This window comes from Haliotis asinina, chromosome 6, assembly GCF_037392515.1.
Source record: "Haliotis asinina isolate JCU_RB_2024 chromosome 6, JCU_Hal_asi_v2, whole genome shotgun sequence".
In the NCBI taxonomy this organism is placed as follows: Eukaryota; Metazoa; Mollusca; class Gastropoda; order Lepetellida; family Haliotidae; genus Haliotis; species Haliotis asinina.
Window position 1 is genome coordinate 56105454 of NC_090285.1, and position 121183 is coordinate 56226636.

A 121183-nucleotide genomic window follows, 5' to 3' on the forward strand; every position below is an offset into this window, starting at 1 on the left:
CACAACAAAAGCACGCCTCAATGACCCAACCCTAGAAAGTCACCGACCATGACACAATGGAGACGGACTGGTTGTGTGTGAGAGTTTGACCGCCAATCTGGCCACAAACCATTCATACAGAGCCAGTGAAGAAGAGCTGTGTGTGGCGTGTACTTTCTCTCCACCTCAGGAATAGTCGGAGTAATTAGCTGCTTCAAAAAAGCTTCACTTTGCAGCTTCACTTTGCAGCTTCACGTTGCAGCTTCACATACAGTATCCCCTAACAGCTTCACGTTCCAGCTTCACATACAGTTTCCCCTAACAGCTTCACGCCAAGGATTTACGTTATACATACGGGATGTTGTCTGTGTCTCTGCTGATGATCTCCCTGCCTGCTGTAGTTGTCGGCTTCAACCTCACCATCCTCCATACCAACGACGTCCACGCACGATTTGAGCAGACCAACAAGTACAGTGGTCGGTGTCCGGTCGACGACGTGGCAGAGGGGAAATGTTTCGGTGGGACAGCGCGACTGGTGACCAAAGTCCGAGAACAGCGTTCCCTCCATCCCAACACCATCCTCCTGTCTGCAGGGGACGAGTATTCGGGGACGTTATGGTTCTATAAGTACCGCGGTGCCATTGTGGCCAAATTCATGAACCTGTTGCAGTATGACGTGATGGTGAGTATAAGATACTGTTATATTTTGACGTTTTGGTGATGTATGGACATGTAATATTGTTACGTCATGATGAATATAGTGTATTGTGACATTCATTTGCTACTGAACATGGCTAAACCCTTTTGATTTAATTATTATGGAATTCAGTGTGATAACACGTTGAAATGTGGAGGCTTTCTTCGTGTTCATCATGCAGCTTAATGCTTGTGTCACATTTCAACACCAATGTCTTCAAAGACGTTGTCATTTCAGCGGGCACGTCCTAACGGGCATCCTTGGACACGGGACAATGTCCTTCACTCTTGACTAGGTGCAACATTGCACTTGAAGCCAGTAGACGTGGTATGTCGACGTGACCTATCCACGCAGTACGCACTCAGGCGTGGGCTATTTAGTAGATACGTATTAAATGACAAAGTCACAGGGAAGAAGAATTCGACCATGTCTCAGCTCTAATTCGCAAATAAACGCCACAAACGTCGCTCTGGTGAGACGGTTGGGTGGAAATGTAGACTTTTAAAACAGAACAATTCTCACCAGAGCAAACTGAGGCAGCCTTTGGAGCTTATTTATGTGTAATAATGATAAATAGTACTGACAATAACCATGTACATCCGTAGAAAATCTGCAGCAACTATGTGTACGTGTAGATTCAATGTACTTATTGTCTGGTGCTTGACAGCATTAAGTTGCTTTTCCTTCTTACTGTTGCTCGTTCTATGCTGTTTTTTTTTTTTTTTTTTTTCCGTATTAGTTATTGTTTGTTTAGTCCTTATATTTTGTTATCAGTGTTTTGTTTTCGGGGGGTTTTTTGGTGTTTTTGTTGTTGTTGTTGTTGTTGTTGTTGTTGTTGTTGGTGGTGGTGGTGGTGGTAGTGGTGGTGGTGGTGGTGTTTTTTGAGTCTGGACCACATAATCCAGTGATCAACGGCTTGAGCATCAATCTACGCAATTGGGATACGACAACGTGTCAACCAAGTCAGAGAGCCTGACCCCTTCTTAAGACAAGCATGTTCTACTGAAGACCTCTTTAAACTCTCATTTTCACGAGTTCGGCAATTACAATAAAATCGCGATCTCTAAAGAAGTTGCAAAGTTGACGAAGAGATCACTACAGGAAGTGTTGTGCTACTATCACTGTTCTTCCTCTGCCCTTCCAGACGGTGGGTAATCACGAGTTCGATCTCGGTATCGACGGGTTGATGCCCTTACTCAACGACGTTAACTTCACCGTGGTCAGCGCCAACATCGACGCTACAACCGAGCCAAGGGTTAATAGCAAGATAGTGAAACACACGGTGCTGACTGTCAGTGGTGAACGTATAGGGGTCATCGGGTACACTTCCAAGGAGACACCTGTAATATCTGTCCCAGGTAAACGTCCTATACTGGATCACACAACAGCAACGAAGGGTAATCGGGGGGGGGGGGGGATTTGCTGCACACCTTCACAGAGTACACATATGAATTAGGAAAAATAGCATAACTAGACAGGTAAATGTACTGTAAAATAAATTATTGAACGCAGGTTAGTAATACGCGAGTGCAACAGTTATGACATACAGACACAGATAAGGTTTGTGTGTGAATATATATCATTTATTGTTAAAATGTCGATGCTGGACGGGTTACCGTGAATCGTCCTGTCATCGGGTACATTTTACATACAAAATATTTGTGTTAACTTCCTCAGGAACAAATTAAGCATGAAAATCTGTATGAGCTCTATGGGTCACCACAGTGCCCTCTATCGTCACCCACTGAACATACTTATGACAATATTCTGAAGATAATATTCATTCCAGGTCAAAACCTCAAATTTGAAGATGAGGTGGCAGCAGTCCAGAGAGAGGTTAACATCCTGACGTCACAGGGTATTAACAAGATCATTGCCCTTGGTCACTCGGGCTTCGATATTGACCAGAGAATAGCAGCAGAGGTTACTAACTTGGACGTGGTGGTTGGAGGTCACACAAATACATTCCTTTACACAGGTGAGACAACCAAATACTAACCCACAAGACGAGTAAAGGCACTTCCCCGCTCAGCTGGGATACATTTGACAAAACATTTGGTCATCTATGTATGTCATGCTCGTACATTATGTCCGACTTACTCACCCATATAAACAGTTAGGTATGCTATTCAGTAGGTTTGGAGTGAGTAAGTGACTGAGTGAGTTTAGTTTTACGCCGCACTCATCAATAATTCCAGCTATATGGCGGCGGTCTGTAAATAATCGAGTCTGGACCAGACAACCCAGTGATCAACAGCATGAACATCGATCGGCGTATTGGGGAACAGATGACATGTGTCAACCAAGTCAATGAGCCCGACCACCCAATCCCATTAGTCGCTTCTTACGACAAGCTGAGTTGCCTTTTACAGCAAGCATAGGTTGCTGACTACCTTTTCTACCCCGGGCCCTCACGGGTCAGTATGGATGGGAATTGGTTAAAATCTCATGATTGGTGATTGGTGTATATCGACTTCAGATCAGTCTTCGAAATAATTGGTTAGCGCCATTTATCAAATTGTTCTGAGTATGTTTGTTAAACTATATTTTTGTACAAAACATAAATAAAATTAATAGCTCTTTCGAAAGTGCACACAAAGTCAACTGGATGACTAGAATGTTTGGAACATGAATTTCCTTGTGATTTTAAGACAAATCAAATCTTAGGACTTGGGACGAGCTAGCAGTGCGTCTAGGATGTAACAATGAAAACTATTTTGGAAAATATTGTAAAAGCAAACAAATCTTCAAAATTGTTTATGTTTATGAACAAACATGATCGACTGCGTGATCGTTAAGTCAAATCTTCGATTATTTCAACAAATCGGACGACCACTATTAGCTAATGTTTTGATGAACTGTTTTCTGTCCTACATTCATTTTGCCCAAAACATTTATATATTATCCTTTTCGCAGGGGACCATCCTTCAAACGAGGAACCGGTAGGAGAGTATCCCCACGTGGTCACCCAGTCAGGAGGGGCCAAGGTTCTTGTGGTGCAAGACTATGCGTACGGAAAGTATTTAGGAGCCTTAGAAGTGACTTTTGACCCGGAAGGAGTCATCACGTCATGGGGAGGTAATCCAATCTTACTGGACAACAAAACAGCACAAGGTAGGTGACATTCAACGCAGGGCTGATATTTTAACTTGCTTGACAATACTGAACAGAGCTTTGAGTGTAGAATCTGTCACGTAAATTTGTATGATCCCCACTCGATCAGACAGGAATATTTCGACTAATTAATTCATTGTCATCGTAAAGAGTTGAAACATCTTTACGTTCGCGAAAATGTCCGAGGTGACGGCTGTATTGTCTAGCGGCCGCCAGTTTTTGGAGTTAAGAAGACTCTTAGGTGGACTTAGAAGTCGTCTGCGAGGACTCCTCACTCTCAGAGCACTATTAAAAGTAAAGAGGCTTTATATTATAACTATGTCTAACGAAAATTCTACGTTTAAGTGTGTTATCTCTTTCCTCGTGAGAGGAGAGGAGTGGGGCTGAAAATGAACATAAGACTTGTCAGGTCGTGGGGAAACTAGAATAATCGAAAGTTTAAACAGCATGGTGAGAACTAAGACTTTAGTCTCCTAAACAGCATTGTATAGAATCTGGCGTTAATCAGTCTCACATATTATTATTATGGCTCAGTATTTTATTCACAATTCAGTGTATGAAGGGTTTTGCACTTTTTGATGTACAAGACGCTTCACTTGTGATGTCTTATTCAGTGGGAGGAGCATTATGGGTAGGTATATTTCAAGTGTATTATCTATCTTGTTATTGCCATCATGAGCATCGATTGGGAAACGATGACATGTGTCAGTCAAGGTCTGACCATCTGATCCCGCAATAGACGTCTGGCGACTAAGTTCAGTTGCCTGTTTTGTGATTTTAGGAATTGATTGAAACATTCTTAATCATTTTCGAATGTGAGACTTTTGAAAATGTATATCTCCTCATGGTACATTTAGATCGGAAAATGGTACAGACGGTTGACTTCCCTTAGGGTAATCCTCCGATGCACTGGTACTAGCTCTTTAGCCTCCTCCCCTGCCGAGTTCCTGTTTGTAGAGTGGCGCGATGGGGTAGCCTAGTAGTTAAAGCGTTGGCTCGTCACGCCAAAGGACCGAGTTCGATTCCCCACATGGGTGCAATGTGTGAAGCCCATTTCTGGTGTCCCCCGCCGTGAATTTGCTGGAATATTACTAAAAGAGTGTAAAAAACAAACCCACTCACTCACTTCTGTTTGTAAAACTGAGAACCTTATGTCGTAAACCATCTCTAGTGTATGGGCTACTTACATCTGAAACGTGCAAGTCATGACTCTGGAAGAACAATGTACGACTGTCATAAAGCTTCAGACAAAAAGTAATAAACCTTATACTGCTAGTTATACTGCCCTCTAATGACTGGGATAAAGCGTGCGACATAAGGTAATAAAGTTTATACTAGTATGTCCCAAGACTTAAGTTAGACTCAACAAACCGACTGTGTAGGCTGTCAGTCAGTTCAGATATACATATTATTGATCTACTATATACACGGTAGATCAGTTATTGCACGTACTTGACAGTTATGACATCCTATGCCTCTGAACTTGTGGTTTATCAATATATTCTATGTGTTGCCGATGTGTTTTTTTTAAATGCGCAAAGACACAAAGAAAAGTAAAGCTTGATCTCATACGCTGCGGGAATATTCCTAGAAGAAGAATTTACTGCAAGTTTCAGGCAAAATGTCCATTGAACATACATAATACACAAAAATGCAATGAATTGTGTATAACACAATGAAATATAATCAGTTATACGTGTATTTGAGTAGCTCTCGTAGCTAAATATCATGAAGAGGATATTTCGACAGTTTGTTAATAAATCAAATATGTTTTCATTTAGAAGACATTAGATTACAAACCTTTCCTTTAATGGACAGATAATTAAATATGTATTAATAAAATTAAGGCGAATCACATATACGAAGAAAAAGATATTCGCTTTCAATAAAATTAATGGAATGGAATGTTCCTAAAAGCGTTGTAAAACCATACAAACAAACACATTAAGACCAATGTGTCTGCCCAAGGAGGTCATGTGACATCAACATGAAACTGATTCTTCCGTTCCTAGATGAATCGACCTTGGAGATGATGCGTCCCTACAGGGAAGGCGTGGCGGACGAGATGGGTCGGGTGGTGGCGAGAAGTCAAGTGTTGCTGGACGGAGAGCGGTCATCTTGCAGAGTGCGAGAATGTAACTTAGGTGAGGAGTGTGTGATGCCACGGTGAGACTGGGGTGGGGTGCAGCATCACAGTAAATGGGGCTTGTACGTAATTAGTATCAGAAAAGAGAAAAACTCTTCTCGTCTTCTTGCGTTTTCCCCTTCTTTTGCCTATTCTATAATGCTTAATGTTTCTGGATCTGTATGCCACTGAACACTACCGTTACAACGTGTAGATGAGGAAAGATCCAGCGGGCTTGGTTTTTCACGAGTGTGCAAGGGTAACATTATTTTAAGCATATTACCATAGAGACAAGAACATTTTTCTCGGTTTGATTTTATGTCGTAATGAAGCTTCAGGGAGGGCGGGGGATGGGAACAGAAATAAACAGGCTAGTCTAAACATCGGTTTTCTCCCCAGGTAACCTGATTGCCGATGCAATGATACACCAGAACCTGAAGCACAGCGACTCCCTGGAATGGAACCACGTGGCCATCGCCTTCATCAATGGTGGTGGAATCCGTGCATCTTTACAAAAAGGTAATTCATTCAGCGCTTCTACATATATCCTTACCTTATATCACATAGGTATGTGTAAAACCGTATTGGTCTGCCATTCATAAGTAGCGTAGCACTGAGCAATTGGATTATGCTTCGTTAATTCCAGACAGTCATTGTACATGATCAAAGTGCATCAAAGGGTTTAAAATGTAGATTTATTGTAACCACTTGCAAGGATTTTGTTCTTCAGGAAACGTTTACATGCATTTGGCCGCTGTGTTTACCAGGTCAGGTATAGCTATTTGTGTGGTATTCAAAACAAGATTCTTTGTGGTACCTTTAAAGGGAGTCCTTTTCCACGGGTTAAAGACTCCTGTACTTGCCCGATGTATAGGACCACTAGGGTAAGGTGTTCACGTGTATTTAGGTGACGTCACCTTCGGCGACATCACCACCGTTCTGCCGTTCCGGAACACCGTGGACATTGTGGAGCTTCTGGGGAAACATGTCCGGGAGACGCTGGAGTTCGCGGCGTCCAAGTGGGAGGAGTCGGGAAACTTGTTCGGGGGCTTTCTACAGATGTCGGGTACGTCAACCAATTGGAAACATATCCAACTTAAAGACCCAATGTCACGCTTTTTGGACAATATTGTGGTGTGTAATACATAAAATTATATAAATGTATAGCGACAATACCTAACTATCCATACCACCATAGCCTACTAATTAAGGCGTTCCTTCATCACGCCGAAGGTTGATTCCCCACATGGGTACAATATGTGAAGCCCATTTCTTGTGTTCCCTGCTGTGATATTGCTGGAATCCTGCTAAAAGAGGCATAGAACCATACTCCAGACTGAATACTTAGCTTCCTCTAATCCTAAGCTGGACATTATAATGGCATTGTAAGAAGTTTTGCCACTAACCAGGTATGAAAGTCGTATACGACATGACGATGCCAGAAGGTCAAAGGGTAGTAGATGTCAAAGTCAGATGCACCAACTGCACCGTGCCTCATTACGTGAATCTCGACGACACGGAGGTATACAAGATCGCGATGTCCTCTTTCACTGCCAATGGCGGCGACGGATATGACGTCATCAACAAAAACAAGATCAAACATCATCTGCTTGGTAAGTTTGTTAAAGACCAACGGTTATGTTATATATCTTATATATTATATATGTTTGTTTGTTTTTAAAGCCGCACTCATCAATATTCCAGCTATGCGGCGGTAGTTTGTAAATAATCGAGTCTGGATGAGAAAATCAGGTGGTTAATATTATGAGCATCAATCTACGGGTATCAATAAGGAGGGATACGATGACACGTGTCAAGCAAGTCCGCGAGGCTGACCGCCTGATCCCGTTAGGCACCTCTTACGACAAACATGGGTCCTAACACGGATCCTCACGGATACTCACGGATATACTTTAGGAATTTGATGGTTTAATTAAAAACAATAAAAAACTTCGCATTTTCTCTACTATTTTTTTCTACTGATCACAGTTTCACAATAGTGAAGTTTTTGTGTTGCTCTGTGGTACTTTTGTAGAACGGGGACAGATGTCAGCTTACACAAAGCGATGTTAGCTGCACGATACTTGCAGTGTAGCTAATGAAGAGCGTCTAAAAGGGAATAACCTTTCTGATTCAGGGCGGTTAATTTACATGATCAGCAGCTAAGTGTCATATGAGCCTAGGTGTTTCTTGTTTACATATTGTTCGTGTGTGGGGAGCATCTGTTGCCTCATCTACAGATTCATTAGGTTACGCTCTTCTTGTTACAGGCGATGTGGACACATACGTTCTCCTCGAATACATAAAAAGTGTTTCCCCTCTTACCCACGGGTTGGAAGGGCGCATAAGCTTCCGAGAGAAGCCTGAGTGTAACTGTCCCGTCAGTGGCGTTACTCGCGCCGCTCCACGTTCAGCAACTACGACTGCGGTGATGCTGTTCCTAGTCGTATGTTCCAGTATGGGTGGTAGTGGTTGAAACTGACTGTCCTTTGAGTAATTCCGTTGATTCATTTTAGCGATTTATCAGACATGTGAAGTAGATTTACTGGTGTGAGTCTTTACTATACTCCACGCAAAAATATTTTAATAAAATATTCTTATATTTTCTATCATGACTTTACCTGATTATTTGGAACTACAAGAACTACACATCATATATGATGAGATGCTTCATAGTACATATTTTGAGCTTTTATATCCATCTTTTAAAACTATCATCCGAGCTCTTGTACATTCTGAAAAATAGATCGCAGGTAAACCGTGGCAACAGTGACACAAATTAACAGTCCTATGTGCGAGGGAAGAGAACAAAGGTTGGCATCCAACAAACTTTACATTCGAAAAATTATTTTTCATATCATAATAAAATATCGAAACCATCAAAGGTAGACAACTGTTTCCACACAGGGTTGTGCTGTCATATTTCCAGCCTCATGTGTAATAATTACTCACGTAAAATATATTTTATTTGACTTTTTAAGCGCCGCCCGTGACATATCAAATCGTTCTTGGCCACCCTTCCAACAATGTCCAACAATACCCGGTTGTAGCACAGGTCCACCAAAACCCTGTCATAGCACAGATCCAAGAATACGTGGTTATAGCACAGAACCAACGGTATCCTGTTATAACATGTCTGACAACACCATGTTATTGCACTGTCCATCAAGGCCCTATCTGACTATACCCTGTTATAGTACTGGTTGAACAATAACCGATTATTGCACTAGTCCAACAATATCCCATTATAAAGGAGGTCCAACGGTTGTATCACTCGTTATTCTATTCTAATAGTGTGGCAATGTGACGCCACAGACAAACGGTACAGATACCCATACAAACGAAATTCCCCGAACACGCCCCATAATAAGGTCACTAAACACAAGTTGTGGACAACAATATGAACATTAGGATAGTTTGTAACGGGAGACAAGTACTGTTTTGCCAGTGAATTAACATGAGGAACACGAGAACGTTGTACATACATACCTGTGTACATACACCTTACACTTCCATAAATGACAACATACTGGTTTATAGGTCACATACGTACGGACATTTACAAACTAGCATGCCAAAGAGCTATACAAATCATAACACAAACTAGTGAATGATACTCAACACCAGTTGAAAAGTTATGATTAAAACATATGCAAGCTCATACTTGAGCGACACAATATAGTCCCGGCTGTCAATTCAAGTAGTGTTATCGCAGGCGGCAAAGGATGCCTGGACACCCATAAACAGGGGTATCCGTCTGTCTGCAGCTGTCAGCCTTTCTTAGTGGGTCTGGACGAGTTTGAAAGGCTCCACCATGACCCTCTCTTTACGTCCTCTCTCCCTCTTCGTCATCTGCCTCCCAGCGCTTGTTGTCGGCTTCAACCTCGCCATCCTCCATACCAACGACATCCACGCACGATTCGAGCAGACCAACAAGTACAGTGGTCGGTGTCCGGCCGACGATGTGGCAGAGGGGAAATGTTTCGGTGGGACAGCGCGACTGGTGACCAAAGTCCGAGAACAGCGTTCCCTCCATCCCAACACCATCCTCCTGTCTGCAGGGGACGAGTTCTCTGGGACGTTGTGGTTCTACAAGTACGGCGGTGCCATTGTGGCCAAATTCATGAACTTGTTGCAGTATGACGTGATGGTGAGTATACGAACATGTTATATTGTGACGTCATGATGAGTATATGAACATATGGCATTGTGACGATGGTGAGTTCATTTATTTTTGCATTTTTGCATTATGGCGTCATAGTAAATACATGGGCCTGTTTCAGTGTGACGTCAGCCTCCCTCTACACAGTCTTCAGCACACTGTGATATTCTTGTATTACCTACATGGTCAACGTATGGGAAGTTTTATTCTAATCTCGTACGTCACACGAGTGTCATATCGCGTTTACCTGTGTGTAACGACATGACCTGACATTAAAACGATTTGAGTTGGATAACTCTCAATTAGGTCACGTTGTGACGGAACGACTTTTTTTATTCATAACAAACACGTGAATTCATTCATTTTACAGCTTATATGCATTGTCGGAATGTAAACATTGCGAACGTTGCCATGCCGCTGTTTAATTGTGAGTCGAATTAAGACATTATATTCGTCGAGAGACATACACGCAATGTTTCCTAGTGAAGCAACCGCAAAGTATGAAACGGGGTGCTACGGAGTAGTATGCTGTATGACCTTGTCCCACGCAATGACAACTGGCATCGTGACATCGGTTACCAATGGGGCAGACGAAACTGGCTTAGTGACGTCATTGCAGTGTGACGTCATACGAATGTGTAAGGCAGTACAAAATTCTTCTGCAACCTTTTTATGAAACCGGTTTCTCTGTGAAAACATACAACTAACAAAAATACGCCATTTTGTCAATACACTGCATGTAAGACTAGGGTAGTAAATAGAATACACGAAATATCGATACATGTGAATTTTACGAAACTCCTTGCCCATCCCAGCTGACCTCGCTCATGAAGGACTCTTTCTGTATAATTCATATGTAATGGGCCCTCGCATAGCATTCCCTGTATATCTCACAGACTCTAGGAAATCACGAGTTTGACCTTGGCATTGAGGGACTGACACCATTCCTCAACGACGTCAACTTCACCGTTGTCAGCGCCAACATTGACGCTACACGAGAGCCGTCGGTGAATGACAAGTTGATGAAAAGCACTGTGTTGACGGTCGGGGGAGAACGTATCGGAGTCATCGGGTACACGTCCAGAGAAACACCACTGATCTCGTCCACAGGTAAGACCAGGGAGACTATATAGAGATTATCCCTGGTAAGACTGAAGTCTGCAAACGAACATATGCTGAACAGCAAAAGGAACGCGACTCTGTGGCTTTTGTAAATACATGAACGCTCACTTTTTTAGCTTTCATTTTTTCGAAGCTTGCATTTCTTTGGCTGTTCAGCATAGCTGCGTTTTTATGGCTGCGTTTATAAAGAACCAATAAAACGAAAGGAATCTGTTTTCCCTTGATCGCCCGATTATGAATCTAGGTTCTCACATTTACTGATTAAAGTGACTAACTGGGTAGTCACTCGCTATTTCAGTTCGGACAGTGAGTAAGTTTTTAACACTACCAATATCACAGTGGAGGGATTATTTACCGAACATACCCCTCTTTGATTCGAAGAACGTTGCTTCGAACACTTTAATCACTGAGCCTGTACCTATACTCCGACTGGTCTAGGTTAACTGCCCTCTGGACAACTGCCCCCAAGACAACTGCCCCAATACAACTCCCCTCTGACTATATATCTGTTCATTGTGCTCCCCGGACAACTGCCCCCAAGACAACTGCCCCAATACAACTCCCCTCTGACTATATATCTGTTCATTGTGCTCCCCGGACAACTGCCCCCAAGACAACTGCCCCAATACAACTCCCCTCTGACTATATATCTGTTCATTGTGCTCCCCGGACAACTGCCCCCAAGACAACTGCCCCAATACAACTCCCCTCTGACTATATATCTGTTCATTGTGCTCCCCGGACAACTGCTCCCGGGGTAAAAGCCCCCTTCCCCCTACCCCAGCCTCACCAGGGGGCAGTTAGCCTGATACCACTCCGACCTAGGCAAAAAAGAAACGCAACCTGTCTTCACGCATAAGAGACTCTTTAGGTTAAAGGTATTGTTTGCGAGAGCAATTTGTGTGATAGGTCATCTTTATTGACTCATTTCTGCACAGACAAATTATGGAAATAACGGTTAAAGCTGAGGTATATAAGTCCATGTGATTTCGTATCTCATTCTCTCATTCGGCGTCGAAAATCAAGGTCGAATCAAATCACGGTTGAGTGTATATTAACTTCGACTCAAGATCGCCCACGAAGTGGTTCGCCAGCTCAAGATCGGTTTATCTGGTTCCATCAACGAAGTAATCGGCAAGCCATACCGACATTGCAACACAAGTGCCAGCTTTGAGAGGGCGGGCTACGAACAAAAAGACCACTTCTGGACCTGTACTACACTTCCTACATCGGCACCGACAACTCAGATGGTGTATCAACGTCAGCATATGGACCCCGAGAAACCAGAGTCGTGTCTAGTGCAGTGACGAATCAGATTTTCTGTTGCAACATGTTCTGTTCCTTCCAAGGTGCCGTGCAGTGATAACGGCTCATGATGCCCACACGAGATGCTAAGAGAGACGCCCCCTTGTGACAAACCAGTATCATTCAATGAACTGTTAACTGTATCTTAAACTGGAATATCATAGCTATCATTGTGTCAAATGTCACTGTTCTGTCTTCTAAATTGTGTTGTATCATCTTAAATTTCACGAATACTATCTCCAAAATACAGGGTTTGCGTTTCTTTTTTGACAGAGTATACACATACTTTTTTTTAAATTGGTTTCATATCACAGATAGCATATAGAAGGCGCTTTAGATTAACTGTCTCTCTGTATCAATAAGGGATTGTACATGTTGATGGCAGTTTTACTAAAGGGGGGTTAGAGACTGTGGTAATTATGTAAAGCAAATGTTATTGCAAAAGGGTATTCTCTGTATAATATATGAAACATATTAACAGTGACACAAGAACACCACAGCACTTTTCTACACTGTATAAACTGACCTGCCAAACAGATTAACTACGTCTTAGGTAGAAACCTCCGATTCGAGGACGAGGTTGTAGCAGTCCAAAGAGAGGCTGACATCCTGACGTCACGGGGCATTAACAAGATCATTGCTCTCGGTCACTCGGGGTTCAGCATTGATAAAAGGATAGCGGCGGAGGTCAGACATCTTGATGTGGTGGTCGGGGGGCACACCAACACTTTCCTCTACACAGGTAAGCCAAACCTATATATATTGACAACCACAAACACAACATCATGCACAACTGCAACATCATGTGCATGCATACTAGCACCTACAAATACTGCTTACACCAAGCGTAAATAATTCCTTTGCATAGAGCAGATATGAAACTAATTTGTGTAAATGGGTGAGTGAATGACTTTTGTTTTACACCGCTTTTTAGCACCATTCAAGCATTATCACGGCAGGGGACACTAGGAACGGTCTGCCCACTTTGTACCCATGTGGGGAATAAAACCCGAATCTTCGGCCTCACGGGCGAACGCTTTATGCACTAGGCTACCCTGCCGTTCCACATTTAAATGAATATGCATTCGACATCGTTATGACATCGTTAAAACTAATCCACAGTGGATCAGGGATTCTGTGACACACTGAATTTCTTGTCATCGCAGCCAGATGTGAGAGCAGCACATAAGGACGAAAAAATGTCTATCACTCAATGCACACACGAAAGGAGTCGAACCCGACCCTATGCGTAGCAAGCAAACGCATTTACCACATACCACAAACCGACGGATTTGTATGAAGCATGTGAAAAACGTAACGTTCGTAAAGGAAATCTCGTCACCTGAAACAGTGCTTCTTTTATGTGTTGACCCGTGAAGGTCCCGGGGTAGAATAGGCCTTCAGCGACCCATGCTTGCCATAAAAAGCGACTATGCTTGTCGTAAGAGGCGACTAACGGGATCGGGTGGTCAGGCTCGCTGACTTGGTTGACACATGTCATCGGTTCCCAATTGCGCAGGTCGATGCTCATGTTGTCGATCACTTTATTGTCTGGTCCAGACTCGATTACTTACAGACCGCCGCCGTATAGCTGGAATATTGCTGAGTGCGGCGTAAAACTAAACTCACTCACTCTATCCAGTTAACTTACAAACGCTATCTATATTGCTTTAGGGCAGCAACCCTCTATTGAGGAACCGGAAGGAGAGTATCCCCACGTGGTGTCCCAGTCGGGAGGGGCCAAGGTGCTGGTGGTTCAGGACTATAGATACGGGAAATATCTTGGAGCTCTGGAAGTGACCTTTGACGCGGAAGGTGTCATCACGTCATGGGGAGGTAACCCAATCCTTCTGGACAACAACACAGAACAAGGTGGGTTTCTTCGTGGGATGAAAGTTGATATATGTATTGAACCAGTTAAGGCTACCTTGGACTAGAGACTTACGTCTGGAGGACTCTATGAACAAGAAGGCAACGCATTGCGTTGGACACATTCTGTCAGAAGAATACTGTCATGTAAACGGTTCAGTTGTTACATTTCAAAGTGCATATGGCTTACGTGTGTCGGCATAGACGGTCGAATGAGACTGATTTCGGCTTTTTAGACGAGTTGACCCTCCAACTGATGCAGCCATACAAAGAGGGCGTGGCCAACGAGTCAGGTGCGGTGGTAGCCAAGAGTCTAGTGCAGCTGGACGGGGGAAAGTCTTCGTGTAGGGTCAAAGAATGCAATCTTGGTAAGACATTTGGAAGCGTATAATAAATACTAAATACCTGTTAGCTGTGCAGTATTTCCTACCATTCCTTGTCTCTCCTCTATCGACCTCTCATTAACAAGCTATCCGTCATCATTAAAAGGAGTCCACATGAACCTTCAATCCAGATGTTATCACCTATCTTCAGTTCACTCCTTAACCATATTGTAATCCTATTACATTTATCCAGTAACAGAACTGTAACACTCTACACATACACGTAAACACATGCTCACACCTACACTCGCTTACTCTACGACTGGAGTCAATATTAAAAACCGTCCCCTTCACTACTCTTGCCTGTTCAACACCAATTTCTAATCCATCCTAAACCACACCTGACAGACATTTTATTTCGGTACATCTGGCCGCCGAATGCATTGTTCAAGGGAAATAAATACAGTGCAACTCTTTGTAACATCACGGTTCTTCCCCCTCGCCTCATCGCTACTACCCTTTTCACTTTAAATGCCTGTTTCCTCGTTTGCCAGGTAACCTGATTACGGACGCAATGGTGCAACAAAACCTGAAGCACAGCGACTCCCTGGAATGGAACCACGTGGCTATCGCCTTCATGCACGGAGGCGGCATCCGGGCGTCCATCCCCCCAGGTAATGCTACGGCCAGGTGAACACTGCTCTCTGCACCCATCCAAAGTAACTAAATGTACATCACTGAGTCTAAACAGTTTTATAATTGCAAAACCATAAACCATATGCACAGACGTGGTTTAGCCACACCACGTTCAATGCTATGCTTTCCAGTAGAGCGAATTTCTGATGTTATGCCTTCAAGTGTTTTTCAACGTGCAGGTGACGTCACAATGGGAGACATGCAGACCGTGCTTCCATACCGGAACACCGTGGACATCGTGGAGCTTCTGGGGAAGCATGTCCGGGAGACGCTGGAGTTCATGGCATCCAAGTGGGTAAACACCGGGAGATTGTTCTGGGGATTCCTCCAGGTGTCAGGTAATTGTACACTAGGTCTGTGAAGACAAAAGTAATATGGCATGCCCAGCTCAGATGTTTCTCTGAAGTCAGATACGTGATCGGAATGAGTGAGTGAGTGAGTGAGTGAGTTAATGCTACGCAATATCTTCGCTAAGTGACGGTGGTCTCTCAGTAATCGAGTCTGGACCAGACAATCCAGTTATCAACAGCATGAACATCGAAGCGAGGTTTATGGCCACATTGAACAGTTGTCCAGACAGGGTGTTTCAGGGTGATGTGAGATCAATAGCAGAGACGTTTACCACATCTTTGTGAAACCCAACAACAAGGATATGGCACTGATCAAGCTAAACAAATCCTCGCGGTGGGATTATGACCAACCGTCAAAGGTGGCTAGTTTGCCCAAGGGAGGCAATTCTGCACACACATACTGCAGTGACGCATGCCAGAAACATCAGATGTTCATGGGTTCTGATGTCACTGTAGGGAGAAACATATTGAAATGCAGACGCATCATATATTCTCTACTTGTGAAAGTAACTTCTGTCTTAATTGAGATGTATGCGACGTAACGTAAATCTGCTCTTCATTTCTTCTCGTCAGGTATGCAAATCGTGTACGACATGCAGAAGCCGATAGGTCAAAGGGTTGTAAAGGTGAAGGTCAGATGTACGAACTGTTCCGTGCCCCATTACGTGCATCTCAAGGATGCCGATGTATACAAGATCGTGATGCCATCTTTTTTATCAAACGGCGGAAGCGGATATGACGTCATAAATGACAATAAGATTCGCCTTCACCAAATAGGTAAGATGCGTCACTTAATAAAATAATACATTGTATTGGTGACCTAAATGTCTTCATTGTCGACCATTTTTGTAGCAAGGATGTTTGTGTTGTGTTTCTGTCGTTAACGTTGTTGATTTGTTATTTGTTGATGTTGTCGATAATGCTGCCATGTTACAGGAGATCTTGACGCCGACGTCTTTATTGAGTACGCAAGCCGTGTCTCACCTTTGACAAACGGGATAGAGGGTCGAATCACATTCCAGGAGACTCTAGCGAGCCTCTGTGACGTCACTAGTGGCGTCACACGTGCAACAGCACAACTCCTGACATCGACGATGGCAGTCCTACATGTGGTGTTATATTCCCAGTCTGTGTTGGCATGAACGAATTTAGGTTTTTGCAGCTCGAAATGTGTCTAGCATCATAAACACTATAAACTGTTGCGCTGTTATCACGCCATTAAAGAAATGTTTCAGTTTTGTCTTGTATTCTACTGTATATTAAGCAGTGTGAGCGAGTGAGCGATGTGTTGTGGGAACGATGGGCGAGCATGCGAGCACGTATGGCGGTAAGTGAGTGAATGAGTGAGTGTAAAAATAAGCCCTGGTACCCTTATCCAAACTAGTGTCCTCTTACAACCAGCAGCAGGGTGAAAGGGGCGTATTCTAACACGGGGTAACCTACGCGACACACCCGTGAAGATGCGGGGTAGAACTGATCGTCAGTAACCCATGTCTGTCGTAAGGGGCGACTAACGGGATCGGGTGGTCAGACTCGCTGACTTGGATACACATGTAATCATGTCCCATTTGCGTAGATCTATGCTCATACTGTTGCTCACTGGATTGTTTACAGACAACCACCACATAGCCGGAATATTGCTGAGACAAGACACTGACTCTGTATATTGTGACAGTCATGTCAGTGGGGCCATGATTTCATCGGCGTGATACTCTACTTTTTATTTTATCAAATTACAATATATGAATTCTCCGGTTCATGTAGAATGATGTGTTTCGCAATCACAACGAACGTATCTCAACTGCCATGCCTTTTCTTTCAAAGACTGCAATCTACAGTGTACGTCTGAAAAGTGGTCCGGTGTTAATGATGGATCAGTGTTTTGATTTGGTAGCAAAATAATAAATTTAAATCCAACAATTTCTTCCACTTGTGCTTATTACGTGAAGAGAGATTACGGCTACATCATTGCGCCGTGAACGAACCATAGAGTGGATGCAAACAGTAAACAGTCCACTTGCTGAGACGACAATAAAGGGGGGACAACTCGGCGAAACCGTCGGGTATTGGCTACTTGATCCTTCTCCCGGCCCAACTTCCCCTTAAATCATACAACCACAAACACAACCACGTATCGGATAAACGTCGTCCCCACTTAATGCTGCAGCTGCAGCAACTCCTCACGACTCATCTCGGGAACTATCAGTGACAAGATAAATAACACAATGACATTAGACACAAATAAGGGTTGATGATAAGACCCGATAATCAACAGTTTATGGTAACAACAATATGTTGAATTTCAAACGTCAGCGCCTGACATTGGCCTGTCCGCTTATTCGCCGATTCAGAGAGTACAACGAGTGGTATATAACACAATAAGAGTTAACACATCTGATCTTCAAAACAATTGGTTGGAAACAGAAGGGACAGTATGACAATATATCACAACGCTAAGGGTATAACTGGTTTTCCAACGCGCATTTGTGTACTAAACAAGAACACATCAAAAAACAAAAAACAATTAGTCCTGATATGGGATGTTCCAACTGTGGTCGGTGTTTGAGGTACAGACACACTGTCTGGTCTTATCTCCATCAAACACTCGAGACAGTAGGAATTCACACTTTCCCCTCACATCTCTGGTGAGTAACGAACTTTCCCCTTCGCCACATCACGTGATCGTGAACACTTTCCCCTACACTGTCTAGTCACATCACATGATGATATAACCCGTTAGTCAATAAGGTAACATAACAATATCATTAACTTCAAACGTCAACGCCAGATATTAACCTGTCCTATTCATCCACGAAAACAGATTCCATTCCTACTTAAGGCAAAACAGTAGGGAGTATACGAAAGGATCACTGAAAATCAGTGATCGGTGATACTAAGAAAGTGAAATCCCAAATATGACATATGTTGCGGTGATCGGGTTGGCACACAAAGCTTGCTAAAATGGTATAAGCAATGTGCTGCTATACCGGTATGGTATATCGAGCCATGACACTTTTATACAAGACTACCATGTCACACAAAGCTATCTAGTCACATATGCTGTTGGCCACACAGCTCCAGTGCACACCATTCAGTCACATCCAGTGATGGTCACGCGCATACCATAACACAATCCAATCATGATCCGCGACGGTCAAACGCATTCAAAATAGGACGAAAACATTTCAGTCGATCTGGAAACAATTTTCATCACCATGGAAAGTCTACGATACGAGTAGAAGCAAGCCGCAGCTATGACACAGACTGTCGATGTTAGGAGCTGTGGCGAGAATGAGCCGAGATGACATGGACACATGAGCACCTTCCGATGTGTGATGCGACCCTCTAGACCTGCTGAGATGGGCGAGAAGGCTTTAGCGTACTCAAGGAAGATGTCGCTGTCCACATCCCCTACAACAAACACCAGAAACGTGTTCATTAAATGCATCCCAAAACAAGCAAATTTGTGGATAAAAACTGGCGTGCTACAAACCTTGCAGACAGTGAGTTCAGCGGGCGTTCACCCCAGTTATGCTTTGACCTTTCCAATTAATGCTGGCGAGAGTCAGTGATTATTCTTTTACGCTGCTTTTGGCAATATTCCATGGCAGGGGACACCAAAAATGGGCTTCACACATTGTACCCATGTGGGGACGTGAACCCGGGTCTTGAGCGTGACGAGCGAACGCCTTAACCACTAGGCTACCCCACCATCCCGTTAACGATGGAGGAAAACAAGTGATACCTTTCGAAGGTTCGATGCCGACAAACATAAAGAACAAAAAGTGGCAATTAGAAACATGAATTCGAAAAGAGAATCAAAACTGAACTTGTATTGCAAATATATGCCTACATTTGGTAGGTAATACACTACCACAGCTCACCTATGTTATACAATCGTGTACAAAGAAATAGCTCAGTGTAAACAGTGAACAGCTACCAACAGAGCTGACTCTTACCGATCAGGTGATGTTGGATTTTGTTGTTGTTAATGACGTCATATCCGTGGCCACCACTGGCAATGAATGAGGGCATGATGATCTTATATATCTCGGAGTCATTCAGATCCACGTACTGGGGCACGGAACAGTTGGTGCATCTGACCTTCACCTCTATTACCCTTTGACCCACAGGCATCGTCATGTCGTACACAATTGTCATACCTGACGAGACGAACTGAAGAACTGATCAAACATGTCTAAAATATTTTGTACAAGAGATTGTGTCCCTGACCATTCTTTAAAAAAACAATCATCTGAGGCTTTCTGATAACGTCTAAACAGAAAAACAGGTTTTATATATGTTATGTAAATACGAGGAGGGTATGCTTTGCGTTACGTAAACAAGTTGCTACTGTCTCGATACTATGGGAAAATTACCATACAGTAAGTGAGTGAGTTTACTTTTACTCCGCCTTTTTGACATGGCCTTTTAGCAATGTTACAGCAATACCACAGCCTGGGACACCAGAAATGAGCTTCGCACAGTGTACCTGTGTCGGGAATCGAACCAGGTCTTCCACGTAACAAAAGAATTCTTTAACCACTAGGATTGCCCACAGCTTAAAAATTACTTTAACCACGAAGAAACACACCTGACACCTGGAAGAACCCCCCAAACAGGTTGCCTGTCTCCACCCACTTGGACGCCCCGAACTCCAGCGTCTCCCGGACATGTCTCCCCAGAAGCTCCACGATGTCCACGGTGTTCCGGAAAGGCAGAACGGTCAAAATGTCATCCATTGTGACGTCACCTGAGCATATCATCAATAGAACCATATGAACGCTCCACTGCATGTAGTTCCAAAAACATTACCATGTGTTGATGGTTATCTGAATAGTTGTTTAATGTTGGTTTTCCGCTCTAGATTTTCATCGGTGCTACTGCCTCTAAACTAAAGATCATTAACATAGCAGACTCCATTTCGTACATTTCTACAATGGAAGCTGTCGAAACCGGCATCTGTACAGTCCGGCAAGGTGTCAGCACCAGCATAAAATCTCAGTCCCATCTGTGGCTTGAACATTTATCATCAGCTCTACAATCCGGCACGTTGTCTAAACTCGATTATTTCTTCAGTCCCGATGAGTGCCGCTTTAGACAGCTTCCATTGTACTAATTTAGCACCAAAAATTATTAATCGTATGAAAGGTACCATGACACTTGTCTAATAAGGTTCGCTAATAAGGTTAGTGAGAACTGTGTCAGTCAGTAGACCATGACCTTACCTCTCTGAATCGACGTCCTGATGCCGCCGGCGTTCATGAAAGCGATGGTCACGTGGTTCCATTCCAAGGAGTCGCTTAGCTTCAGGTTTCGGTGCACCATACTATCCGCTATAAGGTTACCTAGGGAGCGAGGAGAAATGAACAAGTAAGTTTTTTATTCATTTTCGGCGTCTCCCATCCCCGAATAGTTGGCGCAGCAACGTATGAATTCGAATACTCAAAGGGCGGGACTTTTAGGGTTATAGGACAGTGTTGTGGGTAAGGGCAGTGGTGCCATATTGACTTGGAGGATGAAGAAACATGCTATTGAACCCTTTACATGGAGCAGGTGGTGTTGTGTGTTAGTTTGGATTCCTGTCCTGGAACTATTCGAGGACAGCAGATCTGTGCTCTACAGCTTTGATGACAGCTGTCGAGTAATTAGTTCTTCTGGCAGTCAATGACAACAAAATGGCAACCACAAGTGACAAATTGCATAATGAGTGAGTGAGTTTAGTCTTACGCCGCACTCAGCAATATGCCAGCTATATGGTGGCGGTCTGTAAGTAAGACAATCCAGTGATCAACAGCATGAGCATCAATCTACGCAACTGGGAATCGATATGTGCCAACCAGGTCAGCGAGTCTGACCACCCGATCCCGTTAGTCGCCTCTTACGACAAGCCGAGTTGCCTTTCATGGCAAGCATGGGTTGCCAAAGGCCTGTTCTACCAGACCTTCACGGGTAAACACATTGCATAAACGTATCTAGCTTTTAACCTACCAATATTACACTCTTTGACCCTGCAAGATCTCTTGTCCCCGTCCAGCAGCACATGACTTCTGGATACCACCTTGCCCGACTCGTTAGCTACGCCCTCTTTGTATGACTGCATCAGCTCTAGGGTAATCTGGTCTGAAACGATAATAACGTGCTTCTAGATAATCTCCGTTCGTTTATGAAAGGCATTCTGCACTGACCCTTCTTTAAATATCGTACAGTATCATCCTTTTGCTCAATTCAATGGTAGTGTTTCATATTGCGCTTTATGTCAACGTCAAACTCAAAACTCGCCACGATGAACTCGGTGATGTTCTTACTGAAAGAAGATGCCGTTGGTTTGGTCGAGCCATCTCCTCACACTATCCATCAGATCCCATAACATCTGATGATTATGATATATAAAAACCTCTCGGCAGTACCACATTTATTAAATGAAATATCTCGATTCCCTGTTTCCCCGACCTTTCATTCATACTATACTGTGATTTGACTTCATATGATACCAACCTTGTGCTGTGTTGTTGTCCAGAAGGATTGGGTTACCTCCCCATGATGTGATGACACCTTCCGGGTCAAAGGTGACTTGTAGATCGCCAAGATACTTCCCATAGGCATAGTCCTGCACCACGAGAACCTTGGCACCACCTGACTGGGTGACCACATGGGGATACTCTCCTTCCGGTTCCTCAATGGACGGGTGGTCACCTGCAAAATGACAATCCATTTTCAGGTTTGACTTGATGTGCATTGAGTGAGTGGGTAAGTATGGTTTCACGCCGATTGTAGCAAAATATTCCTGGGAACACCAGAAATGGACTTCACACAAATATATAAATTACAATTGTATCTATATGTTGAATCCAACTCGGGCCTTCGGCGTGACCACCGGAAGCTTTAACCTCTAGGCAACCCCACCGCCCTTGACGTGCATCGTTTTTGGCAGGAAGCATTTTCAACTTTTCGAAAAAAAGCATGGACGTACTTACTTGTTTACAAATATGTTTATGTGAGTGAATGTGCGTTCACTGCATTTAGTAATGTTTGGGGTGGCATGGATGTGGTATGGCGTGGGCGTCACGTGGATGTGGCATGGATATGGGCGTGGGCGTGGGCGTGCTCACCTGTGTAAAGGAAAGTGTTGGTGTGACCACCGACCACCACATCTACGTCAGTGACCTCTGCTGCTATTCTCTGGTCAACATTAAAGCCCGAGTGACCAAGGGCAATGATCTTGTTGATGCCCTGTGACGTCAATACATCAACTTCCTTCTGGACTGCTGCAACTTCATCTTCGAATTTGAGGTTTGGACCTGGAAGTAAAACATATTCATAAATACCAAAATCGATAAACTTTCTACTTTATGTGTTGACTGAACCGGTCAAATTGTAACTCTTTGTCCGGCTTGTATTAATTCTGGATATACAGTTAGGGCTCTGACCTGGTCGAGAGGTTTCTGGTGTCTCTCTAGATGTGTACCCAATAACCCCGATACGTTCACCCCCGACACCCAACACCGTGTGTTTCATCAGCTTTTCATACATCCTTGGTTCTGCAGTGACGTTGATGTTGGCGCTGACCACGGTGAAGTTGAGGTCGTTCATGAAAGGTATCAACCCGTCGATACCAAGGTCGAACTCGTGATTACCCAGCGTCTAGAAAGGAGAAAGAGAAAAAACAAAGACGATAGGAGCATAACAACTTCTCAGAATATCCTGAACCTACACGTGCAGCTTTATCCGAGATGGCCGTTTTCTTTGAAAAATCATGATTAAGAAAACGTGCTCTATGTATTTGTCAAAATCTCAACCGTTTCGGCTACAGATTCTGTGATAAGGTGTTGCGTACCACGGAATTAATACTTAGCCAAGTAACCAGGGCTCTGGACAACAAAGTTATATTTATGTCAGGTATAGTGAGTGATTGAGTTTAGTTTTACGCCACAGTCAGCAAAATTCCAACTATATGGCCGCGGTCTGTAAATAATCGAGTCTGGACCAGATAAAGCAGTGATCAACACCATGAACATCGATCTGCGCAATTGGAAACCGATGCCATGTGCCAACCAAGTCAGCGAGTCTGACCACCCGATCCCGTTAGACGCCTCTTACGACAAGCATAGTCGTCTTTTATGGCAAGCATGGGTTGCTGAAGGTCTATTCAACCCCGGGACTTTTTAGGTGTCAGTCAGGTATACAATTGGTCTTGAGATGTGGAGTACATGGTAACTCATTGTCAGTCTATTCACATTGATGATAAATAAACGTAAAAAACTCCTTGTGCTTTTCAGGTTTTATGCATCGTAAAAAATGCTAAGGAACCCAAATGGTGTTATCGATACGGCGTGTTACTACTAAACCGGATTAAAACGGGACATAAAACTAGCAAGCAGATTACTGCAGATTAGTTATATTAATCCAGCAACAGACAAATGTATAATATTTACACATACAGAAGCTGCGCATAATTCATTATATTACCTCAAATATGAATGTCGCTTTCTGATTGGCTAAGCAATCTCTATTACTTTCTATGTACACCGTTGCCAATAGCAACTCACTAACTTTAACTGATTATTTCTCTTGTACATTTGGCACACGTCAGGGATGTACGATTAGTCCTTGGATCTTCACTCTCTTCATTAACGAGTTGACAGGTATGCTCAAGGCCAGGGAATATTTGTAAACGAACTGTTTGACACCATAACCTCTCTGATGTTTGCAGATGACATTTCTAACGTGAGAGACTGTTGGGAAATTGCAGACAAGCATCGACTGTGTAGTAGAATTTGATGACAGATATGGAATGAAAATCAATTTAAACAAAACTAAAATTGTTGTATTCAGAAGAAGGGCTAATGTGGAAAGCAATGAATTGTACATCAGGTCTCGAGAATACTTTCTTATGGTTTTGGTATCTTGTGGGAAAATCACGGCGATGGACATAAATCATTATTTTTAACCATCTTCAAGCAGAGAATCATTGACTGCTGGAGACAAAAGTGGTCTGCAAATACGACAGAAAGCACTAAGGTAACTTTTTATTGCCAATACATAACTTTATTTGAAATGGAATTCATTTTAGTGTAGTGCAAACAGACAGATACAGAGCAGCTCTAACCAGATTCTGATGTACAAATCATGATGCCGCTATTGAATCAGGGAGATGGTCAGGAATTACTAGAGAGGAGAGAGTATGCAACTATTGTTTGACCATGTCCAACAACAATGTACTTGAGGGCGAAAATTAATTCATTTTCCTATTACCTGCTCTCAGTATCATGATCTTCCACCCCAGGACTCTTCAGTTTATTCAGGGATCGTATGAACATAATATGGAATGTAAGTAACCAGAATGATTCTGACTATCTGTGTATTGTTATATGTTTTTTCATCGTTTTCATTGTAAGTAAGAGAAGCCAGATATGCTTATAACGACCGTTGTCGTTCAGCGTTATTTTTGCTGTCGTGGCGTCACGCTGCACGGAAATGTCTTATGAATCATTAAATCATTGCATGGTATTTCTTTTTAGCAGGGCTCAAGGGACAAAAACAAACATCGAGGGTACATCAACCAAACATCGAGGGTACATCAACCAAACATCGAGGCTACATCAACCAAGCATCGAGGGTACATCGTGACCAGTTAGCAACTTATAAAATCTGCCCTCAGACAAGCTGTAGAGTACACCTCATTTACTCTAATGATATTGGGTATCGCACAATATTAACTGACCAAAAATATATCGCTAAAACTATATGTATCCATACTGCAACGGTTCATGTATTCATTATGACGTCACAATACACAAGTTTTATTTACTCACCATGACGTCATACTGCAGCAGATTCATGAATCTGGCCACAACGGCACCACGGTACTTGTAAAACCACAACGTCCCAGAGAACTCGTCCCCTGCAGACAGAAGGATGGTGTTGGGGTGGAGGGAACGCAGTTCTCGGACTTTGGTCACCAGTCGCGCTGTCCCACCGAAACATTTCCCCTCTGCCACATCGTCGGCCGAACACTGATCGCTGCCTGTGTTGGTCTGCTCGAATCGTGCGTGGATGTCGTTGGTGTGCAGGATTTTTAGGCTGAAGCCGGCTATCACAGCGGGGAGGGAGACCATCAGAAGAGTTAGCATGTCGTATATCCTCCGTCGAGAGAGTCAATGTATGTAGTCAATGACGCGAAGCCACGTCGTTATTCTGCGTTAACACTCAACTGAATCCATGGACCGGAGACAGGACACAGCTGATGACGGTCTCGACTTCATCAGTGATGCGTGTGGACTAGGGTGGTGTTGAAGTGTAATCAAGCATATCCACAACTTTGCTGAAGGGTCACAGCTTAGAGTGAGTGAGTTTACTATCACGTCGCTTTTAACAATATTCCAGTAATATGACAAGAGGGGACACCAGAAATGGGCTTAACAAATTCTACCCATCTGGGGAATCGAACCCAGGTCTTGTCACTGCTTAGAGCTGAGAGCAGGTGACTGAACAATGTTCAATTTGTATTGTAGAAAATCCGAGTACTAGTATCTCCCCTTTAGAACACACGTTGCAGTTTGGCAAGTTTTCTCCTGTTCCTGTTCCTGTTCCATCTGTTCGCAAACTTTCGTAAGGACATCTGAGCTCCTGGAAATTGTGAAAGGATATCTTTCAGTGTCACCCGTTTGGAATGTTGCCTACAACGAGAAATCGACTTACTGATATCGTATATATTTTAAACGTGTAAGACGAGTGTTTGTATTGTGACGTAGGTTTGTTTTGGTTTTGTTGTTGCAGCTATTGTTTTCGTTGGTCGAACACCACACAAGAGGGAGACTTGTCGGTATTTGGGGCCGCGAGTACAAATACAAATTAATTCATACATATTAAAAAATAATGGATATACATGTACATTTGATGTAGGAGATCAACTACAAACATACATGTTTCTTTTCAGGTAAATGGCTAAACCTTTGATTGCTTTTACATTTGTGCAAGACATGAGTTGAAGAAACTTTCGTTGTGTTGGATCATGACGAAGAACATTTAGCATGAGTTTTGTCCGACTTTCCTTAAGGAAAGGACAGACAAGAACATAAGTGAAACTCATCTTCAGTAACTCTTGAACTACAGCGCTCACACATTAAACCAGAATGAGCAGTGTATTTATTAAAATGTACCTTTTGAATTTTCAAACTATGCGACAGGCTTTAGTCAAATCCCTATCAATATCAGCACTTAAATACTTTTCTTTTTCAAGAACGAAGAATGCGTTTTAGGAATGAAGATAACTCAGTTGTTGTTTTTTCAATACCAAGACTGAATATCTAAATTAAGACATGTCAGTTTAAACAAAGTCATATATTGCGATGCATTTCCACATTCTTGATAAATCCAAGCATATGAACAGACAGTTTGAAACAGCAACATTCTGACATGTGAAGCCCTGATTACATTGCCAGCTTCATCCTGCGCTTTAAGCATGTCATAACAAGCATGAGACGTTTGTGTCGAGTCCACTGGAATCAGTCTCCACCAATGGTACCACTCGAGCTCACAGAGAACCGCCGTTGATGATGATCTTCCGCTTTTACCGAAATATTGTTTAAAGGAGTTATTCTGGACTTCTTCTGTACTTCACGAAACGTAAAACCCCATATGTCACTGCCGCAACATGCAACTGGTGCACTTCTAGCATCAAATATGGTCAAAATAACCTTCAACGGAAGATCTGTGGGACGTTCCATAAGCTTGTAAATAACCTTTTATGCTTGGTCTGTTGACCGACACAGTCGTGATGAAAAGATCACACCTAAATACTTATAAGTACTTGATTGTTGTCATTAATATACCACTTCTCAGTCGATTGAAGTTTTCCGCCATTACGAACAGCAGTGATGTTAGACCTTTCCTTACTGGGAGTTAATGCCTATGTATTTCAAAGTAACTCAGGAGCATTCAACTTTCTCTGCAGACCAGGAACTAACTGTGCAACTGATACAAAGTCGTCAGGAAAAAAGAAGTAATTTGATAATTTCAACACCATCATCCACAAACATGCCCCAAGAATCGTTATTTTGTAGATCAACAGCTAGCTAGTTTATAAGGAAGATGAACAAGAGAGGACATGGTATTCAACCTTGTCTAACTCCAGTTGATGTGTCAAACATACCGATCGATACTCTTAACGCCCAAAAAAATATTCTTGTAGATGTTTTCTAAAATGTTATCTTTTCTAAAAAGCTTTCCATGAATATACTACTTTGGAGTAGTTGTTAAAGCTATTTCTTTCTATCAACCGAATCGAATGACTTGCTGAAGTCAACAAATTTAACGTGAAAACGATGTGTACATTTCCTGTGATATTTTTGTGCTAATGACAGTAGTACAAACATATTATCCGTGGTAGAATCGCCTTGCCGAAAACCGGACCGAGTCCTTGAGATAACATTATTTACGTCTATTCACGCCCTCATTCTACGTCCTGTGTCACACATAAACGCTTTACAAAGGACATTCAATAACGATATACCCATATAATCGTTTGGATCTGTTAAACCCCCTTTTTTAATAATGGAAATACCATTCCTACATTCAGAGAATCAGGAAATACTCCACTTTTTAACGTGAAATTAAAAAGTACTGAATATAAGGCGTAACATAAGGAGACTTTATGTAGAATTCAGATAGAATTCCACCTATGCTTGCAGCTTCATATTGCTTTAAGGAATCAACAGCATTAATAATCTCCCTCACAGTAATGTCTGCAGACAACATAGTTGAATTGTTACAACTTCCACAATTCATATGACCATGTCGTTTAATAAATTGCTCTGCAGACTGGTCAAATTCACAGATTCCTGTTTCAGGATACAGAAGACAATTAACATACTGCTACCAAACCTCTGGTGTGATGCTACTTGCTTTGTGTTTAATTTTCAATAAGGATTTTACCTAGTGCTATCGTACACATCGTTGATGTGCAGAAATGAGCAATACGGATTTTTTTAAAGTCAAAAGCGACTTATTTGGAACTTACAGACCATGACTTTATGCAAACAATATTGTCTTACAAAGGACACCTTTTAAATATCCATTTTGAAATTAGACTAAGCTTTATTATAAACGATGGGTGTCGTAAAAAGATCAACTTTTGTTTTGAAACTATTAAGGATCTAGCTATCATGGAGCCTCAAGGCGAGGAGTGCAGAGAAAGGTACACCCAGGTGTTCGAAAAAGGATGGAGACAGCACAGAACAGGTAAATGATTCAATAACATTCACGGTACTGGTGCACGTGTTTCTCGAACACCTGGATGTCCCTTTCTCTGTACTCCTCCCTCGTAACAATGAGTGAACTGCATCAATGTTTTAATGATAGTTTGTTAAACATCTTTTTTTTACTACAAACATTTTGCAAAAATGTCACAGTTGGTATGATGTTTTGATTATGATCATTGACTATTTTATGTTTATTAGTTTTCAAGTAGGGGATAGAGAAATCAGCTAAGATATGATAATCCTTCAGGGGAATTAAACTGGGTAAGTACACAGCGTGTCATAACAATTTACAAATAATGTCGATCTCGAGTGGTCATGTCACCTATATATTATGAGACATTGAATACGATGCTTGTCTCTGGGTATCAGGTATCATAGGCCTTTACATATATTAACATAAACTTCATGACAGAAAGACTTATAAGATATCAGTAGATGAGGCATATTCAGCACGCATGAAAAAGCATAAAACATCTTTGAGGTGACCCCTAGTGCATGCATTTCATGCCAGGTGAGTCGACGTTCCGTCGTCATACCTGGCGGGGCGACCAAATATCCATTTATAGTCTGATCTATTCTTTTCAGCACCTATTTCGTAAGTTTTACCTGATTTTACGAGTAAACATGCTTTTCTGGATATCCTCTTACGCATCCCACTGAATGCCCTGTTAGGCCGAAGTGGGTTATTTCGACATATCCTATTTGTAGTACAATTATAGAGACACAGAGCAACAGCCTATAAATATTTTATTTTTTATTTCCGACAGCAGTTTAGAAGGTCTTACAATTGCTTAAACCAAAATATACACGATCAGTTTCCTCCCTTTCAAGGACACTTTTCTTCTCCGCACAAATTTTCCTAAACATTCTTTGACTCTGAAGAAACTTATCAAGGTTTTGTTTACAGTTATATATTCTGAGGAATTCAAAAACATTCACATTACTTTTGGTGTGAAAAAAGGAAATATCCGATGATTTTCGAGTTCTACGAAATTTTCCGAATGCATGTCAAAATACCGGTTTTCGATCAGCGCATCGCCATAAGAATAGATTTCATATCTGAACTGGTAGATGCCGGCAAACCGTTTATATTGCCCCGCCCTTGATCGAGCCATTTTATAATTTCAACTAGGTTGTTGGCAGTTTCATTCACATCCACTAGGCTCTAGGAATTTATCAGTCATTTCTGAGGAGTTATTATTGTTGTTAACATAAACAGGTTTACCGTCGTCGGTCCAGATGCATTCCGTTATCGGGTAGATACTTGATACATTTGCTTGACAAGTCCCATCTAGGAATAAATTAAATGAGAACTGGCAAAAAAGCTATGAACAGATAGATTTATCACTGCATGGAAACAGCGAGCTGACACTAAATAGTAGTAAACTAAACGTGTTCCATTTGGTTCAGTATAAGTAAATTAACCACACGTGTCTCCAGATGGTATGCCATTCACAATATGTAAACCACACCTTTAATGATAGAAGTCCATACTTGTTTATATTTTTCATCTTTTCAACACTGCACAAGACAATAGGCAACCCCCTGGCGGCGGACTGTAAATAATCAGTTTTGGAATTGAAAACGCACTGACAGATATTGCGTGCAATAATGGATGGACACTCCGTCAAGGATGAGTGAGTATGGTTTTACGCCGTATTTAGTAAATATCACAGCGTTATCACGGCGGGGGACATCACAAACTAAACTCACTCCCTGACTCGAAACCATAAATACACCAAGTTGTTCTTTTTAAGTCTCCAGACTAACGTACATGACGTATTTTCAACAGGCAAATGTCGGATTCCGTGTGTGAGATAGCCAGGAAGTCTTCCCAGTCGATGGCCAGACTGGTTAGTGAATTTTCACAAGGGTACTTCACGTCTTTGTTATCTTTTGCTCAGTTTCTACACCTAAATTCCGGACAGGTGAATTAGTTTGTTGGCTTCTAACTTTCAGGCAAAGGTTTGAAACCACTTCGCACACTGGTCCCATTTCTGTGTGGAGCCACTTGTGTTCATTGAACTGAATCGAATTGCCCACTGGAATATGTCCTTGTTCAGTGAATATACTTAATAGATTTTTTCTAGATATTTTAAGCTTAATTGTACAGGTAATCATTTCACGTCGCCTTTTCATGTCGTGGCGGTAGATGTAAATTAGCTGAAGGTAAATGCAAATGCCAAATATCTAGTGTTTGTTATTCGATGTTCAGTATTCCTTCTTTATGGTTAGTTTGTTGTTTAACACAACACTCAGGTATATCCCTGCTATAAGGCAGCAATCTGTAAATAGTCTGGACCAGTATATCCAGTGATCAACAGCATGAGCACCGATCTACGAAATTGGAATCCGATGACGAGTCAACGAGCCTGGTCAACCGATCCCGTTAGTCGCCTTTCACGATTAGCAGTGGTTGGTGAAGGCCAGTTCTGAGTTCTAACCTGGATCTTCGCAAGTATACTGCTATATCACGGTGGTCTGTAAATGAAGAATATGAACCAGACAACCCAGTGGTCGAGAGTGTGGGGAAGAATCCTTGGCGTTGATACGAGAAAATGCTATGAACCACGTCACCGACTGATCACCAGATCCATTCTGGAGCCTCTTACGACGACATGCAACTAGCAGAGTATGACGACACAGTGGTCGATGTCATGAGCAACAACACAATGCTAGCATGACATTCTCTCAACCAAGCCTGACCCTCGATTCATTCTATCGCCTCATAAAACCAAATCTGTTAACCAGTCGGGACTCACCATGATAGAAGACCTTACGATGACAACGGAAAGTGACAATTCAAACTTTTTATACCGCAAAACCATCCGAGAATAATTTGTATAAATTCAATACACTGTTTGTCTTTTCTTGTCCACTGGACCATGCATGAGCATTAAGAAATGAACCCTACTTGCATTCGAATGTAGGCTTTCTGGTCCATGACAGATAGCCTATTTTGCAGTGACCTGTCACAAGATCGCCTTCATGCATAATTACGGGTAAATGAATGAATGAGTGTGTCAGATTGGCTTTACGCTGCTCTCAGCAATATTCCAGCTATGTAGCTGCGATCTGTAAATGTCTGGACCAGATAATCCAGTGATCAACAGCATGAGCATCAATCTATACAACTGGGATGCTATAGCATGGATCAGCCTAGTCAGTGAGCCTAACCATCCGATCCGTTCATCGCATTTACGAGAAACATAGGTTACTGAAGATCAATTCTAACCCGGATCTTCACAGGTTGATATCAATAACAGCATATGTACAAAATGTGAAGAAAACAACGTTGAAAACAGCTTAAAATACAGCTATTGATCATTTGCAACTACCGTTTTGAGTATAGTTAGTTTTAGCTATAGTCTGAAATGTGTAGATCTCTGATGTGTGTGGCGGTGTCATAGCCCAGTGATTAAGGCGTTCCTTCATCACACAGAAAACCGGTTTCCTTTTATTTATTTTTTATATACTGGCAGTATATATAATCTTTGTAGATTTGACAATCTTTTCAGAAGCAGACTTTTCATGCCCAATCTTTTCCCATTTACAAACTTCTTTTAGAAGCTTAAATGTTTAGCAAAATGATAACTATCATTCGTGATCTAGTCTAGAAAGGCATGCTCTATACATTTCGGGTCTCGTGTTCCCTGTCAAACAACTGAGGCGGGCGTCGGTGGTGTTTGATTGCATTTTGACGATGTGCTTCATGTTGTCCTATAGACGGTATTAATCTGCTCTACATAAGAATCGAAATTTGAGATAAACTTGTTGAATAAAGATGGAAATTGACGGTGTAATTTGTTTCAAACTCACCCGACGTGTTTGGTCCCACCGAGATACACTCTTGAAGCGAGATGCGCGTGCAGCACAAGCGCCTGTTGATCCTGCCTGTTCATTTGTAGGTCGAGTTTCTGTTCTGGACACATCCCATGTCCCCTAACAGAACACGTATATACTGGACAAAATAACTTAGGGATATTGGTATTTTTATGACTGATATTTTATCGGTGTGTCAGTGAATAAAAAAATACATCATTTATTCATAATTTCAAAATTTCGTGGACTGGTTTCGTCCAGTATAGTAATATATTGAAAGAAGCATTTCTTTTACCACACCATTTCTTATACATATCCCCTGGTATTACTGTAATCCGCCGTAATGTTTTAGCTTTGAGTTCAATGTTACAAAGGATATCTTTCTGAAACAAACGGGAAACACACAAAGGGTACTTTGGGGTTGTTTTCCGATATGTGCAAAATGTTTAAATACCATGACTACTTAGTCACAGTTAAACCACCTTTTTTAAATACTGACGTTGTTAGTTGAGAAACTAATCCGAAAATAGCAGGTGGGTACTTTCTTTTGTACTTCAGTTTATATCTACCACTATGCGTGGATTTAATAGTAGATGTGTACACTGTAAATGACTCCTCCTAACATTTACATACAAAGTAAGTACTCCCTAGATGTCATGTACAAAATCACACACACACACACACAGAGAGAGAGAGAGAGAGAGAGAGAGAGGGAGAGAGAGAGGGAGAGAGAGAGGCACTCCAATAATTTTAATTTTAAATTGGTAAGATTGAATTGATAACTGATTAATTTCAGTAAAATGTTTTTTTAATGTGAGTTCTTTGAAAAAATCTAAATGGGATAGTATTACAGAAGAATATATTCCTTATCTTTAACTATTATACCATATATGATATGTACATACTTCTACCCTAGATCCCTATATATATATCACGTGCTAATGGAACGGCAACCAGAGTATGTGCTGGTGAAGATCAGAATTGATAGAATAGGCCTTCAGCAACCCATCCTTGTCATAAAATGCGACTACGCTTGTCGTAAGAGGCGACTAACGGGACCGGGTGGTAAGACTCGCTGACTTGGTTGACACATGTCATCGGTTCCCAATTGCGCAGATCTATGCTCATGCTGTTGATCACTGGATTGTCCTGTTCAGACTCGATTATTTACAGACAGACGCCAAATAACGGGAATATTGCCGAGTGGGGCGTAAAACTAAACCCACTCACTCGCTCAGAAACAGTGCAGAACATGAACAAGTGTGTACCATTAATCGTACAATCACAATAAAAGGACAAAGCACAAATGTACTGCTCTATTCAATACATAAGACACATTTTTTCGATTACGTCTCTATGGTAACAATACATGAAATTACCAAAGCGCAGAAAATGCTATATTTTCAAATGAACTCTTGCGACAGGGCGTTCCACTATTTCATCGGTTTGTGAATCGTTGAATAAAGGTTAGTTTGACCTGTCATATAGTTTTCATGACTTTATTAGAGCACACACAAGCCATATACACTGACCCAAAAAAGAAACGCATAGCTGAAATCTCATTTTTAAAGTAGATTTTTTCGGAAAATATGGAATGGAATGACAATTAATGTAAATATTAAGTGTTTTTATAGTCAATACAACCAAAACAGACAAACAAACACAACCTCTGGTGATTATTCGCCACACCACAGCACCTTGAAAACGCTTTGTATAATCTGCACGTGGGAAAATCTGAAAGCATTATGCACGTGCAAATGCAGGATCTCAATCTTGATTATGATGGCTATAAAAGGGGACAGGTCCTGTTGCGATTCATTCTTCGAATTTCTTTCTATGCGACGCGAAAAATGCCAAGGTTAAATGAAGAAAACAGAAATAGAGCCATTGGACGTCTGGAAGCTGGGGAAAGTCAGTCATCAGTTGCCAGACGTCTGAATGTGAGGCAGAGCACGATTTCCCGTCTCTGGCAACGATACACGCAACACAACTCGACCAGAGACCGTCCAAGGAGTGGGAGACCAAGGGTGACAACTCCAGCACAAGACCGCTACATCCGGGTGCTTCATCTGCGTAATCGGGCCGTCACTGCTACGTATACCGCTGATCACGTTCCTGGGCTGCGTAGAGTCTCTCCACAAACCATCAGGAATCGCCTAAGAGAGCATGGAATTCGACCTATGCGACCTCATGCAGGACCTGTTCTGCATCCCCATCACCGTCGTGCACGTCTTCAGTGGTGCAGGAACGTTCGGGCATGGAACCTCTTGAATTGGAGGAGGATCTGGTTCAGCGATGAGTCACGTTTTCTGCTGTACAGACATGATGGAAGGATGCGTGTTTACAGACGTCGAAATGAGAGATATGCTCGACAGTGCGTTCGTGAGGTCAACAGACACGGTGGTGGAGGTGTAATGATGTGGGGAGGCATATCTATGAACGGCAGGACACAGTTGGTGCATGTGCAAGGGAATCTCAATGCTGTACGCTACCGGGATGAAAAATCTGAACCGTCATGTTGTTCCTACAATTGACGCTAGAAGGGAAATTTTCCAGCACGACAATGCAAGACCGCACACAGCATGCATTACCACGGATTTCCTTGCCAACAACAACATTACAGTTCTTCCATGGCCCTCAAAATCGCCGGATTTGAACCCAATTAAACATTTATGGGACCAATTGGGTAAACGGTTACGTCGACAGTCGCAGCCACAGACACGTCTACAGTTGGTGAATGCGTTGCGAGATGAGTAGAGAAGAATCCCACAAAGGCGGATACGACGTCTTATACAGTCAATGCCCAGGCGATGCAGAGCAGTGATTGATGCCCGTGGTGGTCACACCAGATACTGACTTTCTCACTATGCCATGGAAAATAGAGACGCTTAATACCACTGTGAATGATTGTGTATGTCTTGACACACATTTGTTAATACCCGTGTGAATTATCATTGCTCAAGTTCCATTACTCTTTGTGCAATTTAAGTTAATAAATCATCTCTCATAACATTGGATTTTCACCTATGCGTTTCTTTTTTGGGCCAGTGTACTAACGCCATTAGAGCATGACAGTCCTGGCGATACACAAAAGGATCCGATAGAAGTCATGATAATGATTATTTGAAATAAGTAATTAATTCAGCTAGTTAACAGTGGCTGGGTTTCATCTGCGCACTTTACTTTATTATACATTGCAGCAGTGCATGCATACATTTTTCCTCACACAATCAGTCATTTTGCTTTGACTTCTGTGATCATGTACTGGTTTTATTTCAATGTTGGGACCCAAAACAAATGATTTAATGTTTGTTTTTGAAGTTGAAAAACATAATGACATATATGGTAATACCTTTGTGCTCCCATCTCATAATACTATCGGTGTAAATTGCAACCAACTTCTCATATCATCTTGACGTTGTTACTCCCTGTCTACACCAATTCCTCTTGCATACCCATCCTATAAAAAAAAACATAGAGCAGATTGGTATATTGTATAAGGTCCAGGGTAGAATTGGTCTTCAGCAACCCATGCTTGTTATAAAAGGCGACTATGTTTGTCGTAAGGGGCGACTAACGGGATCGGTCGGTCACGCTCGCTGACTTGGTTGACACGTGTCATCGGTTCCCAGTTGCTCAGATCGATGATCATGTTGTTGGTCACTGGATTGTCTGGTCCAGACTCGATTATTTACAGCCCGCCGCCATATAGATGGAATATTGCTGAGTGCGGCGTAAAACTAAACTCACTCACTCACTCTACCAACAAATCACATAACAAAAACGGATAAGTGTATATGTAACACACCTCACTTTTTATTAGACTGACAGGTTATTTCAAGCATAACACAGATCATAGTCAGCGAAATGTGTCTGCAGATTGACATCAGTGTAGACGAGGAAGTTGTATGATTAAGTGGTCATTACGTTCCATGTATTATGATAACCATTCCGTGACAATAGCTAGCCGCCGGCTTGAAATACTCGAAATAAACTAGCGTCCAAAAGAAACGCCACCAAATAATTTTCTGGTCTAAAACAAACCCGGGTTTAATGGATAACAAGAGGGAAAACGACGCAGCTCGCGATCTGTTATCACACGAATGACACCGGGGTGCATTATACGGTATTCGATCACCAATGCAGACTGGGAGCTTTTACAACTTTCTGGGCAGGACATATTGATCAAAATCGGGTGTGGCCACCCCTAGCAGTGATGCAGGCCCGAACCCGACGTCGAACTTAGTAGCTGAGTTTTGGTGAGGGATCCATTCCTTTTGCATTGCAGCTGCCAAAGCGTTCCTCATCAGTGATTTTGGCGTTTCCGACTACGACGTCCCCGTTATTCCCCAAGATGTTCAACTGATTCATCTCTATCTGGCACGTTGGTGTTGGCACGTCAACGTCATGTCCTTGAAAGGTCGATAGGCACGGAGACCACAAATGCGGAGTCGTCAGGCCAGAGTCTGTCTGTTGACTGGATGCCCAATGCTGTTGGCGCTTGATGACGTCACAGTGACGTATCGGTTCCTCGGGTGAGACACCCGTGAATACCGGTCTTCTTGTTATGTAGTGACCTTCGGTTTACCACTCTTTCGCCTGTCTGCAATACTGACAGACAGTCGTAGACGTGTGATAAGTCCTCCGATGGTTGTCAGTCGATTAAAACGATGTAAAATAAGAAACCTGGTTAGCTTTTATACCCTAATTTGATACAGGTAACTTTGTGCACGGTTTCCGTGATATTCGTGTATTTTCGGTTTTTTTCACAAAACATGAAAAGCAAGTGCAGATGTTCACTGGGAATAGGCATGTTGTGTTCGAGATGTATGCTTTAGCTATTTGTAAATAGACTGACAATTATTTTGACAGTTTACATCCGTTTTCATATTGGTGGCTATCGATATCGGTCACATTGCGACCTGTGTCTGGAAACTGCTTAAATAATGTTTTTTTTGTCATCATTAAAAGTAGCAGTGGGTCTTAGTTGTGAGCTATAAACGACCATGATTTTCGTTACATTTTCCTGTCGTACTTTTAAGCTTGTTTCTCACAACGAGCATACCTTAAACAATATAGCAATCGTGACCCGTTTCACATCGCTCACTCTCTCTACAAAATTCGGAGAGACACGAAATTTAATTTATTGAACGTTTCACTTTCCACATCAGCAACAGGATTTCTGCACAAAGGTAACATTTCGTTTTTAGATTTTACGATTTAGATTTACATATTTCAGTACATTTACTGAGATGCAGTCAACACTTACATACTGCCTTTTTCTTGCTGCTCGAAGTAAAGCTCTTTGAATCTCATCATGAGTTAACGAACAGTTGAAGGTTCCCGTGAACAGTGTTGTCGCACGGGTTCTTACTTACAGTGTCTAAACCGGCTAAATCCAGTTTACACAATGTGCCGGATTATGGAGTTGATGATACATGTACACGCCACGCATGGGACTGAGGATACATGCCAGCGTTAACAACTTGCCGGATTGGACAGATGCAGGTTCTGACAGCTTCAACTGTAATTGAACAACGTGTTCCACTGCAAACGCATCGCTAGTCCGTGAATGCATGGGCGTATATAAAGCTGGGACGGCTTTAATATGTCATTGTCTTTAACGACTTTTCGACAGGGATAACTGTATATGGATGACAACTTCTTTAATACTGGAACACGACGTTTCGATACAGGTTCTTGTATCGTTTTCAAAGTGTAAAAAAAAGTGTTATTTTACACTTTGAAAAAACGATACACGAACCTGTATCGAAACGTCGTGTATCAGTATTAAAGAAGTCGCCATCTATATACAGTTATCCTATTTACTTCCAACTTCTAAAATATGCCTCTCAAGCAAGACTTTTCGACACCTTATTCATATCGTGTGGTCTTGGAAGAAATGTTCAGGGTAGCTAATAAGATTGCATGCCTAATTCAGTTATCACAGCGAAATGTGAAGAGTAAACGTGTACATTTCATAATGGACTCTTCAGAAATATCTGATCATTAGCTGTCACAACACATAGACGTGCTGCTCCGTTTGATACGTATCTGATATTGGAGATCAGACATTCTCAGTAAAGTACAGATTTGGGAACTTTCGTTGGGTTGAGTTCCATTAGAAATTCGAACCCACGCCCGCAGATGTGTGCACCTAATCGACACCTAACCCGCTCAGCCACTGCGGCTGCGACACACATACTATAGAAAAATATAAAATTGAAGGCGGAAGCAGCGTGGCAGAGCGGCTTAAACTAGTGATTTTGTGTTCTGGCGATTAGGTGCCGGACTCTGAGGGTGTGGGTTCGAACCCCAAATGGGGTTCAACCCAACAGTTCTGGAATAAGCACTTTTAAGGCGTATTCCTTATCATAACATATGTCACACCTGACCTCTCCCATACCTCCCAGCCTGCCTATCAGTCTTGCATAGCGCCATCATGTATTTTGACGGGTTGTGATTAACATGGAAATATAGGTATACATAGTACGCGTTTGAGTGAGTGAGTGAGTGAGTTTAGTTTTACGCCGCACTCAGCAATATTCCAGCTATATGGCGGCGGTCTGTAAATAATCGAGTCTGGACCAGACAATCCAGTGATCAACAACATGAGCATCGATCTGCGCAATTGGGAACCGATGACATGCGTCAACCAGGTCAGCGAGCCTGACCACCCGATCCCGTTAGTCGCCTCTTACGAGAAGCTGAGTCGCCTTTTATGGCAAGCATGGGTTGCTGAAGGCCTATTCTACCCAGGGACCTTCACGGGTCACGCGTTTGAGAGCAATAACACATTATGTATCCTAAATAATTCATTAAGAATTCAGCGTGATTATGGTATGATAATCTCCCGCGGGACACAGCTGTCTTCGAAATGCTTTGGCAGGAGCTGTATGTTTCCGTTCCTGGTTCTATTTTATCAAACACACAACATCGTGGGCACGGTAAATGAAGTGATCGGAGACACTTATGTTATACTGTAAACACATTATTTATAAAGGGGTTGAAGCGTTCGCTGGTCACGCCGAAGACACGGGTTCGATTCCCCACATGGATACAATGTGTGAAGCCCATTTCTGGTGTACCCTGCCATGATATTGCCGGAATAGTGCTAAAACCTGTGTAAAACTAAACTCGTTCGTCCCTTTTACGGTAGCTTCTTTGGAACTGAATGAATACATTGATACAGTCGTTCACTGGTATCTACAGTGTGTATGTTTGAGTGAGGAAAGCAATGAAGGACTGACAGTCTCACGACTTTGTGGACACCCACACCTTTAGGGCTGACAAACACGCACACAGTAATCGAGGGTAACAAAACACAACTAAACTGACGAGAAAAGGAAAGTATACACCCCCCATGTTTGGTAGCTAAATGTGAAAGACAGACATGGTTATTTGATTTTGAAGTACAGCTATCATAGATGTCATTAGCACCATGCGGTGTTTTGCTGACTGTGTCAACTAGGCAGCGTTGTGAACAGTACCCCTTCAGGGAGTGTCCTCAGTACTTAATGGTGAAGCATTATAACAGAAAATACTCACAGTGATTGTCGCCAGTACCAGCTCGGCAATGCATAAACTATACGTTACATTGAGAATTGGCTAAAAAGCAATACAGCTTTCCCCGCGTCTATAAGAAATGAATGCTAAAACAACAGTCGATTGTACGATTCCGACCTTATAATTTTCATCCGTTTATGAATCAGGTACCAGGTGTTTGCGAAAAATAAATGACTTACAGTCATATCAGCTATTTAATACATCGTGATAAATGCATTTAAGATAAGCCCGGAGCACAACGCCACGTCAAATGCTGCAAGGGCATGATACAGCGAGACTCTGCTCTGATTCACCGATTAGAGACGTAAGAAATCGTCATGATGGATAGCAACCTGCCGAGTCTATTTCTGCAAGGGTGCGGTGGGGGTAGCCTAGTGGTTAAAGTGTTGGACCGTCACACTGAAGACTCGGGGTCGATTCCCTCACATTTCTGGTGTCTCCCACCGCGATATTGCTGGAATATTGCTAAAAGGGGCGTAAAGACATACTCACTCATTCAGTCTCTATTTCCGCCAGGTCAACAGAAGTGGTAACATACTCACTTACACCCTTCCGCCATATAACTGGAATATTGCTGAGTGTGTGCTGGAATATTGCTAAAAGGGGCGTAAAGTCATACTCACTCACTCAGCCACTATTTCCGCCAGGTCAACAGAAGTGGTAACATACTCACTTACACCCCTCCGCCATATAACTGGAATATTGCTGAGTGTGTGCTGGAATATTGCTAAAAGGGGCGTAAAGTCATACTCACTCACTCAGCCACTATTTCCGCCAGGTCAACAGAAGTGGTAACATACTCACTTACACCCCTCCGCCATATAACTGGAATATTGCTGAGTGTGTGCTGGAATATTGCTAAAAGGGGCGTAAAGTCATACTCACTCACTCAGCCATTATTTCCGCCAGGTCAACAGAAGTGGTAACAACGGAGTTGGCTATGCTAGTACTTGAACGAATAATCCTGGATGTCTCGGAATAAAATGTCTGTCCTGTCAACGAAATCTGTTTAAGTGGCAAGTTATATTTTCAGTCGTATTGGTTGGCACGGCAGTGATAACAGTTTTAATCAACACTGCTTTGTACTGCAGCAGCTTGACTTGATCAAATGAATATTAATGCATTGTGTGACCGTGTTACCACAGGTTGGGTCTGTTATTGTGAAGGGGTGCACCTCTGTCACTTGATTGTCAGTATTATGTAACAGCCGAGACAAGGTCACTGTTTAACATTCCCTGGTCCCCTGTTTAATGAACTGAGCTCGACCTGCCGGTTGTGCCAACTGATGTACCGGGAGACGAATTGGTAGAGTAGCACAGGTCAAGCTGGACAAGCTGTAGTCTTATAGTCTCTGGACCACTATTTTCCCTTGTCTCCAGTTCACTCTGTGAAGCGACCGTGAAGGTCCGGTGTAGAATAGGCCTTCAGCAACCCATGATTGCTTAACTGATTAATTTCAGTAAAATGTATGCTACTGTGAGTTCTTTGATAACCTGTAGAGGCGTTAGGACTCTTGAACACCTGAACTAACCAGTGCAGTTTCAGATAACCATTGCTAATGCCAACTTTCATATCAACAGTATGCTGGAACAATTTGTTGGAGCAAGCCTACATTATACTAATGTGACCCAGATAGTTTTGAACACTGACATTTCATGTGAAATGCCTTTGTAATCACGGAATGCGTGAACAGACACTGTGCTGTACATATCAGTAGCTCAAACGCGTGAATCCATCTATGGTTTATACCATCTAACTATACGTAACCATATACTAGTAGATATCCCATTAGAGGTGACCGAACCCCAGCGTCCGTTCCACATCAATGATATGCCTGGCTGTACACCACTTTAGTCCGGCTGTACAGCATGGCAATATCCATACACAAATGTACACCCAAAAGGCAAGGTGTGCAGTGGGTATGTTCACCCACTTTCTCCTACAGTGAAGGTAATTGTCAAGACGTATGACAATACAGTAACGAAGTGTATATAAACGTTGACGTGCGAGCCATGCAGTGACACCGAGGACGCTTGAAGTCAAGTTGAATCAGTGTCAGGTGCTACGGTATTTCACCCATGTAATCGCCTCCTTTTTGAAAGGAGAAGAATTCCAGTTTGGTTTACTCTTCGGTGAACTCATGTCTCATGCCCTGTGATGACACCTCCATTACTTGTGTTGACAAAGAATTGCGTATCGTGAACTTTCACTCTTTATAATATGGAGTATTTAAAAGTAATGATGCCATTCACATGAGTCATCAGAGCGGGTTAACGTGAAACTTTATGCTTCAGTATTTCCATATGAAGTCGTAGAAGTATGTACGTGCGAGTGGGTGCTTATTTATGGGTGAGATCGAACTTTCAATATTCTTTGTTCCTTCAGTGTTACAGTTACCATGACCTGAAACCTGAATGTGACAAATACCGACTACCGTGTTGCCTATGTTGCCTAATTTGGCTATTTATATATAGTACACTAGTGTCCTGGGGTTGTAGCAGTAGTAAACTAGTGTCCTGGAGTTGTAGCAGTAGTAAACTAGTGTCCTGGAGTTGTAGCAGTAGTAAACTGCCAGGGTGGCACTGTTCTGGTTCATCCCAATCTGGCACGTTGGTGTTAGCACGTCATGTCCTTAAGAGGTCGATCGGCACAGAGATCATGAATGCTAAATGGTCTGGTCACACACTGGATGTCCAATACTGTTTACGCTTGATGACATCACAGTGACGTATCTGTTCCTCAAGCGCAACACCCGTAAATACCGGCCTTCATGTGGAGTAGAGACCTGCAGTCTATGGCTCTTTGGCATGTCTGCAGTACTGACAGTCTGTCATATACGTGTGACAAGTCTTCCGATCCCATGGCCCAAGCCACATGCTCTGTTCCATCTGTAACATACTGATTGCTCTCTCCTTCTGATGTTAAACGACACATGTTTCTGGTTGTCAGTTGATTAAAATGATGTAAGAGAATAAAAAGGCTAGCTTTTATACCCTAACTTGAAATGGGTAACTTTGTGTACGGTCGTTAAAAGCCTCAATACACATGGAATCATCACAGGTAGGTCCTCTCCAACGTGAGCACGTATCCAAGTGGATACAACAATGACTCATATAAACTGACGTACAAAAGAAAGTATAAATTTGGTGTTTTGGGGTTATGTTAACACAAAGTAAATTCTGTGCAATTCTATAATTCTGAAAACTGTTTGAAAAGTTTCCAAACACCTGAAATAGCAGGTGTCCATGTCAAAACATTCACTAGAGAACAATCTCGTTTCCTGTTTACTTGGTTCCGTCCTATTGCGCAACTTAGTCCAGAATTTTTAAACTATGTCAGTTAAAGGTCACATGCAACCAAAAAATCAAACATAATTAAAACACATTTATTACGTATTCATGACATATAATATACATTGCTGCTGTTAAAAACAACAAATAACACAATTATAAGCGTACAATCGCGATTCAAAAGTGCGATATTTTGCACTTGGGCTCACTTTCCCCGAAACGAAGCCCTCGGGAGACCGAACCCAGTCATAGCGGGTGGATCTGCACTCAAGTGTAACGACGGCTTCCGATTGGCTGTTTCATTTGCTGATATATATGCTGAGGGTTCGTTGTGTGTACAGAAAGATGATCTGTTGGATGGGCATTTTAGAAGTATAGCCAGTCACAAGAAAGTAAGATTCTTTATGGATAACAACTTCTTTTTGTGTACTTGATGCGTCGTTTCAGTATGGATTCATATACTGTTGTCAAACAAAATCATATACACGAAAAGAAGTCGTTATCCATGAAAAATGTATATAGAGATGTTGGGTTTGGAAAATACATGTTCTCTGAATTTGCGCTCGATCAAATAAAAAATCATGTCAGTAGAGATGGTAAACTACTGCATGGCTGGAATCTGTCATTCGTCCAAGTACAAAGCAGGACTTGAAACTGACAAGAGTTTGCACCAGTTTCCGTCAGATCCAGTCATCCGAAAAAAAATGAATGTAGTTTGTTTTCAACCCACAGACATAAAAACATGCCATGTGTATCACACGTGCCTAATTACATAATGTGGCAGACACGGGACTCGGGTGCAAGAGTCGTAAAATCAACTTATTTTCTTTATGTCGTATAGTCTGATAGGTGTTAAGTTCAAATTGCACGTGGTCAATGATTGAAGCTGTGTATTGCATGTTGTCTTTAGCAGACAGGTGTGAATAAACCAGACACTGAGCTTTCTCTGTGACAGAGACTGTTTACTACAATCAACAAGTTGTTTTGCGTAACGAGTACATTATTTACTTGTTTGTGTACACAACCAAGATTAGACTACTGCTCACGACCTCAGACGCTGGGCATGCATATTGTTTCAAGCTCCTCGAACCTATTCACTGCGCATGCGTTATGGAGGCAGCGCAGCACAGCTGTTGAAACCAGTTTTCCCCCCAGCGCTGGGGGGAATTTAGTGAAACGTTTGAACTCCGATTTCGCGGGCTTTTCTTTCATCGCGTTTTTTTCAACTTTATAGGTTGAATTGGCATTTTTTATGATTTGTTTCGGTAAGTGCATAGCGAAAGGTACCAGAATCTGCAAAGTTGTGTTTTACGTTGCATAAATATTAATCAGTATGATTTGATAAGTCTATGCACGTGAATATTGCAACACTAGGCTTCTTCTAATCCTAGCAAACACGTCGTACGGCGTGCTCTGTCGTAAAACGAGCTCTAACAAACGGAAACCTAGAAATCGAGGAAACCTCAAAACGAGGCTCTGCCGCTAGAACGTTTGGCGGTCTCTGACGGAACTGATATTACATCAACCTCGTTGTGAGTCACAGGACTACGGTGAATAAGCGGGAAAAAATACATAACAGGTTTAACCAGTGAGCCAGATGCATTGTGACTTATTTTACGACCTCATCAAACAGGGGCAGTCTGCAACTCCATAGTTAAGATATGCTGCCTGAACCTCGCCATAAAGTATAGAAAGACGGTGCTGTTAAAGTTTATAATTACAATTCATTTATAAATATCATTTTCTTATGAAACAAGGAATTGAAATTCAGTTTAACTAGAATTGTTTGAAGTGTCGATTTACACTTTCACACGAGAAAATTCGGATCGGCTGAAAAGTAGATCAATGTCTGAATAGGTTAATGAGACTTATGTTTTGGTATGTATCAGGGAAATAATGATTTTGCTGGATCACATGTGCCGGATGTCTTATATACTGTCGAATTTGATTGTTAGACACATACCATGATGTCAAGATTATCAGCCGCGGTGGGAGAAGTAAAGTATCTTCAGTCTAATAAGACGTGTCAGCCAGACCCTCTCAGAACTAAAAGACCGTGAGTGACACCACGCATGATGATCATCACCCCAGCATCACCCTTTACGCAACGGGATGCTCACTTACACTTCATCAACAGCGATATTGAAATAGTCCTGCAACGATTCACCGAGACCCATTCGTAACTACTCGTGCCATTCCGCTAAGTCGGATGGCACGTCACGGAAAGAGGCGAGTAGTTACGAACGACCTAAACCTCCATTCGATTCGATTTCATTTTCGATGTTGGACACTATATTCGGTCATTTTCGATTCGATTATTCATACAAGTAAAACATCAGTTTTCATTAAACTCTCAGAGTCGGCTTTTTTAAAAATCCGCCTTCAACTTGGTTTTCATTGGATAATTAATTAGCCCGGCGTCAACCAATCACATTTCGCCTTATTTCAGCGCCTGAAACTGCTCGAGTTGAGTCAGACTTAAATGTGTGTGCAAATAATTTAAATAACTAAAATATCGACTTGAAATAGTGATCATGGTTATCGGAAACCGAAACTAGTGTGTCAGATTCAGTTTTTGATGAATCTAACCGAATCGTTCAGTTACAGTTCTGTTGCACTTACTGTAACAATACAGATTTACTGTGAAATGATTTGTCATACATCAGACATATCAGCTCAAACATATGCTGTATTAACTGATTTATATCACCTAGGGTACGGTCCAATAAAACTCTAAAAATCATTCAAATTCTTTAGTCTCTGATCTTCTTATCAGTACAGGTAAAAACCCCAATTAAAATCACTGAATCATAACTATGGCCGATAAAGCCCCATTGTATTGTACCTATACAATTTGAAACGTTGCTTTCTTGGCCTTAAACAGTTCGATCAAAGTGATGAGACCACTATTATACGTGTTGGGACATGCTGTTCACCATTTCGGGGCATGTCATGAACCCGTCAACATCGATTGAATCGTCCACGATGATGAAGGAACGTCATGCCCTTGCAGCGTTGCAAATGGACACGACATTTGCAGTGTTTCTGACAACATGTACACTCTGTTTGAATGTTTGTGACTTGTAAATCACAATCCAAACAATTTTCATACAGATTACGTTGTGGTTTGGGAAATGACCCTAAATTGAGAAGTTGAAATCCATAGTTTTGCAGCTTTTAACCTTAACTTTAATTTCATGTGTTTTATGAAAAACATTAGGTGGCATATGTTCAGTCATGGAGTCAGTAGTAGAGTTTACATGTGAATATATAAACTTGAGCTGCAGTGGGCTCGCCTTTACACATGTCCCCGTAGCCTTTCATAGTATTGTGATTATGAATGTCCCATTTTGTGTAGCGTTCACCTCGTAAAGCGTTCATGTTTTATGTCTGCTTTGAACCCCACAAACACCCTATAGGGTGATTCAGTGAATGGCTTGATTGAATGGGCACACCTGCTTTCCCCCATGTATTCCAACTGCTGAACACATTCAGTAGCTTAGTGCTTGTGACCCTCGGAAGTGACAGTTGTCTGTCGCTCCTCATCTCAAAATGATCACCCTTCCTCTGATCGTCTTTGTCCTGCCTCTTGTGGCCGTCAGCTTCAACCTCACCATCCTCCACACCAACGACGTCCACGCTCGTATCGAGCAGGCCAACAAGTACAGTGGGCAGTGCACCCCCGTGAATGCAGCTGAGGGAAAATGCTACGGGGGCTTCGCTCGTCTGAAGACTAAGATCCAGGAAATAAGAAATGCCCAAGCAAACACTCTTCTGCTCGATGGCGGGGACCAGTTTAGTGGCACCCTATGGTTCTACAAGTTCCAGGGAGCCGGAACAGCTACTTTCATGAACCATCTAGGATATGATGCCATGGTGAGTCCTTGTTTAACATCAATATTTTCCTTTAGGTGGTGAGTGAACATGATTTTACGCCTTTTGTAGAATTATTTCAGCAATATCTGGGTGAGGGACACCAGAACTAGGCCTCACACATTGTACCCATGTGGAAATCGAGCCCGGGTCAGTGGCTTGATGAGTGAACGCTTTAACCACCAGACTAGCCATAGTCCCTGTTTACTGGGAATTTCACCTCATTTCAGATGAACTTTACTTCGCATCTCTTCAGGTCTGTGTTACATTCACCGTGAACTGTTGCCCATATAACGACCTTTAAGAGTGTAATACATCCACGTTGCAAATAGTATAAGATGTAACAGATTTTAATCTTCAAAGGCATTTAGAATTTGATGTAGTAATACAAGACAAATCTTATGGATAACAACGTCTTGATCTGTTTGTCATGACGTCTCTGTTCTTGTCCCCTCATCAGGTGACATTTGCATTGTATCTTAACAGTTCTGTGTTAGATAATAACTCATAAAGGTTCAAATGGTAAAGTATAAATAATTAAATTGAATACCTACAGTGTTTCGATGACGGATACATTACGACACCGAGGTGAATGACCCATCAAGCCCATGACAATAAGTATGGCTGGGTCATGAATCCAAGCACTTGCTACGAACGGTCTGTATATACACGGTGTATGCAGACTGTACACAGACGATGCGACCACCGCGCCCTCTGTACACACTACCTAGCACACTAGCTAGAAGATCGTTTTATTTATTTATTTATTTATTTATTTATTTATTTATTTATTTATTTATTTATTTATTTATTTATTTATTTATTTATTTATTTATTTATTTATTTGACTGCTTGTATAACCGCATATGACGTGATATGGACTATAGTTCAGATACAGACTTTCAGAATTTCAAGTCGCATGTCTCGCGATTTGTACCGTTGACATGTCGAGTGATTTGCAAACGTTTCAACATGAAACATGACTTCAAGACCTGACTATTCAAACAGTCAGTATGCTTAGACAGCCTACAACACTGGCACTACTCACCTCGCTAAAGACCAGTACACCCGACCCCTACTACGTTCTTGCCCATAACACTCTTGCTGTCTGTCTCGTTAAAACCACCATATACCAGACCCCTACAAGACCAAATGCGTTTGCAGCACAGCTGGGTAGGGCTTTAATGCCGTTAATGTACAGTTTATCCCTCAAGGTTTAAGATTCCTCTAGACGTAAAAACAAAATAGGTGTCAAACGTATGTGAATGGGTATTGGTAGATAGAACAATGTGATCGGACAAATGTCAACTTTATAGTTCTTGTTTTATCGATATACCCTATATTTCTCATGCTTTGGAAACACTGGGCTTCATTGCACACAAACCCCTACCACTGCCGCTAGCATCGACCCCACCCCACCCCTACCTTTCACATACCTATTGTAAACACCTGATGTACCCATCCATCCACCCACACCTTTAAAATACTGTTCCTTTGTATACACATACCCATCACCCCAAAAGTGCCCGGTACCATCAACCAAACCTCCTCCCTCGCCCCTCACATACTTATTGTAAACACCTAATGTACCCATCCTAACTCTGATACTACAGGTTCCTGGTTTTCAGTACCCACTACTTTAACACAGGTACTACATCATCCTCACCTTCACCTGTCCTCCCCCAGTTCTCCCATCACACAACTCTAAGATTACTGTTTCCTACCATACAGACATTTAGTATCCACGTGTCAACGTTGGTGCCACATACTATGTCTCTTGCTTCCCAGTACACGTTATGTAGCTCCTTTAATCACCGCATTCTACCAATTTCATCACCACCACTTCTACTTCGCACTGTAAACCACTAAAATGAATGCCTCTGACTTAAACTCTACAAAGCCTTGGCCTTTCAAACACAACGGACTTGTCTTGGTAGTAAACAAAGCTGTACAACTTTCCACTGTAAGAAACCCCGATTTTATCCAGTGCTGCGTCTGCTTGGTTCGTTAAACTTAACTTGTACCTTGAACTCTTGGTCACCACAGGTACATTATACCTTTATTAGCGCTTCCAACTTACCCTATAACATTTAACGCCACCTCTACCTTGTCCCTTTGTCATCACATATGCTTTGCCCCGTAAACACCACACAAACATTTAAAGGTACGTGGTCATAAAACGCCCTTACACCTTTCCCTTTAGTCACTGGGACTGGGCAAGGAATGCCGGTTCGTACTACCTCTGTTACTATTTACAGACAACGACAGACGCACCTGTCAGTGTAAAATATGAAACACGTTTATTTCAACCTAACGATAAATGGGTAAAAGAGTCCTGGTGTATTCACTATCCCACGGCATGCTTCAGCATTCAGACCCGTGAAGATCTTGGTTAGAATTGACCTTCAGCAACCCATGCTTGTCGTAACAGGCGACTAACGGAATCGAGTGGTCAGGCTCGCTGACATGGTGGACATATGTCATTGTAACCCAACTGCGTAGATCGATGTTCATGCTGTTGATCTCTGGATTGTGTGGTTCAGATTCTACTATTTACAGACCGCCGGCATATATCTGGAATATAGCTGAGTGCAGCGTAAAACTAAACTCATTTACTCACTTTACATTCAACATCGTGGGAACGGGTTCGAATCTGGCAGCAAGAAGCTAATTGATAGGAAGATTGCCTTATTGTATCTTGTATATTGTGCGGCGTTTAACAGAAACAAACAAAATCATATTAAATCAGCAGTGCAGTCAATTGCTGGCTAAGTATGAAATCCCCTAATAGTGTCTCTGGTATCCTGATCTCATGTTGCTTAATTGTTGTCTTTCGCAGGCCTTGGGAAACCACGAGTTTGACAAGGGGCAGTCTGGTCTCATCCCCTTTCTCGACACCGCTAACTTCCCCGTGTTGAGTACAAACATTCGACTTCTCAATCAAGACTCCCCACTTCGAACAAAGTTAAAAAAGAGCCACGTATTTACAATCGGGGGAGAGAGGATAGGGGTGATTGGATACACAACACAGGAGACACCATCAATATCTTCGCCAGGTATCCATTTAACCCACGTACCTCTTTGTATCTTCACCCTTATATAGCGTAGCTACCTTTTGTTACCCCCACCTGGTACAATTTAATGTATTCTGTATACGTTCTATATTTTCATCACGTACGTGTATGCCCTAAATACTCTCTATATCTTCACCACATACTCTTATGTCCTAAATACTCTCTATACCTTCAGCACATACCCGTATGTCCTACTCTCCATACCTTCAGCACATACCTGTATGCCCTAAATACTCTTTACACTTTCACCACGTATCCGTCACTCTCTTCTCACAGAGGTTACTTGTCATATCTTCCTACGAACCTCTGTTCTAATACGGCCATATTTCGCGGTTCACATAAAATCCTCTAGCGGCAAAAAATGGCAGCAGATTTATCTCCCTTTTTTCTGTCCAATCAGAACACGTGTTACATCGACTTAGATTCAGCTTGACAAATCCAAGCAATGTGGAGAAACAAAAATGACAAGAATGAGTTCTGTCTAGACGAAACATTCGAGTATCGCGCTAGGGAAGAGGTTCTAGTTTTCACGAAGCATCCGGAAATTACCGAGATCTTTCGAACGATCACTTTTGAAACAAGGTCGCTGATTGCACTACTAAATCTGAATGCATCCAATCACGAATACTCGCAGTCTTGAATACTCGCACCATGAAAGGGTCGTATTAGAACAGAGGTTACGTAGGGAGATGTGACAAGTAACCACTGTGGGAAGAGAATGCGTATCCATATGCCCTAATACTCTATACCTTCACCACATACCCGTATGCCCTAAATACCATCTATACCTTCACCACGTACCAATATGTCCTAAATACTCTCTGTACCTTCACCACGTACCCGTGTGCCCTAAATACTCCCTGCACGTTCACCACTGCCCAAATAGACCATTTAGATGCACCTCATGACAGCCTTTTCTATCTTCATACCCTAACATAAATGAGCGCAAATTAAATCAGCAGGCGTTTTATATACGGATTAAGTAAACACGATTATCCTCACTGCACAACCCTGTGTACCTACGAACTAGTGTTATGACGAACTAAAATAAATGATCCCTCTGGGATGGACACAGGCAAACTGCAGTGCAAATGGGGCTGCGCACCATAGAGAATATGACAAGTCCTCTTATCTGCGAGCGAAGCGAGCAAAGGTTGGCAACGTACTTCCGTCGCTTCGGATCGAAATATATTTTTCGTGTCAAAATAAAATATTGCTATCCTCAAAGGTACACTCAATTTCCTCAATTGGTTGTGCTCTCAGATTTTCTACCGCACGTGAAATGTATTCACGTGAAATATGTTTTATTCAACATTTTAAGCGTCACGCGTGGTATTCGTTCTTCGCCTCCGTTACCCCTGCCGGCTTCTGGTTGAACGGAGTGACGGAACAAGAATAAGCAGAAATACCATATTGCATAATTTTAGCATGAACCTGTTGGAGTTAATTTGTCATTATTTCTGTCGTCGCTATTGTTAGAATTTCCATAACAATCATTCTGCATAAAACACGTTTGAGGTAATGGGCGAATGAAGCAGGGGAGGTAACTGTAAGTATTCCGTATGGAATAACACCCTCCTGTTCCTCACTCCGTTGAACCGGAAGCTAGAATGGGGAATGGAGGCGAAGAACGGTCTGATATCAAGGGTTGCGCTTATAAAATGCTGAATAATATATAATTCACGTGAGTAACTGTTCAAAATGGGGTTGGAAATGTGAGAGCACAACCCAGTGAAGAAATGGGTATATACTTTTGATGGTGGCGATATTTTATTTTGACATGAAAAAGGATAAGCGAGGATAGTACGTTGCCAGCCTTTGCTCGCTTCGCGCTCATATAAGAATACTGGTCATTTTTTGTATACTGCGCAACCCATTTGCGTTACAGTTTGCCTGCGGTTCGATATAACCGGTGTTTACTGTACATGCTCACGTAACAGGTGCAGACCTCGTGTTCGAGGACGAAGTAGCGACCATACAGGACGAGGTGTCAGTGTTGACGCAGCAAGGGATCAACAAGATCATCGCTGTCGGTCACTCCGGGTTCGAGGTGGACAAGCGGATCGCAAAGTTCGTGCAGGGAGTTGACGTGATTGTAGGGGGCCACGACAACACCTTCCTCTATACAGGTGACATGTCATCAGCTTGTGTCATCACTGATTCTCACTGACCGAAGCATATTTCCTCAGCGCTATGCTGCTCTTTATGGCAGTCTTTTTTGTTGGAATATTAACAAAATTGAGTGGTTTTTTTCTGTATTCTGTTTTTTCTTTATACTAACGAGGCATCATTATAGAACATGTTACAGATAAACTGAAAACATGGCACTCGTCTAAGACAGCCACATTCAAAATATGTTTGCTACGTTATGTTTCACTTAAAGTAGGTATATTTATGCCAGATGATGTGAGGTGTACACACACACACACAACACTTGCACACAGACACAAGAGGTTTAGGTCAAAGGTTTTTTATTTATTTACTTTTTAACACCTGGTTTCAACATTGATTTTCAGTGCTCCATTCCTGTAGTTTTCTTTTTTATTTTTTTTTCTTATAATTACGGGGCGGTGGGGTGGCCTAGTGGTTAAGCTGTCCGAACGTCAAGGTGAAGACCAGGGTTCGATTCTCCAGAAGGATGCAGCGTGTAAAGCCCATTTCTTGGTGTCCCCGCCGTGATATTGCTGGAATATTGTCTAAAGCGGCGTAAGACCGTGCTCAGTCATCCATATAATTACCATGGAATCTGTTCGTGGGATGAGTGAAACCGGTTATTTGTGTCCGGCTACATGCACCACTGGTAGCTGTGTCTGCTGTGTCCTTAGTGGAACAAGGAAGACATGACACGTTTTCCGCTTTAACATAACTAATCATTTGTCAGCACCGGGGATATGTCTGAGTATTGTGTATACCTGAGATTTTGGTGTTTCCGTCACAATCGGTAGCCATGGTGTCATGTAAGTGATAAATCTTTCGAGGGACTAAAACCCACTCACTTTTCTAAGAAGTGATGTCTGGTTTAGTTTATCTAACCTGTTTTAGGGCAGCAACCCTCCAATGAGGAGCCGGAAGGAGAGTATCCCCACGTGGTCACCCAGTCAGGAGGGGCCAAGGTGCTTGTGGTGCAGGACTACGCCTACGGGAAATATCTTGGAGATCTGCAAGTGACCTTTGACCCGGAAGGAGTCATCACGTCATGGGGAGGTAACCCAATCCTACTGGACAACAACACAGCACAAGGTGGGTAGCTTGGTTGGTATCACAACCTGATATCAAACCTAACAAGGTTATTATCATAACGTGCTACGCAGCACAAAACATGGTGTTATCATAATGTGCTCGGCAACACAATACAATGTGTTATCATAATGCGCTAGGCAAAACAACACATGGTGTTATCGCAATGTGTTGGGCAACACAATACAATGTATTATCATAATGCGCTAGGCAAAACAACACATTGTGTTATCGCAATGTGTTGGGCAACACAATACAATGTGTTATCATAATGCGCTAGGCAAAACAACACATGGTGTTATCGCAATGTGTTGGGCAACACAATACAATGTGTTATCATAATGCGCTAGGCAAAACAAAACATGGTGTTATCGCAATGTGCTCGGCAACACAATACAATGTGTTATCATAATGCGCTAGGCAAAACAACACATGGTGTTATCGCAATGTGTTGGGCAACACAATACAATGTGTTATCATAATGCGCTAGGCAAAACAACACATGGTGTTATCGCAATGTGCTCGGCAACACAATACAATGTGTATCATAATGTGCTAGGAAACGCTACACACGATGTTAACATAATGTGCTCCACGGGTACTTGGATATATCACAAGTGTATTATTATACAGAGCTTGGCTTCATATACACAGGATTGTTGTTATAACGTGCTTGCCAACATAGCAACAGGTTGATATAATAACACAGGGTTCGTTTCATAACCTGCTTGGCTTCAAAGGTCATATCCTAACTTGGCACAGTATAACAATATTGGTAACTGACAACAACACTACGTTACTTGACGTTATGGCTCGTCTGAAGACTGTTTAACCTTTGTGTTGTAGACGCATCGACCTTGACCTTCTTAGCACCATTCGCCAAGCAGATAGACGAGACAGCGTATGACATCGTGGGCAAATCCCACGTGCCTCTACAAGGACAGAAGGGAATCTGCAGGCTGAGGGAATGCAATCTGGGTAGGGATTTGGTCATCGACAGATTGTTCTGGCATTTCTGTCCAAATACCATACTGTATTGATAATGTATGCGTTGTTATGACAATATGGTAGTCTTAAATACGTTAATGATTCTGGTGGAGAGCAATGAAGATCCGTGTAAAAACGATCTGCAGCAAGAAATGCTTGTCGTTTAAGACGACTATACGAGTATCAAGCTTACAGAATTGATTGATAAATGTCATCCTATCCAAACTGCATGGATCATGTTCATTACGTCAGTTGTAGACCGCCATCATACGCTTGAATATTGCCGAGTGGTGCGTTAGACTACAAACAGCCATAAAACAATATGGTAGTTACTCTACAATGTGTTGTTATGATGTGTTGGTTGGGTGGACTGGTAATGTAAAAGTTTAACCAGGAATGACAAGCCGTTTTGCACTTGGAATTGCCATATGACATTTTAATTGCATTTGACCCTTTACAAAATTCAGTAACACTTCCATGTGTAGTAAAATCCCCTGCGGTCTTAATGCATAAAAACCCTTATCAGTGGAGAAAACACCCTTGTACGACGAGTAGTGGACTTCATAGTGTATGCATCCTAAGTGTCAACTTAATATAGTGTATTTCTGTTACTTGTTAGGAGTGTGATATGTTTTGTTAAAGACATTATCCCAGTTATAATATTGCATGTCAGCTTATTGGAGGAGAGCCCAAAGTGACGGATGTCACAAACATTGTCCGCTTTGATAAAACACATGAGCAAGGGTATAGATCCTGCCCATGAACCGGGACGAACCATTATTCTGGCATGCCCAAGGTACATAACTCTGCACTACTGCAATATCCAAGCCCCTAACCGATGAAGTCGTCGTTACGGTCAGATAATGGTACGTGTGATGTCACATTGACAGGTAATGTGATAACAGACAGTATGGTAAGACAAAACATCAGACACTCCGACTCCCTCTACTGGAACAACGTCAGCATCGCCATCACCAACGCAGGGGGCATCAGATCCTCCATTCCAAAAGGTGAGCCGATCTCTTGTCTACATAGGTAAGACGACATCCTATTACTAAGGGTAAGACGATGTCCTACTCCTGATGGCGAGACGATCTCCTATTCCTAAAGGTGAGACAATCTCCTATCCATAAAGGTGAGACGATCTCCTATCTCTGAAGGTGAGAGGATCTTCTATTTCTAAAAGTGTCACGATCCTGTATCCATAAATGCGAGACCATCTCCCTTGTCTACCCTCTTCTTGCACTATTGCCTTCAAATCCAGTACTGTTTCAATATCTCTCATCGTCAATGACTTTCAACCATGAAGGGATTCTGTAGTGCATTTGGTAGCCATTGACATATACTTGAAGCACTGAATCTGTCATCATGACCCAATGGCTTAGATCGTTAGTCATGATGTCAGATTTGATAAAGGACTTCTTGAAAAGGAGATACTAACTCCTACGTAGGACTTACTATCTCCTACGTAGGAGGTAGTATGTCGTACGTAGGAGATAATAAGTCCTACTTAGGTGATATTAAGTCCTACGTAGGAGATAGTAAGTCCTACATAGGAGATACTAAGTAGTAAGTCCTACGTAGGAGATATTAACTCCTACGTAGGAGGTAGTAAGTCGTACGTAGGAGATAATACGTCTTACGTAGGAGATATTAACTCCTACGCAGGTGATAGTAAGTCCTACGTAGGAGATAGTAACTCCTACGTAGGAGATAGTAAGTCCTATGTAGGAGATAGTAAGTCCTACGTAGGAGATATTAACTCCTACGTAGGAGGTAGTAAGTAAGATACTAAGTAGTAAGTCCTGCGTAGGAGATATTAACTCCTACGTAGGAGGTAGTAAGTCGTACGTAGGAGATAATAAGTCCTACTTAGGTGATATTAAGTCCTACGTAAGAGATAGTAAGTCCTACGTAGGAGATAGTAAGTAAGATACTAAGTAGTAAGTCCTACGTAGGAGATATTAACTCCTACGTAGGAGGTAGTAAGTCGTACGTAGGAGATAATAAGTCCTACTTAGGTGATATTAAGTCCTACGTAGGAGATAGTAAGTCCTACGTAGGAGATAGTGACACCGTGGAACTAATACACTTCCGTATAAGACAGAGTCCTAAGTACTATTCCCTTCGCAGGAGCCAGGGAGTAGTCAGGTTCTGTTTTATTATCGTCTTTCATTACAAATGCGTTGTCTGTTGTTTCCACAGCTGGAGAAACCCTCACTCACTATTTCACATCTGCAGGTGACATCACCATTGGGCAGGCGGCCACGGCCCTCCCCTTCAGCAACACCATCGACATCGTGGAGCTTTACGGACGCCACTTAAAGGCTGTTTTCGAGCACTCGGTCTCTTTTCATAATACGGATGAAAAATTCGGTGGTTTCTTACAAGTAGCAGGTATGAGCGAGTGGGTGATTATAGTTTTACGCCGCTCTCAGCAATATTCCAGCACTGCGGGGACACCAGAAATGGGCTTCACACACTGTATCTCAGTGAGGAATCGAACACGGGTCTTCGGTGTGACGAGCGAACGCTTTAACCACTATGCTATTCCACCTCCCCAGCAGTTGTGTTCATCCATTGCGTCCATCTCTGTGATCTGTCTGCACAGACATGGCACGAAGCCTGGATTAAACAGGAAACATAGTGTAGTGGTTTACTGAGGTCAACTGTAAGTTTTGAAGTTATTTCCACCTTTACGAAACCCAAACTACATTCCTATGTTCTCAGGAAAGTATTGACGCAAGAAACACGAGGAAAGCATCATGATGATGATGATGATTATGATGATGATGATGATGATGATGATGATGATGATTATTATGATGATGATGATGACTATAATAGTCGATCGTGGTCATGTTTAATAACTACTTGAGACAAGATTACCTCTTATCACATACACATCTTGTATGTAAAAACAATGTATATTGTAGTTGCAAGTTCAAAATTACCATATTTTCGTAAGAGGTAACAGTCATGATTCGCAAAATGTTTAGACCATCTTTTGTTGATAGTTTCAGCTGCCCATAGATGTATATATTATAACATATATCGTATGCGAAACAAGAGGTCGTGTCAGGTGTTGCAAATCGTTGCTCATGTTGTTGATCACTGGATTGTCTGGTCCAGACTCGATTATTTACAAACCGTCGCCATATAGCTGGGATACTGCTGAGTGCGGCGTATACCTTCACTCACTTACTCACTCATCTCAGCCGTTATGGTTCATCATCGGGTGTCAACAGGTTTGAAGATAGAGTTTGACATCTCCCGTCCCGTGGGGTCTCGGGTGACTCGACTGAGGGCAGTCTGTACCAGGTGCGAGGTGCCCATATACGAGGACGTTCAGCCGAATCAGATCTATCAGGTCATAATGCCTTCCTTTCTGGCTAATGGAGGGGACTTCTACGACGTCATCAACGTCAACAAAGTCAAGCATCACCTCGTTGGTGAGACGCTGTAATGTATGGGGCGAACATGTGACAGGTGTAGCAAGTGGGGTGACCAGTGTGCCGAGAATGTTGAAAGAGAAGAGCATACCAACATATTTGATGAATGTGACGTGTGTATGTGAATGTCAAGGGCGTGCTGGATGTGACGTACATTGCAAATGAGACGTGCATGCTGAATGTGACGTGTGGACGTCAGCGTGTGAAAGTGACGTGCATGCTGAATGTGACGTGTGGACGTCAGCGTGTGAAAGTGACGTGCATGCTGAATGTGACGTGTGGGCGTCAGCTTATGTATCGAGTGTATTATTTTATGGTTCTTATAAAGCTGATGATGCTAATGTTTACAATGGCGCGCGCCTTTAAATTCCAAGGTTTTTCTTCTATTTCCTTCGTCGACAGGTTTTTAAAAATTGTGTATTTATCCCTGATTTTTTAAAGTCACAACATGGCTGACATATTACCGCTGTGACTATAAAATTTAACTGACTCACTCTTATGACTATGAACAAGCCTAATGTGAGACTTACAGTTAAATGGCTGATGTTTAGTAAGGGCGCTGGTGATGATGTACACGCGTTAAATGGGTGGAGGAGGGATTTTAGATGATAGCCCGCTGATGGTGACAGTAGGTGACGACCGCTGTATTTCAGGTGACCTTGACCTCGACGTGTTTGTGGAGTACGTGCAGCAGCAGAGTCCAATAGTTCAAGGGGAGGAAGAACGCATGCTATTCGTCAACTCCCAACCTCCTTGTCCCCCTGCAGCAGCGGGGAGTTCTCTCCAAGCGGTCACCGCAGCTCTCTTCCTGTCAGTGAGCTTATGTGTGTTGATGACATCACGCTCTTGATGTATTTACTATTGAGTAATTTAGCTGATTGTTCGGGGTTTTTTATTTCTGTAAGTATTAAAAAGAATAAAATACTGGAAAAACTCTTCTTTTGCATCGGCTTATTTAAAGGATCAATCGTCATTTAAATCATATCCGTGTTGATATGATTTATCATGAAGGTGCGCCTGGCCAAGTGGCTTGGTGGAGTTATGCCCCCTAGGCATTTCAGGATCTTATGATGATGAACCCGAATCACAGATAAACGCTTATTCACATGACTTCACAGCTCCACGTGATACTATGTTTTCAAAGGTTAAAGAAGGAACTTGATATAACAATAAATAAATAACGTGCAAAAAAATGTTCAAACCGGTCCAAATGCGTAAAAGCTGCCCCCAATGTGGGAAATCGAACCTGGGTCTTCGGCGTGACGAACGAACACTTAAACCACGAGGCTACCTCACCACTCACACAACTGTTTGACGCTGGATTGGTGCCAAGTAAGGATCACGGGATCAAGAGAACTGGAGGAAACAATTGCTCCTACAACAGTGCTAGAGTAAACTTTTAACTAGAATTGCACGGTATTACCATAGCCTTGTTCACTGGCTGAATGCAAAACCTATGGGTGTATAGCAGATAGCGACTTGTGGAAGTCTAGGTATTACCGGCATACCTATTGCAAGATATATTCGCTAAATACATGACGTTTTGTATTATTTCTATGGTTTACGTTAAAATCTTCATAAACTTTAATTCCCAAAAGGTGTTTGCCTTTATAAGTATATCTTAAATGACAGGGTGGAGGGAAATACTGGAGGAATGTTTATTTATATTTCTGAACAGGGTTTTCGTTATATCATCACCTGGACTATTTAAGTATTTCTCAAACTCAGAGAGAACAGAGAGTAAACACATTCCTTTGATCTCTACATTCACTGGCCCAGGTGAAAAACGGTAACTGAAGACGTGAGTGCAAATACGTTCAAGCATACATGGAATAACGATCAAGCTAACACTTTCTTTGAAAATATACTGAGTCAAAAAAACAAACTTTCTTCAGGGCACTATAAAGGAACAAGAGGTGGTAAGATGGTTAAATTGTTATTATTTCGTTGCTGAGATCTGTGTGATGTACTCGATACACTGACAGTGCCACAATCGGTTCCATTAGGCTACACCGCCGTTCCAAAACATGGGTATACAGAATGTCAAGTCACATGAATAAAAATTCGAAATTTCTCATTTCAGTACTGTGTATGGTCGCCTCGCGCATTCACCACTGCCAAACACCGTCTCCTCATCGACTGCCTGATGCTTGTGAACATGTGGTTAGGGATTCTGCGCCGTTGCTGTTGCAAGGCAGCTCAAAGTTCCTGCAAATTCTGAGGTTGATTCCTAAGACCACGAAGCCTTCTCCCAAGTGCATCCCAAACGTATTGGATTAAGATCAGGGGACCGCGATGGCCAGTCCATGACGTTGATTCCAGCGTTTTGAAAAAACATTTAGTGTCAACATCGCGGTATGCGGCCGAACATTATCATGCTGGAACTTTAGACCTGGGCCATGAGCCGCCATGAAAGGAACGAGCTCAGAGGGGAGCAGCTGGTCGCGGTAAGCAGCAGATGTGAGGTTTCCACGGATGACCAGAAATCGGGAACAGTTGTTCCCACAGAAAGCACCCCACACCATGCAACTTTCATCCCTGAATCTGTCGACTTCCTCTACACATCATTGGGCATACCGTTCACGAGATCGTCTCCAGACTCTGTGCCTGACGTCCGCGAATCTGAGGGTAAACCTGCATCATAGCTAAAGACGACTCGATTCCAGTCTCTCCGGGCCCATCGGAGGTGATGTTGGGCCCACAACAGACTTTGACGTTGATGAAATGGCGTCAATATTGGCCCACGATATGGACGTCGGGAATGGAGACTGGCAGCCCGCAACCGATTTCGAATGGTCTGTGAGGACAGTCGACTTCTAAACATCTCAGCCCTGGTTCGTGTAGCCGACGGAAATCTGTCACGTAGGTGACGTAGGATGATTTGACGGTCTTCTGCTCGTGACGTCACACGTGGTCGACCCGACCTTGGGCGATCAGATGTGGTGCCAGTTTGTTGTAGACGACCTCGAAAGTTATACACAGCACGACGACTGCATCCCATTGCTCTTGCGACGTCAATAACTGATCTTCCTGCTTGCACCTTCACGTTGCACATTTGACAATTGTGGCTTTTAAAGTACCGTTAAAACTGTGGTTTAAAAGTGTGTTTTTTCAGTTCTTTCCAAGCAAACAACGTGCAAATGAAGAAAACTTCGATGTGAAGATCACGTGATCGACTGCAGGAGCAAAACCTGATTTGACACTAACGTCATTTGCACGACGAATGGATGGGTGTGAGTGGGTGTCAGAGTCCGATCCGAGCAAACGGAACATTATATTTGTCCATTTGGTTTGCGGCTGTATGCTGAGTCCAGTATTATTCTCACTGTTTATAAATGAACTCTCCGTAGAAATCACAAAATCTTGTTTGAATGGGGTCCAATGTACAGATGTACTTGAAATTCTAATGCTGTTGTTTGCGTTCTGTGTAATTCGTGTGCCAGATACTGGTCTTCAGTGCCAGCTAGACACTTTAAAATCGTATACGGATAAGTGTGAACTAACTGTAAATGTAGATAAATCTAAAGTTCTTGTTTTTAAGAGAGGTTGGAAATCAGCGGTTAAGGAACACTGACTTTATAATGGGAGGAACATTGAAACGGTAAACAGCTACAAATATCTGTGTTTTGTGTTCACTTGTAATTGTACTCCCAGACAATCGCTGTCAGAACTTGCAACCCGTAGTAAGAAGGCTTTAATGGAATTAACTACAATCTTAAGGAAATTAGGACCAATACCTTTTGAAGTATTGTTTAATGTAATCGACAGCCAAATTCAGCCAGTTTACATATACTTGTATGGGTCAGAAGTATGGGGCTACGTTCGAACTATGAAATATTGGCTTAAGTTAGTGGCAATGCATGATGGACGAATTCCGAAAGGGGCATATAATATGTTATAATACCTAAATGCTGATGGGTACCACACATGGGAGTCATACGGCTTTGGGTTTGTCTGGTATTCATAAGCTGTCGGTGATCCGTGTGCCTTTATTCAAACTTTGAAGAACGTTTGATCAATATGTTTTACAAAAATTGGACATCTCCTAGTTCAGCTTATACCTTATGTACAAAATATAAGAGGGGTATCGCTCCTCAAATTTGGAATATAAATTACGTAAATTATATAAGTTCTGAGCTGGCGTCTTACCTTTAACGAATAATGCAGGTAGGTGGCAAAATATTGGTGTATCTCAAAGACACATTTCCTGCATGTAAAGTAGTTTTAGAAGATGAACATCACTTTTTGTTGAAATGTCCAGCATAAGAAGATCTTCGAGATAGATTGTTGCCTAAGAATTTGCAAGTAAATTTGAGTTCGTTTAAAAATATCCTCATACAAAACAAATCTGAACATATGTAATCTAGCTCGTTTTATCGATCATGCATACAAAATAAAATAAATGTTAGAAAAATAGAAATAGGCTTTGGAAATTACTTTCCAAAACTCCATTTCTGCTGTACATGTACATATATGTCTTGCTGATTTTTCTCTCATGGGTCGTAAACAAAGTGTTAAGGTAGGCAGGTAAATGCTAAATCTTTTAAGAAATTCTGTTTTTTCAAATCGTCTCGAATATGCATGTTAATATTATTATGGGCTTGTGGCCTTCATACATAATAGAAATTTTGATGACTTAGACTTCTGTTTTTAGACTGTATTTTAAGGGTCTCGGTTTGCAGAATATACAATCTACATATACAATCAGTGTCATTCACTGCCAAATACTTCAACTTTCAATATTATCACAGTATGTAACGCATTACGGGTGCCCGAATCGCTTTATATTACAAGACTGTCTACATGCCAATACCTTTCAACTTTTAACAAATTACTCATTCACACAAACACATACCTGTGGTATACGAGAACCAAGATGCCTTCACGAAATTTTGACAGTGCATGCTTGAGTGAACTTCTAACAAAATGATAATGATCTGGAGATTTTACACGCGCATTGTCTTATTTCCACATTACGCAAACACCGTATGAAATCTGGGTTGGAATCGGTCGGGTAACCAAGGCTATCTTCTTAACAAGACATTTTTGGGTTTTTTTTCGCTTTTCCCTTCGTCAGGTGACTAGTGATAGAATAGTACTTACCAGCAGAATATATAGTTCAGTTCCACTAAATATCTAGGACAGATAATGCTATGCGATGCTAGCCTGTCGTAAGAGGAGACTAACTGAATCGGGTGGCCAGACTCGCTGACTTGGTTGACACAATCATGTGTATGTCATTGTAGACCGGTTCATGGCGTTGACCACTTGATCGCCTGGTCTAGATTCGATTAATTATTTACAGATAGTCGCCATACAGCTGAAATTTTGCTGGAATAAGGGGCAAACCAACCATCCCATTTAAGAAAATGTACAAGAATGGCGCTGCATTAGAAAAGGTAAATAAATAACTATGTTTTAAATGATATCAGATATTCGGAAGTAAAAGAAACACTATTTTACATGGAGTAACCACAATAGTACGGGTTTATAAACAACTTTATAGAGAATATTTCAAGTGATTTGTGAAATATGATATATCTGTCGTCGAGTGGCATGAAAAGTCTGAATATATAAGATTTGTTTTTAATGTCACGAGATGGTAGATGCATCATATTTCCATGACACATGAATTATTCTATTTATCTTTCACATCCTGTGCCCTTGTGATGCCGATTTTAGCCGATTATAACCGGAAAAGGACGAGCTATTCCCAGAGTTATGATAGGGGACGTAACTCTGAGTCTATTTCCCGTCAAGAAGGTAGCGCCAAAACAAACCGGTCGCACATGTGATTTATTATTTTGTGTTTGAACTATGGAGGACGGCCGCAGTACTGCATACACTATCCCATGTCACGATGTGGTTCAGTGTGTGGAATTCTCACCCTTTGAGTGGAGCTCACAGTTATTAGCCGTCGCAACCTCCTCCCGAATTTCTATCTTCACTTGCCGATTTCAGGTTATTAGCGAGAATAAATATTGATGTTATTTACCCGAGATCGTTCATACCACTTCATAAAACTGCAAACTCAATTGCGTGTTTAACAAAAAGTGGCGAGCGAAACTGAGCAAGATTATTTGCCTGGTAGCACCAGGCAATATATAAACAGGAAGCCATGTCACTGAATCACTGGAGGAAAAAGTTTGGCTTATTGTTGAAAACACATACAAACAACTCTGATGTGGCGAGCTGCCTCAATGTCACCGATACAATATCAACGTTATTTTTGTCGGGAACTCTTGGTTTTTTGTATGAAATAGATTAAAATATCTTTTATCACTCAAGGTTAGTAAAATATAAACTTTATATGTTATTAATGAGAAAAATTACCGGGATATTTTTTCATGAATGGCCTCAGAAATTCTGAAATAGCTAGTTGTGAGAAAACGCCTACTTGAACTGCCAGTGGCCGTGTGCCATGACTCCCTTCATAAAAGTACTATCTGACAGTGAAGGACTGAATGAGCTGGACACATTGGTGAATAGCTAATTAAGGTCCATTTCATTGATTTAACGAACAATTGTGTTGTTTTGTAAATACTGCTAAAATATTTAGATAACTGTTTGGCAGCCCATATGCATATCAGAAATTCAAAATATGCATTAACAATTTGAGTTTTATGTATATGGAAGCAACAGATTGAGGGTATGTACCAGTAAATGGTATGGTGGCTGGTTAGCCTTCACTTTTCGAGCTCAAAGCCAGGGTTCAATGTGTGAAACCCATCTCTGGTGTCCTCCATTGTGATACTGCTGCAATATTTCTAAAAGCAATATACAAATCACTGACTCATATGATGGTTGTGCTTGTTTAATGCAGGAAGAAGATGCCACGGTAGACGGGGTCCAGTACGCTCGGATCCATGACTTCCAGTCAGCTACGAACACCACAGCCCTAGCCTGGAGCCCTTCTACCTCCCTCAGTGTACTGCCCAAGAATATCAGGTATCCCATCAGCTGGACAGCTACAGTCAAATGCTGTGATATAATGAAAGCATACAAGTTGTGAGACTACCAGTTGCGAGTCTCTAGTTGTGAGACTACCAGTTGCGAGACAGTGGAATTGGTAATTAACAATGAAAATTCACCATACTACACTATCTGATACAATGGATTAGTCCTTGCTAATTAGGGTAACTAAACCTTGTCAACAGAACAGAACAGACATTTTATTCTCAAAAATCACATATACTGACAGAGATAATATACAGCAGATTCATACATATTATAACATTGCGAATGCTTACATATTATATAGGAATGACTTTCATTGAGCAGAGCCCTACCATAACTGTATAAATTAGACTGACCAGTGAGAATGAATTGTACATTATTTTAAAGTCAAACAATACCATGTATGGATTGTGTGAATGAAATACCATACAATCCAGTATCTTGTATGATACAATATGCTTGACACTTGATAAAAATGGGAAAAGAAATTCAGCAATTTAAGAAAATAACTAGTATATGACATCATACAAGTGGTATTTGATTTGCCATTGAAACATAACATTTTATTCCAGTTTGATATAATTCTTACATTTGTATGGATGTACATGTGTACTGAAGGGGTATCTGCCCAATTCACTGTTAATCATAAAATCTCAGTATATTAAAATTAATTGCAGTTACCAAGTTATTGCAACAGATTCTGTTGCAATAACTTGGTAACTGCAATTAATATTAATATATAATTAATATACTGTATGAACTGTTGACTCTCCTTTTGATCACTGTTATATGGCAGAACTTCAGTAAGTACTGATGTCGACCTGATTACTCCATATCTTTGATAATCTATTTCCTTATTTCTGCAGCTGTCAGTTTTCTTTACTGAAAACTACAAACATTCTTTAATGAACAATATCTTCAGTGTTAATTAACTCATTAATGTACTATGCCTCTTGCGGGTATTATTCAGGAACTGGGCTGTTCCCACTTTCATTGTAGGGGTGTGGAAACACCATCTATGTGCAATCAACCATTAATTAATGTGTCCCACAGCTGGGAGTTCTCACAAATGGGAGAACACCCTAAATCCAATGCTTTCACTCATTCACTCACTTGCTCAAGAGGAGAGGCGGTGGTGTAGCCCAGTGGTTAAGCATTTGCTCATCACACCAAAAACACGGGTTCATATCCGTACATAAGTACAATGTGTCAAGCCCATTTCATGTGTCCGCTGCAATTATATTGCTGGAGCGATGTAAAACTAAACTCATTCACTCACCCAAGAGCAATGAATCTGAACATTTCCAGTTAAAAGCAGCAGATAAATGTTTCCAAATTACTAAAACATACTGATATACCATCTTGTAGTTATACTGTTGCTTTTGGCCTAGTAAGTTCAGCAGCTACAATTGGCCATGCAGAGTTGGCATGCCAGAAACCTGATTGTGTGTTCAAATCCTGTTTTTCCCCGATCTAGTTTCCCATGATAACCATACTAGATGACAGGATTGTTTGGTTGGTGCTTAACACTGCTCTATGTATATATTATTCCAGCTATATGACAGCAATCTGTAAATAACTGAAAGTGGTCCAGACAGTCTCGTGATTTACGCAATTGGGATATGATGGCATGTGTCAAGCAAGTCAACAAGCCTGGCCACCCAATCCTGTTAGTCTCCTCTTATGACAAGCAAGTTGCTGAAGACCTGTTCTAACTCAGGTCTTCACGAATTGATTGGCAAACACGGATAAGTTGAACGTGCATAGAGAGTGCTTACGGGATGTAGGCTGTTCATGGCAATGAGCAAATTCATTTGGTTTGTGAAAGGTAGAGCAGATGCAGGCTAGTGCTCATGCAGTCCAAGACAATGAAATTGATTCACATGGTTGGTGTAACAATTCAGTAATACACTACATTTGGTCGCAGACAACCTTTGGTCCTTTTGCTTGCAATGGCAAGTGCCAATGGGCGACACAAGTTACATGCTAATATGGATAGACTGTCAGGTTGGTGCTCAACGTTTCTGTGTTTGCCAGTACATACCATAATGTAACTGAAATTGTGTTCGAAACTGCATTAAACCTAACTCACTCGAACATTTTTTGTCTGTGAGCTGAAATTTTGAAACCACTGAAATTTGAAATTTTTGTGCCTCGATACAAAAGATAAGTCCTCTACTTGCAGTTTTGTGTCTGCTGGGGAAGACTACAAGTTGAATCTGTTCCGTTCTGATGGTAAAGATAACAACACAGAGCAGGTGAGAATCATTCATCGTGACCTCGTTCCATGTTCATTGTGTACAAAGGAGACATCAGATGTTGAGACAAACGGAATCATCAGACCTCTTTCCCATCATTGTGTGAATGGATGATGGGTGGATGTACGAACATGGTTAAGTAAGGAGTAGGTGTCATCAGTGTCTGCATCATACAGTCTAATTAAATTTAGCCTCAGTATTAAGTCATTACACTCCCATACTGAGTCTAACAAACTCCGATAGGAGGTCACGTCAGGTAACCTTTCAGACTGACCAATGAGAACACAGCTTACCAAATCGCGAAAGTTGACATTTCTACATGCCTTTTGAACTTTTGCCTCGCAAAGATTTGTACCTGAATGATTCTGAAAGCTATTTTCAGTATGATCGCTTCCGGGTGAAGCATATGGAGCACACCACAACTTCGAGTAAACAGCCACTGAAAATAGAGTTTTGGCAATATTCAAGGACGTCAGCTTGTGGAAATATTAGCTAATGGTAACCATGTCAACAGAAACCCCAAAGTGTATATATACTGTATGCCAAATATCTGTGTTTTATGTGGATTTTTGTTTGTTGAGAGATCCTTGTTAGCGACCAGAGGCAACCTCCTGCTAGGGTTTGTTAGACAAATTATCCTGAAAGTAAGTTTTCTTAGACTGTGCAGTGTAGGGCCTCAGATATGTCATCAATGCTCACTTGAAGTCTGCTGTTCCACTTGGTCATTATCCAGTGGGGTAGCCCAGTGGTTAAAACGTTCGCTCATCATGCTGAAGGCCTTGGTTTGATTCCCACATGGGTATAAAGTGTGAAGCCCATTTCTGGTGTTATCTGCCCTAACTGGAATTTGCTTAAACTAGTGATCACCAAGTGCATAATGGTTTAGTTTGTTGAGTGCAGTTGTCAAGTCAAATCAGTAAGTATGCTGCCTATGGACTCCGTATGCTACCAGGGTGTTTCACTTTATCAGTTATTTAATGTTAAAGTAGGTCATATGACATTTGTGTGTTATATATCTTCTAGAGAAAACTAAGGTATATTGATTTGTAATGTTTCATGCTGTGACCATGATGTGTTTCATTTACAGACATTTTCTGGTCATAATGACTTTGTCAATGATGTGATCTTTGACCCTGGTGATGGGTCAAAGTTTGCCAGTACTAGCGATGACCTGACATGTCGAATATGGTCAACAGAAGGTCAGCAGCTGCTGGTGTTCCAGCTGACGTCTCCAGGCATGAGTGTTTGCTGGCACTCAGAGGAGCCACTCAAGGTAAGAAGGGAGGGTCTTACATGGCCCAACATGTTAATGTCTTTAAGAGATGGCTGTCACTCAGTTTTGTTAGGGACTGTGTTTTTAAAAAAATGAGTTTCTTTCTGCTTTCAGCACATCCAAGAAATCTTTTTATTTCATTTTGAATTTAGTTTCATGTGAAATAGCATGTGCTCTAGTGACATTTCTATGGGTGTTAGGAAAATAGCATTAGAACCCGTGGAATATATTGAACTTTCATATTAGTGTCTTAGTAAAGTTTTCATAGTAATGAGAAGTGAGTGAGTTTAGTTTTACGCCATACTCAGCAATTTTCCAGCTATGTTCAGGCGGTCTGTATATAATCGAGTCTGGGCCAGACAATCCAGAGATCAACAGCATGAGCATCAGTCTGCGCATTTGAGAACCGATGACATGTGTCAACCGAGTCAGCGAGCCTGACAACCCAAGCTTACCACAAGCACAGTCACCGTTTATGGCAAGCATGGGTTGCTGAAGGCTTGTTCTACCTGGACCTTGATGGGTCAGTAATGAGAAGTGTCAGTTTGATGTGTTTAAGTAATAAACTTAGATGCTTTCTATAGAGAAAACTGTAATTCCTGTGTTTTGTTATTACTTATCCATCATGTGAAAGATTCGAGACCTGTCAGTCAGTGTAACTGATTTCTTGTGTTGTCATGGCAACAATGGATGTGTCTTCTGTGTTCTTCAGCCCCTACATGAAGCTGTGAATGTTTCAGATTTTAGTTGGACAGAAGAATGGTGTGATTCGGATTTTCAGTCTGACAAACCAGCAACCAATCATGAGCCTCAGTTGTGGTCAGGTGCCCTTGCTGGCTGCTGATTGGTCAAGACACAGCAGCCTGCAGGTGGGAGCCATTGCAGGGACAGACTGGCTAATCTTCGATACATCAGTGTCTAGGTGAGTTGTCTCTACCTCATGGCTTGTTACTATGGTTATAGTCAGAAATAACAAGAAAAAAATACTAAATGATCGCAATTAGTAACTGTGTGTGGGTTTAGTTTTACACTGCACTCAGCAATATTCCAGCTATATGGCAGTGGTCAGTTAATAATCAAGTCTGGACCAGACAATCCAGTGGTCAACAGCATGACCATCGATCTGCACAAACGGGAACCAATGGCACGTGTCAACCAAGTCAACGAACCTCACCAACCGATCCTGTTAGTCGCCTCTTACGACAAGCAGTCACCTTTCATGGCATGTATGGGTTGCTGAATGCCTATTCTGCCCTGGGCCTTCATGGGTCTAAATTAGTAACTGGAGAACCTACATACTCAGATGTCAATTCATTGGTTAACTTATATGGGGTATATATGGGGTGTAGTTGTTGGTAACCGAGGAACAGTTAACTAGGGCTATATGCAGGGCATAAGGTCTTGGGTTATCTATGGATTTATGTTAGGTGTAATGTCTTTGGTTATCTATGGGTTTATGTGGGTGTAAGGACTAGGTTAACTGGTAGTAAATGTGTTTGTAGCATTCTCTGTTGACTAGAACTTTTGTAGCTTTTGTAGAGTGTATAGTAACTGAGGGGTAAATGTAGGGTGTAGGGCCATTGTTTAACTAGGTGTATGTTTGGTGTATTTATGAGACATGACAATGACAGATTGTAAAAAACACTGAAAAAAGCTGGGGATCAAGGGGGAAGCCTATGCCCCCTTTGCGTGTCCAGATTGAGTCAATGGACTAGACGAGTCAATGTCTTTCAGACAATCATTTTCACCTCACTTGATAATGGTAGCCATTTTCCTGCAAAATGATGTTTACCATGGACGCAAAGGTACGGCAATTCACTCCTTATACATTACCACTAGAATAGGTTACTGATTGTGCCATATACTAACTACTGGGGTTCAGAAACTTGCTGGTTTGCTCTCCATGTTAGACATTTAAACTCTGCACACTGTTAGCAAACACTTCAGTGTTTATCGAATGGCGCTTCCTTTTTTACATTACATGCCCTCATCTCCCCTCAAATGTTTATTGCAAATTTTCATCAATCTCAGAAATGGCAAAAATAAAACCCAAAACACGGAAATCTGTGGATTCACAGAAAATTCTCATGTCTGATTTATACTAACAATTCAAGTTATGTTATAGTCAACCAATTGAGAAACGCCAAGCTCACATTGAGGGAACAAAGTACTTCAAGTTTGCCCGATGTCACCAGAGTCTCCTAGCAACCATTGGTCGTCCTGGGCGACAAGTCAAGGTCTTCAACACTCGACATCAACAGGTTGTCAAACTAATGTAAAATACATAGGACACATGCTTACTCACCATCAGTGATATGTTCCACATGCTGACTATAAAATGCACATCGGACTCTGAATCTCGAGCTTATTGCAAGATGGTGCTGTCTGACTTATCATGGAGTTCGTTTGTCGTTTAATGCGTTATTCCTACTTAATAGCCATGATGACTGCAGTCTACATACAGTCTAGTCTGTGCCAGACTATAGTCACTGACATGATGAACTTAACTGATGTGGTCAGTGAGCCTGGGGACAAAATCCCATGGGTCACTGAAGTACAGCAAGTGTAATTTATAAACTGTAACCCACGTCCTCATGGATTGTCAATCAGGTGATATGACTGGGAGATTGTTGGATGTAGGGACCATTCAGGAACATTCATAATTAATGGCTAGTGGGGGTGATGATGATTTTTATGGAGATGCATGATATCACCGGTATGCTCTCCTGAACAAGTTCGTCACCACATTTTGGAGTGATTGATAATTTATTTTCAGAAGTGACAAATTGTATGTTTTTGACAGTGTTCTTGTAGTCATATTTCTGTTGGCAGCTCCATGTGAATGCCAGTCTGCAGGTGGCATACGGTCTGACGTGGCACCACACCCTGCCAATCATTGCCGTCGGTGGGGACAAGAAGGTTCATCTGTGGGTGGTGGAGTCTGCATGAGACTGCATTCCAGGGACAAACGATTCAAGGGACAGTGCCGTCAACAAGGCGTTGGGGATGCAGTTTATCATCATGGTGACAGAGAGATGCCTCAGGGAAATGCCAGTTATGTCCCAAACCCATTGAAGAGCTCTCATGTGGAATTTTGTGACAAAAACAGGGAGGACACCATGAGATATAATCAACATGGCCGATCCACAAGCTCATGAAAGACTTGTGGTATTTGTAACATAAATCAGTTTTGAAGAATATGTGTTGTCCTACCAAATTTTCACTTGTCTCTGAAGTGAAGGGGATGTCCAATGTTGATCATGCTGAGAAGGTCCAGCCATCAGATTGTGGGCATGTCATGTCCAACTCTGTAGTGCCCCATACTCATTAAGGCAACAAAAATATGCCTGAATGTCACCTAAATTGTACATAGCTCAAATAAAGTTTGGATTCTTAAGACTCTTGTTTTGTATATATAAAGAAGAAAGATAGCATCCACTTCAAGAGAGACAAGTGTCCCAAGCAAGTCTTCTTCACTGTAGTTTTATAACAGAGAAGTTTGAAATTATGTGGAAAGGTTCTTTACCAAACAAATACATTTTCACAGATCATCAAAAACTTTATTTTTATGCCACCTTTAGCAATATTCCACCTATCCAAACCAGTTAAGGGTTTCACACATTGTGTCCACGTGGAGAATCGAACCCAGGTCTTTTGTGTGGCAAGCACACACCTTAACCACCAGGCTACCCCACCACCATCAGAAAGAAAAATAGGAAAAACAATACATGTAAGTATGTTGCTATTGGTGTATTTTGCACACTTATGTGAGTTCACTGCATGTCACTACTATCCAAATTTGTCATGTTAATGTCAGGGTTTTGTGTACAAATCTCTGCTTGTCAGTATATAGTGTGCAAAACGGTGTACATTTTTCTGAGTAGGAACATGTGTCTTTCCTTTCCTTTGGTTGATCCAATGGGTTGCTCAAAATTTGATAGCCTTCAAACTCATTCCTTGTCAATTTGTGTAAGCTGGTATGTATGGCACCCTGCTTAGTCTAGAAATGAATGTTGTGAGAAACAATTGACACTGTCAATTGTCTTTACATTTTCTAAGTTAGAATGACTGAGAAAGTGGATTACTATCAAACTGAGGTGTTACTCCAATTACATTAGGGGTGGTGGGTTAGCTTGTCATGCCACCAGACTTCTATTCTCCATGTGTGTGAAGCCCATTTCTGGTGTCCCCTTCCACAGTTTAGCTGAAATATTGCTACAGGTGTAAAACTATACTCGCTCAACCCCCAATTACATCACTTTGTGAACAATCTTTTTAACAATCCTTACATGCATGTGCATGAGAATATGTTGAAACATCCACAGCCATGGTGAGAATAAAGAACAGACACACCACTTAGCGATATATAAAGTGTATCGAGCAAAGTGTACAGGCAAATATGAACAATGTACAAATATATACACAAATAGAATAGATGTGCATGATGTAATGATGATAAAATGTAAACCTAAATAAAGACATACAGTAGAGATATATTTGTAATAAATACACCATTAAACAATGTAATATATTCACAGGTATGTTTCTGGTATGTGTAATGATATGAAGATTCATCACTAACTTGATATTCATGGTTTTTTTATCTCAGAGTGTCAAGTGCAATGCTGACTAAGCACTCTATCTTGTCCACAGCAGACTAGTCATGTGACCTACCACAGTGCACAGTGGGCTAGTCATGTGATGCTTCTTCAGCCAGCTGTAATTGCTACCATGCTACACAACATGCCAGTCATACTAGTCATGTTATGCACCATATTACACAACTTGCTAGTAATGTGATCCACTATGATACCCAGTTGGCTATTCCCTGGCACCTTGCTAGAGAGGCTAGTCATGTTAAGCACTTTGCGACACAGTAGGCTAGTCATGTGATGCACTAGGCTAGTCATGGTGCACTATGCTACATAGAAGGCTAGTCATGTGATGTACCAGGTTGCACAGACTAGTCATGTGATGTGCTTTGCTGCAAAGAAGGTGAGCATGTGATGCACCAGGTTGCCCAGACTAGTCAAGTGATGTGCTGCAAAGAAGGCTTGTCATGTGATGCACTTAAGGCTACACAGGCCAGTCATTTAATGCACTAGGCTACAAAGGCTAGTCATTCAATGCATTATACTATACAGGCTAGTGATGTAATGCACTTGGATACACAGGCTAGTCATTTAATGCACTAGGCTACATGGGCTAGTCATGTGATGCACCATTATGTGACCATAGCAGCAGCCTCCAAGGCAATTGACGAAAATATGTTACACTAACAAGTCATGATGCAGCATGGTACACAGTTGGCTAGTCATTCTACTCAGCAGACTGATCATTAGATACTATTATCATACTATATGCCTGCTTGTCATGTGATAGATTGTACTACACGAAAGACTAGTCATTTCAGGGATCACGCCCACAGAACAACCATGCTGTGTGACATACAATGCTATACAGAAGGCTAGCCACTTGACATACACAGCTACATAGAAAGCTAGTCCGAATTATAATGGTTATGAAGAAGGCTTGCCAAGTGATGTAAAATACTACACCACTGACTTGAAACTTGATGGACACAGCAGGCTAGTCCTGGCAACTCAGGCCTTCTAGAAGACTGGTGAAAACATTAAACCCATGCAGATACTAATCTACTTCCTACCAACATTAACTTACATACAGTCCCAGGGTGGATAACGAGTTTCCTCATTAGATACAATTATAGGAAGGAATTCATGCCAATTATCACTCAGATCTTTCAATATCAGCCAAAATGTCACTAACAGATCTTATAAAAGTGATGTGGGCTAGTCCACAACATCATGATGAAATATCAGCTTACATTCTGAGATTGGGATGGCAACCGAGAGACTCTTGTTTAACACTCATATTCAGGTGACCTTCACATATATTAAGGGCTGGATTTAGTGCTTTGTTACTTGCACTGGTGCAACCCAATATTACAAAGTGCAATTCTTGAGGGGTAAATTTCTAAATGAACCATCTAAATAATTCAACGGCATACTTCTTTCAATTTATGTTGCAATATAAGCAATGGAATTTGGCTGGTTCAGCTTTTTACCTTAGGTTGAACATGGTGCAAGTAGGTTAACATCTTTTATGTCCTGCATTTATTATGTCAGGATATGTTGAAAGACATCACCTAGAGTGTAACCTTTGAGTGACATCATAACTGGTTAGGCAGGACTGCACCTCCTACAGTCTTCATGCAGCATCACAGCCAACATGACATTGTGAAAGTCTACCAACTGCACACTACATTACATGACACCATCCAGAGGAGGCCATAAGAATGGTACAGTCATACACTTTATGGAAAAGCCTACATCATGCAAGAAGAATTGACTTCAAGCACAGAATGTTACCTTAATTGGTAATGTGTTAAATGTCAAAATCATAATGCCCTTAACACTGTCACACACCCATGTTGTTGGCTTTCAAGGACAAGGTCATACTAGCAGTGTGGATTGGAAGTAATGCCAACATGGAATTTTCACATAAAACAAATTAGTGTACACTGTTGATGCCCACTATATGAGGGAACAACATGGCCGACCGGTCTCAGAGGTATAATTAATGCCTACAATAGGAGAGAATGGCACACTAGAAGCAGACCTACACACAATGCCTACAACTACAGGTGTGAGCAACATGTGCTGTTACATCCTACAATGCCTACACTAAAGTAGAAAAGCTTGCATGCAACAAGTTTCCATATGGTGCCTGAACAAATCAAAGAGCAGATCTTTGCTGAACAATCAAAAAGCTCTATTATTAATACAAAGCTGAGCTGAAATGCTCTATACATAGTATAAAGATGATTAAAGTTGATTTAAAATAAATTAGCTTACAAAAAGAGATGATAAAATGTATGCTAAAAGCATTAACAGAATGATCTCCCTTTGAGATCACCTCATCATGACCGATATGACAGGAGTTTTGTAGTGTATGAAGCTTTTGTCATCCAAGATGCAGGAATGTTAGCCGAGGAATTAAGCTTGATGTGTATTCTATAAGCATGTACTTCAATAAAATAATTTTCAAAATCAACAAAATAAAATAGAAATGTACAAAACGATATACTATAAAGCATCCTTGGATATAACAGTATATAATAACAATACATTTCATAGCTGATGTCACAATACAATGTTTGGCTAAATTTGGATACATATACCAGCAACTTGTGCTCTTCAGAACACATAAAGAAATTACATCATGATCAGAAATGGGGTCACCTGACATCTGGTTTCCATCAAGGGCAGAGATGTCTCTCTATCGGACAACAGAGGCGCTTTCTATCTATCAAGGGACTGAAGGATGTCTTCATGGAGTGACTACCAAAATGTCTCCATGAGAGGCAAAACCTCACCATCGAGTGAGGCATCTTCCTTAGTAACAGAGGTGTATTTCCTGAGAATCTTCTCCATAAAGGGAGAGGAACCTCTCTATCAAGTGGGAGAGTCTCTCCATCAAATACTAGAGGGTCCCCCCCAATACAGTGTGAGAGGAACCACTATATCAGACAGAGAAGTCTCTCCCACAAATAAGAGAGTGATCTTCTTCAAAGACCAGAGGTGTCTCTCCATCCTGGAAGAGACAGCCTAAATATCAAGCGACAGAGGTGTCTCTTCAACTAATGACAGAGGCATCTTCCTGAAATACCAAAGGATCTTCTCCATCCAGGGATAGAGGAGGCTCACTATCAAGTGACGGGTCTATCCATCACGTGACAGGAGTGTTTTATCAAGTGATAAAGCAGCATGCATGCAGATATGGAGATGATTCTTCATCACGTGACTGTGGACTATTTAAGGGCTCTTGTACATACAGTTACAACGGAGTACACAATATGTTCAGCCTGGACTCTTTCACCTCGTATTAGTTATATAATAAGCATAGATACACATAATCAGGAATAAGCAATATTTGGCAAGTTAAAAAATGCAACATAGAGAAGGGATAATGCTGTGAATTATCAGTATTAGCGTTAATATCATAGTACACATAGGCATATGGCCCACAGTGGAATGTAGAAAGTGGCCATCAGCAATCATCCATGGACAAGTGACATCCAGTCGGTCAGTCAGACCAGCACATTTATAACAAAGCAGCTCTACTTAGCCAGCATCTCCAAGTCGTGGAGATATCACAGCACAAGCTTCACACCCAGGTTCCCAGTGCTTGTGTCTCAGTCTCACAGCAGTAATATACAGCACAGGGATATTGTGAGAGGCAGATGCCACTCACTCCTGTCTCCTTCCAGACATGATAACATTCATACTACACAGAATCTCAGCTCCCATCTGAACCTGGGGCTGTAGCTGGAAATGTAAGACAAAACTTGAACCCTGTTTTCTCAAACATGGAGAAGCAGATAACAACCTTAATGATAAGATCTCATGAGATTCAACACATTGAAACCATGTGTCTAATATAACTACCAGCACTTGTGTACTTGTGTATACCACATTTGATCCTTTTCTTATCCTGTGGAGGCATAAATGAGAATGCCAATAGCTTGAAGAAGGCTCAAAGAAGAGCAGTTGACCATCACTGTTTTGATCCATATTCACTATAGGATACACTTAAGGAATAAGTAGGCAATTTCTTCTGAACAAAACAGACATAAATTGTTCATGTTGACATCTGGTTGTTTAGTTTGTCAGCATACACTATGTCTGTGGTAGAGCCCCTGTCTCTGTGTTCTCCAGAGTTCCTGCTGTGCCTCTTGGCTACTGTTCCTCTACATGTTGGATTACATTGATGTGATGTGCCTGCAGTTCACACATTGGTTTCCGCCAGCAGTTTCTTGATGCGCTCAATCTCCACCTGTGTGTTGAGCCTCAGCTTCTTCTCCTCATCCACCTCCATCATCAGCTCTCGGATCTTCTTTGTGGAGGAGGATTTGAAGCTATCTACTTCATGCTTCAGTCGGTCATAGTCAGCCCTCAACTCAGCATAAGTGCTTCGACTCACAGTGTTTGCTCGCAGTTCCCGTAATTCTCGCTGCACCTCCTCTAGAGCCTTAGCAATGGCTGCCACACCTGCAACGGAACAGTGAATTCTTCATCATGCTCTCCATAACAATTATTACCAACACACGAGCAACTGGATGAGGAACATCCACTGAAGATACAGAGATTACTAAACTTGTGTCTGTCAGATACCATTTATCTTACAGCTCGTTTCAAAATGCTTTCGCTCGTTAGATGCGTTTTGAAACAACTCGTTGTAAAATAAATGGTGTCTGACAGACACAAGTAGGGTAATCGGTTTCTTAAACACCTAAATCTTAACACTTTGGATCAACGATGCATATTTCGGCCTTTCTCTGACTGTAGTGGCACAGTGACACATAACGCAACGTCATGAACGAGTGACGTCCCTGGGCAGACAACTTACTCCACATACATTTGTAACCCTATTTATTTCATAAATACTGGTACATTTTTACAACGCAATCACGCACATAACTCGACCTTCAGTCATCAGCATGGAGTAGCCAATCACAGGATTAGAAATCGATCTCACACATATGTGTGATACCAGTTCTCTCACATGGGTTTCTCACCCACAGGTGTGTAAGAAATTCCATAAACATTTGGTATATATAGCTTCATGCCCATGGACAACAACTTCTTGATTATATATCATATGTGTAATCCATCAATGCCAAAGAAATGCCTATCAAATGAAAAGGCATTTGCCTATATCGTACCTTGTCCCGATGCTGATGGTTCTGGTGGGCGTGGTGGTGCTGTACTGTGGGGTTGGTGGTTAGACTGATTGTGTGAGTGACTCTTTTTCTCCATGTCCAATATACTTGACTGAAATAAACAACGAAACAATAAACACTGATGCTTCTGATGAACGAGTTGGCAGGGGATAGGAGGGGAGAGAGAGAGAGAAGGAAGAGGAGGAGGACAAATAACTGAAAAATAATTGAATTTTCCATTGTTAGCAGGCAGGTTTGTTTATGTTGTTTGGGGGTAAGAAAACAATGTGAGTTAATTTCAACAAAGTCTGTGTTGCAAGAACAAGGACAAGGGACATAACTCTCAAATTCACCATGGAAGCAATTTTAAGACTCATATCACTGATATCATCACACTGATTATTTCAAACACAGTAGTCTCAAAACATTGTGCCAACATGATGTGACAGTAGAAATCTGACAAGTGTAAAAGTGGATTTTAAAAATTCAAATTTGAAAAAAAATACAGCAAAAATAAAGTTGTGGCCTTTGTAAAAATTACACTTCTTCATACCAATTACTACACAAAGTGGTGGGAGTGCCTACCTGCTTTTCTTTAGATGGGTGTGGAGGAGCCCTGCTGTCATTGTGCTGGGAATGTACTACCGGTGGGGTGGAAGATGGTAGTTCCTCAGCATCAGGGCTGTCTGGGTTGTCCTGAAAATATATCTCATTATTTCCATCTCTGGGTTTCTGCATACATCACTTTATGTGGTAATCATCAAATCAGTGACTTCTTTTCTAAACCAGCTGTTGCATTATCTCCGTAACAAGTGATCAACATAGTAGCGTCAAAGGCTGCTGGTATCTGTGCAGAATTATGGCCCTGAGCGGAAGCAGGATCCACTGATCATGTGTATGAGTGGGAGGGTTTTACATTGCTTTCGTACATTCCAGCAATATCACAGCTACGGATGCCAGAAATGGGCTTCACACGTTGATCCTCATAAGCTTGAATTTCAGGTGATAACAGTTTTGGGTCTGTCGTCACCACTTAAGGAAACTTGGGTAACTGGTTTGACCTGGGTTAATTTAAGTATTCTATTGACATCCATCTGTATAGCTGTTGCTATAGTAAGTGTAGTCTTACAATGCAATATTCCAAAGATGGTGGTGGTGTATAAATAATTGAGTATGGATCAGACTGTCCAGTGATCAACAGCATGAGCATCAATCTATACAAGTAAGTATTTGATTGGTTGGTTGGTTTGTTGTTCAATGCTGCACTCAGCAATATTCTAATTATGTGGTGGTGTCTGTAAATAATGGTTTCTTGACAAGACAATCCAGTGATCCACAGCGTGAGCATCAGTCTATACAACTAAGTATCTGATTGTTTGGTTGGTTTGTTGTTCAATGCCACACTAAGCAATATTCTAACTATGTGGTGGTGTCTGTAAATAATGGTGTCTGGACCAGACAATCCAGTGATCAACATCATGTATGATCATGTGATCAACAGTGATGTATGCAATTGGGAAACAATGACATATGCGAACCTGACCACCTGATCCAATTAGTCGCCTCTTACGACAAGCATGGGTTACTGAAGATAATTCTAAACAGGTTGCTGACATTAATACCTTATATTGCAGCAAATAAACAAACTCATTCACTCTTTCGCAATGACATCACCAACAAAATCAGCCTTAGCTTTTCAACACAATCATGATAGATGATTACCCCTAATGTGAATATTGTCGACGGTGGCCTCTTCTTTGGTCCTTTAGCCCGTGATGCTGTCAAATGTGTCAGCTTCTGGGAGGTGGGCTCCAAGGACTCAAAATTGTTTTCTGAAACAACCAAGAAGAAGATTATATGCTTACTCTTCTTACATACATGCAGTTGAAGTTTGCAAGCTTACAACTTTCCCACTTTACATGCACCCAATGTACAATTTACTTCTCACAATGGCTACCATAGCAGCTTAAAGGCACTTACACGCCATTATGACTACCATGATAGTTGGCATGTTTAGGCATGTTATAGTTATTAAGTAATCCACCATTGGTGCCATGACGGCAGAACATTTACAAGCCACCATGACAGATGTTTACATGTCACACCACTGTAATCGTGATGGTTACAAATGTACAGGTAACCTTGGCAGCCAATTTGGTCACCATGATAATGCTTATGATCAAACATATGCATTCTGTTTAAACGCTATATTTTTCTGCTACACATGTCAAGACTGCTTCCAGAAAGACGACATGCAACACAAAGAAGTAGAGAACCAAACACTGCAAAGTTACTTATTACTGCCAGTGACATAGGTTGAAAATATATTCTCAGCACTTCACTGGACTCAAAAGCCTTATTCCCAGTAGGTAGTAGTAGTAGCCTAGATATTCCAGCAGCAGATGTACCAGGAAAAAGTAGACAATGAATCAGAAGATGCTGCCTTGACAGCAGTTATCAATGTAACAGTCTGCAAAGGCCTACACACACTGATTACCTGAAGCAGAGTCATGTTGAAAACACAAACATCATTTTATCTATAGTATCAATATCAGTTATACAACATGATGACAACCTACCTGTATCAACTTGCAAAAAGAACAGGTGTTAAAGCGAAAGACAAATCATTAACACATATTAATAGATATACAACATACCCGGTTGTTATAATCAAAGAAAAGATCAATGCCATACATAGGGTATCAAAGTTATACAATCATGATAGCTTTGATCTTATGGTATAAATGTTATTTGTTCTGAGCTTACATAAAAAATTACCGGGTACTCATTACCTCAGGGATATATCTAGCATAACGAACTAAGTCCTAATGGCATGAGGAATTATTATTTTGTTTGAAAAATCAATTTCCTTGTCTAAGAACAGAGGGATTTCAACATTGTATTCAAGGTAATATTCTCATCTCAGCATTAAAGTGTCTCTATTGTTCCATTTTTACATTCTTATCAGTGGAATACAAAGACATAACATTTCTCATCACTCACACTATGTCTTGAGAAACATAACATAATTTAGGAATTTTTATTGATATTGCTCAGATTTGTTGCAAAATTCTACTATGATCCTTTAAGTCTACATAAATCCCTGTACATATGACTGTAAAGTACGACGTAATCAGCAGTTGCTAGATTGTTTGTTATTTAACACCCAATTCAACTACACTCCAGCTACATGACAACTGACTGAGCAACAATGCATGTTCCTGAGGTACACTGACATGCAATTAATCCAGTCATCAAGCTGTACCACCTGATCCATTAAGTGGCGTTTAACAGCCAGTCTAGGAACATATTCTAAGCCTGAATTCCACAGGGTACATGTTCAACAGACATTCTAGAGAGGCTTGCATTCATTAATAGAAGAACAACATGTATAAACGTTAAACGGCAGTGCTCTGTTTTTGTTTATACTTTAGAGCATGTACATGCCTATTGAACTGGTATGTTATTTAATGATATACACTGATATACACATGATGTGACAGGCAGAAAAAATGAGACAACTTAAATCCAATTTTCACAGCTGATGAGGTGCATTATATTGAAATTTCATTGACATTTTGAGATCACTGATCACATAGAACAATCTAAAGTCTGTCAAAGAACAATTTCTCTCACCATTGGGGTAGTGAAAAATTTTTCACAGGCTGTTTCACAGAAACATCACCTAAAATACCTTAAGTCCAGCCTTAAGTTTATTCAAAGTCCTAAAAAAGCACTAAAACAAAGAGTGGGTGTTATTTTCACAATGATCGAGAGCTTGCTTAATAACAAGTAGGGCAATGTATACTTGGTAGGTCAGACATCACAGAGAGCTCATTTACTGCCACCAGTTTGAGTGGCAATAAGACAACTAGCCAGAGATACTCATGGAAGACACTTGTCATGCTGGTGCAGCAAACAGTGCTCTTCAGTCAGTCTCATACTTTAAATTATCTGTGTCTCATTTTCTTTGCACATATGTATACATAAGCGGAGTAGGGTGTATACACATTTGATTACAAGTTGGATAATAAAGTTGTAGAAAGGACTGTACAAGTCTTTAGTAGTGAAGTTAATATGAAGGCAAGCCAGTGATGAGAACATAAAGGGGAGGTGAGTTGGCCTAGTCAAGGATATTGCATCACTAGTATTGGTCTTGTTTACAAGAGTCTCAAACCTCACATTAGACTTGGTTTTGACAACATTTGCATAATATAACTTTCACTTATTATTTATTTTTTCTACTGATTCAAACAAATCTATTGTTAGCAGATTACGATATTTTTTATTTTGTTTTATGGCCCTTATGACACGAACTTGAGTCTGAACTTGACTTAAGTTTGAGGTTTTACCCAATTTTGAGAAAATACATTACCAAGAATGAACTGAAATTGGTAATAAACTCAAATATAGCAGACAATTCGAGTTTGGTGGACAGATTTCTTAATTTTTCATTTGTTTTATGCCCCTTATGAAACAAACTAAAGTCTGAACTTGACTTAAGTTACAGGTTTTACCCAATTGTGAGAAACTACATTTCCAAGAATGAACTGAAATTGGTAATAAACTCACATATAGCAGACAATTTGAGTTTGGTGGACAGATTACTTAAGTTGGTTGGCCTTTCTTATTTTAAAAGTGCATTTGAGTTAAAAATGGAACTGTTTCAAATTGTTAAAATCAGTTTGAAATGTGAGTTGAAACTTAAGCTTGTTTTGAGAAATCTAGGACAGGACACAATTTTGGATGAAAATACTCTTCTTGTGAACTATAGTTTTATCAAACTTATAAAAATTCTTTCACAATGTGTACATATTTTTGGCTTGATAAACTTCGAGTTGATTCGACTTCCAGTTTTCTGAGTTAATCGCACCATAAGTTTATCTCTCTCATACCAATCAAATGAGAACTGTTTTTCAGCAAGGAAATGCTGGAATCAATTAAATCAGTTGATTGCATGTTAAACTCCAGTGATCAATGACAAACTCTTAAAACTGCTGTTGTTCTTCCTTAATTAAATCATCACTATATGGGTGAAATATTGCCAAGGCGACATCAGATATTAACTCACACACTCACTCCCCCTATATTGCTGGAATTATAGCTGAATGTGGTGTCAAACCAAACTCACTATGGTGCAAGCTGGATAAATCATTTGTGATTGTTACACAAGCATTCAACATTAAAATAATCTAGGTATTACATAATAACATCATAGCTTAGTTTACAACACAGTTCAACAGGAACCAGTGCATTTTGAGCAAGTGAGTAAGTAAGTGAGCAAGTCAGGGAGTATTGATTTTACCCCCTTTCAGCAACATTCCAGCAATATTAAGGCTAGTAACAGAATAAATAACCTTTACAAATTGTTGCCATGCCGACTGATATGTGAGATGAAATGTTTTCACATAATTATTACTTGGCAATGCTGAAACACATGCTGAAAGGATTGTGCAAGAAAGACATAGTACTGCTTGAAAAAGCAAAATTTATGTCATGGCAGAATTATATAAAACTGAGGAAAAATTCCCCAACTTAATAATGTACTTTGCATATTTTCCTTAATATCATCCAGCCACAAACAGTCCACTGTGGAAGAGTAGTGTAACCAATATCAGCTTCGTTACTTATCAGCCAGACACAGACAGATGGCTTGTTAATGAGAACATGTCCAATGTTTGATAATTCCCACACCATATTCACCAGGCTGCTGTAGATTGAGACTGACAAGGGAACCAGCACCACGCACTGATTCATGCCATCCCATATAGTTGGAGTCAATATCACGGAATTCAGTTTGTCTCCCAGAAGCTTGGGAATAAATAAAGAATTAATTGAATTATTTGGCTGGATTCTCTCAGTTCTGAACAGAAATATTGATCACAGTTCTTGGTTCATTTCGATTTTATTTATTTATTTATATTTAATTGACAGATATATTTTACACATGATAACTATATTTCTTGCATTGACTTTTAATCTGATCGGGGGTATACATACTCCAACAGATCAAATACCACAAGTAGAACAACAGTATTGTCAATTTCAGTAAAAAGTGAGTGAGTGAATTTAGTCTTAAACCACTTTAAGAAATATACAAACAACACTATGTCAGGGGACACCAGAAATTTGTGTCATACATTGTAACCATCTAAGGAATCGAAAACAGGGCTTTAGTGTGACAAACAAATGCTTTTACTGCTAGGCTACCCTACTGCCCCTCATGGGTAAAAGAGCAATTCAGGTTTTCTGTACAGACACTGCACTTGAACTGATAATACAAAGTTTCAGGGAACCCACATAACATTCCTGAAACACTTTTTGAGATTACAAAAACACTATGGCTTGAGTCAGCTTCTATGTACTATTCATACAATGTTAAAACTGTTTAGCTTTAGGCAGTCTAAGTAAACTTATCCTCAGTACTTTTCGTTTCACTCCACCACTGAGTCTAACAAAACCTCATGGGAGGTCACGTCAAGTAACCTTTGAGATTGACCAATCAGAACACAGCTTACCAAATCGCGAAAGTGCACATTTGCACATCCCTTATGAACTTTTTATCTCGAAAAGGTTCGTACTCCAATGATTCCGAATGCTGTTTAGTGTACGATTGCTTCCAGGTGATGCACACGGCATACGTACTGCCATGACAACTATGAGTAAACTGTCGCTGAAAATAGTGTTTTTGACAATATTCAAGGATGTTATCTTGTGGAAATATTAGCTAATGGTAACCATGTCAACAGAAACCCCAAAGCGTATATACTGGAGGTCAAATAACTGTGTTATATGCTGATTTTTGTTTGTGGAGAGATCTGTGTCGGTGACATGAATATTTTGAAAGTCCCTCCGATCCCTAAATAGTAACCGTTGTCTGATTGGTTAACTCTATTTATCCGTCTCGCATTTCACTGGACTGTCATTCGCTGCTCAAAGGCTACCTGACGCGACCTTCTACTAGGTTTTGTTAGACTCAGTGGTGTGGTGTAATGAAATACACTGAGACTCTTTTACTGAGTTTACTTAGACTGTAATTTTAGGCTACTTTTGTTCATAAACATATTGATATATTTCATACGAAACACATGCAGCTATTTGGTATTCACATTCACACATAACACTGGAGACCAACAATATAAACAGTGGCTCACCTGCTTCTCCTGGGCACAGCAGAATGCAAAGTAAACCAATTTCACATTAAAATTTATCCAGGACCTCGTTCCATAATATTTTTATATCACTTAGACTAGGGCTGCAACAAATCCACTATGAGTGGGACTGAGTTAGGTTTTATGCTGCTTTTAGGGCTTCACATACTATACCCATGTGGGGAATCAAACCCGGGTCTTTGGTGTGATGAGTGCTAACCTACCCTGCCACAATACACTATGAAATGAATATGATATATAACACCAATTTTGGGTTACAATTACAAGTCAGCAGCTGATGTATTATACACTGTATTCAGTGAAACAATTACAAGGTTTAGGCACAAGTCTCTTCCTGCACTGTGTGAACTGTGTGGTTAAAACGATTCACTGAGACCTTAATTCAGTTTTTGATATTGGACCCTAGATTCAATCAATTTTCATTCGATTCGTCATTCAGGTAAAAACATCAGATTTCATTTTACTCTCAGTATTGGCTTTTTTATCGTGAAACCCATCGTTAACTTGGTGACGTCTACTAACAACAACTCTCACTAGATAATTACCCCAGGATCAACCATTCATTATCATTGTATTTCAGTGCTTGAAACTGCTCAAGTGTGAGCCAAAAGTATTTCTGGCTGTGTGAAAATAAAAGAAATAGGTCCTAAAATAACAAATCAAAATGGTTATAATGGTTATCGAAATTTGAAACAAAGATTTTTGATGAATCAAAACGAATCGTTGCAGTAATAGTATAACGTAAAACATACAAAAATTTCAAACTGTTACAGTGGAAGTTGGATGTAGTGCTGAGCAGACCTTACATCTAAAGGGTATTGTTACCATCCAGTTGAACATCTGAGAGTGAACATTTAAAGTTTCAGACAGGCATAGTTTCTTGGCAAGATTGTCAACAAAAATGTTTCGATCTTTGTCATAATATAGAAGAATCTCCTATCCTAAAATCTAAAGTCACCAGCAAATCACTAAACATTGATCTTCATCTAGTAACAAAGTTGATGAGCCACGTTTCCAAGCCTCTTTATCTTCCAAGTTTTGTTCTTACTCATCTGCCATTGTGGCCATTCAATACCCATTCTCATGACATCAAATAATAAGCATGATTCAAAATAGACCTGTTCTGTATGTAACTATAGTTACCATTTTATGTTATGCGCACTGTATTCAAACTTTTGTATTCTTAACTATGGTCAATATTACTGTAACCGGTGCATGAATATATTTTAGATCTATTGTGAACATAATGAGACACTGTACAAACATTTACACTTACTACAAAAAAACTCCAATAATAATCAATAGAGAATTTGGTTTCTTATTGTCAACTCTAGATGAAACATACCAGAGCTTTAACCCCTTCACCAGGCAGACACTACACACTACTGAACCGCCTCACTGACACAATAGCCATGTGTCACTATGCCAATAGACCTGCACGCTCAGTGTCACCTACTGTTACCATAAATATTCCAGGAAAGTTTATTTATATATACATAAGCCCAAGCACAACTCCTGTCAGAGTCATCTGAAACACTCATGCAACCTTTAGATAAGTTTATCACAGAACAGGCTCAGATTGTCATTACCATCACAGAGGCCAAAAAACAGCATGAAAATCATAGTCATAACCTTGTTATGAATGATTAAATGATTGAGGTTTCAATACCCAGTTTATGATACAACAAAAGCCCTGAAGATTGTGTGCATGTAACGATCATAACTCTACAACAGTCCTGAGTTTTAACAAGAGAGTTACAACAGGCATAGCATCATGATCCCTTTGTAAAACAGGGCCCTGAGCTCCCTTAATTTCTCATGAAGTAATTGTACAACACAGAACAGTCAACTGCCCAACGCAAGCATGCAGCCTTGGATCAGTATAATACATGGCCGAGCTTCCCAACACAACCATGCAGCAACAAGCTGTGTACAACACAAAAAACACACAAAGTCTTGGTATTACAGAGGGAGAAAGGGAGTGTATGAACAATGCCTACTTCTACAGCAATGAAGGTAGCTTCAGCATGTGAACGGGTAGGTAATACAACATGAAGACAAGGAGTGGTCAGTGTTAGTGGCACATGCTTCGTGACCGGTCACATACTGGACCATCGATGTTGGTGAGCAGGAAACGATGGCTATACATGCTGCAGGGATGAAGAACAGAGCAAGGAAAGAATGTATCCATGTATGTGAAAATCTGAACATGTGTGCCAAGGTGTATTTGAAAACTGAAGATGCTAAATACCTTTACCAAGCAGTTACTAGAACAACAGTAATGACAACGACAAGAATATTACCCTGGTCTGATTGGCCAGGAGTCTCCTTATCATCTGCGAGCCCATTGCCTTCCTGACTGTCCTTTGTTCTAGAGTCAGTGGTGGATGTCAGGCCCACGGGTTTACTCTCCACCTTGGCAGGCTCAGTTGGCTTTGGGGGTTCAGGTTTGGGGGGAGGAGGCTTTTTGCCCACAGGGGGAGGGACAAAGGGTTTTTTGGCAGCTGTAGTTGGGGGTGCCACCCGATCGTTGGTGGATTCTGAAGCAGCAGGAAATGACCACAAATTGTCCAGCATTCTGGTGACATACAATGTACAATGTACCGTCCGGTCCAATGTGTGATAAAATGACCTGCTTGTGTTATAAAACTGATTGTTCGTGAGAGTGTACCATGAACATCCTTGTAACTAACACATCTACATGTACCGAGACCAAGGTCTACATCACAGTGTACCTTGAACCTGCTTGTATATAACACAGTGTACCATGAACCATACTTGTATAAAAAAAAGAGTGTACCATGAACCTGCTTTTGTATCACATACTGTACCAAAAACCTGCTACCACTAGTCACGGACTGTCCTTGGATGGGTGATTGCGTTTGACAACTTGACAGAGTGTTTCTGGCACTTAAGTCCTGCTCCAAACACACGACACATGTGGTCTCACCCTCAGCAAGTGAGTATGTACAAAACTCCCTTTGTTTACCCACCAGTGAATGGGTACCTGGTGGGATAAGTCACGTGACTGTTAACCCTCTAGCACCTCACTGCCAGCTTGGGTTAACCAGTGTAATAATATCTCAGTACCATGAGCATGCACGACTATGTAGATATAACCACTTTATGAATGTTCATTAATAAAATAATGCACCATGGATATGTGGATATAACTGATTTATGAATGTCGATTAATAAAAAATGCACCATGAATCTACTTGTATTCAAAAAGGAATTTACCATGAACCTTGTAAACAATACACTGTACCATGAACCTGCATGTATAAAGCATAGTGTACCAGAAACCTGCCTGTATGTAGCATTGAGTACAATGAACCTGCTTGTATATAGCAGTGTACCAGAAACCTGCATATATATAGCATTGTGTACCATGAACCTGCCGGTATATAGCATTGTGTACAATGAACCTGCTTCTATAAAGCATAGTGTACCAGAAACATGCCTGTATGTAGCACTGTGTACCATGAACCTGCCTGTATTGTGTACCATGAACTTGCCAGTATATACCATAGTGTACCAGAAACGAGCTTGCACATAGCATTATGTACCATGACCCTGACTGTATAGAGCATAGTGTACCAGAAACATGCTTATATACAGCATAGTGCACTATGAACTTGCTTGTATATTACACAGTGTACCATTTTGATACAACCCATACTATATCATAGTATAAATGCATTGTGACGCTGAACAACCTGTTTGTTGCCAAATCCTGGTTGTTGCCGACAGCTCCTATACCACAGACCTTCTTTAACATGCATGTTCAGACAACATAAACATGTTCATATCAATTTGCTTTTGGCAGTATGACATCTATGATGTCATTGCTTTTGCTGGGTACTGTCACACTGCTTCAGAAATATCCATCTCTATGTTAAACATGCATTGTTTTTGCTGGTGTATGAAGCAATAGGATTAATATATAATGACTGCGCAATGTATGTGGCAGCGGAGATCCTCCACAACTGCAGGTAGGTGTGTGAGCTGACCCGCTTCCTGACGTAGGTGACAAGCATGTCTTCACCTATATGATAAACTTGCTTGTGTGCAGCTCAGCTCTGATGGCGAGGTTCAGCCTGATTCTAGCCACACACATGGAAAGCTTGCATAAACAGGCTGGATATAAGTTATACATGAATCAGTGAAAGGCAGGCTACATAAATAGCAATAAATGGGTGGATGCAGAGAAATCTTACGTGTCGGCTTCGGAGGCGGTGGTCCCTTCACATGAGCTGATAAGAGATACGCAACAGAACACAATGTACACTGTGAACACTACAGACTACTCATAACACTTCATTACTAAATTTCGTAACTCTTTTTCCACATTAAAATACTCCCTCTCGGCTTTGTCACTGAACATCTGTCCATTTCATTTCAGTAATGGCAACTTTACCGAATACAAGCAAATCTGTTTTACTAAAATGGTTTATTAAGTTACAACTGCACAAATATTTCATGTGCATCGATCTGCATTGTACTACCCATTCAGTTTGGGTGTGTTTTAAGTTGGACCATGTCCTCATAATGGTCCCTTCCTGAAAGCTAATAGACAGATACTTAGACTTTCTCCTATACGGAAATCATTTGACACACTATGTTGTCGTCCGTCTTCAAAATAGTCCTGTTATCACAACCATCTACTAAGAGCTATACCTTCCCATCACAATTCAGTGTTTCCATGAAATCCCCTGATTGACACTGACAACCCAGCCTTCCTTCAACACCCTGCCTTCACATGCCAGCCTTGTTTGTAATGTTTACCTGTGTGGTCTTTGATCTTGTTGCTAGGTGCTTCTGTCTTGTGTTTCCCATCATGTTTTGTGTCATGTTTCTTGGACTCATGGGGGTCAGCAGCAGGTACCCTGTCAGGCAACTTGGGGTACAGACCAGGCTTGGCTGCACTGCCCCCTGGTGGGGCCTTGGGTATAGTGGAGATGGATGGGGGCGGAGGCTTTTTGGGTTTGGGAGCCTGAAATTTGACAATGATAGATGTATTGTTTGACATGCATTTCAAGTTCACATAAAGATTCCTAATAGATTTATCAATAGCAACATCTTCAATATGTTACTATTTAGATCAACATGAGTTCATAGGACACTACAACAAACAGGTATAAATAGTCCCAAAACAAAGAATATCACACTTACCTCTTCTGGGAGGAGTTCAACAAAATTATCTGGGAAGACACCAACTTTGCCATTGACTTCTCCCTTCCACCAGCCCTCGTCCTCCAGTTTGGTGTCAAGTACTGAGATGGTCTCCCCTTCCTTCAAGGACAATTCATCAGGCTGTTCTGCTGTATAGGAGAATCTCACTACCGCTCTGCTTACTGAAAAGATATATACACACTTTTCACAGCTGTCAGGAAAGCTGACAACAATTCGCCATCTGAATATGGGCACCATATTCAACTCATACTATGAAAATCTTTCAGAAATATATCACACATCTTGGTAGGCTACACACATCCTTACATGCCCAGGATAGTGATATCGGTAGGCAACAGCAAAGTATACTCATGCGCAAAAGTAACACAAATCAGGTATAAAGCATATATGTATGTAGTTTTCAATATTAAATACAAGAAATACAAACAAGGTCAGACAGACAAAAAATTGAATGAAGACATTTTATTGGCTACTAAGACTGATGACATCATTGTTTTCAAAAGGTAGAGGGATTGGCAAGAACAGATCTTGTTGGTGTTGACCTGAAATGTGCCAATCCAAGGAAGGTCATCTGTGGTCTGTGCACCATTGTATGGATGCTGGAGACAGTAAATTGTGGGTTTAGTTGCAATTAAATGAAGTGCAACATTTTGGTGAAACACCCATGCATGTTCGATTTCACTAGAAGTATGTGCATGATACCCACAGTAATGATGGTGTGTTTGGACCTTTGGTTGATTTCTTCTAAGTTTCATTGATGTGTTATAACAACAATATTGATGACGCCATCAGGATTCACTAAATGCCAAAAACTCATATCAATTTAGGATTCTGAGTTTGTTTCCTGTTTGGATAATAAACATCCACTTCTTGTAAATGGGAGTATATATTATACACAGGGTATTCTACTGGCATCACACCATAAGCTCTGTATGCACTTGAGATATACCATACTCTGGTCTGCCCTCTGAAAATATATCATACTCAGGGTTTCCTAATGGAAATTATCATGCTCACAGCCACTTACTTGAAATCTATCAGGACCCTACTGAAAACATGTCATATTAAGCTGTAAAACCTACTGAAATTGCATTGACACATTGATACACACCTCATCACATCCATAAATGTGCCATCACATCTGTAACCTGCTATAGGCACAACAACATAGGCAACAAACAATTACACAGAATCTAGAGTGAAATCATGTTCACAAGTCCTACCTTTCTTCTCTCTCTTGACCACCTCAGTTGTAACAGGTTCCGCTACAGGGGTCTTGGTGGGTTCAGGAGGGGGTGGCCGGGCTGGCTCCATGGGAGGTCGGGCTGGCTCTTGGTGTGGTGGTGGTTTGGCCTGCTCCTAAATATTAATAGCTATATGGTTGACAAGTCCACAAGGCTAAAAAAAGCGTTTACAAACAATAAAATGGTTGAACTCTAAAACAGTTACGTAAAGTACTCTTTTCCATTGCAAACTGTTTCAACCAGACACGTTGTGTTGTACAAGACAAAATCTTTTGTAATAACCTTGAATGTCCTGAATTCAAAAGTTGTAACTAGTAACAAGACTGAAACAAAACAAATGATTGTAAAAAGAAATGGATTAATTACATGTGAGCTACAAAAGCCTCATGAGGCAATTAAAGCATAGAATCAAGAGCATTTCTCACCTTTACTTCAGGGTGTTTTTTTGCCTCCACGGGAGGTGGTGCTTCTTTGGTTTTGGGAGCAGCGCGCAGTTTGATTGGGCCACCTTGGAAGATGTTCCCTAGTCCTATCCCAATCACCTTTTTTCCCTTTATTTCATGTACACTGCCAGATGACTCATCCCCAGAACCTGATACACAACAAAAAATCAGGCATATTACATTACTAATCTCACATCCAAACAACTTTTAAGGGTCATCAAAGTATGCCCCTACAGAAAATTATATATCCCCCACAGAACATCCTATTATTCCCACAGAACATCATATAACCGTCACTGAACATCATATAATCCCCGTAGAACATCATATAATCATCATATGGTGCATACAGAACAACATATAATCCTCACTGAACATTGCATAATGCCAACAGAACATCACATAATCCCCACAAAACATCATATAATCCCACAGAACATCATATAAACCACTATAACACCATATATTCCCACAGAACACCATATAACACAATATAACATATAATCCCCACAGAACATCATATGATCCCCACAGGACATCATATAATGACATATAATATATAAATGTCATAACCTAGTACCATGATAATGGTAATATAGCACCAGTATCTCTCAGGACAATGCAGACCTTGGAATCCTGTGACTGAGGCAGAACAGTGATACTGTGGAGGACGTAAGTATATTATAGAGACACAATATCACCATAGTCAGCTACATGACTAGATAAGTCACACAGTGTTCCCTCTCTTATCACTCTTCAACAATAGGGGCGGTGGGGTAACCTGGTGGTTAAAGTGTTCACTCGTCATGCCAAAGACCCGGGTTCCGTTCCCCACATGGGCACAATGTGTGAAGCCCATTTTCTGGTGTCCCCTGCCGTGATATTGCTGGAATATTGCTAAAAGCGGCGTAAAACTAAACTCACTCACTCACTTAAACAATACACATCACATCTCCTTCAAATTGAATAAAACCTTAGTCCATGCTACCACTGAACAACGATCTGAGGACATTCCATTAAGGATCATACCAGAACAATCGGTGAGATGTGAGCAACAAAAAACTCAGATGTCAGCTATAGGGTACTAGTGTTAAACTGGCAACTTTCATTACAAGCTAGACTTTCACATATATTTTCTTTTATTCAGTTCTCAACCAAATATTGATATCTGAAAAAAATAATAATCTGAAATGTGAACTACATGACCTAGATTGTAAGCCAGCACTTCCCATTAGCTATGCAAAGTTCCTACTGTTGAAATGTTTCCTCCACTGCACCTACAGTCAGTCAATAGTTTTGACAGATACAGTCACAGTATACACAATGTATCTGTTTGGAATATCCTATATTAAGCATGATAATGCTGCAACTTCCATGATCTGTAAGTGAGGTTCTGATTGGTCAGATGAAAGGTAGTGCTGCTGCTACACATAGCAGGATGTCCTCTATCTTTGATAAAAGCTGATAATTACTAAGATTTGACTTTATGAGAGTGTATGTTTTTACACACGATATATTAACCATCAATACAATGTATCACATTTGGAACCTCATGATATCATTATACATCAGGGGATCCTTTCACAAAGCAACTTTTGCTAAGGTTAACCGTAACTCCCATTAACACTGCACAAAGGTTACCTTAGGGACCTATTATTACCTTATTGCTTTGTGAAAGGAGGCACCAATCCTATATAACTCCATGCTATGTGTTCCAATAAGTCTCCACTATGTCCTGGAGGCATCTACAGCTCAGCTGATTAAATTTATTACCTTTGGTGTCTATACTAGGAAATTCAGCGTACCAATCAACTCACTTTCACCTCTTAAATTATCTAACCAATTAAACTTGACAACATAAATCATGCAGAGAAACTCTGCAAGAGGTAGATGGGGTTCTTGCACAATTTTTTTTTCATAGTTTCGCACGTCAGTGTGTGAGTATGATTTCCCCCAAATCTGAGTCCCATTGTGAACACACCTTCGCATCTGCGACCGCTATCTTTGTTGACACATGCAAGATGGGTTGTAACTGCAGCTTAGCTGATGAGCTGCTGTGAATATGAGGAGCCAATAAAATTATCAGGCTGTGCCAGAGATGCATCCAGAGTATAGTGGAGACTTATCGGAATGCATATCTTGGGGATATCGGGGATGGGAGGCCCCCTGGTTGCACATCAACTCACCGATCCCACCTGGTTTGTCTGGGATATCCGGCTGCCCTGCATCGTCTTGCTGTTCCTCACACATTTCAACAAAGTTAGACGGGAACACACCACTGCGGCCATTGTGGCAGCCCTCCCACCAACCATCCTCAACCTTCAGGGACAAAAAGCATCAGCATTAGTCTTCTATAACTATTGTCTTAAACGTTCTAGGACTATCAATAAGAATATGTTTTTCGTTTGGTGTCAATTTGAGATATTAACCACAGAGCTACCAAACTCCTGGAAATCAGGATAGGGACTTTCAACCCACACAGAACAAGGTAACAGTATTCCTACCTCCTCCACAGGTACAAAGTGAATAATATAATATATACAAAGTCAGTAATATCTCCTGTACAAAGTGAATAATATAATACATACAAAGTCAGTAATATCTCCTGTACAAAGTGAATAATATAATATATACAAAGTCAGTAATATCTCCTGTACAAAGTGAATAATATAATACATACAAAGCCAGTAATATCTCCTGTACAAAGTGAATAATATATTATATACAAAGTCAGTAATATCTCCTGTACAAAGTGAATAATATAATGTATACAAAGTCAGTAATATCTCCTGTACAAAGTGAATAATATAGTATATAGTATATACAAAGTCAGTAATATCTCCTGTACAAAGTGAATAATATAATACATACAAAGTCAGTAATATCTCCTGTACAAAGTGAATAATATAATATATACAAAGTCAGTAATATCTCCTGTACAAAGTGAATAATATAATGTATACAAAGTCAGTAATATCTCCTGTACAAAGTGAATAATATAGTATATACAAAGTCAGTAATATCTCCTGTACAAAGTGAATAATATAATATATACAAAGTCAGTAATATCTCCTGTACAAAGTCAACCTACTATCCACACAAATTCAATGTGAACTCCTGTAAAAGTCACTGTTATGACCAAAGTCACTGACAAAGTCAGTCTTACCTCTCTGTTGAATTCAATGATTTCTCCCTCCTTAAGCTCTAGTTCATCTTCATTCTCTGGTGTGTAATCAAACATCACCTTGCATTTCTTTTTCTTATCTGAAAAAGATTGCAAAGACCATGACAGTATGTATGTAAGATGTATGGCAGTAAACACGGTAAACAGGCTTCCCCTTAACACAGAAAACCTGCGTTTGTACCATGCCCGGGCAGCGGTCCCTTTGATCTTACCAGTGGTGTGTCTAATAGTTAAACCATGGCTTGAAGGAACCTTAGACTACGGCTATCTGACTGGCTCATTATAAGTCAGCAAGCCACGCCTACAGCTCCCACGCACATAAAACAGTTTCAGCTTACCTCTCACAGTCTCATGTAAACCTGTTTAAAAAATAACCTCAACAAATTGACATTTATAACTTTTAAATTTTGTGGACATATTACATATTCAAATTTCACACAAACTTGTAACTCAGTTACAGGTACAGAAAACCACCTCAAGAACATAATTTCAGAAAGTGAATGCTTGACACTGCTATCATGTTTTGACTTAGGAAATCAGTTTCTTGTTTTTCTTTACCACTACTTCAATTTTCAAATTCGTTGTCAAAAACATCGAAATCAAGTTGAAAGTACCCATGAGTAGGACTGCTCATGTCTACATCATATTTGTTCATGACCTCAATAAGTGTACAATTTGAAAGTTCAGGAAAAACTGCATTTTCGCCTGTGTTTGACAACTCTTAAACCCATCTAACAAAGCAGACTGAGTTTCAATAACCACAGCAGCTTATGAAAGAACTGTCTTTGATTCTCTCATCTCATTCCAGTCTACAACTATCAACTTTGTCTAGTATTTGTGACAATATAATGTCAACGGTGTGAAACATAATGATTTCAAATTCAAACTTCGAGCACAGATTTTGAAAACACGCAATGAGGGCATGGTACAAAGCAGTTACGCTATCCAATCACTCGAGATTCGTCCAGATAGATGATGGGCACACCAGTGTTGACTGCCAGCTGAATATGTGTCTTGGGCTGCACCCTCAACAAATTCAGCTGGCAGTCAATACTGTCTCATGCACATACATTGTGACTTCTAAATTTCAAAATATATCTTAGCACAACAACATATAAAGAACCAATATATTTTGAAATGATTAACAATTGTAACGAAAATATTGCACAGAAAAGATTTGGACTAAACATTTGCAATTTTACTTCTGCACGCACTCAAACAAAACCTACCGTGAACACTGCATAACTACTACATAGGACGCAGTGTGAAGTGAAAATATGCATAAAAGCCAGACACTGAGTTGTTTCTGATGTAATAACATCACTAATCAAAACCCTCAGTTCTAGGCTATATGCAATAAATGTAACTTAAATAATTCCTGATGTCAAACTGATTCAAATATACGTGAAAAGATAATTATTAACAACATCTTATTTTAATAAATCAATTATCCTTGTGAATTGTTAAATTAAACTTGGACAGAGTGTGAAATATATCTATAAAAAGTGACAAAATAGGAACAAAACACAACTGAACTGAGGATGCAGGTTCGAATCCCGGATGGGACTGAACCAAATATATGTGTAATTGCAAATATGACGTTTTACAACTGAAATGTTATCTGAAGGAGAAAAAAAGTACAATACCATTTGACAGTCCCACATTTATATCAATCTACACTTTTATAACTCATATTTATCTATTTATTTAAAGCATATTGTTCGAGTAGTAAATGATTTTTTTCCAAAACCTTTCTTCCTGGGTGGTAGTGGTCCAAGAGGCATGTTGTCTTTGAATTTGCTGGCTAATTCTCGAACAGACTTGCGCTCTGGGGCTTCCTTCTTTCCGATACCTGAAGATTTGCCTTTGTCCTCTGGTTTCAGCAACTGAAATGACAAACCATCCTTTGATATGTTGGGCCAAAAGAAAATTCAGAGATTTCACAAGTGTTACAGTTTAAAGCAAAGAACCTTATCACCTTGTATCACTCAAAAGTCTCCTGATCAAATACCTTTTGTCATCCAAATTTCATAGAGACTGAAGTCATTTTACCCTGAAGCTAGCTGCCAAGTAGGACTATCCATGACAACAAAATGGTTGACCACACTAAATTTAGTGAAATTAATCAGAAAAATGAAATGTTCAGTGTAATATTAGAAAGCATGTTTTTGATGCAAACTATTATAACATTGTATTAAAGATCTTTCTGTCATATGACATGAGATCGTAACCCATTATTCTTCGGTGGAATTGTGAAAAAAAAGACTTCTAGCTAAATGATGTTGAAAATCATGGAGTATTTGACAATAAATATGAGTTCAGATCACAGTTTTTACAGCTAAACAATAAGTATGTCAAGATAATTGTGTATGTGAAAAATGAGAGAGTAGAACTCAAGATCTACTTATCAACTTCGATACAGAAAACAGAGTAGAATGGCTTAAAGGCCACATGCAACCAAAAAATCAAACATAATTAAAACACAATTATCACTTATTCATGACATATAATATACATTGCTGCTTTTAAAAAAACAAATAAACAAAATTATAAGCGTACAATCGCGATTCAAAAGTGCAATATTTTCATTGTTCATTGTGTGTACAGAAGATGATCTGTTTGATGGGCATTTTAGAAGTATAGCCAGTCACAAGAAAGTAGGAACCTTTGAAGATAACAACTTCTTTTTGTGTACTTGATGCGTCGTTTCAGTATGGATTCATATACTGTTGTCAAACAAAATCATATACACGAAAAGAAGTCGTTATCCATGAAGAATGTATATAAAGATGTTGGGTTTGGAAAATACATGTTCTCTGCGCTCGATCCAATAAAAAAACGTGTCAGTAGAAATGGTAAACTACTGCATGGCTGGAATCTGTCATTCGTCCAAGTACAAAACAGGACTTGAATCTGACAAGAGTTTGCACCAGTTTCCGTCAGATCCAGTCATCCGAAAAAAATGAATGTAATTTGTTTGCAACCCACAGACATAAAAACCTGTCATGTGTATCACACGTGCCTAATTACATAATGTGGCAGACATTAAAATCAGCTTATTTTCTTTATGTCGTATAGTCTGATAGGTGTTAAGTTCAATTTGCACGTGGTCAATGATTGAAGCTGTGTATTGCATGTTGTCTTTAGCAGACAGGCAGATAGACATATAGGTGTAAATAAACCAGACACTGAGCTTTCTCTGTGACAGAGACTGCTTACCACAATCAACAAGCTGTTTTGCGTAATGAGTAGATTATTTACTTGTTTGTGTACACAACCAAAATTAGACTACTGTTCACGACCTTAGACCCCGGGCATGCATACTGTTCCAAGCTCCGCGAAACTATTCACTGCGCATGCGTTATGGACGCAGCGCAGCACAGCTGTTGAAACCAGTTTTCCCCCCAGCGCTGGGGGGAATTTAGTGAAACGTTTGAACTCCGATTTCGTGGGCTTTTTTTTCATCGCGTTTTTTTCAACTTTATAGGTTGAATTGGCATTTTTTATTATTTGTTTCGGTAAGTGCACACCGAAAGGTACCAGAATCTGCAAAGTTGTGTTTTACGTTGCATGTGACCTTTAAGACTAGATGTGACAAATAGTAGATATAAAAAAATCTACCCATTTCCAAACTTGTTCGTGAATTTGATGAGAACTGAGCATTTAGCAAATACAAAATGCTTTCTTGAAGCAAACACATCAGTGTTGGCAATATTATAATTTGCCAGATGGCCACCAGGGCCTGCTGCCGGCTGCAGGCATTAATATCTACAGACCCTGAGTGAGTGAGTGGCCTTGGTTTAATGCCACACTCAGCAATATTCCAGCTATAGGGCTGAGGTCTGTAAATAATCAAGTCTGGACCAGACAATACAGTGATCAACAGCATGAGTATTGATCTGCACAATTGGGAACCGATGACATGTGTCGACCAAGTCAGCAAGCCTGACCACCCGATCCCGTTAGTCGCTTCTTACAAGCATAGTCAACAGGCCCTGAATGAAATCTGCAGGTTCATTTTTGTTGAAGTCAAACCAATAAAAACAAGTGCTCCTTCTGCAAACAGACTTACTCACTTACACGATGCTATGATTGCGAGTACGTACAAATGTTGCTTGTTCATCACTCATTTGTTTTTCCCGAAGATAGTATACAGTGTTATCAACTGGATAGTTTTTAATCAAAAATCGAATAACAATATAACACAAACACAACAAAACCGCTCATTATGTTGTGCTCCACAGCTAAATATGTATTTACCCAAATTAAATTTTAAATATGGCCTCGTTTGTGATATTATCAAACGGATGTCATAATGTTCATTGGCTGTGTGGTTTGTCCCTGTTGGTCAAATAAAGAAAAATTGCTTTAAAAACAAAATCATCTTGCCATGCCAACTCACTGACATCCATTATTCAGCTTTACCTTCACAAAGTTTTCTGGGAACATGCCCTTCTTGCCATTGAGCTCCCCTTCCCACCAGCCGCCATCACTCTGAATGACATTCTTGATAATATCCCCAATCTTCAAGGTCAATTCATCTTCCTGCTCAGCCTCATAGGCAAAGTCCACCACAGCCTCAACTGCAAAAATACACACACATGACGTACAAGGTAAATGTGTTTCATGAATTTCTACACCATCAAACTGCAAAGAGACAATGATGACAGGTAAGGGACAGTTCATATCGTATGGCTAGGGGAATGATGATGATTTGGGGTGGGAGGGTGTGTTCCACATACTTTGTTCTGGGGAATTACAGAGGGGTCATGAATTTTGCATGTACTAGGTGTTCGGGGGTGGGGGATGCCACTCACATTGTACATGCTTCTCCATAAAAATCATCATGACACCCCCTACCCCTGGCAGCCATAGATCATGAATGGTGCCTAAACATGTTCTCTGATTCAGAGTCCAATCATCCAATCATTTGTCAGAGTAAGTTCTATCATGTATAAGACAGACTTCAAATTCACAAATAATTTTAAAAAATTGTCAAATCATAAGAAGACAGATATGAAGTCCCTTTCAAAAATTAAATTGGATTTCTTTGAAAATGAAAACAGGTTAAAATGGCATTTCGTATTCAGGTTATAAACATCACTCTCTTGTCATGCCAGGTGCCCTTTTTACTGAATACACATCTACTGGCAGTTTCACTGGCATTCTCCATGCAATCCTGTGGATTTTTTACAGATATGTTCCAAAGATTTTCAGAGGAGTAGCCCTCGACTTTGAATTGTTTTGAAAATTGATATAAATTTGTCTTGCTATCCCTGAAAGCAATAATAAAATATCACATAAATGCAAACCTCCAACATTTAGTGCCAATACCTGCTCACTAGCTTTGCTGTGATTGTTAGTATGAACCATGCATTCCTCACAAGACAAGTAGTGAGGGCCCTCCCCAATTTCATACTGACATACTTTTTCAAACAAATTCTCAGAGTCGGTTTTGATCTTTTACGTTTAATATTAAGAGATTGAAAAGCCCATTTTTATTCATATCAACCAGCACTTGGATATGACTGAACTAAATACTGATTTGACTAGTATCTAGGTTATATATCAGAGTACCAATGTGATATGGCTGAACTAAATACTGATTTGACTAGTATCTAGGTTATATATCAGAGTACCAATGTGATATGGCTGAACTAAATACTGATTTGACTAGTATCTAGGTTATATATCAGAGTACCAATGTGATATGGCTGAACTAAATACTGATTTGACTAGTATCTAGGTTATATATCAGAGTACCAATGTGATATGGCTGAACTAAATACTGATTTGACTAGTATCTAGGTTATATATCAGAGTACCAATGTGATATGGCTGAACTAAATACTGATTTGACTAGTATCTAGGTTATATATCAGAGTACCAATGTGATATGGCTGAACTAAATACTGATTTGACTAGTATCTAGGTTATATATCAGAGTACCAATGTGATATGGCTGAAAAGACCAAGATGATGCAGACTAAATTGAAGTTGTGTAAAAACCAATAATGTCAGATATGACATTGACAAACTTAGAAACATAATCAAGGAAAACCACGAGTCACTCCCACAAATCATCGGATTCTGACAAACCCAAGGCATGCAATTATACTAAGTGAATCGCAACCTTAAGCAACTTCCATACCCTGACTTGAATTTAATACATCTACATGATTATGAGAAAGCAAAATTAGCAAGATGACTTTCTTTTCTCCTTTAGTTTCTCACAACAATGTTGGTTAAGTGACACCTTTTATTTTCGTATGTGAGGCATTTGAGGACACAGGCTACCAAATGAAACAAGTACATTTGCCAATGGACTATTTGCCTTGTTCATAGTGTCCTTCACCTTTGACCAGGGCTCCAGATAAGGCTGTATCGGCATATGTACGGATAAAATATGCATGATACAGTAGGAAAAAAAAAGCAGATACGCACCACAGTAATGTATATATCTGAATTACAGATGTATTTATCTGAAAAAGTATTGCTCTTTTGTTTATTGACCTGTTCAGACAAGAGCACCAATGTTGTGGTGCATATATGAAACGAGATTACTTACATGCCAAAAATTAAGGCACACATACTCCTCATGTTGAAAAAATATCTGGAGCCCTGCCTCTGACGTAAGTGAAGGAAATTGTACACAACAGACGTCAGCAAGTACTTACATCATCCCATTATCACTTTAATAAAACCTCACAGTTTACCAGGATTTTACACGATACATAGGTTTACCTTAATATGATAGGCAACTCACAGGACTCCCCAAACTGACATTTGAATGACACATTAAGGCATTCATACACTTTTCAAGAGACTGTACAGGGTGGGACTGGGAGTTCAGGGTGGTTTCATTACATGCCCCAAGTGCAACCTGACTTATAGGCTGCACAATCAACACCTTGGTTAACACATAAAATAATGCCACTGGTTCTATAATAACAAATACTCATTCAGCAATTTTCATAACGAGTAGTCAGTATCAGATACATTCAACAGAACCTGACACTATCATGATATTGATAAATGATGGAACATTCAGTTTTGCACTACCTTTATTTATAAATCTCAGTTGTAACCACCCTGTAACTGATTTGTGAGCCCACAAATGTAACCAATCACACAGTGAGAAACGTATTACATCCTGTCACTTACTTCCCAATCTAAACTCACAATGACAGCTATAAGATGTTGCAGGAATTATTGTTATCTGCATCAAGTGAAACCTGCTACTGAAGGTAACCTGCACCAGCCGTTGTTAACATGTACCTCTGCAAGTTGTAAACAGTGAAACTACACCCTGCTTTATTTTGAAATTACATCAACACGGATGAACTACCTCCACATTTTTGGTCAAAACTCTCAAAATATTCTTAAAAAATATAAATACAGAAATTTCATCTCTGTTCATAAAGATACAAAAATCTTAAGCTAAGCATTTTTTAACAAAATGCAAAAAGACTAAACTCACTCACTCACAACTCAGTGACTCAATGACTAACCAGCCCAGTCACACCGCTGACTTCAGAAATGCCCCTTCATCATGCTGAACATATCATAAGTTTGGACTTCCTGCACGTGAATGTATTACATGTATTAAATGTATTACAGCTGTCACTCAGTGTCACTGTGAGTGTAACTGACTTGATGCTCTACATATCAACGTGATCCTTATCTATTGATGATATGTAAATCTACATGTCTACAACTTTAGCCTGATTATTACTGGTTTGTCGGTAAGCCAGGTTGTCATAAGACGCAAGCAACAGGATCAGGTGGTCAAGATCACTGACTTGGTAGGCAGGTTATCAGTTCCCAGTTGCCAGATCAATTCTCATGCTGTTGATCACTGGATTGTCTGGTCCAGACTTGGCATAAAACTAACCTCACTCAGTACAATTATTGGTTCTTTCAAGGGGGTAAACACAGAGGTTAGAAAAGTGGAACAAACACGTTATGAACAGGATGAGCATTAGCTTAGACCAACATGACTTGTACTTGATGTTTCATTTAATGTGAATACCCCCTTGTAATACAAACCAATAATAGCAACTTGAAACTAAGATAATTTGTTGAGCAACCTTTATCTTAAGTTGAATAACATTCTGAAATTTAAATGTTCAGTTGGCAAGGTAAAATTATGAAGAGGTTCTAAAATTTTAATTTCAATTTTTTGTTCAAAGTGAAATTCATCACTATGTTTTCACTGCAAACAGACTGCACGAAGGATTTTACAGACCGTTATCATAAATGCACTCATGTCATCTCTTGTTTTAAGGAAATATATTTTTTAATACACAATGCCATTTAGAAAGTGCTCACACGTAACACATAATATTTGCAAAGCACAGAGTGTAGTACTGCAATTGGGTGCCTTGGGTGGGAGTTCAAATCCCAGATTTGAATGAACCCAACAAAAGGACTAGAATCTGTACTTTACTAGTAAATAAATTGTTTTGTGAAACAAACAGCTGATTGCATACATGTGTCAACATGTCAAATTGGTCTCAGTTACTTCATGAGATTGTGTATACATCATCTCATACACAAAACATTGTAAGGACTGGCTATAACTTTAACTTTAAGAGACTTCATGCAAATTAACCTTTATAGATCTACCTTGTCCATCTTGTACAAATGTCATTACATACTCTGATGTTCAAAACGTTTGCTCCTCACACCAATAAACCCACAAAAAGTGAATCTAAAATACATCATCTGTATGCCAATAAACTATATAATGACTTCTAAATGTCCAGAAGTCATGCCTGATGACAAGAAATCAGACCTTCCAAATAGCTCATTTAACCAAAATTCATTTCTGAACCACAAAAATATCAGTCCAACAAACACTGGTCAGTACAACGACCAGTACATTTTTATCATTATTACTTGTTCTCTGTATCAGTTTCCTTAATTGTTACTCTTAAACATTGTCCATTATTTTTTTATATCAATGTTGATAAAAGAGATAGGCCAATATTGTCCTCTGTATGTATATGCCATCATTTAAGAGTAAAGACGACATGGTACCATTTTAGATTTAACAATAACATTGATCCTGATGATTTATAGTGTTGTGATGGCTTGGCAATATAAGGTTTATGATACAAATTTACTTAAAACTCATAAATTTAGATCCCCCATATCACAATACATATGACAGATTACATTACAAGTCATGTTGATTAGACAAATATGAATAATACAATAATACAAACTGTTCAAGAACAGGTTTATGCAGTTTCTGAAGTATTTCCCGTTGGCTACAAATAGCAGGATCTGCATTGTGCCCTCAAGCTAATGTTTCTCCCTTACAATATCTAGTCTACATTGTCTAAGATTTAAAAACAGACGATTCAAGATTGTGATTCACCTGAACCATGAGAAATATGAACTTATGAAATAACTGTACTGTATTATATAGGGATACAAATCACACCATACCAATATTATGGGGCTACAAACCAAATCACAGCCATGCATCATTACACCTCTGATGACTGATTTGTGAAAACCAAAACTACACCAGTAAAATGTTTCAGAAAGAAACTTGGAATTCACTTCATACATTAACGAGCAAAGCTTCAAGTGCAAACTTTTCAAAGGCAATTCTAGTTTTTGTGAAGCAGTAACACAATTAAGGTAGAGAGAGAGATAAATGTTCTGTTGTACTAGCTGCAGCATGACTAGATCTGCTATCTATAATGGAACATATCAGTAGTGTTATCTTAAACACAACGGACAAAATGAATGTTTGAAAGAATACTGTTTCAACTTTCACATATCAAAAGGTTATCCATAAACTGAGTGAGTGAGCTTGGTTTTACACTGCTATTAGCAATATTCCAGCGATATCATGGCAGGAGACACCAATAAGGGCTTCACATATCATACATAAGAGGAGAATTCAACCAGGGTCTTCAGTGTGACGAGAGAACACCTTAACCACAAGGCTACCCCACCACCAATCTATATAAAAAGAGACAGGAACAGTCTAGCAATTGTGTGAAAACATGACCTACAGAAGATGATAGTATTGATACACAGACAGACAAGTTTCAAATTCCCTGTAATATAAGAACTGAATGCAATAAGCAAAAAATGCCTAACCTGGATTGCATTTAAGCTTTCATGTGGCTTAGGATTCCATGAATATGTAATGGACAGTTCCTAATGAATATGATCTGGGTGAACTTCACACAAACAAGGCACTTTAGGATGCAAGCAGCAGCTCCTGTTTATCATGTGACATTGTCTGAACAACACCATCTGATCATGTAAGAATGGAATACTCAAACTGTCTGCATGTTCTGCTAGTTGATCACACTCATCTGACTTGACTCACTTGAATATTCCTTATCTGGCCTTTATCACTGTTGACATCACTGTCATAAATATCACCAGCATGGTTAAGTGCCAGCATCATATCACAAGCAGGAATAACAGAAACACTCTTATCACTATTCAATCTGATTTGCTTACAATTCTTATCATATGAATACGACAAACATGGTAATTTAGTGAATATATAAAATATTGGCCGAAATGTATCAAAGATATAACCTATGTTAACAAGTTTAATACTTGTGGGTGGATTCAGTTCCTAAAGAGTAATAAATTCTGTAACAATAAAGATCGATGTGATAATTGTAACTTTGTACATATTGCTCTCTATTTCCAAATGTCATCCGCAACCTACCAATACTACGATACTTCAATGGACCCTGGGAACATAAAAGTCTACAAATACACTAAACAAGTCTTCACTACACAATGTCTGGAAGATTAATGGTACTCTGTGTGAGAGTTGATTGCTTGTCTTCAGTGGCATCAGTGTATGCCACAGTACTTAATGGCTGAGTCAGTTACCGGCACACATCATGCTGATACTTGACAAAGATGCTTAGTCAGCAACATAACAGCTGTATCACAAGGGTACTTCAGGCAGATACATAATGATAGACTAGGATGCTCAAAACAAACTCCTCCTTTAGCAAGGGTGACTCCAGGCAAATTCAGAGACTATACATGCTTATAAAAATAGTGCTATAGTACATCCTATTAACATGCACGCTCAAAACACCTTTTTCCCCATGATCATTGGATGTCAGTCCGAATAGCACATCGTATTTTTAATCTGAACACCCTTGGGAGCATACAACTCATGCAGCCACTTAGCACACAAATATATTGCTATAGTAAATCCCATTCACATGCACGCTCAAAACCCCTTTTTCCCCATGATCACTGGATGTCAGTCCGAATAGCACATCGTATTTTTAATCTGAACACTCTGGGGAGCATACAACTCATGCAGTCACTTAGCACACAAAGTTAATGTGGCTTCCCATCTTTAAAAGGTACCCATTCACGGTTGGGTAACTGGGTCACATAATCACAGTACTTTGTCCAGGTTTTTCTGCATGTTGCTGTACCCAAAACTAGGTGTTTGTGCATATTCAAGTGGCTACCATCAGAACATTTACCAACGCATTTGTGGGCTCTTTTAAGAGCACAGGGTTGTGTAGTGTACAGAAGGGGTTGTGACAACACTGAAAGAGTCCATGCTCAAAGTTGACTGCAAGGTTTTCAAACCAAGTGGGCTCGATCCTGGCACCTCTAAGCTTTCTGTATCACTACCTTAGCATCTTAGGCAACACCTCCACCACCACTATAGTTACTATCATTTAGCCTAAGTCAATATCAAACACAGTAAATGTCAGGAAAATTTATCTCAATTCATGTTTAATCATTTTCACAATTAATGTCTTAGATTGATAAAAGTGTATTTTACAGAGAACAGAACCCACTATGAGAAAAAACTTTCAAATCCTTTTTCTAACTACTGCAAAACATAATTATGACATTGTCAGCCTAAAATACAACTAAATGAATGGACTTTCAGAGTTGTCAGTATCGACAAAAAAATCATCTTTTCTCCAACATGCTCACACATAGCCGCACATATCGAGCATCTGTCTGTTTGGTTAACTGACACTAGTGGAGTAGCTCCATACTTCCTTTCGGACAAAGTATCAACTTCCTGACAGTGTTGAGATAATAGTGGCATGTGAAAGGCTGGCTGGTACACTGGACACATCTGAAGTGGGGACAGGAGAATTGGAGCAGTCATTCTAGTCAACAAATGCTGACGTGTTGACCACAAACATAAGCAGCACTTCTAGCGTAAAGAATTGTCAATTATCTGCACATTGCATCGGAAATGCATCGGAAATGTCTAAGTGAGTGTAATCATATGCAGCATTAGAAACACAGTTTTTTAGACTAGTTCAGAGGGCTACTGGAAACTACTTCACTAATTCTCCGAGTAAGAACATTAACAAGACCAAAATGTTAACAATGTTTACATGATGTTTGTCTTATTCAGTTAAAAATACTAGAAAAATTACATTCCAAAATATATACAAGTAAATGAGGACTCAGAAGCAAAACTACACCTTGAAAGCTACACATTACATCACATATTACAAGTCCTGATATTGTCTATTACCATGATCACTGGTTCTTTGAAAGTATGACACATCAGTGTAACACATGCCACTTTAAAGTATGTACAGCCCACTTTATGTAAGTACATGGTATACTACAGTGACAGAGACACAGCAGCAATGCTGAAAGCAACATGACATTGGCCAAAGCTTTACAATATTACTTCATGTGGAAGAAGTATAAGTTTGAACGCATGACAGAAAACTAAGCAGTAACTAACCTGTTTCACTTCTGAAAGATACAACCAATTACTGAACAATGTTGAAGTAAGGTCAAGGGGCTTATGTAATGGTAATGTTAACAAACAAGCTAACATGAAACCGATACTTTCTCCATGTTCCATGCTGACCTTCCCTAACATAATCTTCCCTAATCGACATGTGATCATGAGCTCAAAAATCTTCCTTGTACTAAACAGTTGACAAGCCTGTCTTCAACATCATTTGTGATATGGTTTCATTGTAAGTATCCTTCAGTTATCGTCTTGAGATTGCTGGATGAAAAAGTTCATACTGAACCATAAATTATTTGAAAACCAGTCTTTGGAAAATGTTGTGCATTTCGAGGGTTTGTGCATTTTTTAAACATGCCACAAACAGCAACTATAAGTCTAACAATGTCTGCCAATGAACATGATAGAGATTGTCGGGGGTGTTCTAAATCTATCTGTGAACAAGGGCCTTGTAAATGAAAGCAAGTTTCAAAATTGTACACCTCAAATAGAGTACTAAAAGGCAGAAAGTTTCTGTTCATTATCAAGCAAAACACTTATAGAATCATGCCTTAGAATGGCTATGGCTGTGAAGAAAGATGTAGAATGTCATTACACAGTTTTTCCTTGATAATAAGTAAAGAATACAAATCCTGAACAAATGCTACTTCAATGAGACAAAATGGGCTTGTGTACTAACAGGAAACTTCACTGTCACAACAATAATTAATGTTAACATGGTCAATTCATAATAATGTTGTTATTCAGCCATACCATGTCCATCAGTTTTCAGGTATGATAAATGTGATAATCCTTGGATCAGGACATGCATGACTTACAGTGAGATGTGTAGTGTAAAGCAGCTTTACAAACAACGCGTGCATCCCTCGCCCACTTCCACTTTATGATACAGTATCACTGACAGCGACAAGAGGAAGTGTCTCTTTGACCCAAGGTGAACCAGGAAATAAGGGGAGATAATTCATACACACATGCACACTTACACGCAAAAAATACATATGTGGTTCCATACTCTAGGTTTTCCACAAGAACATGACCATACTGATACATAAGACAAGAACGGTAGACACGCGAGTGTCAATAGGCTATGCATGCCGCACCCAGTGGCCGCAACCTGTTCCCTCGCTAAGCGAAGCGTGTTCGGACACTGGACTCGCTCTATAACATGGCTGCATCATCAACAGAAGATGTCATAAGGACTGACTTTATGAGGTATACTTAGTCCGCCCGGCATTGTATCTCAACCGGGAACATTTCACTATAAATAAACAAGAGAGTATTGCGTGCTTTGAAGGCCCGGGGTAGGTACTCTACCGGGAAAGATGTCAAGAAGAAGCCCATCTCACGGTGACAACGATTTGACAGCGACTCAATTTAAATGTGTAAAGCTTTAGCGAGCTATACATAGCCCAAACAGTATGCACACTTACCCATTTCTCACATTAATAGGCGATTGCTATTTTCTACATTCACGGTGGAGAAATATTACTGTTTTAAGGTTCCAAGCGTTGGGTTTTCTTTCGCGGCCCAATGGCGTTTGATCACGTGATTAGATTCTCCCCTGTGGGAGCATTCATTGTTTGATACCGCGAAAGTGTGCTACCTGTATCATAGGAAGTCGTGTGTTAAAACGTCAATGCTACCATTTCGACTAACGCGCTTCATTTCTGATGTGGTTGTATTTGCGTATTGTGATACACGTTCCTGTAAACCTTGCATAAAATCCAATTCCCATCTCGTCACGATGTAGCTGGAATATTGTCGTTGTGACACTACATATTATATCTTTTCTCGCTCATTCCAATTTCCACAAATAAGGAGCGTTCATAAAGACCGTTCATAATTTATGGCTAGTTGGGGTGGTGATGATTTTAAAGGGGGACTAAGTGTGTGTGTAGGGGGTGGGGGTTGGGGGTCCATATTTTTGAGAGGTCGGGGGTGGGGGGAGAGGGGGGAGGGGCGAGGAGAGCTGGGTTGTGTGTTTGTGGAGGGGTGTTCTGCATATCCCTCTCCCCACGCTCACACTCACACTCTCACTCACACTCACACTCACACTCACACTCACACTCACACTCACACTCACACACTCACACTCACTCACTCACACTCACTCACACTCACACACACGCGCGCGCCAGCCATTTATTATGAAGTTCCATGTCATGCCGTTTGCAACGCGTTCAGGTAAAGCATAATAATTCCTTTTATATATTTGACACACCACACAAGCATCAGCAGACCACTTCAAATGCTGTTAATGCCGATATGGTTAGAGCAGTGACCATATAAAGATATATGACACGAGAAAACACATTTAACCATCAAAGATATCCCCATGTGTCGAACTCACCACCTCTCATCCTGACGGCTGCTGTCTCCATAATGCTACATTGCAACTTTCTGCAGCATCCGCTGGAACATTTTCACATGATGTCGATCATTGATACATGTAAAATTTCTCCCAAACCAGAACAGTACACGATATCCGAAATCATCCATCAATATCACGGAATTCAATATTTACACTTCCTCGTTGCATGTATCCGCCCTCAGCAGGCAACGAGTTAACTACAAGGAGAAAGGACTTGTTTTATTTTCGCCTGATATGGACAGCACGTGCGAATGACAAGCGAGGACTGTGACGTCTTCTGTTTGAGACTACGTGATGTGGATGACTGACAGTTCAACGCCCACTCACGCAAGAAAGTCAAGATCAGGCTGTTTAAATGCTTTTAATAGAGATATTTGTTTGTGGGGATTTTTTTCCATGACTGAGATTTGTTATTGTAGTCTCTGTGTGTGTCGCACACGCTTAAACATTATTCGCTGATTTCACGATTAATCCTCCGTGTTGATGTAATCTAGACTGGATTATGTACAAAGATGGTCAATATGTGTGGCCGATATTTAGACGAGGGCAAAGCTAGTTGTGTGTCTTCCTGTGCAGAACCCCAGTGGATAGTGTAATTATTTCATTGTGGATTCAATCGACAGGGGCGTTTATAGTATGGACTGTGATTACACTGTTAACCCGCTAACTGTTTCTGCGTGTGTTTGTCCCAGCATGCCGAGAATACCTCTCCCCCTGCGTCTGCCCTGGCCGGTATGTCCCACCACTCTAACACAGCTTCTTGGGACGTGCTACACGAAGCTAGGGCACCTGTTTCTCCTCCAGGCTACTTTGTGACGTCACACACTTGCGACGATATAAACAGAGATTCTATGTGAGAATTTTCACACAACAAAGCACGTTTCACTCATTTGGCGTCTCTAATAATTAATCGATGTGTAATTTCAGAAAACGAAAATGCAACATTATCAGAAAATGCAAATGATTATTTACTGACTTTGAATATTTAAACAAAACAAAACGCTAAACTAGTAATGACTACCAGAAATACATTTTGACATTTGCACACACATATTCATAATGAAAACATGACATGCCAGATAATGTAGTTATGGACTGATCATTTGATATAACGGATCAGTGAAAACTGGTCTTAGGACTGAATCAACATCACAGATTTACTCCCATAATGAAAACATGACATGCCAGATAATGTAGTTATGGACTGATCATTTGATATAACGGATCAGTGAAAACTGGTCTTAGGACTGAATCAACATCACAGATTTACTCCCATAAGTTAGACATCCCATTAGTTAGACATCTGTATTTGTCACTGGTTAATTATGAATTAACAAGTCTTCTCTGATTACTGACGTCTGTTATTTATTTTCTGAGACATTTCTGTTTCAGTTAGCAGTTAGGGGCTTAGCTATGCACTCAATCAGATGGATTGCTGCTTTCACCAGTTTGACAATTGGGATGTCTGATCATTGGGTCGCGATCATATTTTTGGTGCCCCTCCTATTTTAAGTAACAACGTTATATCATGCTCCGTCCCAAACCCTTTCCCATTACTAAAGTAAAACTTTGTCATAACACTTACCGTTCCTGTAAATCTCAGTAAGTAATTTTAACCCAATTAACCTATCTTTGAAACAGAACCGTGTGACACATTTTTGCTTTTGCCACCACAACTTCAGCTGTTCAGCTGTGTCGTTTGTTTCTTGCCCCCCTCAACTCACTCCCCCAACAACCTCTCCGTCACTCCTAAATGATCAGTCTCTTACTGACCCACACATCTTGTTTGAATGTTCTTTCATCTTGCTTGCACATACCAAATGAAGACATTGGTTTGGTGTACCGAAAACAACGTCCGACTATTGTCACCTTGCCCCCCTTTCATGACACAGTGGCGCCGTTTCGGTTCAGAACAGTTTGAACACAGAAAGAGAAGATTTGTTAATATCACACCTTACACTAACAGTAACAGCATGATGTGACCATAAAGCTGTTTAGGAGAATCCGGCCTCGTATCACAAGACAAGAGTCACCAGATACTTGAAAATACAACTATGAATACAGGTGGGAATATACAATACAACCAGGAATAAACACTATAGTTATTGAAGAAATACAACACGTACACAGTATGGTAATCTCTCTTTCACTGCACCCCACCCTCCCTCCCTCTCTCCCTCTCTCTCTCTCTCTCTCTCTCGCTCTCGCTCTCTCTCTCTGCCAGGCAGCTGGTGGACAGTTCTCGAGGTTTTTGACACAGATAATTATCGAGCATGATGGCATTTGTGTATGACTCACCCTCCTCTCCCCTTTCCCCTATCCCCACCCACTCCACCCTTTCATCCAGGCAAGGGTTTCAGTTTCAGCATGTACTGACTTTCGCCTTTGCCTTGACAAAGGAACACCCGTAGAGTACCGTTTTGCTACTCACAGGAGCTGGACCAGCTAGAACGAGATGACCCACTGACGGACTATCAGTTTTCACTGATCACAATGCCGTGTTTACCCTTAGAGCAATTTTCCGCATGGAGAAGCACCCACAAACACTTGGTGTGGTGTGTAGCTACATACAAAATAGCAGAGAATGCTTGTAAACGTACTAAGGCTCGATTTATGATTGTGTGTAACGAAAAGCATCAAATGTTGATAGAATTTCGCGTTATGAGCGTTAGTTACTACGCATAGATTCGTACATTGTTGGGTTGTGTTTCTTGAAACAGTTTTGATACACCCACCAAGCATGTTCTGTGAATGTATTTTTACATGTTTTGTACCTGCATGACTGGGACCTGTATAGAGCATGTTCTGCACATGCCTGGCACCTATATAGATAGCACGTACTGTACATGTACGACAACTATGTATAGCATGTTCTGCACATGCCTGGCACCTATATAGATAGCACGTACTGTACATGTACGACACCTATGTATAGCATGTTCTGCACATGCCTGGCACGTATATAGATAGCATGTACTGCTGAACATGTACTGTGAAGGGCCAGGTTGGAATTGGTCTTCTTCAGAGGCCAATGCTAATCATAAGAGACGACTAACGGAATCACGTGGTCAGGAGTCGTGACCTGGTTGACTTACGTCACTGCATCGGAACTTGATCGATGTTCGTGGCTGTTGATCACTAGATTGTCTGGTCAAGCGTAAAACAACAAAACCAACCAACATTCCGCTTCCATGTCTGACAGCAACATAGCGATTGTGTTGGTGTGGTGGGTTACTGCATAATATTAAACAAGTTTTTTGACAGGAGGAACACATTGCTGGTATGCTCAGGGACATCGCCTGAATATGTTGTGCAGATTACTGGAATTCATTTTGACGCACCGGGATTCGCAGATCATCTGAACGACTCCATTACTCCCCACCAAACGGTGTATCCATATTCTTGACGCACACGTGTATACATACTGAATCACTTTATACTTCCATAAAAAATAAAAATAAAAAATAAATTAAAAACTTGAAAAAAGCCCAAACCGGAATGCCGAGATATTACCGTGAGACTATATCAGCCATGGAAGATAGCCTGGTTGCTAAAGGATCGGGTCCAACCCCCTAGGCGGGTATTATGGAGTCCTAGCGTGCTAGGCGTAAATTACTCTCACTCACTCACTCACTCACTCACTCACTCACTCACTCACTCACTCACTCACTCAGTGATAGAGGAAAACTACAGTTTGCTTCTTTAAATAGCTTTTAATGAGATTTGTTTTGTCATAAGGCGTTTGTCTTTCACATGTACCTGGCACGGAAAGATACAACTGATATATTGTTAAAAGAAGTGTTTAAACAACTCGTCCACTCACTAACCGAAAATCAAATTATTCATGCACTTACCCACTTGCCCTTCTCCTTTTTACATATATCATGTTGTGTAAGTTGTATTTATTTTTTCAAACATTTATTTGTTAATGCCTTCAGTGTTCCACCAACTTTTTTCATGACATCAAATCTTGTATGTTTAACGCGATCCAGGATGGAAAGTATTCATCGAGTCCCTTTTCCTTTCATAAAATCCCCATATTTCATAGTGGAGAGTTTCACATGCATTAGGCTTATCGAATTTCTGGGTTTTCTTGCATTTTTTATTTAAATTGTAGGATCGATTGCTGCAATAAACTGTAAAATTCAGACACGCGCCTTTCAAACAGTTCCAATAATTCTAACTTTCAATCGGTGAACTAAAGAAAAAAAATTTTAAAGAAAGGATTTCTGTCGATATTTGTCAACACTCTACCGAAATGAATTAACAATCTCAGCGGAAAGAAATCTTATGGGTGAAATTATATGTCGGCGAATACTCAAATCATTGATAACATATCTGTATTTACTGCAGGATGTGAAAGTAAGATTTACAATGTTAGTATTTGTCCCATTGAGATAAATAGACGTTAATCGATACAAACATTTTTAAACCTCAATTCAGACCACATTGACACCTACGCGCAATCTATGCTGATGTCGCGAGAGATGCTCTCGCCAAAGGAGAAAGGGTGGAGAATCTGACCTTAGTAGAGCTTTAACACAGGCATACAGCACACATTCAAATGGCTGAGCTCAATGCTGTGAATGCGGTTAAGTCTAGACTAACAGCTAGTCTCTGAAATGAACATATTTTACTGAAAGAATGTTCATAGTGAAAAAACATAATACAATGAAATGGATCCCTGAGACTTTCTTCGAAGCTAAGGAAATCTAGACTTGCCACATTTTCTAGACTTGCGTGGGCTTTCTTGGATATATATACTTCAGGGTCTGTACGACAGACTAGGTTAAGTCATCTGTGTCATGATGTTGAATGGCGTTGCGGTGTCTCCTTTTTTGGTTGGGGTGGTGGGATAGCCCATTAGTTAAAGGTCTGGCTCTTCAAAGAATTTGGTTCGAGTCCCCACATGGTACAATGTATGAAGCCCATTTCTTGTGTCCCCAGCCGTTATATTGCTAGACTATTGATATAACCTGCGTAACACCATACTCCCTCACTCCATGTGGAGTTTTGTATCAGAGGTTTAGCTGTAATGCTAGATCGAGATCTCGATACTTACATTTTTACTGCTGAATCACTATTTAGCGCTTACTTATTGATTTACTCCATTATATGATCTAATGAAAACGATGGAAACACTGACTTTCCGATAATTTTAGTTACAACGTTAAAAGAGGAAACATTTTGTTTGTTTGTTTGTTTGTTTGTTTGTTATATAGTTTTTCCTCATGATTGTTGTATTCTTACCGTGTTCGTATCCCTGAACGGACGGTATTCAGATCAGCTACCTTTTGCGGCTTGTTCACCAATCCCGTTCCACGTATGGAAACAAATATGTTGTATTGATGATGATGATGATGATGATGATGCACTGCATTTCATGGTATTCCCATATTCGATTCTATGCATAGATTTTTTTTATCACGATAACATATTTTATATACAACATGTCTCACTATCTCGAAAAAGCGGGAACACAAAAAAGTCACGATGTGCTATAAATAGACCTCCAACTCTCACATGCACCCCACAACCGCTCCGGCCGGCGTGACCGGATCACTGTTTGTATTGATGCAGCCACTCTGAGGAAGTGAAATCAATTTAGATTAGAGTTTGAGATAATGCGGTTTTATATTCACGATGTGGCTCACTGTCTGTCCTACTTCCTCGTCGAGCAGAAATACTTTGTATTAGGTTATTTATAGAACACCTTATCATGTCGCAAGATTCTGTAATATGTGATAACAAATAACGACTCACCAGGGGGAATAACGTATTGTTTATCTCTGATTTAACATGACTCTAATAAAAAGGGAGAGAACTAATCGGGAACAGTGTCCAGCTGATTTTCGTGTTTATGGGCGTTTTTTCGCCCAAAGAAATATTATCGCAGTTGATGACCAAACCACGTATAACGGTTAGGCATATACATGCCTTTGTGTGTTTTTTCCTGCATAAAACAGTTACCAGGCAACTCATGATTGTTTCACGTGGACATGCCTTTGTGTGTTTTTCCTGCATAAAACAGTTACCAGGCAACTCATGATTCTTTCACGTGGACATGCCTTTGTGTGTTTCCTGCATAAAACAGTTACCAGGCAACTCATGATTCTTTCACACGGAGATGGGTATTGGTCGGATGGTCTGACTTGGTGGCTTGGCTGTCTGCGTTTCATAGCGTGGATGGTTACCCTTCATATCAACCACCTGTTTGTCAACAATACGGTTTGAGTTGAGCATTGATCAGCGCAATTACATGTGTCAACAAAGTCAGCGGGCCTGACCACACGATCCCATTAGCCGTCTCTTACGACAAGCATGGGTTACTAAAAGATCAAGTCTAACGCGGATCTTCGTGTATACTGTACAAGGGGCAGTGAGATAGCCTAATGGTTAAAGCACACCTTCGTCAAGCGGGACACCCGTGTTCGATTCACCACATGGGAATTGTGTGAAGCCCATTTCTGGTTTACCTCGCCTTGATACTGTTGGAATATTGCTAAAAGCGGCGTAAAACCATTCTTACCCACTCACCCGCTTACCCGCTCACCCGTTCACCCGCTCTGCAGAATGAAAGAGAACAAATCAGTTCTTCTGAGGCATTCAAGCCATAGTGTAGTTACACTGTTGTGAACAGTCATGACAGACGTCTGCCTGAAGCATACAGCAGTCTCCATTAACACGGGGAAGGAGAGTGATGATACACATTGTCAGTTTCAACCGATCACGTGACCAACAATCTGTTCCTTCCTTCAAATTATCAATACATTCTTCAGAAGTTGTATTTCACGATTCTGCCGGGGAAGAACCATGCGATATCGTGGAGATAAACACAGAGTAAACTTGTGCAATCATCACACGGAGATAGTAGCCTAAAGCACACGGGTTCGAATCCCTCTTTGGACAGTAATTTTTACAAATACAAACTTAGACTTTTCAGTTGTATAATTTTTTTTTTATGTTATGATTAACATATATTTCAGATTTGAACGAAATCGGGGACGAAATGAATACTTTAGAAAATTCTCCCGCTACACTACTACATCAAATAATTATGTAATGATTTTGTTCAAATTTGAGATATATGTTAATCCTAACATAAAAAAACAATTTACAATTGCAAAAGTCTTGATTTCTATTTTTAAAATTATTGCCAAAACAGGGATTGGAAGCACCGTGTGAGTTTTCTCAGTAACTGTCAAGAAGCGTCTGTAAAATGACTCTTTACCTCGAAATTCACTCGCTCAAAGTACCATTGACAAGCGCCATGCTCACAGCTTGTACCAGATTTGAATACTTTGCGTATACCCCTTATTCAATACAAGACTGGCAACACACTGACCCCACACCAGCGTCAGACATCCATGTGTTTCGACTTAACTAGAGAGAGTCTAGCCACAAATTACCAACAGGCTAGCACCAGACTCCGGATCCCTTGCGTCTCCATGAATCCCCAGTAAACTACCGTATTAGTCCCAAAACTAAAACAGAACTCCTTAAAATATCCCCGCATCCCACGACCAGAGTCCCGTGCCCCGCCCCCGTACCCCCCCGACTTCACATATCAGTCACAAAATACAAACAGACTAGTCCCTGTGCCCTCCTGTAGCCCCGACTAGCACCAGAGTCTCGTGTCTCCCCGTAGCCCCTTGACCAGTGACATATCAGCCTTTCCCTTGTGTCCCCCGTCCCTTGTACCTGAATGAGTGAGTGAGTCAGTTTATTTTTACTCAAGAATATTCCAGTTATAGGGTGGTGGTCTGTAAATAATCGAGTCTGGACCAGACAATCCAGGGATCAACAGTATGAACATCGATCTAGACAACTGTGATACGATGACATGTGTCAACCAATCCAGCGAGTCTTACCACCGCTTCCGGTTAGTCGCCTCTTACGACAAGTATGGGTTACCAGTATCACGTCACTCTAACCCTAACGCTAACCCTAAACCCTACCCTAACCCTAATCCTTACCCTAACACTACCCAAAGGTCTCTTGCTTTCAAAGGTGGCGGAAGATATCGTGTATCCTGTAGTCCTAACGGCCAATTCTAACCCATATCACGTTTCTGGAAGGAGCATGAGTGGGACTAAGGACCAAGCACCAGACTTTCCTGTGTCCCCCTGTATCCTATGATTAGCATCAGGCACCCGTGAGTCTCCACGAATCCGCTGACTAGCACCAGACAACCCTTATCCACCCATCCGGTATTCCCTGGTTAAATGCACAAGTGCCATAAATGCCCTTGTGTCCTAGGGACTCTTTATTCCACTTCACATTTCTGAATAGGATAATAAACCCTGAGCAACAGCAGCGAGAGAGTGTATAAATGAGTGTATTACTACCTTGTATCACATATCTTGTTAATAGTTTTCTATAGGTGACAATGTAACTTGACTGGGAGCAGTATTCAGTCTCTGAGATGGTTGTTGTGTCTCACATTGTCCTCGTCACAGTCAATAGCCTGCACGCGGTGTTCCAATGCAAGTAATCTAACAGCGACAATACGCTTCATATCCAATATTGCCAGGCATTGAGATCGCCAATTAAAACCTCACCACATAACCAGAAAAACACGTCGAGCGATGTTGGTCAAGACCAGTATAGTGGACACCGAAGTCAGGTGTTGGATGACCAAGGTCGAGCAGAGCACGAGCTGAGAAACAGGTGTCTCTTGCATCACACCGTTTAACAGAGTAACCAACTCTAAGAATTAATTCTCATGTTGCTTGGCAACGTTCTTACAGGAAGCATATCATCATAATATTGTTAACGCCAACAGTGGGACAGCACCTCTAGAAACAATGTCGTCTGTCACGTCCACGGAACGAGATGGTAAGTCACGTGACACAGCACCAATTCATATTTTACCATAAACGATATCGACATTTGTCTGTATTTTACTGACTCTCCTTCTACAATGTGGACCAAGCGTTGAGACAGCACGTTTAACGGGAAGTACCAGCTATAGTAACAAGTTAGCTCTGTTTCAAATTGCACATTGCCTCATTTAATATCGCCATAGTAACATGTTGGCCTTGTTTCATAGCTCCATAGTAACATGTTGGCCTTGTTTCATAGCGCCATAGTAACATGTTGGCCTTGTTTCATATCGACATGATAATATGCTGATCTTCGTTCATATCGCCATGCTAACATGTTGGTTTTGTATGGTATTGCCATAACAACTTGTTTCCTATTGATATAGTAACATACTGGCCTTGTATGAGATCGCCATAGTAACTTATTTGTCTTGTTTCACATTGCCATAGTAACATATTGGCCTTGTGTCCCTTGTCTCATATTACACAATGTATACTTCCTTCTATATCGCCATAGTAACATGTTGACCTACTTTAATAGCGCCATAGTAACATGTTGGCTTTGATTCATATCGCCATAGTAACATGTTGGCTTTGTTTCATATCGCCATAGTAACATGTTGGCTTTGTTTCATATCACCATAGTAACATGTTGGCTTTGTTTCATATCGCCATAGTAACATGTTGGCTTTGTTTTATATCGCCATAGTAACATGTTGGCTTTGTTTTATATCGCCATAGTAACATGTTGGCTTTGTTTTATATCGCCATAGTAACATGTTGGCTTTGTTTCATATCACCATAGTAACGCATTGGTCTCGTTTGATATCGACGTAATAACTGTTGTCCTCCTTGGTTGACACAATCAAAGCACTAAAGACGGGGTGAATATTTTTTCGAAAGAAACACTAAACAATACAAACTATGTGTGTAGTTCCCGGATTTCACTATTCTACCCGTATGCAATTGGTTCATTTACCAATCACCATTCCTACCACCTGTTGGCAGACAGCTCCTCTACCCGACCTTGTTATGGCATTGCACTTTCCTGTTATCCCTTAAGCCTCCTTTTCTTTTGTGATAGTACACGGTTCAACGAAATTTAACTTATTGTTACGTTACACAACACAACCAATACTTAATTCGACAAAGGAAGCACTTATCCACAATTCTATATCTACCCAGCAACACATGTCCAACATTATACCACATCTACCCAGCAACACATGTCCAACATTATACCACATCTACCCAGCAACACATGTCCAACATTATACCACATCTACCCAGCAACACATGTCCAACATTATACAACATCTACCCAGCAACACATGTCCAACATTATACCACATCTACCCAGCAACACATGTCCAACATTATACCACATCTACCCAGCAACACATGTCCAACATTATACCACATCTACCCAGCAACACATGTCCAACATTATACCACATCT

The 121183-nt window shown here is 40.7% G+C and overlaps 6 protein-coding genes across 11 annotated transcripts; 4 read left to right on the plus strand and 2 right to left on the minus strand.

Moving 5' to 3' along the window:
• Nucleotides 1–272: 272 nt before the first annotated feature.
• On the plus strand, nucleotides 273–8407 carry LOC137286575 (snake venom 5'-nucleotidase-like). The gene is made up of 9 exons (XM_067818519.1): nucleotides 273–661; nucleotides 1821–2034; nucleotides 2466–2654; nucleotides 3593–3790; nucleotides 5803–5934; nucleotides 6315–6434; nucleotides 6823–6981; nucleotides 7325–7528; nucleotides 8186–8407. The coding sequence occupies exons 1-9, from the start codon at nucleotides 338–340 to the stop codon at nucleotides 8389–8391; spliced, it is 1746 nt and encodes a 581-aa protein (XP_067674620.1). The 5' UTR covers nucleotides 273–337; the 3' UTR covers nucleotides 8392–8407.
• Nucleotides 8408–9513: 1106 nt separating this feature from the next.
• LOC137286574 (snake venom 5'-nucleotidase-like) lies at nucleotides 9514–16981 on the plus strand. Its single transcript, XM_067818518.1, has 9 exons — nucleotides 9514–10065; nucleotides 10974–11187; nucleotides 13058–13246; nucleotides 14179–14376; nucleotides 14610–14741; nucleotides 15251–15370; nucleotides 15572–15730; nucleotides 16316–16519; nucleotides 16679–16981. The coding sequence occupies exons 1-9, from the start codon at nucleotides 9730–9732 to the stop codon at nucleotides 16882–16884; spliced, it is 1758 nt and encodes a 585-aa protein (XP_067674619.1). The 5' UTR covers nucleotides 9514–9729; the 3' UTR covers nucleotides 16885–16981.
• A 478-nt stretch (nucleotides 16982–17459) lies between these two features.
• On the minus strand, nucleotides 17460–32921 carry LOC137286573 (snake venom 5'-nucleotidase-like). The gene is made up of 10 exons (XM_067818517.1): nucleotides 32824–32921; nucleotides 25558–26371; nucleotides 23173–23386; nucleotides 22855–23043; nucleotides 22241–22438; nucleotides 21734–21865; nucleotides 20971–21090; nucleotides 20337–20495; nucleotides 19702–19905; nucleotides 17460–19153 (listed from the first exon to the last, which is right to left on the minus strand). Exons 2-10 carry the CDS (start codon nucleotides 25873–25875, stop codon nucleotides 18897–18899), a joined length of 1791 nt encoding a protein of 596 aa, XP_067674618.1. The 5' UTR covers nucleotides 25876–26371; nucleotides 32824–32921; the 3' UTR covers nucleotides 17460–18896.
• Nucleotides 32922–47234: 14313 nt separating this feature from the next.
• On the plus strand, nucleotides 47235–59243 carry LOC137286578 (5'-nucleotidase-like). The gene is made up of 9 exons (XM_067818520.1): nucleotides 47235–47558; nucleotides 50395–50611; nucleotides 52570–52758; nucleotides 53672–53869; nucleotides 54713–54844; nucleotides 55744–55863; nucleotides 57095–57250; nucleotides 58102–58305; nucleotides 58959–59243. Exons 1-9 carry the CDS (start codon nucleotides 47235–47237, stop codon nucleotides 59153–59155), a joined length of 1737 nt encoding a protein of 578 aa, XP_067674621.1. The 3' UTR covers nucleotides 59156–59243.
• A 4788-nt stretch (nucleotides 59244–64031) lies between these two features.
• On the plus strand, nucleotides 64032–72190 carry LOC137286579 (nucleoporin Nup37-like). Its single transcript, XM_067818521.1, has 7 exons — nucleotides 64032–64266; nucleotides 65129–65253; nucleotides 67448–67520; nucleotides 68608–68793; nucleotides 69534–69715; nucleotides 70919–71054; nucleotides 71626–72190. Exons 1-7 carry the CDS (start codon nucleotides 64123–64125, stop codon nucleotides 71740–71742), a joined length of 963 nt encoding a protein of 320 aa, XP_067674622.1. The 5' UTR covers nucleotides 64032–64122; the 3' UTR covers nucleotides 71743–72190.
• A 959-nt stretch (nucleotides 72191–73149) lies between these two features.
• LOC137286572 (SH3 domain-containing kinase-binding protein 1-like) lies at nucleotides 73150–111100 on the minus strand. 6 transcript variants are annotated; one of them, XM_067818511.1, is made up of 15 exons: nucleotides 110879–110965; nucleotides 100200–100357; nucleotides 97525–97660; nucleotides 95757–95854; nucleotides 94786–94909; nucleotides 92573–92739; nucleotides 92127–92262; nucleotides 90883–91064; nucleotides 90496–90703; nucleotides 89928–89963; nucleotides 88011–88247; nucleotides 80258–80367; nucleotides 79121–79231; nucleotides 78539–78647; nucleotides 73150–77864 (listed from the first exon to the last, which is right to left on the minus strand). In XM_067818511.1, exons 1-15 carry the CDS (start codon nucleotides 110907–110909, stop codon nucleotides 77602–77604), a joined length of 2106 nt encoding a protein of 701 aa, XP_067674612.1. In that variant the 5' UTR covers nucleotides 110910–110965; the 3' UTR covers nucleotides 73150–77601. The 6 variants fall into 6 exon arrangements, with proteins under 6 accessions (XP_067674612.1, XP_067674613.1, XP_067674615.1 ...); XM_067818512.1 differs by lacking the exon at nucleotides 110879–110965 and adding an exon at nucleotides 109959–110085 and having other exon boundaries at nucleotides 94777–94909; XM_067818514.1 differs by lacking the exon at nucleotides 110879–110965 and adding an exon at nucleotides 109347–109464 and having other exon boundaries at nucleotides 94777–94909.
• Between the last annotated feature and the right edge of the window lie 10083 nt (nucleotides 111101–121183).

Bases quoted from the DNA above. Each gene is read 5' to 3' on its own strand.
- LOC137286578 (XM_067818520.1), top strand. From the start codon at position 47,235: ATGATCACCCTTCCTCTGATCGTCTTTGTCCTGCCTCTTGTGGCCGTC. The intron at 50,612-52,569 runs GTATCCATTTAA...CTCACGTAACAG, and splicing joins ACCATCAATATCTTCGCCAG to GTGCAGACCTCGTGTTCGAG. The intron at 54,845-55,743 runs GTAGGGATTTGG...TCACATTGACAG, and splicing joins GCTGAGGGAATGCAATCTGG to GTAATGTGATAACAGACAGT.
- LOC137286573 (XM_067818517.1), bottom strand. From the start codon at position 25,875: ATGCTAACTCTTCTGATGGTCTCCCTCCCCGCTGTGATAGCCGGCTTC. The intron at 23,387-25,557 runs GTGAGTAAATAA...TCTCCTTTCTAG, and splicing joins TGCTGCAGTATGACGTCATG to ACGCTGGGTAATCACGAGTT. The intron at 21,866-22,240 runs GTTGGTATCATA...TTATCGTTTCAG, and splicing joins GGACAACAACACAGCACAAG to ACCAGATTACCCTAGAGCTG.
- LOC137286575 (XM_067818519.1), top strand. From the start codon at position 338: ATGTTGTCTGTGTCTCTGCTGATGATCTCCCTGCCTGCTGTAGTTGTC. The intron at 3,791-5,802 runs GTAGGTGACATT...TTCCGTTCCTAG, and splicing joins GGACAACAAAACAGCACAAG to ATGAATCGACCTTGGAGATG. The intron at 7,529-8,185 runs GTAAGTTTGTTA...TTCTTGTTACAG, and splicing joins GATCAAACATCATCTGCTTG to GCGATGTGGACACATACGTT.
- LOC137286574 (XM_067818518.1), top strand. From the start codon at position 9,730: ATGACCCTCTCTTTACGTCCTCTCTCCCTCTTCGTCATCTGCCTCCCA. The intron at 14,377-14,609 runs GTGGGTTTCTTC...TCGGCTTTTTAG, and splicing joins GGACAACAACACAGAACAAG to ACGAGTTGACCCTCCAACTG. The intron at 16,520-16,678 runs GTAAGATGCGTC...GCCATGTTACAG, and splicing joins GATTCGCCTTCACCAAATAG to GAGATCTTGACGCCGACGTC.
- LOC137286579 (XM_067818521.1), top strand. From the start codon at position 64,123: ATGGAGGACGGCCGCAGTACTGCATACACTATCCCATGTCACGATGTG. The intron at 64,267-65,128 runs GTTATTAGCGAG...TGTTTAATGCAG, and splicing joins TCTTCACTTGCCGATTTCAG to GAAGAAGATGCCACGGTAGA. The intron at 71,055-71,625 runs GTTGTCAAACTA...TTCTGTTGGCAG, and splicing joins TCAACACTCGACATCAACAG to CTCCATGTGAATGCCAGTCT.
- LOC137286572 (XM_067818511.1), bottom strand. From the start codon at position 110,909: ATGGAGACAGCAGCCGTCAGGATGAGAGGTG. The intron at 95,855-97,524 runs GTTTTGGAAAAA...AATCTTTTTCAG, and splicing joins ACTACCACCCAGGAAGAAAG to ATAAGAAAAAGAAATGCAAG. The intron at 78,648-79,120 runs GTAGGCACTCCC...TGTTTATTTCAG, and splicing joins ACCCATCTAAAGAAAAGCAG to TCAAGTATATTGGACATGGA.